The following is a 144,179-nucleotide window of genomic DNA, read 5'->3' on the forward strand; positions in this document are numbered from 1 at the left end:
AATATATTGTAGGCATTATTTGAGGGTGAGATGTGATGGTATCGTTGGAGTTGCCAATCATAGAATTGGAGGATATGCCTTTGGTTGTCCAAAGACAGCACTTGTAATGTACCATCAACCATGATTACCTTAAGAGCCATTCAACATAGTTAAATGTGGATCTTTTGGCGATATAACGGACAAACTCAGAGGATACATGCATCCCATTTGTGGAAGAGGGTTAAAGGTGTTTTGAACATATTCTTCAAGGATTATTTTTTTTTTTTATATATAATATATTGTTAGTATTTCACTATGTCTGCTATGCCATCTCACTAATGTGGGTTTTGAGTTTAAAATTGTTTTTGAATTAGAGAGATATGTTTATTTGATTTTGAAGCAATTACATGTTTGTATTATAAAATGATTATATTTTTTACATGAATATAATAGTTACTTTAAACTATTTAGGTTCTGAAAGGTCTGTTTTTTCATCTCTCTTGATGTGATTTGTGCAATGTAATATATTTGCCGTAATAGATTGTTACCTCTTCTAGCACATTTTGTAAAAATTTATTTTTTAATTGTATATAAAAAGATTTTCTGTTTGATAATTGCAGCCCTGATAAAGCTTGTGATACATGAGCGAAATGTGTTGGTTGTCATTGTGACTTTTATGCTGCCTAATGAAGAAGAATACAAAATTAATCTATAAAAGAAATGTAACTTTCTTGGTTCTTTGGATTTAAACATTATTGTATCTTTGTTGCCTCTCCATTTTTAGGTTTTGCCTGATCGGTGCTTGTGAAATCTCTTGTAATGAAAACAAATCTTAAAATGGACTGAGAGCCCACCCATTACTTACCTTTACTTACAAAGTCACTCTTGTTTCCTTTCTTCCTTTTGGACAGCTCCACTTCCAGCTTCCTGCTCGGCTTCACGTCTTCACCCTTGCTACGAAGCTGGCTACACACGTGTAAAGGTACTCATTTTTTTACCTTACAGGGAAGCACTTCATAAGAGTGCATCATCTTGCAGGTCATCTCTAGTGTCCACATTACATATGTTGCTTGTCAGTCCCTCCCACCACCTCACACCTGTCACTGCTTGCCCCTTCCCTGTTCATTGCTTGTCCGTCCCTCCCACTACCACACTCCCTTCAATACATAGCCATTACCCAATTGTTTTTTGCCCGTCCCTCCCCCACATCACCTCCGTTGTTGCATGCCCTTTCCCACCCATTGCTAGTTGCCTCCCTACTACCTCCATCATAGCTGGATCTGGAGCCTGCCCATGTACTCCTGTTCTTGCTTGGCCCACGATCCCCGTTATTTTCTTTACTTTCTTCGAAGGGAAAGCCAATAGTACTGCAAAAAAGAGAACACTGCTTAGTATGCCATACAATTCATGTGCACATCATAATGTTCCTGGTAGATGAATGTATGGTGTGCTGACAATGATCCAGTTGTTTAAAAGATTTTTGGAATATTTTGGGGAACGAGGGTCAGTTCAGGTACCCTATTAGGTCTTAAGAGGATGAAGGGGCCTCTGCTGCCCAAAAGTACACCTTGAGTCCAACTTTCTTTTTTTTAGCAGTTTTTTTATGTAGCGCAAACTTGACCGGGATGACTTGGAGCACTTTACATGAACACCAGTTAAACTACACAAGGACGCATTCATTTTTGGTAAGCACGGGGAAATTACGGTGGTCATTACAACCCTGGCGGTCGGGTGTTAAAGGGGCGGTAAAACCGCCAACAGGCCGGCGGTAAAAAAATTGGAATCACGACTGTGGTGGAAACTGCCAACATAGACAGCCACTTTAACACTCTGACTGCCAAGACGGTAAAAACAAACACCGCGGCGGTAACCGCCAACAGACAGGCGGAAGACAAGGTTCCGCCCACTGTATTACAACAGGCCAATCCGCCACCTTTTCCGGGGTGGATTCACCGCGAACAAAAACACGGCGGAAACAGGACTTGGAAGGGAAAACGCTCACCCCTACACAACCCACGAGGAATCAGGACGCCATGGAACCCGAGCTCCAGATACTCCCAGCCTTTATCTTCCTGCTTCTCTACCAGGAACAACAAAGACGGCGGCGAAGACCACGATGAGTACTGCACCTACGACACAGGGGACAGGGGAGGGAAAAAAGAGTGACACACACACGCAACACTCCCACCACCACCCTCATCCACTACAACACACACACAAGTACATGTTGATACATTACATTAACAAACCCCACCCCCCCGGAAGAATGCGAGGACAAAAGGAAATGAGTCGAACGTTTGTAATCTATTCAAATACAGTAATCAAAAATATATACGTATATATATATTTACACTAGAAACAAATATATACACCAACAATACAAGTCCAAGGTATTCCACCATCATAGTCCGTGGACCACTGGGCCCAAAATGCATGGGCGAGGCCCACACTCAATACCTGATAAAAACGGAGAGAACACTGCTGGGGCATCAGATAGAAACACAGCAGGCACCTCAGGGGGAAGGGAAGGAGGGGGCACCTCAGCCGGATGAGTCCACGACGCCAGATCCACGAGGGGGCTCCATGCCCACTGCTGTATCCTGGGGAGTGCAAAGCCACAGTCTCGCAAGTCTCTCCAGTGGGTGGTTTGCCCACTGCCGCATCCTGGGGAGTGCAAAGCCAGTCTCTCAAGTCTCTCCGGTGGGTGGTTTGCCCACTGCTTTATCCTGGGGAGTGCAAAGCCACAGTCTCACAAGTCTCTCCGGTGGGTGGTTTGCTCACTGCTTTATCCTGGGGAGTGCAAAGCCACAGTCTCTCAAGTCTCTCCAGTGGGTGGTTTGCCCACTGCTGCATCCTGGGGAGTGCAAAGCCACAGTTTCTCACGTCTCTCCAGTGGGTGGTTTGCCCACTGCTTTATCCTGGGGAGTGCAAAGCCACAGTCTCTCAAGTGGATGTCAATCTCCACTGGTTCTGGAGGGGGCCTTGTGCCCAGAATGCTTCATCCTGCCAAGGACAGAGTTAGTGGATGTGATACTCCACTGGTTCTGGAGGGGGGCTTTGTGCCCAGAGTGCTTTATCGTGCCAAGGACAGAGGTAGTGGATGCAAATCTCCACTGGTTCTGGAGGGGGCTTTGTGCCCAGAGTGCTTCATCCTGCCAAGGACAGAGGTAGTGGATGTAAATCTCCACTGGTTTTGAACGGGGCTTTGTGCCCAGAGTGCTTCATCCTGCCAAGGACTGAGGTAGTGGATGTAAATCTCCACTGGTTCTGGAGGGGGCTTTGTGCCCAGAGTGCTTCATCCTGCCAAGGACAGAGGTAGTGGATGTAAATCTCCACTGGTTCTGGAGGGAGCTTTGTACCCAGAGTGCTTCATCCTGCTCATGACGGCCTCAGTAGTGTCAGAAATTTGGCGCTCACTGGCCTGCGGTGCTTGTTGCGGCGGTGTCCTGTTCAGCGGTGCTGGTGGCGGCTGTGTCCTTGGCAGCGGTGCTTGTTGCAGCGGTGTCCTGTTCAGCGGTGCTGGTGGCGGCGGTGTCCTTGGCAGCGGTGCTGGTGGCAGCGGTGTCCTGTTCAGCGGCGCTGGTGGCGGCAGTGTCCTGTTCAGCGGCGCTGGTGGCGGTCTTGTCCGCTGTGCAGGTTTTCGCAGACTTGCCTGTTTTACTGTGCCCCTTCCCCACCTTGGATGGTGGCACAGCTGTCTTCACACTCCCAACTGTACCCCTGGGAGAGGCTTTGGTGGAAGATGTTTTGCCTCTCTCCCGCCGGGCACTGGCCAACTTTTTGTGCTTTGGAGGTGGGGGACAGTCCGTGGTCTGGCTCCTTGGCACACTGGCTGCCCTGCTGCCTGGCGCACTCCAGAAGACGGTTACTACTGGCACCACTGTTCCCGCAAATGTTGTGGCTGAGGCGCTGGGTTGGGACCTGGAAAGGCGGGCCCTAGGAGACTGAAGGGGTGGGTGAGGTGAGGGGAAGAGGTCAAGGTTGGACAGGAAAAGTTTTTGGGACACTCTGGGATGGGTAGATGGAGGGTGTTTTGGAGTGGAGGAAGAGGTAGTGGTTGTCAGAGGTGTACGTTTGGTGACTTTGGGTGAAGGTGCATGGGCTGGAGGCTGTCGTGGGGTGGATGGCTGTTGGGTGGGTGTGTGGCTGCGTTTGTGTACCTTGGTAGGTGGGCTCACAGACACACTGGGAGAGGACACAGGGGATGTGTGAATGGTAGTGGGGGTGGTGAGTGCACGTGAGCGGAGTGTGGTGGTGGGTTTGCTGGTGATGGAGGTAGTGGCTGGCGATGTAGTGCATGCAGGTGTGAGTGGAGACGTGACTGGGAGGGAGGAGGGAGACAAGGAGGGGTGGGACACATTGGAGGCAGTGGCTGTTGGTATGTCTGCATGGGTATGATGCGTGTGTGAGTGCCTTTGGGATGTGTGGTGCTTATGTTTGCCTGAGCTTCCCTTGTGTGTTGACGTGTGTGTATGCTGGTCTGATGGTGTGCTTGGGATAGGCTGAGGTACAGGGGTTTGGGTCTGGGTGGAGGAAGTTGGAGGGGGGAGGCTAAAGACAGGGACAATGGCTGCCATCAGTGCTGAGGCCAGAGTCTGAAAAGCTTGCTGTTGGCCTGCCTGACCAGAATGAATGCCCTCCAGGTATGCAATGGTCTGTTGCAACTGCCTCTCTACACTTTGGATGGCATTCAAAATGGTAGACTGCCCAACAGTGAGGGACCTGAGGAGGTCAATGGCCTCCTCATTGAGGGCAGCAGGGCTGACTGGGGCAGGGGCTGAGGTGCCTGGGGTGAAGGAGATGCCCACCCTCCTGGGTGAGCGGCCACGGGGCACACGCTGAGGGGCTGCTGGGAGGGCGGTGCTGGTAGGGGGGGTGGCGGCTGTACCTGTAGATGCGGGGGGCTCAAGGGAGCTCCCATCAGAGGAGGAGTCTGTGTCGCTGGTCTCAGCTCCTGTCCCCGCCGTGGAGCTCCCCTCGCCCTCCGTCCCACTGGTGGCTTCTGACTCAGTTGTGTCACCCTCCAGGGCCATGTGGGATGCAGCTCCCTCCTGCTCCGGTGGCACTGCTCCTCCGCCTGATGATGCTAATGCACCCAAGAACAGGGAGACCACAAAAAGGGGGGGAAAGACGGAAGAAAGACATGTTGAGTGCATCCAATACCGCTACCGTTGGTGGACACTACAGACAGAGAAGCCCCCTGCACTACACCGTGCACTTAGAGTTCCCTAATTAATCACAGGGACATGGGTTACAAGGCCTATGCCCGATTGCTGCACACATGGAAGTCACAGGAGCCTGACTAGGTGTAGTTGGCTCTGAACACAGGTGGGGTGAGGTGCCACAGGGCTTGCCTTAAGAAGGGACCTAACCTACTAAACTCGCCCTGGCCTAGGGGAACCCACAGCCCACCTCCCCCACCCAGACACCTACAATGCACGCTGAATCAGCAGAATGAGATTGTACTCACCACCTTGTGGCTGCTGTGATGCACTCAAGCGCCCATCCAACTCCAGATACGCCACCTCCAGAATCCGGAACATCAGGGGGGTCATGGTGCGACGGGCACCCCTCCCACGTTGGGAGGCCATCCCCAGCTGGGCCTCCGCCATCTTCTTGCTCCAGCGGCGAATGTCCTCCCATCTTTTCCGGCAGTGGGTGCTCCGTCTGTGGTGGACCCCCAGGGTCCGGACTTCCTTGGCGATGGCATGCCAAATATCCATCTTCTGGTGGGCGCTGACCTACAGGAATAGTACAGGGGAAAAGGAGAAGATATAACTGTCCGCACCGTCACAGTCATTGGCCCACATCCCTACCCTTACTATGACGCACATGCACTCACCGTCGTATCATGCACGCCTCATTCTCTCCCACCCCCCCACTATCTTTCATCAACACCACTCCAAACAGGTATTGCCCATACAGCATGCTCACAGTGTTACTCACCTGTTTGTCTGGAGGACCGTAGAGTAGCGTGTACTTGGGGAGGACCCCATCCACTAGTTTCTCCAACTCCTACGTGCTGAAGGCAGGGGCCCTTTCCTCAGACACACGAGCCATTGTCTCTTCCAGACTGAGGTCATAGCAGCACTTGCAGTGTAGGTCCTCTCCTGTCGAAGATCAGGTATCAAGTGATTGAACAGAGAGAAAATGGCGGTGACGTCCGCAGCGGTACGTACCGTCACCGCCGGCGTACATCGTCATTGGCTCCAGGGACCCATAGGATCCAATGTTAACCAATGCAGGATTGCACCGCGGTCTTCGACCGCCTACCGCGACGGTGTACAACGCCAGCGCAGTTACCTCATATCCCCTTGTCCCACATTACAGGTCAGGCAGCTGCCATTTCAGGGGGCCACATGGCATTAATTTTGACTGCATCACACATATCTAGGCCTTGCTTAAACACTAAAACAGCCATATGTTGATTTTCAAACATTTTCCGATAAAGTTGTGTTTACCTACCTCAGTGTTGGTTGACCCTCTGCTCGCTGTTCTCCTCCATAGAGCACGTCTGCTGGAGCAGGTGAGGAGATGGCGGCATCCTCCGGTGTACAGACCGCTGGCGGACCTGTCGACAGTGGAGGAGCGACATGTAATTATCACCTACAGACTTGATTGTACCACAATCCTGGAACTGTGTGCCCAGTTGGAGCCAGACTTGATGTCAGCTATCCGCCATCCCACAGAAAAAAACCCTCTAGTGCAGGTCCTGTCAGTACTCCATTTCCTGGCAAGTGGGTCTTTTCAGACGACAGTGGCCATAGCATCAGGGATGTCCCAGCCTATGTTCTCCAACGTGTTGTCCAGAGTGTTGTCTGCCCTGCTGAAACACATGCGCAGCTACATCGTTTTCCCTCAGTTGGAGGATTTGCCTACAGTGAAAGGTGACTTATATGCCCTGGGACGTATCCCCAACATCATTGGTGCCATTGATGGGACACGTGTGGCCTTGGTACCCCCACGCAGGAGTGAACAGGTGTACAGAAACCGGAAGAGTTACCATTCTATGAATGTGCAGATGGTGTGTTTGGCCGACCAGTACATCTCCCATGTAAATGCCAAATTTCCTGGCTCAGTGCATGACGCTTACATTCTGCGGAATAGCAGCATCCCTTATGTGATGGGGCAATTCCAGAGGCACTGTGTGTGGCTGTTAGGTGAGGACATGGACCCAATACAGTGTGACTAGGTGTCTGGGTATGGGGATGTCCCTAAGAGTTTGTGTGTGTCTAACAGTTGTCCCTCGCCATTTGAAGGTGACTCTAGTTACCCCAACCTGTCATGGCTACTGACCCCAGTGAGGAATCCCAGGACAAGGGCAGAGGAAAGCTACAATGAGGCCCATGGGCAGACTAGGAGGATTATAGAGAGGACCTTCGGCCTCCTGAAGGCCAGGTTCCGGTGCCTCCATATGACAGGTGGTTCCCTATTCTACTCACCAAAGAAGGTGTGTCAGATCATCGTGGTCTGCTGTATGCTTCACAACTTAGCTTTGCGATGACAGGTGCCTTTTCTGCAGGAGGATGGTCAGATGGAGGTGTTGTGGCAGCTGTGGAGCCTGTGGACAGTGAAGACGAGGAAGCAGAAGAAGAGGACATAGACAACAGGAACACGATGATCCAGCAATACTTCCAGTGAGACACAGGTAAGAAGACAACACTGCCTGCTACATCTGATTTAATTCTTCTACCTCTCATCTGTCTGTCATTTTTACCCAGTGTATGGACACTCAGTTGTCACTTTCCCTTTCGAATTCACAGATGTGGGTCCCACTGAGTGACCTCTGCTTTGTTTCCGCATGGACTAGAGCTGTGTGACCTAGGTATGTTGACATTACATTGGATATAGCATTTTGCCACAGTTATTGCTGATACACATTTTCGAAAGCACAGACTGACTCCAGATTGTTTTGTGATTTAAGGGTGTTTATTTAAGTGCTAAATAGTGGAGGTGGTTGTAAAATGGTCAGGGGTGATGGTGGAGGAATGTCCATGGCAGAGTCCAGTCTATTAGTTTCACAGGTGCATTGTCCAAAGGGCCATAGGAAGTGGAGCTAGGGCAGTTTAAGGATGGACAGAGTGACAAAGTGGGACAGAAGGATGACAATCAGGGTGGTCTCATTTTTTGGCGGGGTCTTGGCGTTGTTCTCTGTCTTTGTCCTGGATCTCAGGGACCGCTTGCGGGGTGGTTCTCCATCTGCAGGGGTGGGGTGCTGGTGTCGTGGTCCTGTGGCGGTGCCTCCTGTCCACTAGCGCCAGCGGACGTGGTGGGCAGTTCATCGTCCAGGCTAGTGTCAGGGCCCCCTTGTTGTGCCACAGTGTCCCTCCTGGTGTTGACGAGTTCCTTCAGCACCCCTACAATGGTGCCCAGGGTGGAATTGATGGATTTGAGTTCCTCCCTGAACCCCAAATACTGTTCCTCCTGCAGCCGCTGGGTCTCCTGAAACTTGGCCAGTACCGTTGCCATCGTCTCCTGGGAATGGTGGTAGGCTCCCATGATTTTGGAAATGGCCTCGTGGAGAGTGTGTTCCCTGGGCCTGTCCTCCCCCTGTTGCACAGAAGCCCTCCCAGTTCCCCTGTGTTCCTGTGCCTCTGTCCCCTGAACCGTGTGCCCACTACCACTGCCCCCAGGTCCCTGGTGTTGTTGGGGTGGTGGGTTAACCTGGGTTCCCTGTACTGGTGGACACACTGCTGCTTGATGTGTCCTGGGGACAGAGGTATGGGCCCGCTGGGGGAGTGCTGTGCTGGTGTTTCCAGAGGGAGGAAGCTCTGTAGTGGCCTGTGCCAGTGTGAGGAGAACCGACTGTCCCAGGGTCCCAGATGGGCCGAGTTGGTCATCTAGATCCAGTTGAACAGAGCTGCTGTCATCACTGTGGGCCTCTTCTGAGGGTGGAGTGGACATGTCTGGACCCTCCTGTCCGGTGATTTTGGGTAGGGATCCTGCAGGGGTGTAAAGGCATGATTACTGCATCTGTGTGTGCCATAGTGTGCAATGGGCGGGTCACCCTGTACCCCAGTGCTTCCATTCTTGTGTGGGACCTTCTGTGATAATGGTTTAGGGGTGTGTACGGGTATGTGCAGTGGACATGCTTTGGTGATGGGTGTCCATGCATTGGTGTTACATGCAGGGTTTGGGTTTGGGATGTGTGGTTTGTGATAGTGGGACATGTGTGAGGAGTTGGAGTGATAGGGCGAGGGTGGGGGTATGTGATCGCATGCAGGTGGGTGGGGGATGAAGTAGTTAAAGGTTTGACTTACCAGAGTCCATTCCTCCAGCTACTCCTGCGAGGCCCTCAGGATGCAGTATAGCCAAGACCTTCTCCTCCCATGTTGTGAGTTCTGGGTGAGGAGGTGGGGGTCTGCCACCAGTCCTCTGCACCGCAATCTGGTGTCTTGAGACCACGTAACGCACCTTCCCCCGTAGGTCGTTCCACCTCTTCCTGATGTCATCCCTAGTTCTTGGGTGCTATCCCACTGCGTTGACCCTGTCCACGATTCTGCGCCATAGCTCCATCTTCCTAGCTATGGTGGTGTGCTCCACCTGTGATCCGAATAGCTGTGGCTCTACCCGGATGATTTCCTCCACCATGACCCTGAGCTCCTCCTCAGAAAACCTGGGGTGTCTTTGCAGTGCCATGGGGTGGTGTGGGTGATGTGTGGGGTGGTGTCTGTTGTGATGTGTGGGGTGATATTTAGAGGTGTGTTGTGTGAGGTGCATGGATGTTGTGTGAGTGATGGTGTTGAGTGCCTGTGGATGCTATTGTTCTTTCTGGTGGTGTCTCTCTCTGGCCTTCTGTCGCAATTGTTGTCATAGGGGTTTGTGGGTGATGTGGGTGGGTGTTTTATAGTGTACTGGTTGTGTGGGAGTGGTGTGTGTATGTGTATCAGGTGTGTGTATTTCGATTTGTCCAATGTGGTAGTGTTTTGTAAATGTGTGTGTATTTTGAGTGCGGCAGTGTGTACCGCCAAAGGAATACCGCGGTTGTAAGACCGCCGTGTGGATTCATGGGTCGTGATAGTGTGGGTGTATTCCTGTTGGCGTGACAGTGTCGGTTTTGTTATCGCCAGTTTATCACTGACCTTAGGTGTGGCGGACTTGTGTGGGTGTCTAGATTTTGGCGGATTCCAAGCTGTTTGTCATAATGGCTGTGGCGGAATCCCGCGGCGGTGTGTTGGCGGTCTTCTGCACGGCGGTAAGTGGCTTTTACCGCCAATGTTGTAATGACCCCCTAAGTGATTTGCCCAAAATCACAGGAATTTGAGCTGACGCCAAGACTCGAACCTGGTTCCCCAGCTCCAAATTCAACAGTTGTGACCACTCTGTCACATCCACATACAGAGATAATACAACAAGCACTGGCAAAGCCAATAGGTTTCGCCTGTGCAAAATCTATTGACTTTGTCAATGTTTTTACATGTTGCACAGCAGTTGAGCTGCTGTACAACACGACTTAATCTAAACAAAAAAAGTACCAAGATGCAGTGAACGCTGGCCAAATCTGTTTTTTTTTTTGTTTTTTTTTTTTACATTAAGCCATGTTGCACAGCAGCTCAACTGCTGTGCAACATGTGAAAGACATTGACAAAGTCAATAGATTTTGCACAGGGCAAAACCTATTTGCTTTACCAATGCTTGTTGTATTATCTCTGTACAATAAGCTATTAAGTGTCAGAGAAAGGCAGATAGATGGAACTCTCCAAACTTATGAGCCACTTCTGTCCCATGACACATTCAGTGACAGTAGTGCACTGGTGCTGCCAACTAGGGATGGGTGAGAAATTCTGCTCCACTGGTGGAGTTTGCATCGTTTTCCCCACTCTGCGCAGAGTTCCAAAAAACTTGGAAAGTGATGCATAGCAGAGTTTTTCTCTCGCTCGTTAACGTTGGCAAGCAAAAGAAATCATTAAGTTGGTGAGCAAGATTTCTGAATGTGAGCGGTCATGGTAGGCCGAGACTGCTCATGATGAGAAAGCTGCTACTCACTTTGAAGAAGCTGCCACTCGAGTAGAAAATCTACTTGAGTGTCAGAAAGAAGTTAGCGCTCTCTGGCGCTCCACGTGATGCCATTCACGCTGCTTTTACAGCTCAGGAGAAACTCCTGGAGCCGAAAATCAGTGCGAAGAGCGTGACACCCAAACTCTACCACTTGTGGAACTCTGCGTAGCGTGGCAGAGGTTTTTCGCCACTTCGCAGAGTTCCTCGTAGAAGAACTCAGCGAACTCTGCCCAAGCCTACTTTCAACCCTCTTGAAAGTACATGTGCTTTTGTACATCCAGGGACATGCTACAAAAAGTTACTGGACATATTTTTCCTAATTGGCAGGCAGTTTACGATGAGGAGAAAGACCCAAGAGCTAAACTGCCAATCTTCAACATGAGATCCATGAACAAGAGTGATTACAGCATATTTGATCTACTATCAAAAGCAGCACCACACTTCACTTTCATCTCAGAAACATAGTACAACAAGAATTCTGCATTCATGTGAAATAACCCATATCACCTGAATCATTAATATAATTACTGGCAAGATTGGACATGGCTTAGTAGTCATCCACAAAAAATCTTTACAAATATCTTACATCGTCGACTTTGCCATGAGTGACTATGAATCCTTGCATATAAGATGTCACTCCAAACTAACCGTCACTTGTTCCTTCCACTTGTAGACTACACTAAGCTCCCTGAAGTTTAAGGATGCTTTACTTGACTTTGTGGTTAAGGCTCTACTGAATGTTTACATAATTGGAGACTTCAACACATGATTTGACAAAAAAAGATTTAACAACTGCCACCATCACATCCGAAAATCCAAAAAATTGTATTATGCCCAACCCTCTCTGCTGATCATGCATTTGACGTCAAATTCACCTCCCTATGACAAGCTTTGGTGAATGACAATTCCCCAGTTGCCTGAATTGACTACCAAGTAATTACCTTTAGGATCAACATATCAATATATAACTACACCTCCCATATAGCACCTCCTACAAACAACTCCACCTACACACATTGGAAAAAAATATGACCTCCCAATACTTAAAACCTACCTGGAAAGAACACCAATTAATGCGACCTAAGGGAGGTACCCACCTTCTACAGTTGTATCACCACTGTATCTAATGACCAGTTACCGCTAAAGACCCCTACCAGGGCTAACTTGAAGAAGACGACCACATGGTCTAAGGCAAAATCAGAAAAATGAAAACACAACTTAGAATCCTGCAACACATCAAAAGGAAAACAATGTATGAAAATGACACACTCATAAGTTATTAAAAGGACGCTTAGGACGGGCACGACTTTAGTTTCCCCCAGGGCTGTCTGAGGAAAGGCCGGCGCTAATTACACTGATTAGTGAGGGAGGCTTTTTCTAAGCCTCTAACGATTCTGGGGGAGGCTCGCAACCACAGGGAGCTCGGGGGGGCCGGAGCAGAAACCACACCGAGGCCCCGAGCAAGAACGCGCCAAATACGGCGCTAAAATTCAAAAGAAAGAAAGGGGAGCGGAAGTGCCCCCCAAAGACAAAGAGCAAGCACCCCACCCCCAACCTTTCCGGCCATGTCGCAAACAAGACGTTTATGGCGGAAACAAAAACGGGGGGCCAGGAAAGGGACAAACAACCCAATAGGGTGCAGGCATTATTTGAATTTCGCCCGAATGCCCTGAGGGCAAAATTGAGGCTTAAAAGGGCTGCCCGGCTCAGAGGACGCACAAAGTATGCGAGAGACCGGGCAGCAGGAGAAAGAACGACACCCACCCACCCACACCTAACATCAGGCACCCAGAGCGTCGCAGGCTGGGGCAAATGGATAACAGGCAGTAGCGGTGGAAAGGCGAAAGGAGAGATAAAAAGAACTACAAAGGCCACACCCAATGCAGCGGGGTGGCAGGGCTACTTACCTTGGGATGCCTCACGGCAGGGTAAGGCAGTCAGCGGAGGTACTCGGAAAACACGGCACTCGCAGCCCGGGTCCGCTGGACACAAGGACTAAACAAGGTAGCGAGTTAAGCCTAAAGGGAAACGAGTTCCCTCCTGCTTAAAAAAGGAATAACAGCTAAGGACCAAACGTGAAATTGATTGAAAACAAAGGAATGAATGGCATGTAACAAGAATTTTATTGTCCAGTTTAAAGTTATCAAAGATGCAAAGTGAGTTATGACACAAATGTACCAATTTGAACCACAAACCCTAGATCGGCTAATCTCAGAAGAGATATAGCATTATGGCAAATGTATCTCTCATAACAACAACTTGACAGAATGATGTATGGCCCTTATAAAAGCAGGGCGGGCATGCTGTAACTAACCCTTCAATAAACTGCGGCCAAAGTTTTCCAAACACATATCCAACTGTGGTGTTATCATTGCGGGAATGGGCCGTCTGGAGGGGTTTAAATTACTCGTCACCACGAACCCTCGAGAAAGTGAGACTCAAAATCATGGCTCCAATTGAAGCATATATGACTGCAGTCTGCTGACAAAGGTTAAAACACCTCCTTGCAATCTTTGAATGTGTTTCTGGCAAATTAATGCGTAGATTTCAAAAACGTTGGCATAGTACAGAGATCATGCTGGGTAATAGCCCAGTGTATATTAAAAACTTTGCCTCCATGCTTCCTCAAAGTCATCGCGTTGTTCAGTAGGTGCACTCTCTAAAAATGCCCTGGTTCATAAAAAAGTAAGGCCCATATTTATTCTATTTCAGCGCCGCATTTGCGTCATTTTGTGACGCAAAAGAACCGCAAACGTACAAAATACAATTGTATTTTGTAAGTTTGTGCCGCTTTTGCATCAAAAAGTGACGCAAATGCGGTGCTGAAATAGTATAAATATGGGCTTAAATATGCTGGATGACCCCGACTGCTGAGCGCCCTCCATAATCAAACTCTCTCCCCTCTGAGTTTACGATTAAAATAAACTTTGTAATTTTCTCTAAGAAGCTGAAACGTGCTCTCCTTCCTATGGCCTCCAACAAATCTCTTCTTTCATGTTGCTTAATCAGCAGCTGCACCGAGAAAAGAGGAAAGCCAGTTTCCAACACTTCCACAGTATGGAAAGCGCCTTGAGGCTGGCAAGGAGCGGGGATGCATAGCTGCATGAAAACTTTAGCATAGCAAGGGCTCTTACACGCCCTCATCTGTGAGCCATAAAAAGTCAATAAAAGCTCTTTCTTCTGCTATCGACACGGGGATATCTGTGTCTTGGTGCATTGTGGGTGTGGGGAGCCATTCCATGAACACCCGAAGCCAAAACATAGACTTTGGATTTACACCACAAGCTGCAAGGCGACTGTCACGGGGAAGCAGAGTTTGTTTCCTTCTCCCTTCGTTGATAGCCAACTGAAATGTTCAGCTAATCCTTTTCATGCACCAGCTCTGAATCGAACATCACCTTTTCACTAATGCACCACTTTTAGGCAGAGGGACGGGAGAAGTAATGATTGTAGGGATCAAGGTGCAAGACATGAAAGTTAAGTGCTCAGTTTAAGATGGCAATTTTTGTACAAGTTTGTGGTCAGAATTTCCGTGTTTGCGTTATGTCTGTTGCAATCTAAATTGTGTTAAATAGATATGTTGTCAGTCTCAGCAGGAGAGTGTTTCTTTTAATTGAAATAAACCCACAGAAAAAAAGCTACGGTCTCTTGTTGTGGTGTTTGTTTCCAGAGTGTGTGATGCAGATGAACCTCGATCACATGCTATGTCACCGTCACATGGTCGTGAATAAACACTCTTTCACATTCGGTATTTGATTTGAACGTCTCTGTTTTTCACTTTTGCTCCCCTTTTCAGGATTGAATCCATCCCTGGCCTAGGTCCACTGTCGGGTTTTCCCTACCATTGAGGCCTCCATCCAGACCCGGAACAGAACACAAGAGCACAAAGCACCCAACTGGCACTCTGGACAGGGTGGATTGTCAGATTTGTTTGAAGAAGTGTGAGTATTTTTCTATCAATCGGCATAGTGAAGGTGATTTTACTGTGTGATCCCTTTGCAAAGATCTTTGCATAACCACTGACACTCTTAGTGAGCCTTATTTTGTGGTTTGCTGCAAGGGGCATCGGCTCCTCAGTCGATCTCTTCTTGGGGACTGAAGTGTTACTAGAAAGTCGAGTTTTTGCACGCAAATCAATTTGAGGGCCAATGAGTTCCATTCATCACTTTCCCCCATTCTCGCTCCGTTCTTTTGCTTTCACCATAGACCCTTTTTGAACCCAGTCTAGGACATTTTGGGCAGTGAATAGAGCAGAATTTGCCACCTCTTACAGCGTGCGGAGCGGATGCCTGTTGAGGCAATCTAGCACCCCAGAAAGCATCAGAAAGACATCAACCTTTAAAACCCCTGTTCTTGAAACACAGGGTGAGAACATGTAACTTATATTCACTGCAGTGGTCCCCATGGAACTCGCCTGCTTTGAGACATTTTTTTTTACAAACGGAGTCTCGCCCTATGTCACGCAAGGGGCCAAATTAGTGTGGGTATTCACAGAAGGGGGGAGGCATACAAAGAAACAGCTTTGACGAAATGGCTCCTACCACCCAAGGTATCCCACATTTCTGCGTAATGGCTCTGGGTGCTGGAATGATGAGCTGTGAGAGGTTACCCACTCATAACAACTTTTGGCTCATGGTCATTGGCATCTGCACTCCTTCAGTATGAACCTAACCGGCCTAGTGGAGTCAGCACTGTTTTCTACATTAGCTTGATATAGCTCATCGACCTGAGAATTTAGTAGCTCTCGGGCAAGCTCCACTGAGTCTGGCAAGGCTCACGGAATGTATTATTTTGTTCTCCTATCCCTAAGAGATAAGTCAACCAGCTGGCATCGGGGAACATTGGTTACGGTACAGGGCGAATGATCGAATAATCAGTGCTCGTACAGGGTGGGACAATGGTTGCTTACTTTGTGTAACAGCTTGAATTTTAGGCGATTGTATGATTGGATTTTTTTATTTGGATACATGATTTGTGCACCTTCATAGGATCTATATGGGATTATGTTGGTTAAGAGCTTTGGCATATTAAGGGCGTTCTTTTCTTTTATTGTAATTCGCTGCAACGATTTTATCATGCAATAAAGATTTTTATCATCATCATCAATCTAGCACCCTATTGATGGTGGTAACCTAGCTGGCTATCTTGTATTCAGTTAGCACAGCAACAGCTCAGGCTCAGCATCACCAACGCAAGCTCCCACTTGTGATAGGCAGAAGGAGCGTTTGTAAATTCCCAGACTATTTGCTGTAGTCTTCCAGGCTCTGCCTTCTCATGCTTTTTAATTAGTTATCATTTTTTTAATTTAGCACTGCTATCCCATAAGAGGTGATAGAATACTGTATTACTGTAGGTTCATTGGACACAAAGGGAAACAAGCATTTGCAATGTAACGGGTCTCACATTTGCTCAAGTTAGAGCTATTAGAGTTGTAAACTCCTAACTGGACTTTTCTTGCCGCATAAACTAATAATGAAAAGTAAAACAGTGCAATTATCCATGTAACAGGGTCCATGTCATGCAAAGCTCTCGACTTCTGCCCAGCGAGATCGCGCTGCGCAGGAAATTAAAAGATAAAGTAGTCCAGAAACCAGCTAAAAACACAGAGCCTCGTATGTTTTCAGTAATTTAATGGTGCGATCGAGGAGAGGTAAACAATGGAAAAGGCATGACATATGCAGGCCTTTCACAAATGGAATCAATTGATTTTTAAAAAGCAAGCCTACAAACTAATAAAAGTGATGGACGTGACATGGATGAGGTTAGAAGCCCACATAGAGATCATAATATGGTCCAGAGCGCTTGCAGGCTCAACCCTAAAAATGAGCATGAACAGCCAATTTTTATTAAATATAAGACGAAAAAGCTAAACAGGGCTACAGGGACCAAATGCAAGGAAAGTACAACAATACACACAAATAAAAAAATATATATATATAAACAAACTTTATTCAGAGCCATCATCGAGCAATGTTCACAAATAAAGGCCCAGATTTAAGAAGCACTAGTCATGTTTTTTAATGCTAATGTGTCGTTAGGCTTCAAAAATCGCCGCGCCATATTTACAAAGTGGCACAATCCATGCTATGCGCCACTTTGTAAGCCTTCATGCCACATTATGCATGCGCCATGCATAATGTATGCAAAGGCGGCGTTCCCCCCATCAGGGGACTGAAAAATGGCACAGTGGAATCTCATAGATTTTTTTAGACTACTTTTAACGCCTGCTCACAGCATACATTGGTGTGCAGTAGAGTACAGTTGCGTAGATTGGCATTTTTGGAGTGGCATATAGGGCAATAGCATACAGTTCAGTGTAAAGAAGTATGGTGTGGCAACGAGTAAAGTGGAGTGATGTGGAGTTGAGTGGAATAGTGTAGAGTAGTACAGTTGTGGGAGTAATTTGAAAGCAACATAAATAAGAAGGTGTAGGCCCATGTTAAAAGTTGGAAAGTACATTGCACATCCAGGAGTAATACCAAAATGCTTATACATTTTTTTAAAGTGTGTTGAAAGAAAGACAAGGAACAACACATCTACTTGGTCCAAGCTCCTGGGAGGAGCTAATACAAGAAAGGAAGAGGCCTGTGGGGAGCTGAACAATCGAGAGAATCTAACTGAGAGTGACAATGAAAAGAACGAATACTATGCGGTGGGCTTTAAGCCCCCGGTATTAGGCTAACTGAATTGTAAACAATGCATCTCGCAACACAGCTCATGCGCTGTGCAACTAGACCTAAAAACTGGCCCAACAGATGAGTGGTGTAGCTTCAGGAGGCTGTTTAGGGTGTTACACCCCCCCCCCCCATGAATGCATTTTGTGATAAATAGCTGTGTACAGGTGCTTTCAGTCGGGTATGGTGATGTGTCTGTTGGATTTCAACAGGAATTCAAACACACAAAGACAAAAACACACATGCACTCTCCGTTTGGAAAGACTTAAAAAATGCTGGTTATTTCACAAAATAATATGCTTACTCTCACTTAGTACCCCTACCAATACGCATTCCTCTCCTTTTCCCGTGCTCCTTAAGCCCCTCTCAAGTGCCCTGCTTGTCCTATACAGAGACATTTTGAGGCATGAACAAAGTGGGCTCTAGCCCGGGGCCCCAGCCTTTCAGAAGGGCCCTTAATGGAGTTAGCTCTGTTCTGCCGAGACTTTCCCTAAAGACCTTGAATAATTCTTAAACAAATTGTTTTAAGTACTGTTTTCTTTCTTTTTTTTTTTTAGGACAGGTGATGTGTAAGGGTATACTACAGACATTTTGCAGAGAAATGTTGTGTTCATGTTGGATGTACCATCCCTAAAAAAGGGTTTTTTCCGATCAAAACAGGACCTCATCACAGTTAATAATAGCTGTCTCGAGCAGAGTCATCCTCGACTCCGCTCTCACCATGTCCAAACAGGTCAACACAGTCTCCTCCTCCTGTTTCAACACCCTCTGCATGCTCCGCAGAATCTTCAAGTGGATTCCAACAGGAACCAGAAAGACGGTGACCCAAGCCCTCGTCAGTAGCAGACTCGACTACGGCAACGCACTCTACACAGGCATCCCAACTAAAGACATCCAACGACTACAACGCATCCAGAACGCATCCGCCCACCTGATCCTCGACATACCCCGCCGATGCCACATCTCCCACCACCTGAAGGACCTCCACTGGCTCCCCGTGGACAAGAGGATCACCTTTAAACTCCTCACCCACGCACACGAGGCACTACACGACACCGGACCCACCTACCTGAACACCAGACTCAACTTATACGTTCCCTCACGCCAACTACGCTCTGCCAACCTTGCCCTCGCCATCGTCCCCCGAATCCAGCGCAAGACCTCTGGCGGCAGATCCTTCTCCTACCTCGCCGCCAAGACCTGGAACTCACTCCCGACCTCACTACGCCAGACCCAGGACCTCCTCACCTTCAGGAGACTCCTCAAGACATGTCTCTTCGAACGATAGCAGCACCCCCCCTCCCCCCAGTGCCTCGAAACCCTAACGGGTACATAGCGCGCTTTATAAATCTAATGATTGATTGATTGATGAGAAATGGTAGGGTGCCACGGAGATTATTTGGAATACTATTATTGAACTGCTGCTGTTATAAGTGAAAATACATGTAACTATTCTTGAATATTAGATGTAAAGTCATTTAGAATTTGGGCCAGTGTGCCTGTGCATTGTCAGAGCTGAAACTGGATCATACATTCAAAGCAGTTTCGAACAGGTGCCCTAAAATGTGTTTGGCCCAGGGCCACAAAAGCATTAAGATATCCTTGGTTATCGTATAGTGTATTTTAACATTAAGTGCCAACGTGTTTGTTGGAAAATCTGACGCCTAACCTCCCCCTCGCACCCCCCAACAATCTTACGGATCAAACTACGCCCCTGTTAAAAAAAAAAAAAAAAAATGTCCTCAAACCACCAAATAACAGCCTGTCAGCCCAGCCCTACCGGCGCTGCCTGATTGCATAGGGGCAGAACGACCCTGGCGTGGTGGAAGAAAGACCATGATGAGGAATTAAAGATAGAGCATTGCCGTTCAACAATGGAATCCCATAGAGAAAAAAAAAAACACTTTCCTCTACACTTTGTGGCTGGCCACGTCGCACGTAGGGCGACAATAAAGGGGACAGCTTCTTAGCGTTGCTCCCCTGTTAGAGGGAAAATTGGCCAGGGGAGGCCTCCGTACTAGGGAGGGTGGTCCACCCCCGGTTTATGGCCCCAAAAGGTGCGAGGAGGGAGGAGTGAGGCCAGGAGGTCCATTTAAGGGGTGACCTCCCAGGGCTGGGCCTCTTTTGGCGAAAGGGACAGTTGGAATCCTGAGCAACTGTGGAGACTGGCCTGGGTCTCGCTCTGACTTGTCAGGAGCATGACAAATTGATAAAGTGGTAAACCACAATAAAGGAACGAGCTGTAAGATGCTAAGCGTGCTGGTGCAGAGAACACCAGATGGAACAGCTCTAGCTTTCTCAGGATGGGTGTCGGCCAATGTTTAAGAAACTCATCGCTGACACCAGGATCGCCCGTAAGCTAACCCAACCTGTGTAAATAATAAACTTGCGACATATTATACCCACAAAATGTTGTCCTAGCATTTATTATGTTGCATGCATGATATTGTGATAAATGCCAATTGCACACCCACTAAGGGACTAGGGGTAGCAGCGCTAAGTATTTTTCTTACAAATCAAGCATAGTCCACAGCACACTAGAGTCCTGTCCAACACCGAGTTAAGGCCTCATGAATGGCCGCTGGTAACATAACAGAGACAGGCCAACCATTCTGCCACTGTGGCGGTATAAGATCTCACAGAAGAGTGAGTCGTGGTTGAATGGCCTGGGGCAGCGATGTGCACAATTTTTGCAAGACTCTAAAATATTGCAGATATGTGATCTGAGTACATTTATTTACCTGCGCCTTTGCTTTACAGCCAGAGAAATACATGTTCCCGAATCATTAGTAAACAGCCCATGTAATATGATGCTGGCCTATCGTGGAGCCGACAGATAATCCCTGCCTCAGCCCACGAAGTCTCAGCACTTTGAATATTATATCTCAACTTTTGCCGCCACCGCCGTGACCAGCACAGCCACGAGAGCTTTGCGCAGGACACCAGAGCACGTTGGCCGGCTCCGGCGCGATATGTTGGGGACGGCATAGCGCCTGCTCGATCCGTCAGGGAGCACAGAGCCACGACAGCATACCAGGGAGCATTGGGTCGCTTCAACATGCAGCGGGGAGCAGAGGGTCCGAAGCACAGAGACTCATAGCTGCGCACCGGTGAGCTCAAGGCAGGCATCTGCGCAGCACCAATGAAGCACAGAACCTCCTCGCAGCGCACTGGGGGACTCTGTCATTGGTGCAATTTACCAGGAACACACACAGCTCTCTCGTTGCGCACCAGTGAGATTAGGCTATTTGTGCAACAAACCAGGGATACAGAGGTCTCTCGCAGCGCACCAGTGAGATAAGGGTATCTGCGCAACATATCAGGAAGCACAGAGCTTCCTCGCGGGGCACTGTGGAAATCCGGGCATTTGTGCACCACACCAGGAACACACAGAGCCCTCTCCCGGCGCACCAGTGCGATTAGGCTAATTGTGCAACAAACGAGGAAGTTTAGAGCCCTCTCGCGCAGCAACAGTGAGATCAGGGCATCTGCGCAGCACGCTAAAAAGCACAGAGCCTCCCCCCAAATTACGGGGGAAAGGGGATCGGGGCATTTATGAAACAGACCGGAAACGCGCAGAGCACCCTCGCAGTGCACCAGTGAGATTAGGGTATTTGTGCAACGCACCAGGAAGCACAGAGCCTCTTCACAGCGTACCAGGGAAGAGGGGGGGGGGGGGGGGTGTGTGTCATGTAATTTGTGAAACAAACCAGGAACACGCAGAGCCCTCTGGCAGCACACTAGTGCGATCCGGGCATCTGTGCAACACACCAGGAACACGCCTAACACCCTCGCAGCGCACCAGTTAGATCACGATATTTGTGCAACACACCAGGAATACAGGGATCTCTCTCCGCGCACCAGTGAGATCGGGGCATCTGTGCAACACACCAGGAATACAGGGATCTCTCACTGCGCACCACTGAGATCAGGGCATCTGTGCAACTCATAAGGAACACCAAGTCCTCAAGCAGTGCAACAGTATGATCAGGGTATTTGTGCGACACACCGTGAACACAGAGGTCTCTCGCAGCGCACCATTGAAATCAGGGCTCTGGGAAACATACGAGGACCACACCGGGCCCTCTGGTAGCACAACAGTGCGATTGTGGTATTTGTGCAACACACCAGGTAGATAGAGCACCCTCTCAGTCACCGGGGTTTCAGGGCATCGGCGCAACGCTCCAGGAAGCGCAGAGCTGTCTTACAGCGCACCAGGAGGTCAGGGCATGTGTACAACAGACCAGGAAGTACAGAGCCCCCTGGCGGTGCACCAGTGAGATCAGGGTATTTTAATCATGGCCCTTAAAATACTTCTGTAAAAAAATTGTTGTCCAGAGATTTTCATTTTGGATTTGTGTTTTGGGATCATTAAAGAAGTATTTTAGCTTGGGCAGACATTGCTGTTCTGGGCCGAATTTTTCTGGACAACATTTTTAAAAATGGCACATGTGTTGCAGTGATGTAATATTTTAGGAATCATGCGACCTATATCATTCATTTTGGTGTCAAAACATAGGTTTTGGGGGTCAAGTAGTCTTATAGAGACAGAAAATAACTCCTCAGGGGAACCCTCTGTCATTTTCTAAAATGGCGGCTATAATAGAGTAAGAAGAGACACATATATATATATATATAAGAAACAAATAATTGTTTTTAACCCTTTTATATATACGCCAAACAGTGTTTATGATCTGAATATGAAAAAAATAATGGTTGTCACTCTTGTTTTAGACACATTATCTTAGTTCACTTTATTTGTTTCGGCAGCATTTGCAGAATTTTGGACATCCGAGAAGAGCATATCGATAGGGACATTTTTTTGTATGTGTAAATTCTGTGGGTAGAAGCTTTAGAATTTTTTTAGATTTTACCACCCCATCAATATCTTCCCAACCAAATGCACACAGATCTTTCTCTACATATGCATTATCCAAAACATTTACACATCTTCTGGTCAAGCAGAATGCTTTTTTAACAGATAGTTCAAGATAACTGTCAAAGACAATGTGCCGTTCTTGCAAGGTGCACAATGACTTTGATATCTGTAAAACAGCCTAAATTACCTTTCCAAAGTTGTGCCTGGATGAAATCTTGACCATTCGCAATTGTGACATATAGTCCACAACAACAGCGGTTTTCAATGAGGACACCTTTTCGAATTGAAATTCTTCAGGTGAAAGTTTTTTTTTTTTTTCAAGCTCTTGTACGAGTTTGTGCTTCACTGGTTTGGTTGCAGCATCTCTATCAAATAATGTGTTTGTTGGTAGAAGATCATGGGACAGAATGTCCTTGATAAATTCACCCCTTTCTTTTGCTACATCCATCTCTCTGCGTTCTTGCACAAGTTGTTTTTTGTAACCTGTTTTGGAGTAGCTCTTACAAAACTCTTACAATGGCAATTAAAGCGTGGACGTTTAGCTTTGATTATGTCAAACAGCTTTTTCTCTTTCAATGCAAATCTGTCCTGCATCAGTTCTGCATATAGTTCGATCTATGTTCCAGGACATCTAGTAGACATGTGTTTATATTGTTATCCACATTTTGTTTGGTCATGAAGGTGTGTAGTCACACAGAAGGCTCTGTCATTTCAAAGGGATTTCCTTGCTGCTGCACGAAATGAAGAAGGCTGTCAAAATGTTTATAAAAAGGTTACCCTCTCTTTCCCATAAGTTCATGGTGAGGAACAGTTTCACCGTTAATTTTGAATTTGTCATCTCTCTGAAAATATTGCAAATAGAAAGGACTTCATAGTAAACTAGCTGCCATTGAGCAACATTTTCACTTTTACGTGTCTGACCAACAATTCCCTTGGAGCCTTTCTATGATATCTGGATCGCCTGTTCCAGTTTTATATCTGGAGTCACAGCATTGAACCTTCCCTTTCTGTCTTTCACCACAAAATGTCTTTGGATTAATTTTCTGTAGAGGTATGGTTTTTCCACCTCTAGCTTCTTCACTCTTTCCAAATACCAGGACCCATATCTCAGGTAGTTTATGCAATTGAATTAGCAAACCACAGTAATTAGTGTCTCCACAGTCTTCATGTGCAGCTCCCAATCACCTCTTTGATCAGCATGTACCAAGTTTTTCACTAGAGCCATCATGCAAAAACATTTTTCCCAGTACTTGCAAAAGTTCTGATTTTTCTTCACAATCTTTGACGAACTTGGGGGCATGTTTATACTCTGTTTGCGCCGAATGTGCGTCAAACATTTTGATACACATTCAGCGCAAACCTTGCCCCATATTTAAACTATGACGCCCGACCCTGCGGACGTCTAAAAACTTCCCTGTGCGTCATTTTTTGGATGCGGGAAACCACCTTGCGTTAATGACATGCAAGGTAGTCATTCCCATCCAAAAAATGACTTTAAGGCCTGTGCGCCTTATCTATACTCCTGCGTCATTTTGACGCACAGGAGGGGGCGGGCCTTAAAAAATGGCGCACAGCCTGATGTGCGCCGTTTTTTAACACCTGTGTGAGGGCAGGAGTTAAGGGACCTGGGGGCTCACTTCCATGGTCTCAAACCATGGAAGCAGTCCAGAGGTGCCCTTCCCTGCCCCCAGGGACACCCCCTGCCACCCTCACCTACCCCAGGAGGGCACCCATGGATGGGGGGACCCATTCCAGGTAAGTTGAGGTAAGTATTCTTTTTTTTATTTTTTAAAGTAGCATAGAGGACCTAATTTGGGCCCCCCTATATGCCACTGTGCCCAATGGCCATGCCCAGGGGTCAGAAGTCCCCTGGGCATGGCCATTGGGCAACGGGGCATGACTCCTGTCTTTGCTAAGACAGGAGTCATTTCAGTGGGGGTTGTGCGCAAGTCCGGTTGATTTTTGACTCAAACCTGACTTGCACCATTTTTTGACGCACAACTCCCATTTTCCCCTACGCCGGCGCTGCTTGGTTTGAATCATTTTTTTTTTTTTTTTACTCTGACCAGCCCGCAGCGCCGGCTAATGTCAGTTCTCAAATAAGGCACCCGCATGGCCCGTAGGAATGGCGTTAGCCAGGGGTACATTTTTTTGACACAAACCAGCGCAGGTGCTGGTTTGCGTCAAAAAATATAAATATGGGCTTTGGTTTGCCGGTTTTCTGGTTTTTATCTGAGTGTATTGAACACTGCCTGGCTTTGCATTATGCCTTTTGAATGAAGTGCACCATGTGCCTTGTTCACTTCGGAGATAAGATACGCAAAATCGAATTTGTCATTCTTTTTCCAGAAAACAATCTCACTCAATGTTTCTATAGCCTCAGATATGATGAGCATACCTTGTAATGAATGAACATAGTGCATTCCACTCAATACTGGATAGTTTTGCTTCCAAAGATTTCAGCCTCAATAAGTGAATTATCTCTGCCACATGCAATGAGATAACATCCTGCACACTGCAAAGCAACTTTTGTCATGGGGAAAATGCCCATCATTGTATGAAGATCATCAAATTCTACTGGATTGCACATAAAGATGTCAGCTACAATACGGAAAACACCTTTCTTTGCAGAAACTCGACAGGATAGGCTGGTTTTCAAGCTGAGCATGCACATTTTGGAACTTTTTTAGAGCTGTGAATAATGTTGAGTAGTTTGTGACTGGAGATGGTATTACTGGTAAAAACCTAACCTTCTTCAGTGGGATGGTATTCTGGGAGATCAGAGCATGAATTACACCCCATGGGAGAACTGGCTTTTCTTCATCCCTCAGTCTACACCAAAAAAAGCAATATGATAAATTCAGGTAAATAAGCTTTGTGGACCGCAGCATCAGGTAGAAGAAGATCCATATCCTCAGCCACTTTGAAACTTTCTGGTAGACTGGAACGTGTTGGTTGCTTGTAGTGTTTTTGCACACGTTGGCAAGGCAGTTGGGTTATACGTTTCCAGCCTCATTTATTTATGCCTACAGCTGACACAGGTTGTTTTCCATAAGCTACGTCATTGGTACAGCCTTGAAAAAGCATAATGGCAGTATCATGTGTGCTGGTTGTTCAGACAAAGAAAAGCTGTTTTCACAACCAAAATTATCAATAGCAGCAATTGTAAATCCTTTCCCAGTAAAGTGACTTGGAAGTGGTGTTCTGTTGCATTCACAAGATTTCACAGCTTGAGCTGCTTACAAGTTCCTGCTCCATACTATGTCATTATAACTTGTTGATATGCCAATCCTATTCATTGATACTACTTTTGCACTTGTCATAGATTGCGTGGGCAGTCATCATGTGTAGCAGAGTTTTCTTTTTGCTGTAATGTAATTCATAAAAAATAATTTGGAAAAGCCAGTACATTTGTACAGCAGAAAACTGTCAGTTCATGGGATTGTCTTCCACTTCTTCGCTTGTATCTTCAAAGCTGTGATCAATGTTGTCGGCTTCTGTTCCGAACTCAAGAACGTTAGGACCTTAGCTACAAAAAAGGACACATTGCTGCATCACCCCAGCAATGCATCAGTTTTCCTTGTGCTGGATCATGAAAGTTTATGCGGGAACTCTAGCCGGCTTGCCTCAACCGGGACCCGGCCTGACTTGCAGGTTCGTCCCGGTGAAGAAAATCTTTGAAAAAGTGACAAATTCCGAACATAGGAAGTTGACTGGGACTTACCAGGCAGTACACCCGAAGAGGGCTCCAGGGACGTTGGATCAAGATTCAGGTTTCCCCGGTCAAAGGATTTTCACCTCGAAAAATTGACTAAGTCTGAAGGAAAAAATCTCCACCAAGGGCTCCCGTGACGCATATCCGAGGAAGAGTTCCAGGAGGTCGGATTGGACTGGTGACATGGTCCCACGGAAGAAAATCTTCAAGAAAACGATTAAAGGGCATATTTATACTCTGTTTGAGACGAATGTGCTTCAAAAAATTTGACGCACATTCGGCGCAAACCTTGCCCCATATTTAAACTATGACGGCCGACCCAGTGGATGTAAAAAAAAACTCTGTGTGCGTTATTTTTTGGATGCGGGAAACCGCCTTGCGTTAATGACATACAAGGCAGGTGTTCCCGTCCAAAAAATGACTTTAAGGCCTGTGCGCCTTATTTATACTCCTGCGTAATTTTGACACACAGGAGGGGGCGGGCCTTAAAAAATGGCGCACAGCCTGATGTGCGCCGTTTTTTAACGCCTGCGTGAGGGCAGGAGTTAAGGGACCTGGGGGCTCACTTCCATGGTCTCAAACATGGAAGCAGTCCAGAGGTGCCCTTCCCTTGCCCCAGGGACACCCCCTGCCACCCTCACCCACCCCAGGAGGACACCCATGGATAGGGGGACCCATTCCAGGTAAGTTGAGGTAAGTATTCTTTTTTTATTTTTTAAAGTGGCATAGGGGACTCAATTTGGGCCCCCTTACATGCCACTGTGCCCAATGGCCATGCCCAGGGGACAGAGGTCCCCTGGGCATGGCCATTGGGCAAGGGGGCATGACTCCTGTCTTTGCTAAGACAGGAGTCATTTCAATGGGGGTTGTGCGTCAAAAAATGGCGCAAGTCCGGTTTGAGCCATGATTTTTTACTCAAACCCGACTTGCACCATTTTTTGACGCACAACCCGCATTTTCCCCTACGGCTAACGTCCATCCTTAAATAAGGCACCTGCATGATGCGTAGGAATGGCGTTAGCCGGCGGTAAATGTTTTGTCACAAACCAGCGCCGGCGCTAGTTTGTGTCAAAAAGTATAAATATGGGCCTAAGTTCGAAAGTAAACTTTTTGACCGAGGCCTTCCGCGAGCTGTAGCCAAGCAGGGCTCCATTGCGGTCTGCCTCAAACTTTGACTTTGCCCTGGTCGATGTGCGACCAGATTACCAGATTGGCGCTATTAGTTTCTAAGCGCTAAAAAGCATTAATTCTTTAAAAATTCATATCTCCGGTTCCCCTTATTCGATTTTATTTGTTTTGGTGTCATTTTAAAGATAAAATATGATCTATTTTTATAAATTGATTTTGGTTGATTTTAATTGTTTTGTGTTTTACTTACTTACTGTTTTGTGATTTTTAAATTCTTTACACATATGTCTCCTAAGTTAAGCCTTGTCGCTCGTTGCCAAGCTACCAAGGGCTGAGCTGGGTTTAATTTATTGAGACCTAACTGGACCTAAGTGGAGGTTAGTGGCCTGTTGCTAAGTTTAGGTACTTACCTGCCCTTACCAATAACCCATTTTGCAACACTCACACAAAGGTACTGTTTGCGGGTCTTCCTGATACCGTATCTGGCCAGTGACGCCCCAGCCAGCCTGAAATTGTTGGTTTTGTTGATCACAATGCCGTGATAGGTCCAGGTGGAGCTATAGACTTCAAGGAACTGTATTTTTAAGATAATTCTTGCTTAATTCATATCTTTATTACTGTACATTTGACCTTTCTAGTTTTGGTCTTGTTTTACACAGATAAATACTGCCTAATTTTCTAAAACTGGTGTGGTGTCCTTTTTTTTAGTGTTTTCACTGTATTAATGTGTGATATGTGCAAATGTCTTACACATCGCTTCTGATATAAACCTGACTGCTCGTGCCAAGCTGCCAAGGGGGTGAGCAGGCGTTATCTGAGCAGGTATCTCTCTTATCCTGACTAGAGTGAGGGTCCCTACTAGAACAGGGTGCAAACGGACTGCCAACTAGAGACCCCATTTCTAACAGGGTACTTATGGGTATCACTATGTCCACATATGTGTGACATAAGGGATTGATATAGTGTAGTGTAACATGTACTGTGTTACCTACCTTATGTGTGCACTTACCTTTCGGGGGATGTGATTTCCTCACTGATTTCAGCATTGTAAGTGACTTCAGCTAATCAGATATCCCTGCCACAGGATTTACACCTGGATTTAGCAGGCGTAGACATTTTGGCACATTTTAAACATTTCCCAAAGATGCGTCACTTTCCTGAACCCTTGTAAATATGGAGGCATCAGTTCTGCATGGGATTTTAAGAGGGAATGCCTACCTTGCATATGATTAACTTAAACTGCCGCATGGTTGTTGCACAAGTTAAAAATGATACACGGAGAAGAAAAGTGACGTATGTATAGAAAAGCGTCACTTTTTAAATATGAAGCAGTAACTGCACTGTCGCTGCATCAAAAAAATTATGCAGTTTCATCAATGTTGACCATTATTTTTCTGATCTCACTGGGTGTGAATCCATTGCCAGCAGTCAAGGGTGGGCAGGGTCCCTCTTAAATGAAAGGGAGGGTAAGGGTAAACAGGGGGAGTTCTCTTAAGGGCCCCAAAATGATTCCCAGGGTAAGAATTCCCAAATCCCCTGTGTGAGAAGAAGGCATGGTTCTCCAAAGGGAAGCCAGTGGCAGGTGGTCCCCCACGTAAGTGCTATGCATGTGACCAGGTGGGGCATGTGAAGGGGGACCCTAAATGCCCCAAAAGTACACCGGCACCCACTGGTGTGCCGTCCCAGGGTTTGGCCAGTGTAGTGCTTGGGGAGGAGTTGGTTTCAGGTGGGTGGGAACCAGCTGTAATGACTCTTGTCTCACTAGGGGACTGTGAGATGGCCCAGAGAACCCTAGTGTCTGAAAACACTAAGAAGTACAGGCAGTGGGTGACCATTAATGGACAGAGGGTGGAGGCTCTGAGAGACACAGGAGCCAGTGTGACTACAGTGAGGAGTCAGCTGGTGTCTGAAGAGCAGATAGATCCCTGGGTACTTCACCAGGTAGTTGCAATCGACAACTCAGAGCGCCTGTGCAGAATGGTGCAGATTTCCTTTGAATGGGGGGGGGGGGGGGCTCTCAGGTTCCTTAGAGGTAGCTGTGAGTCCAACCACACCTGTTGATTGTTTGCTAGGCAATGACCTGGAGGATTCCCCTTGGAAGGAGGTGGAAGATAGGTCTCACTTGGATATGTTGGGTTTGCCTGGGTGGGTATGCGTATCCACCCAGTCAATGGCAGCCCGTCAGGGTAATCAAGAGCCCCTAAAGCCTGAAACAGTGGCCCAGGGGGACCACCAATAAGAGGAAGGGCAGGGGGCACGGGAAACTGGCCCCAGAAGTTCCCACGTCCAGGAGGAGGCGGAGCCTGAGGGTGACGCCCCGGAGCCTACAGGGGAACAGGTGGCTGAACTGGGGGAGGACCCTGAGCTGTCGCAGTGGCAGCAGGAAGGGGGGCCCACCAGGGAAGCATTCTGTGCAGCACAGAAGACATGCCCTACTTTGGAGGGTTTGCGGCAGCCGGCTGCAGACCAGGCAGCTGGCAAGGAGCCAGGATCACACCTGATATATTGGGAGGATGACCTCCTGTATAGCGAGCCTAATGTTCCTGAGCCTGGGTCAGCCAGTGTGCTGGTGGTACCCCAGTGCTTCATGGCCTTCCTACTGGGGTTGGCTCATGATGTGCCTTTAGCTGGACATTTGGGGAAGGACAAGACCTTTTGAGAGGCTTGTCACCCATTTTTACTGGCCCTAATGCGCAGGCACTCAGATGCACATTGCAGGTCTTGTCAGACTTGTCAGGCAAGTGGCAAGAGTGGAAGGAAAAAGAAGGCTTCCCTCCAGCCTTTGCCTGTTGTCAGTACTCCCTTTGACAGGGTAGGCATTGACATTGTGGGGCCTCTGGATCCCAAGACAGCCATGGGCAACAGGTTTATCCTGGTCTTGGTGGACCATGCCACCCGGTACCCAGAAGCCATTCCTTTGAGATCAATCACTTCTCCTGTGGTGGGTCGTGTGTTGATGGGACCTTTTACCTGCATGGGGTTTCAAAGGAAGTTGTATCTGATAGGGGTACCAACTTCATATCCACGTATATAAAGTCTCTGTGGAAGGAGTGTGGGGTAATCTACAAGTTCACCACCCCTTACCACCCCCAAAGTAATGGTCTGGTTGAGAGATTCAACTGCACCTTAAAATGGCATGATCATGGGCCTGTCAGAACCCTTGAGGCGGAAGGGGACGTCCTCTTGCCATGCCTTTTGTTCACCTACAGGGAGGTGCCTCAAAAGGGACTTGGGTTTAGTCCCCTTGAGCTGATTTATGGCCAACTTATGAGGGGACCTTTGAGTCTGGTTAAGGAAGCTTTGGAGAAAGCTCCTAGTAAACCCCCACAGGATGTATTCAGTTACATGCTGGCTATGAGAAAACAGACTGCCCGCCTCAGGAGTCTCGCACAGGAGAACCTGGAAACAAGCCAGGAGGACATGAAACGCTGGTATGACCAGAATGCCACTTTGGTTGAGTTTCAACCTGGACAAAAAGTGTAGGTGATGGCACCAGTGGGGCTTAGGACGCTCCAGGATAAGTGGACTGGACCATTTGAGGTGGTGGAGAGGAAGAGCGAAGTCACCTACCTGGTGGACTTGCGGTCTCCAAGGAACCCTTTAAAGGTCCTGCTTGTCATCCGCCTCAAGCCACACTTTGAGCGGACTGAGCTGTCAATGCTCCTTGCAACAGATGATGGGGTAGAGGAGGAGAGTGAGCCTCTTCCTGACCTCCTGTCTGCAGGAGAAAAAGATGGGTCAGTGGAGGGAGTGATCCTCTCCCACTCCCTGACTGAGGAGCAGCAATATGACTGTTGCCAGGTGTTGGGACAGTTTTCCTCACTGTTTTCCCTGATCCCAGGAGTCACACACTTGTGCACATATGATGTGGACACTGGGGACAGTACACCCATTAAACAAAAGGTTTACAGGGTGACTGCCAGGGTCAGGGCATGCATTAAGGATGAGGTATCTAAAATGCTTGCCCTAGGGGTTATTGAGCACTCCAGAAGTCCTTGGACTAGCCCAGTGGTATTGGTCCCAAAGGCTGCTGCACCTGGTGCCACTCCAGAACTCCAGTTCTGTGTGGACTACCGGGGACTCAATGCGGTCAGCAAGACTGACACACATCCCATCCCCCGAGCTGATGAGCTCATTGAACGGTTGGGAGCTGCCAAGTACCTCAGTACGTTTGATTTAACATCTGGGTACTGGCAGATTGCCTTAACTGAGGTGGCCAAGGAGAGGTCAGCATTCTCTACCCCAGATGGGCACTTTCAATTTAAAGTGGTGCCATTTGGGATGAAGAATGCCCCTGCCATCTTTCAGAGGTTGGTCAACCAGGTGTTGACTGGGCTGGATGAGTTCATTGCTGCCTACCTGGATGACATTGCTGTGTTTAGTTCCACATGGGAGGAACACCTGCAACACCTCTGGAGAGTGTTAGAGGCCCTGCAGAAGGCAGGCCTCACTATTAAGGTAGAGCAAGTGACAAATAGGGCAGGGTTCTGTGATGTACTTAGGACACCAGGTGGGGAGTGGCCAGGTGGCACCCCTACATCCTAAGATTGACATAATTCTGGCTTGGGAACCTCCCAAGACCCAGACTGAAGTGAGAGCCTTTTTAGGTCTCACCGGATACTACAGGAGGTTTCTTAAGGGGTATGGTACCATTGTTACCCCCTTAACTGAGTTGACTTCTAAGAAGCAACCCTGGAAAGTGATCTGGACAGAGGCTTGCCAGAACGCTTTTGATGCCCTGAAGGCTGCCATGTGCACAGCACCTGTGCTGAAGGCACCTGACTACTCCAAGGAGTTTGTTGTGCAAACAGACGCCTCAGAGCATGGTATTAGAGCAGTACTCTCACAGCTTAATGAAGAGGGCCTAGATCAACCCGTAGCCTTCATTAGCAGGAGGTCACTACCCAGGGAACGTAGGTGGAGTGCCATAGAACATGAAGCGTTTGCTGTGGTCTGGGCACTGAATAAGACCCTACTTGTTTGGGACTCACTTCCGAGTTCAGACCGACCACAGACCCCTTAGATGGTTAATGCAGATGAGGGGTGAGAATCCAAAACTGTTGAGGTGGTCCATTTCCCTACAGGGGATGGACTTTACGGTGGAACACTGTCCTGGCACAGAACACGCCAATGCTGATGGTCTGTCCAAGTTCTTCCGCCTTAGTGATGGAACTCCCATGAGGTTGGGTAGTTGCTCCCCACTTTCAGCTGGGGGGGGACACGTGTTAGATTTTTCATCCTTGCCGTGGTCTACCTTAACTTTTTGCCTCTGTTCCCCAGGTTGTTGATGTGTGCTGGACTCTGATTTTACTGTTTTTGTTACTCTGGTCACTTTACCACTGCTAACAAGTGCTAAAGTGCAAGTGCTCCTTTACAAAATGTGTATGTAATTGGCTTATCCATGATTGGCATTTTCGATTTACTAGCGAGTCCCTATTAAAGTGCTCTGGGGGGGCCAGTGCCTGTAAATCAGATGCTATTAGTGGGCCCGCAGCACTGGCTGTGCCACCCACATAAGTATCTCTGTAATCATGTCTCAGACCTGCCACTGCAGTGTCTGGGTGTGCCGTTTTAACTGTAAATTCGACTTGGAAAGTGTACCCACTTGCCAGGCCTAAACCTTCCCGTTTTTTACATGTCAGACACCCCTAAGGTAGGCCCTAGGTAGCCCCGAGGGCAGGGTGCAGTGTATGGTTAAGGTAGGACATATAGTAATGTTTTTTAAATGTCCTGACAGTGAAATATTGCTAAATTTGTTTTCACTGTTGCAAGGCCCGTGCAACTCGTAGGTTAACATGGGGGCTACCTTTAAATCTGATTCAAGTGTAGATTCCCTTTGAGAGCGGATGGACTGTGGAGTTTGGGGTCTCTGAGCTCACAATTTAAAAATACATCTTTTTTTAGTAAAATTGGTTTTAAGATTGTGTGTTTGAAAATGCCACTTTTAGAAAGTGAGCATTTTCTTGCTTATACCATTTCTGTGACTCTGCCTGTTTGTGGATTCCCAGCCTGTGTCAGTTTGATAGTTGGGCTGGTTACACCTCACACTAGATAGTGACATAAAGGGAGCTGGGGTGTAGCCTGCATATCTTGATGAGCCATCTGTGCTAGGAGGGAGGGGGGGAGTGGTCACTCACACCTGAAAGGGCTGTGCCTGCCCTCACACAATGCATTCTCCAACCCCCTGGTGAGTGTCTGGGGCCTGGCCTGAGCAAGGCAGGATTTCACATTCAAAGGAGACTTTACTTTGAAGTAGGCCTACTTCAAAGGAGAAATTGGGTATAAGAAGGGCACCCAAAACCACAGACAAAAAGAACACTTCTGGAAACAAGAGGAACCTCTGCCTGGAGAAGAGCTGAAAAGCTGAGGAAGAAGAGCTGCCCTGCCTGTAACTGTGCTTTGTGGAGCTATCCTGCAGTTGCTGCTTCTGCCAGAGTAAAAGGGCAAAGACTGGACTTTGTGTGCCTTCCATCTTGAGAAGAACTCTCCAAGGGCTTTATTTAGAGCTTGCCTCCTGTTGTTTGAAATCTCAGGGACAGCAAAGTATTCTCTCTGCCAGCAGCTGGAGTCTCTGGAGAGACTCCTACTCTTCCCTGTGGTGCCCCATCCTGGGACCTTGAAAGGAGAAGTTGGCAGCCTAAAGAAAAGGAAATCCATGCACAGTGCGCCGTGCGGTGAAAAGATTGACACAACTCCGATCTGCGGCTGAAGAAATGATATGCCTCCGGCTCTGCAGCTGAAAATCAACGCTCGCTGGAAACGCGACCGAAGAATCGACGCACGGAGCAGGAGAAACGACGTGCAGCATCGCTGACGGAGGCTGGGAGATCGCAACCCACGCTGCGTGGTTTTCGGATCATCGTGCGGCTGGATTTCCGACGCAAGTACAGCTGGGCGTGTAAAAACAACGCAAGGCCTACCCGGACCCGAGAGTGCTGACTGGATCGATGCATCACTTTCCTGCGGAGAGAAGGAACGACGCGCCCAACCCGACGAAAGGAGAAACGACGCAAGGTCCCGGTCGTGAGTGGAATTGACGCATCGCAAGTCCTTTTTGAAGCGCACTCGCCCGTGCAGGGTTATTTTTTTACGCACCGAGGTACCTTTTAACGCTAACAGTGCTAGTGTGTGTTTGAAATTACTCAGACTCTTTTTGATTTTTAATTGATAACTTGACTTGTGTATTGTGGATTTTTGTCATTTTGGTCTTGTTTTGTTTAGATAAATATTTCCTATTTTTCTAAACCTGTGTTGTCATTTTGAAGTGATTTCATTAAGTTACTGTGTGTGTTGGTACAAATACTTTACACCTATCACTCTGAAGTTAAGCCTACTGCTCTGCCAAGCTACCAAGGGGGTAAGCAGGGGTTAGCTGAGGGTGATTCTCTTTTACCCTGAGTAGAGTGAGGTTCCTTGCTTGAACAGGGGGTAACCTGACTGTCAACCAAAGACCCCATTTCTAACAGACTCCAAACAGCACACGGGTGAGGAGTGAACTTTGGAGCATAGAATATACAGAACACCAAGTGGGGCATATTTACAATCTTTTGACTCAGGGCAGTGCCATAAGCCTTCTTGCAACGTTGCCCTGCATCAAAAGAAAAAGGCAGAAATTCTCCGTATCTACAAGATACAGTGCATTCCTGTCCTTTTCCCCTGTGATGGCGCACAGTGGCTACAGCCCTGCACTATGGTGTAAGGATGTGTGCGCTGTTGGAATTTGGGTTTTTTTTTGTGCAGGAGAGGACACCTTCCTGCACAAAACAATCACAAGAGGTGCAGAGTGCAGCACACATATAAAAAAGGAAAAAATGAGGAGAAATAAAGGTATTTTTCCTCTTTGCGCCTCCCTTATGCTTCCCCTGGGGAGGCGTAGACTTTTGACGCATTCCCAGGTTTACAAATCCTTGTAAATCTGGGAAAGTGTCAAAATCAATGAGTGTTGCTTGGGAACACCCACCACGACACCTATGCAATGCCACCTTGTCGCAGAGTAAGGCAATGCAGCGGCTGAAAGGCAGGGGCCCTGGGCCAGAGCATAGATCCATGCCTTGAAAGTTCTCTGGAAGGGTTTTCATTTTGTTTCTAGTTGTAATAGGAGTCCCTTTGGGGTCGCTTTAAAGTCCATGATTGAGTCTGAGACCCAGTGATAGATGGGAAGATATTCCAATAGAGTGTTCCATGGAGGATGGGGGTATGAGAGTTAGAAGCACAACGCGACAAGAGTAGTTAGAATGTTGTGATTGACGGATTGAAGGTTATCCACCAGTGAATAGTGTGATAGGATGTCTGCAACAAAGCCGGGGCCTGATTGTTTATTAATTTGTATACCACTATTAGTAAATTATATATAGTTCTGTTTTTAGGTCTCACCTGCGACAGCACATGCACTGCATGAGTTCTCACTTGCAAGAGATATTATATACAACAAGGGGCTTGCAGCCTGCCCATTTCTTAACATTTGTCGGCGGCATTGTCACTCTTAATTGCTGTCTTCTAATTGGTCAATGTCTGCTGGTTTCACTTCCTGATCTATTGGCTGGAGCATGAACTAAGGACTGATTGCTTTATCTTGGTTGCTGTCCTTCCGCTAATCGCACTGTGATTGAGGTACTACTTTTATTTATTTTTCTTTCTTGTTGTCCTTGTTGAGAACCTCTTGCCATTTGTGGCTGTTTTAATATGTCACACGCACTTCAAAGAAGCCCTTTCCTCCTTTAAAATGGATGTTTATTGTGATAACAGATGCTACCTGCTTTTACTCTTACAGCATAGGTAATCAGCTTCCAAATGTATTTTCACTAGGACATGGGCGCAATTGCTTTTTTATGTGATTGGATTTTTTTGCCAAATGTCATGTTTTTTTCTTTTTCACACAAAGAGAGAATAACTAATTTGCTGAGAATCACAGGAGTGTTGTGCTGAGACTTAACAAGCATTGGCAAACCCAATTAGTCTTGCCTTTGAGACTATTGGCTCTGCCATTGCCTTTTGTCATGTTGTATAGAATGGATGTTGCCGACTTTGGCAATGATTTGTAGCCATGCTGTATAGCAGTGTGGCTGCTGTGCAGTATGACTAAAAATAATAATAAAAAAGCATTGGCAATGATAACAGGTCTCGCTTCTGAATGCACTGTCAAGCTAGACCTAAAAATCCATATTGGTTAAACCTGGCCTCCTCCCATCTGTGCTGCTGCCAGAGAAAACATTATAAATTATGTAGGTACCTAAGACTGTAATAGCACTACAATGTCTTTTGTTTGCCCTGAAAGTTTTATCCCAGGATGCTGGATAACTAAAGATAATGATCACAGTCGCATGGAGAGCAAGCACTTTTTTTGTGGACCCTCACAACTTCTGCCCAATCAAAACATGTACCCCTGGCTTCAAACATAGGGATGGTGCCAAAGCCCCTCTCTAGTGATGATCACAAAATTGTCTGGCGTCAGCTGCACTGTCAAGCCAGACCATAAAAAGGACAACAATGCACCAAGTGTTCATGCACCTTTTTTTCACTAGGGCCAGGGCCACCATGGTTTACTGGGCTTAGAATGTGAGAATTTCAGCCTTTTACAACTGATGTACCGTGGTTTAACTTTATTATTGTGCCCAAAACAGAGCACAAGTGCACTCACTAAGCACTTGGCCCGTTAGGGTAGCAAAGTGGAGCAGTACAAGGTTTAATCAGGGAGATGGTATACGACTAAGGACTCAATAAATCATCTAATAGAAAAAAATTGCACAATGTTTGTTGGTTCTTTGTCTTAAATAACTGCTCTACTGCAGAACACAATGCTATGCATAGGTTTTAGAAAGTAACAGTTATTGCTCTGCATTCAAGTAAGGAGTGGTGTCTAGGCACGAGTCTTGGCTGCTCCCATGGGGATATTCTCAATTGTACTCTTAGGCCTATATTTATAGTTTTTTAGCGCCGCATTTGCGTCGCTTTTTGATGCCAAAACAGCAGTAACTTACAAAATACAATTGTATTTTGCACGTTTGCGCCTCTTTTGCGTCAAAAAATGACACAAATGTGGCGCTAAAAAACTATAAATATGGGCCTTAGTACAAAGTAAAACAGCCTAAGGTGCCCTCCCTGGATTCTAGAACAGCAGGTGATTTTTATGGAAGATGACCTGGCCTTTGCAGATGTTGAATACTCCTTCCCCCACACATTGAGTTTCACTCGTCCTTTTGGTATTCTTCTCTTTGCACCACTTTTAGATAATTTACTCTTGCCAGTGCAGTATCAACTTGTGGCCTCTGTGGGTCGGTCAGGTCAGTGTTGTTCAACATCAGTGTGAGCTCCGCATGGCCCACTGAGCCCAGGAGTTGACAGTAATTACTCCAACCTTGAAGTACAGAGAATATGTCTGTCACCACTGATGTGGAGACCCTGTATGCTGGTAGAAGATCTTGGCACACTGGTTGAAAATTTCTGTCCCATCTTTATACTAAAGTTGTAGATTGTGGCCCATATTTATACTTTTTGACGCTAAACTGCGCTAACGCAGTTTAGCGTCAAAAAGTTTTGCGCCGTCTAACGCCATTCTGAAGCGCCATGCGGGCGCCGTATTTATGGAATGGCGTTAGACGGCGCAATCAGACCGGCGCTGCCTGGTTTGCGTGGGAAAAAACCACGTAGACCAGACAGCGCCGGCGTAGGGGGAAAATGGCGCATGGGCGTCTTAAAATGGGGCAAGTCAGGTTACGTCGAAAAAATCGTCTTAACCCGACTTGCGCCATTTATTTTCGACGCCCATCCCCCATCAACATGACTCCTATCATTGTAAAGATAGGAGTCATGCCCCCTTGCCCAATGGCCATGCCCAGGGGACTTCTGTCCCCTGGGCATGGTCATTGGGCATAGTGGCATGTAGGGGGGCACAAATAAGGCCCCCCTATGCCACCAAAAAAAAATATAAAAAATAAAAAATTATACTTACCTGAACTTACCTGAATGTCCCTGGGGTGGGTCCCTCCATCCTTGGGGGTCCTCCTGGGGTGGGCAAGGGTGGCAGGGGGGGTCCCTGGGGGCATGGGAGGGCACCTGTGGGCTCATTTTGAGCCCACAGGCCCCTTAACGCCTGCCCTGAGCAGGCGTTAAAAAGTGGCGCAAATGCGCCGTTTTTAGCCACGCCAACTCCCGGGCGTCTCTTTTGCCCGGGAGTATAAATACCACGTAAAGGCCTGGGAGTCATTTTTTAGACGGGAACGCCTCCCTTGCATATCATTAACGCAAGGAAGGGGTTCACGCTAAAAAATGACGCACATTCAGGGAACTTTGGCGCTATTCGCCTCTAACGCCATAGTATAAATATGGCGTTAGTTGGCGTTAGTTTTGCGTCGAAATTGCGTCAAAAAAAACGACGCAATTTCGGCGCAAAAGGAGTATAAATATGGCCCTGTGTTTGTGTTTCCAATAGTCAGTTCTGAGACTATTTCTGGGCATATAATGCTTTTTGCTTTATTTATTCAGACTGGTTATTCAGACATAGTCTTTGATTTTAAGTGCCACCATGAACGTGGGTTGAGCTGGGAATCTCTGCTTAGGGGAGACCCAAAACAAAAGCACCAAAGAGAAATACCTTGTCCAACTTAACCTGTGTTTACCAGCGAGGCAGCGAGTGAGGCCCTTTCAGCGAATGTCCTTGAGGAGCCTTGCAATTCACTCTGCAGTTAGTGGTTCTCTCCACCCATCATCGTAGGTACCATTTGGATTTTGGAAACTAAAATGGGTTCTAGTGAGGCCATTGCCACATGTGACATACAGGCTCTACACATAACTTCTATACACAGAAATATTTCCACATATGTGACATCAATATGTCCCACATCGATAGGTTCAGAGAACTAGCAGACAAATTTACAAATACAGCAGAGCCCAGTACGCAGCTCTATCTGGGTGACCCAGGTACAAAGTTCTGTATTACCATTACAATCCTATCACTGCCACCTCTGTCAGTCCTCTACAGCTTCGCAAGCTGAAGCTAATCACACTAGATAAAAAGGGTCACACTTTACCACTCTCCAGCCCATAGAGTACTGTACTCGACTGTACTCCATGTCACAAAAACGAGCTCAGCACATGCACGACTGCCATGTGTGCTGAAGCTAGGATAAAACCTTCTTTTAGGTTTTCTGGCCATGTTACATTTGCACCATTTATATAGGAAGGCCGTCATTTTGTGTTTAGAGCTCAGTAGTTGCTGGCTCCATGGCCACCGGCCTGGGAAATTTGGGGTAAAGGTACTCAGTTGGCAGTGAGTACTGAACGTTTGTCTAAGTGTGAAGATAAAGAGCGTATTGTGCAATAGTGCCCGCCGTCATTATAAGTTTGGTGGAGAAAGGCTGGAAGAGCGTTGGGTTATGTTTGCAAGAGGAGGAGGTAGAGGCTGAACATTGACTGCCATGTGTATCGCGATGCAATCTGATTAAAGGTTGGTGGTCGGTCTGGAGTAGGATAGTGCTTTAGATTTGAGTGTGAGATCGAAGTGTTTGCCATGTCGGTTGGTAGATCCAGGGCAGGGCAGACGTTTTATTCCACTGGGCATTTCCCTGGTGGCTGGCGCCTCTGGAGGCTGGTTTTGAAAATCCGGGGCCGCTGGTGGTGCCTCTGTCGCTATCCTCAACTCCAGATGATAATTGAGGCAGGTGCAGGAAGGCTTCAAAAGAGAGAGAAAGAGAGGGTGCAATGGAGAAAGAAAGAGACCAGAGAGGGAGGAAAAAGAGAGAAAGAGGAGGGAGAGATGGATGGATGTATGGAAAGAGTTTGTGCGAAGAGACGACAGGAGCAGGTTGGTTTAAACATTTTTGCTAGGGATGCTTTTGGTTCTTCAGTCCAGCCTTCGGTAGATGTAAAATGTATATTGATTCGAGAAGAGGGTGTATTGCAGACAGTTACTGAGCGTAAAGCTGAAGTCCACAAAAAGGTATTTTGTGTGGAGATAGAAAGTAGATTAAGTATTGCGTCACTTCCTGAAACATGCATAACTCTTGGTGGGCAACAGATGATAATAGTATTGTTGAGTAGCATGTCAACTCCAGATGTGGCAGAGTCTTTCGGGTCGATCCATGTCCCTTTGACAGCTGTAAAGCGAAGATGGGGTTTTCAAGCGTCGACGTGTTCAATTATGAAGGAAATGTTGTTGTAAACAGATCTAGAATTCTTTACGGAGAAGGAGACCGAGTGTCCCATAGGGTCTTGAGGTTTAGATCGGCTGGTGTTCGGTGCCAGTAGATAATGTGGTTGGGTTCTTGCACTGGCTGTGATAATGTGCACAGGGTGTGGCAAGATGTGAGGGAGGTGGTGGTGTTTGAGTGTGAGTGGAGTAATGTGTGTGCAGGTACTGCTGGGTAAAGCCAGAGGAGAAGGGATAGTAAGAACCTGACAAAGTGAGCAAAGGTGCTGTTCATGAAGCAATGGGTGTGGGTGTAAGGTGGCGAGAGGAGGGCCAGATGGTAGTGGGTGGCAGTTTTACAGTGGTTAGCAGTTTCTACAATAAATCACAGGGAGAATACATCTGTGGAGAACTTAAGCCATGCCTTTGCTGAAATGTCAGTGCAGTTGGAATAAATATACTGCTAGTAAGTACGTGCCTCAGCTCTTCCGTCATGCATGACAGCAACGAGATGAGCAGGTTTGTAAAATAGCACAGATTTTCTAGTGAGGGCAGCATGGAGGTACTTTTATGGAGGATACCAGTTTAAAATGCTTAGTCATACCCTACACACATGGTACTCTCCTCACAAGTCCACGCGGTCCGACGGTGAAAGAGAAGCAGTTCACAGTCGTCAAGACAACCAGAGAGGGAGTACGGAGAGTGCTTGATTCGGTTGGCTCATGTCGGCCCGGTGAGTGGAGGAGGGATGTCAGAGGAAGAGAGGGGCCGGGCCGCATACAGGCAGACAGCTGTCTCGAGCCCGCGCGCCTATATAAGGGTTCAGCAAGGAAGTATCCGCACATCTCCAAGAGTTTCCTAAGCCGTTGTTGTTTGAGGGGTCTCTTGAGCGAGGGAAGGAAGTGTCCTTTATGTTACCTGGAACGAGTGCATTTTGTGGCCTAGGGGCATTACCTGAGAAAGTGCAGGCAAGTGCAGATTTTTTCTTTTTATGTTTGGGACTTTCTTTTGTACATCTGGCATTGCTTGTGCTCACGGGGATCCTCGCTGTCTCCTCAAAGAAGATTGTGAGTGCTCAGTACTTCATATGCGATGAACGCTGGTGGGTGGATTCTCGGGGCTTCTTGAATAGGACATTTCAGAGAAGCCAGAACAGTCATGATAGTGCCGAGCTTGTTTGCCTTGTGATTAGATACTAGCGATTACCAGGAGTGCAGGGCATTTTTTTTAGGACTCGGGAACGGTCACTGATAAAGCGTTTATGTTTTTTGTTTTGCTAAAACGCTGGCGCATTACAAAATTAGACATGGACTCGGTTTGTCAGTTCAGTTGCAGGGCGGCATCGAGGGTGACAGGCAGGTGTTTAGCTGTGGTCGCTATTTTGGGATTGGTACCAAACCGAGTAAGAGATGTCTTCCATATTTGACGGAGAATCTGTGAAATCCAGATATTTTGGTGTTTAGTTTAAGGGCCAGATCTAAAAGAAACTGGTGCAGCGTGGTGCTTCGCCAAAAATAGCAGCGCTGCGCTAGTTCTGAAACGCAGGGATGAGCCGTATGTACAAGACTATGGCGCACCCCTGCGTTTCCCCCTGCACTGGCGCTAAATTAAGCAGCCTGCGCCAACGCAGGCTTCCTTGCACCATAGTGCAAGGGTGTCTGCGTTGAGGGGAGTGATTGTGTATGTGCAGGAAGGTGACCCTTCCTGCACATAAACAATCTACAATGGTGATTTGGCAGTATGTGTGCCGCATTTTGCAGCACACATAGAAGTACCAAAGCATAATTTCCGAATAATTGTTTATGTGCAGGAAGGGACTCCTTCCTGCACATAAACAGTCATTAATGGCCTTTTGCTATCTCTGTGTGTGCTACAGAATGCAAAAAATGGGGAGGAAAAAAAGTTTTCCTCCTCGATGTGCCATGCTAACGCCACCCTGGGGTGGCATTTGATTTTGGCGCTGCCACAGATTGACACCTTGTAGTACATCTGTGGCAACGTCAAAAGCAATGGGTGTTGTGGTGGAACACCCACAGCAACACCCATTGCATGCCCATCTGACGCAGAAAACTGCACCAGAGTGGCCCACATTTACAAAAAGTGGCTTAGCTCCACCTTGTAAACGTGGTGCACTGCGACACCAAAGCATCACTAAGTGACGCTCCGGTGGCGCTAGGGCCTTGTAAATCTGGCCTCAAGTTTTTACAAAGCCATCCAGGAATGGATTATCCTGAAGCATGTGTTCATGCTAACTGCTGAATCCACCTTAAGATGGATTTGTGTATCACAAGCAGATTGGTGAAAAAAGTTAAGGCCTCTTTACAAGAAACTGACACATTGGCCCTGGTGTGTAAGATTTCTTGCGCTGCCTAACAATTCCCTAACGCTGACATGGATGCCCTGTATTTACTATACAGAGCTCCATGGTGGACGTTTCCACAGATGCGTCAGAAATTCTGATACATCTGTGGCGCTAAACTGACGCATTGCTGGAATAGCGTAAAAAATTACGCTACTCCAGCAAAGCATGGAAGGCCCCTGTAGGCAAAAGCCCTGTGTCACTTTAATGCCTGCTCTGGGCAGATGTTGAAATTTTGATGCAGTGAAGTCGTAGAAACACACAGTGAAATGTAAATTTCACTGCGTCAACTCTGCATGGCTTTTACTGAGGGAACACCTATCTTGCATACATTATACCTAGTGCAAGTATAATGTGATGCAAGGTTTTACACACTGATGCATTGGGCCCAATGCGTCAGTTTGTAAATATAGAGCAGTGAAAAGCACTGCTTACCACCGCTGCGCCATATAAATAAATGACACAGTGGCGGGGCAAGGGGCTTATAAATAAGACCCTAAGTGTCTTTTGGCACCTTGCCAAGAACAGAAAATATACATTAAAGAGTATATGAGTCAGAAAACATCTATGCTTGCCAGTGGTGTTAGAAATCAATCAAAAGGAAAAACATTGTTGTCTATTGTAAGAAATTGGGTTATTAGTTGATGTGGTAGGTACCCACCACAAGTAATAATCCCAATCCTTGACAGAGTGATAAATAGCTCATCTCCCTGGTAGTTATGGCACAGAACAGACAGGCTTAATTTAGAGGCAATGTGTAAAGTATTGATGCAGTACTAAAACAGCAATAAAGAAAAATGCAAAGCAATACAAGTCCCAAAATGAATTAGAAACACAGAGCAAACATTAATAAACCAAATGACACCAAAGTGACTAAAATCCAATAAGGGGAATCAGAGATATAAATTGTTAAGGTTTTAAGTAAAAATAGCACCAAGGAAAACAACATGTCAATGATAGGGAATGGTCGCAGTAAACCAGAACAAAGGCATCATTTGACACTGACCGTGATGGAGCCCAGGTCTAATACACCAAACTGGTCAACAATTCTACCTTCTGACTTTAGTCCTCTTAAGTCCCAATCCACCACAGGAGTACACTTCTGAAGTCTCCCAGGACCTCAGTGGGAGGCATTTAGTGACTCATATGGTGGAAGGCAGTGGCCAACAGGAGAGTGCTGTCCAGGCTCAGTTGCCACTGCTCAGCTGGGCAGTTACAAGAAAAGCCTATTGGAGCTTGAACAGGTCAGCCATATAACCCTTGGAGTCAACTTTGTTGTCCTTGATATATGAGAGAGAGAGAGTAGGTCCAGTCCTCCAGTGCTCTTCTCAGGTTTTAGAGAGCAGCTGTATTCCTGTTCTGATCTTCCTCTGGTCGAGGACTCTTCTGAAGCGGGTACCTTGAGATGCTACATGTATGCCTGGCACAAGCTAGTGGGTGGGAAAGACCTCCTAGGAATGCCCTATCCAATGGGGTAAAGATTCTTGCCACTAACTCTACTCACTTTGGGAATTTGCAAGATGGACAACGTTTCTGCCAACTAAACTTGGGCTCTGAGTGCTGAGGGAATGTGCAGAATGTACTATAGTAATCCAGGTGTCCTTCTGCATCTAACTGCCAAATCTAGTTTTAGGCAGCCTTTGTATCCCCAACAATCTCGGAGATAGAAGGCTGGTAGGACAAAAGCTGAGTTTTCAGCAACCAGACCATAAATACACACAGATTGTGTTGCCATCCTGTTTCCCTCCTTTGAAGCGCGCCCAAAATGTTACATGAAAACCTAGCAGACCTGTCAAACAGGCTTTGACACTGTAATGTTAAAAAGATGCCCACTGTGATCGGACAAAAGAGGGGCCCTGCCCAAGTGTCAGCTACCATTTGCCTTTGACGGGGAGGCCTCTCTGAAGTGCTGGATGTGACATTCAAGAGGATTTTACACTTAAATGTAAAAAAATTGTTCTTACAGCCCTACCCTGTATATTCTGTCAGGTTCAGATGGGTCCTCTCCACCCTTTCATGTTAGCCTATTTTGTGCTCCTGGGAACAATGTCACACCTGTTTCAGTGCTTATTACAGCCAACCCTCCTAAAATAAAATAGCTTTTAGGGCTTTTTCAATGTAAACACATGTTTAAAGTAGGATATGTACAAGTTAAATGTTAAAGTGCCATGCACCCTGCCTTATGGGCAATACAACTTAATTAGGGGTGACTATATATGTGTATATATATATATATATATATATATATATATATATATACACATATATATATATATATATATATATATATATATATATATATATATTTTATTTTCTTTCACTGAAAAAAAACAAATGTTACAGGGACGTTGTAGTTAGGAATTGAAATTGAAAAAAAACTTACAAATTCACTGAAAAAATAAATCAAAGATTACATGGACGTTATAGTTATGTTCTGAATTTACTTGTACAAAACCTAAGAAATTCAGCAGTTATAGTTACCTGAGCTAACTATAAATTGCGCTCCCGTAATGCACTGCTTATGACCTCACATATTACATCACTCATGACATGGTCAGTAACATCACTGATGACATCTCAAATGACATAACTGATGACATCATCCAGTGAGTGTGAGTGGTTGTATTGATGTGTGAGTGGGTCTTTGGGTGAATGAGTGGTTGAATCATTTGCTGTATGGGAGAGTGAGTGGATGTGTGTGAAGCTGTATGGGTGAGCAGGTGACTGTGAGTGGCTGCATTTCGTTGAGTGAGTGGGTGTGTGAGTTGCTATACAGGTGAGTGAGTGGGTGTGATAGTAGTTCTCTGGGTAAGTGAATGGGTGTCACTGTATTGGTGAGTGAGTTGGTGAGTCAGTTACAGGATGGGCGAGCCAGTCAGTGTATGAATGAATGAGTGTAAGTGTAACTGAGTGGCTGTGTCAATGACTGTATGGGAGAGTGAGTGAGTGAGTGTGTGAGTACTTGTGTTGGCGAGTGAATGGGTGTGTGTGTAGCTACATGGGTGACTGACTGGGTGTATGAATGCCTGTACATGTGAGTGACTAGGAGTGTGAATGGTTGTATACAGTAGTTGAGTGATTGGGTGTGTAAGTGAGTGAACTGATGAGTCAGTGACGGTATGGCTGAGTACGTGGGTGTGTGAATGGTTGTACAGGTGATTGACTGGATGTGTCAGTAGATGGGTGATCTATTAATTGATTTTGTGAATGATTGTATGGGCGTATGAGTGGGTGTGTCAGTGGCTGTTTGAGTGAATGAGTGTTTGAGTAGATGTGTGTGTGTGTGGATACACAAGAGTCTGTATGTGTGAATGAATGGGTGTGTGAGTGTGTGAATGATGTCATCAGTGATGACATTTGAGATGTCATCAGTGATGTCACTGGTCATGTCATGAGTGATGTAATATGTGAAGTGATAAGCAGTGCATTACGTGAGTGCAGGTTATAGTTAGCTCAGGTAACTATAACTGGTGAATTTCTTGGGTTTTGTACGAGTAAATTGAGAGCATAACTATAACGTCCATGTAACCTTTGAGTTTTTTTCAGTGAGTTTGTAAAGTTTTTTAATTCCATTTCCTAACAATAAAGTCCCTGTATCCTTTGTTTTTTCATGGAATTTCTATGTTTTTTAAATTCTATTTCTTATTGCACACATCATAAAACCTTGTACTATTTATTTATATATAATTTACACACTTTGAAAATACCTCGTATCAGCGGATTTCTCGCAAAATGCATCAGTGTCTCCCTGGCTCCATTAGTTATGCATCAGTGTGTGCATGGGTGTGTCACTGTATGCATCAGTATGTGCCTGGATGTGTATGCATGAATGTGTGCCTCAGTGTGTGCATCAGTGTGTGCCTGGGTGTGGTAGTGTATGCATCATTATGTGACCGGGTGTGTCTGTGTATGGAGCAGTGTATGCCTGGATGTGTGAGATTATGCATCAAGTGTGGATCTCTAAGTGTATGGATTATTATGTGCTTTGATTTGACAGCGTTTGCATAACTGTGTCCCTGGATGTGTCCGTGTGTTCCTCAGCGTATATCTGGATATGGTCATGTATGCCTAAGTGTGTCCATGAATGATTTAGTGTATGCATCATTGTGTGTATGGCTGTGTCAGTGTATGCATCAGTATGTTCCGGGGTCTGACACTGTATGCATCGGTGTGTCCCTTGGTGTGTCACTGTATATAGTGTATGCTTCAGTGTGTCACTGGATGTGTCAGTGAATACAGTTATGTATGCCTGGATCTGTAAGTGCATGCATGAGTATGTGCTTGGATCTGTCAGCAACTGCATTAGTTTCCCTGGATGTGTTGTGTGCATCAGTGTCTCTCTGGGTGTGGTAGTGTATGAATAAGTGTGTCCATAAATGGGTTACTGTATATATCATTGTGTGTATGGCTGTGTCAGTATGTTTGTGGGTGTGCCAGTGTATGTGTTAGTGTGTGCATGGGTGTGTCACTAATTAGATCAATGTCTACCTGGATGTGTTTGAGTATGAATTAGTGTGTCTCCGGACATGTGTCTGTATCCATCAATGTGTGGTAGATTATGCATCAGTGTGTGGCTGGGTATGCTAGTGAATGCAACAGTGTATGCCTGTCTGTGTTAGTTTGTGCAACAGTGTGTGCTTGGATCTGCCAGTCTTTACTTCAGTGTGATGTTGCATATGTTACTCTATGCATCAGTGTATGTACAAGTGGGTTTGTGTTCGCATTAGTGTGTCCTTGAGTGTCAGTGTATGCATCAGTGTGTGCCTGTGTGTGATAGCATATGCCTCAATGTGTGCCTGGGAGTAGTAGTGTTTGCATCAGTGTGCACTTGGCTGTGTCACTGTATGCATAAATGTCTGCTAAAATATGTTTGCATATCAATCAGTGTGTGCCTGTATGCGTTACTGTATGCATCAGTGTGTCTCTGGGTGTGTGATATATAACTAGTTACTATCATTAGCACAGTACGTAGCTCGTTTAATATGTATAAAAAGAGCAAACATAAAAGTTAAAGTTTCATATTGATAACTTATGTATTAAAAATTGTTAAACCGTAAACCAAATAATCTCATTAATTGCAAGACAGAAGAGTTTTACATTTCTGTATAAAAATTACAAACTTAACTTAAGCATGTCACATTCCCTTCTCCACTGTTCTCAGCTTCTATACTTTTGCATTACACATTAAGTGCATATAGATACTTTTACTTGAACAGTTGGGGTAGGGGTGTTGGGGGGGGGGCAGTCACATTGACTTTAAAAAAACATCAGTAAGCAGCATGTTATTTAAAATTAACATTACTGTGTATGAAATACATATATTCACTATCTCTACTTCTGAAAACAAAACCTATGCCAGACGTGGAGTGCCTCCTATGTGGAAAATAACATTCTAGAGGTACACAGAATAAGTACAGTTATGGTACTTGCACTATGTGAAAACATTTGAAAACGTACCATGAGCGTACATATCTCTGTTACATGACAAAGAAAGTTGCTGATCCTTCTGCTCCAGGTCCATCTTTTTCTTTGGGTGCTCCAGCTCTACAAAATACATCTATTTCACCAGTTTACAATGAGCTCAAGGAGATGGTGATCCATTGTAGCAAGTACCAACAACTTGTTCTTTAAAAAAAAAAAAGCAGATATAATCAATATGCTTTAAAAAGTGAATAGCCACCACTGTTAATTTATTTTACTTATTATTCATTCACCAAAACAAGTTTTCCAATGTTAACGTTACTATGTATGGCACTCACTACAACTATTAACCTTATTCAATTAGGTCTACATGTCAAATTGTATAAAGTATATTGTACCGTTATCATATAATGAATGTGTATGAATCATACTAGTACTTAAAAAGGTGCCTAAAGACATCACTCTTGGTAGGCCGTATGATGTCAAAAAGTAAAATAATTATTTAAAGGGCAGAACAGTATATCTCTGGTGTTCTTCTTTTAATTATTTTCCAGCTGTTTTTGAAACAGAAGTTTTGCAGCTTTGCTTTCAATAGTTTGCGGATGTTTGTTTTAGTTCACAGTTTCTAATCTCCATTTCCAGTTTACTACTATGACTGGATTTCCATCCCAGAGTAAGAACATTTACTATTCGTTAGAAAGACATCACCCTTGTTAGGCCATATAAAAATGCCACAAATATACTATTACATTTCTTCAGTAGTAATCCTCTTTAGAACTTTGGTTGAAAAAACATAAGGCAAGAATTTGATAGTTTATAGGGTAATCTATGTTTAAATGTAAGGTTAGTATCATTATACTCTGTCTATTCAGTTGTGTTTTTTTATATAGCTGGTGTAATGTCCAGATGTAACACTTATGCCTCCATGGAAAAAATGTCTGTATGGGTAAATGTTTTACTAGAAATTTAAATTTGTCCTTCTTTAAACTTTTCATTAGTTTCCATCTTAATTCCATCTGTATTGCATTGCATTGCATTGTACTGTATTAAGATGATATACTTGCTAGCTCTTCTTATGTTCAGAGTTGATAGCAGATCTGACATGCATTTTGTGCACATATTATTCTGTGATGTATCTTTGAACACTGTGTCAAAACTGACAGTTCTACAGGCTGGTAGGGTTAAGTAGATAAATCCTTCTGAATCCATGTCTGTTTTTGAAGGAAAGGAACAATTTTCAAAGTCATGCTGCCATGAGTAACTTAGTCCAAATAGGTCACCAATAGTTACCATCCGTTCTTCTAAGATACCAAGTACGACCATCGAGAATTCCTGTGCTTTGCATCTTCTTGAGTGTTTTGTGTAAAATGTACAGATCCAGTGCACACATCAGCAAGAGCTCTAATATGAGATACAGAATGTTTTATTTCTGTCACTAGACAAACGTTCTAACAATATAAAAAGTGCAGAGCATATTCTTTTATCCTTATTCTGTTTAATTGCATGAACCAGAGCAGGTACAGAGAAAAGTGCATTGAGGGTTTCTTTGGCATAGCAGTTGACTTCAGATACGTTTGAAATCTGATTACCTACAACTTCACCACCTTTGTTACTTGTTTTTTGTTTCTTTTTCTCAGGAAAGTCAGCATGATCCTTCAAAAGCTTTCATTTTGGTAATAATCTAGGTTTTTCATATACTGGGTACTGTCCAAAGAGGTGCATACAGCTTTCTCAAATAGTTATACTCTATCACACAGCTTGAATCAACATTTACATTGCTGTCATCAAACTCTATTAGATACAAACCAGACAAAGTTCTAACCCATGATAAAGCTGCTAAATATGACATCCCTTTCTTAATCCAGTACTACCAATGCTAATAAATGCATTGCAGAGTTTACACCTAAGCCTTGAGACTTATGAATTGTTACAGCATATGCTAAACAAATTGGAAACTGCTTTCTGCGAAGATACAGGTCTTTTACAAGCAAGAAACGTGCAACAGAACTTGTTATCTGTTTTACACTTTCAACATCATCAAATTTAATTGCTAAGAATTGAACCTCATTTCTATTTGGATACAAAATTTAATAAATTATTTTGCCCAAGGCTTCAGTAACTAGTCCTCTTCAACATTTAAGTTTCAAATCAAAATCACCGTGCAGTTCTTACAAACACGTAGACACCTTTCTAATCCCACAGTTTTTGGAACTGACTTTTCTAAATAATCCAATTTGGACTGTAGTTTTTCATTCAAGACTATTGTTACTTCTTGATGTTCCATTTTATCAACTGCTGTAAGATTTAAGGGCAGATTTAAGAAAAGTGGCACTGCACCTAGTGAAGCACAACTTTCATTGCGCCCCTTAGCGCCCCCCTACCGCCACCATGTGTGTGCTGTATTTAAAATACAGTGCCCCATGGCGCAGGGTAGGGGGCAATAGCATCATTGTTTTTGGTGCTATTGATGTATTCTGCAGGAGTTTCACCAACATTTTGGTGCTACTCTGCAGAGTACATAGGGGCCCATTCTAAATAACGGAATCTACCTTTTAACACCTGCTCTGAGTAGCCATTATAAGTGCCGAAAAAAATGCCACAAGGAAATGTGTTAGATTTTCTTGTGCCATTTTTTGACCCGCCCCTAACGGGGGAATGCCCCCCCCCCCCGGAATAATGTGACGCCAGGGTTAACAAAGTGGTGCAATGCATGCATTGCGCCACTCTGTGAATATGGCATGGGGCACAAGCCACTTTAGTGTCCCCTTAGCGTCAAACATTTGACGCTAAGGGAGAACTAAGGTGGCGCTAGGGGCTCTTAAATCTCCCCTGTAGTATTTGTTCTTTCTCCAGCTGCACCACTTCTTCATTAAAATAGATACATTCTTGAAGAGTAGGCATTAGGCACAACATGGATTTTTCTTGTTTAATAATTTCAAACATTAGCTGTGCTGCAGTTGTTTTGGAAGTAAATATATTCCTTATGTCAGGTTTCCAAAAAACGTTTCCTTTCTACTGACAGTATTCCTACTCTGATGCCCTTCAGAATATATCCATAATGCATATCAGAGACTTGATGCATAGTTCTAATTAGTTCTTTGTATTGGAAATTCAACCAAATGTTTACATTTCCAATGCTTCCTGGGGAATTGTGAGTTTCTTCGTGTAAGTGTTTTAAATTCAGACTGTCCTTTCACAGGAGTAAGTTGTGATAAATCAACAAAAACAATTACGTGCTTTCCTCCAAAAAGTACATCATACTCTGTGCATTTGAGAATGCAACAGATACTGAGGACAAAGGTAAGCATTAAGTTGGACACCATGATCATCTCATCAATGATTAAAAGCTTTAATTTCTTCAACACTCTGGACATTTCGTGACATGCCTCACCAGATAACTTTTGATACTCCTGTTTATTATTGTGTTCAAAAGGTAGCATAAGTAGACGAAGCAAGGAAACTCCTTTGATGTTGTGAGCAGATAATCCAGTAGGGGCAGTTACAACACATGACAAAATAGTCTGTTGTCTTCTGTAGATATCTGCTTAGAGTTTGAATTAAAACGTTTTTCCAGTGCCAGCTTGTCACTAATATATAAAAGAATTGGCTTAAACTTGAACACTTGCATTCATTGTTTTCATGCAGGAATCCATGTTCTATTTGTTGTTTGACTTCTACATACATTTGTTTCTGCTCATCATTCAGTTGTGCTACTAGCTGTTTGAAGTCAACATTTTCTTCTCTTGCTTGTTGCATAGCTGTCTCTGCCTCATTCATTGCTATGGCTGCTTCATTATCAATAATTAGCTGACAAAGAGGATCTTGACTGAGAGGTGCAGAACTCTAACTGCTTTGTGAGCTGGCCTTTGATATCTCAGCAGCAATTATGTCCTTTTTTCAGTTTCTTCATTCAACACTTTTAGATAGTTCGGAAATATTGGACACTCAATGCTGTCTTTTAAAGAATTAAGAGTCTTCATAGCAGTTACAATCTCCAATTAACTCCGTCTCAGAATGCCAAGGTGTGAAGAGTTGAATTAGTGCTAAGTAGAATTTTTTTTCTCAGTACTTTGACAAGTCACTTTTCTCTGATTAATTAAGTTACCTTTTGCATGCCAAAGCAAACAGCTGTCAGAACCAGCAACAGCATACCTACGTTCATAAATACTTTCCAACACATTATTTCTGTACCTATAGTGTTGTGGAATTTCATAAAGACACACGTTTTCAAGATGTGGAATTCTTCTTGGGGAGTAGATATCTGCCATGTTTTCACAATATCTGTACTCTCTGGATCAAACTCTGCTAGATACTGAATTTCTGAGAAAGATTTCAAAACTCTGTTTCTCATGTTTGCAAGTCCTAGACTAACCCAACAATTCCTCTAGACTTTTTGAGTATAAGTTTGCTGACTCAGCCTATTACAATAAGACAACACCCCTAGGCAAAATACTAAAAAATACTTACACACACATACATACCATTACCCTTCAATACTTTTCAAAAAATAGTTTTAATCATAATTCTTAAATAATTTCATTTAATACAATTCAAATCGCCCCCCCCCCCCCCCATTCTAGCAAGGAGAGAAAGAACCTGTGTAAAAGATATAAAGTGCTCATGTGCTCATAGTCAAGAAAAAAAAATGAAAACCTCAAACCATTCTAAGAGGTAACTCTTAAAAACATACACTTAAAAAACAAAATAGCCTGTTGGTTAAACTTTTCATCATATTTACATCACCATATCAATTAAAAAAAAAAAAATTATTTATATATATATATATATATATATATATATATATATGGAATCTTATTCCCCATTCTAGATTCTCTCCACAAAAATCCAACCAATCCAGGCAAGAGCAATATCGTCGACGTTTCATCCCCTTAATGCTCCTGGGCCAAATCAATACTCCATCAGGGTCTTCATCAGGACTGATAGATAGGGGAGCCCAAAACCACCATCAAGACATCAAGTACCCAGACCACGTTTGATGCCTGCATAACTGAAATTGCCCACTGGATGAAGACTAAGGCCCATATTTATACTTTTTTAGCGCCGCATTTGAGTGACTTTTTGTAAACATGACGGCCTGACTGTCTTAGGCTGAACAGCGACAAGAACAAAATTGTGATCTTCAGGAAGAGCACTTCACAATGGGACTTTACCTGATGGTAGAGCTAGGACCGACCCACTATGCCAGAACTTGGGATTGTCATTGAGAGCAAACACGACATGGCCACCCACGTCAATGCCAACACCGCCTACACCACCAACACTTCTATACCCAGAAGATGCAGAGAAAGATTTTCAAATGGCTCCCAATCAATACCTGGAAAACTATCATGCACACCCTCGTCACACGCAAGCTGGACCACGTGTGCACCCTCTATGCCTTGATCAACAAAAAAAAACCTGAAGGTTGCAGACCATTCAGAACTCAGCAGCCAGAATCACTCTCATCCTCCCTCCCCGCACTCACATCACATCACACTACACCCAACAACATAACATTTGTTACCACGTGTAAAATGTGCAGAGTTCTATCACCACAAAAATGGGGTTCAGCAAAAAAGGAAAAAAAAACTGGGGTGACCCTGCAGAAAGAGGAAATTTCCAATATGTATGGATGAGCAACGAGAGCCCTTGCTATCATTGAGTTTGACTGCTCATTAGATATCAACTAGTCATAAATAGAGTATAATGTTCAGTAACTGGACAAAGAGAAGGCAATTCAATCATTCACACACTGATGATGTAGAGCTCCCAGATTACATTGTGTTTATTGCACACTAGTAGGCTCATGGGCGTCGATTCACCAAAATGCCAGGGGTAGCAGAAGTGACATGACATGTCCACTGATCTCATGATGGTGTTACAGGAAGTGATGTCACAAGACGTTTGACCTGTGACATTACAGGAAGTGACACAATGATCTCTGACACTTCATCCACTCCCAATGCTCTTGCGGGAAGGAACACTGCAAGGTTTTGGCCAGGCATCATCACAATCAATGACGTATTTGACAATTGGATAGTTATGGTCCAACACTGCACAACTATTGTTGACTCCCAATCTAAGATTCTGTTCAACTGACCACAATTACTCAACTCATCTTGCACTTTTTTCTTTTGTTTTCTGTTTTTAGACAACTCTTACATGTGTTCTTTACCCATACCCCAATGCTTTTCAGTAGAAATAACCTTTGTTAGGGGCTCATTCACTGCAAATAATAAAAAATACATTTGGTTACATGGAAATCAAAGTGGATCTGTGTTCTTTTCTCATCACAGATGAAAGGATTGTGCCAAGGGACATACAAATTATCCCTTGACACAGCTTGACGCAGCTGAGATAGGTGCCAACATAGGTATACTAAAATGGATTAATAGAGTTGCAACAGAGAGGAATAGGTGGGGTAAAAATTAGTGAGGTGCGACTTGGAGGATAGGCTGATTAGCTGTGATTAGGTTGAGTCTAGGGAATGTGTATATGTTTCCTTGGGTGCACAGGAGTGTAGGCTGAAGGATGGGGGAGGTTTATCTTGTGAACTTAGATGCATGTTTGCTGCTGTAGGGGATGAGGATACATCTATAATAGTTGGGGAGTGCCCTGTGGGTTGTATCTGGGAAGGGAGGATGGTCACCTAGCACACCACACAAGGGAAAGGGGTGCAGTGCCACTTTTCTTAAATATGCCTCATAGTGTAACATTCTGTTGAGTGCATCTTCTATTTTCATTTCGAGCATGTTCCCCTAATGCCCCATGTAGCACCTCAGTGCAGGATTGCCTTTAGGGCAGTTAGGTGTTTAGTGCAATGCTTTATGTTTCAAGTGCTGAGAAAATCCTCCCCTTGGATTTCGATGCCACCCACTCCCCACCTCACGCTTTCTCTACTTAATGTTTGCTGAAGTCTAACCCCTTACAGTGCCTAGACAACACCAGGCGCATTTTTTGGTCGCATCGTCAGTGGAGACCAATGGAAAGGCAGCCCGGTGCTACTCAAGGTGTTTGGTGCCTTTTGGTAGAACTGTCAGTTTCAAAGAAAAAGGAAAGGCATGAACGTGTAAAGTAAGCGAGTTCTGTGCAGGAGCGAGATGTCAGAATCTACTGTGCAGTGAGGTGGTGCAGTGAGAAATACCGCACAAGGAAGGTCCGGGGTGCTTAGTACAACTCTCTAAAGGCGGCTGATAAAAGCCCCAGCAGTAATATATGCTTTAGACTCGCTGGAGAAACTGGTGGCGCATTCAACTCTTATCAGTGGATGAATTTCAGAGTTTGTACAGTGAAAGACGACAATACAGGCGCTTTAATGAGCTTGAGTGTTCCTACACAGGAAGTGAGCATTCAGTGCCGTCCTGTGGAACAAGAAAGCTTCCATGTCTGAGATTCTTGTGCAATGTAACTCCTGTGCTCCAGTACCTTCGGATCAAGTTCGCGCTATATAAAACTACAAAAAAAACAGTATCCCTGTGCAGGCTGCGGGATTTCAGCTTGGATTTCGTCGGCTTCAGAGCGCGGACCACGGCCGGGTTAGATTTGGGCACGTGCCTAACGTGCAGACCTGCTTTTCAACCACTGTAGGTGGCAAGGGAGTTTAAAAAGGAGGGACATGCAAACTTCTTGTTCAATGTTCAACATACAAACACATTTCATATGAGTATGTGCCAGCAAGGCGTTGTGATTAACATGGAAACAAGGCTCTTTCTGAACATAACATAAAGTGGAAATATGGTAAAGACAAGGTCTAAATTGTCGTCTACAAAGAAATTGGTAATTATTCAGTGTTTATCTGGAGATTCTTGCCCATCGGTAAAATAAACTGGTAGCTCAATGGCCTACCTGCTTATTGAAAGTTCTATTGTGTGGAGAGCATGGGCGCCAGCAACTGGGTACAGATATTCCAAAACCCACAACAGTGCGGCTCCTGCTCACCGCTGGCTCGTAGTGGCTCTGAAGGTCTTCCGCATGGCAGGCCCACAGGGGCTTGAAGCATTTGACTGCCACTTGCTGCAGCTCTCTCCACTAGCAGCCCTGCCAAGTATCATGCATCAGGCATTAAACTAACACATTTGAGCTTGGTGGTCTGCATCACCGCACTGAAATGCAAAATCACGCATTATATCGCCTCTCAGCTGTGAAGCTGGAGGGCTGCTATAATGCACCAACCATCAGTGGCAGCGCACAGTGCGCACTGCTCCCGGCAGGTTTAAGGGCTGGCACATCTGCTCGCTAGCTGCTAGTACTAGTCTGTGATACAATCTAACAGACACCCAACATCTCACGCCATAACTGTTGTTAGGGGGAGTCACTGTCAGTGCCTAATGGCTACTACAGAGGCAGTGTGAGTCTCAGTGATTTTGCCAGATTCACTTTAATAGGTGGGTGGCGGTCCATCCTGCCGCCCTCAGCGCAAGCGGGCAGCATTTCGAGCTAGCTTTGGCTCCTACAGTGTGAGTGGGCAATGATAGTGCCGCTGAGCACACCGCTTGCTCCACAGCAGTATGGATCCCGTGAGAAGACCTGACCCCACCAGTGCTGGCAGCTGACTTGCTGTCGTGAACCTGTTGGCTATAGCAGAGCTCGCCGCTCGCACCTGATGGTGTGATCCTATGGACTGGACCCGACCCCTCCGGTGCCCATGGCAGGTCTGCTGAGTGGGAACCATGCTGGCCGCCGGAGTTGTTCAGCAGCCCAGAGCACCATCACCAGAGTCCAGTGAAGCAGTTGTGTGCTAGAATCTTGTGTCTGTGGCATTGGTTGCCGTGGGAGTCCAGTCGTAGTGGGCCGGCGACACCGCTAGTGCCTGAGACTGAGTGATGATATAATCTCGTAGCTGCACTTGCTGTGCTGTGCTATGCTTTTTTTTTGCTCGCGAGAAAATGTCACTCATAATTACACTGAAATTATGAAAATGTCACACATAGCAATCTGAAACATTGGCAGCAATGCACTAGATGACCCAGGCGCGCCTTGCGCAGCCAAAGCTCATACGTGATTACAAATGGGCAGCTACTAGTGCACATGATGTACTAAATGGCTACCCCACATCACAGTTTGCCCAACACTGGGCATTCTTTCACTTGGTTATATTACCTGAACCTGCTGTGTCATGATAAAGGAGCCAGGGGTCTCAAGAAAAGTACTAGGGGTCGAAATGGGCTCCCTAGATTTCGCAGTTGCAGCCCCTAGTGACCCCCAGTTGAGATCCATGAGGAGGCTTTTCACAAAGGTACATTTATACGAGTATATCTACACATCTGAATTTACTCTTACACTTTGTTGTAAATTTACTACTTTATGCTATTCACCATTTATGAGTGTAAATTTACTATGAAGTGTGGGCACATATGTCTCCGTCCCCTGAATTCAGGGAGTGGAGCCTAATTTACAAGTGTAAAGTTACTACTTGTAACTTTTCACACATAGATGAATGTCTCCCTATCGTAAATTATAGGGGAACATTAAAAAGTTTATTAAAGTTTTAAAAATAGTAAAAACATTTTTTACAATAAATAGTAATGCACATTAATTTAAGATAGTTATTTGAAATTTGGACCGAAATAAAAAAATGCTACTGCATTAACTTAGTTTTGATATAAATTAATTATTTCACATTGACTAAATTAAAATTATTTTTCTTATGATTTATGGAAAAAATAACCCACCTAAAGTATAACATTAATATATATTTATTATGGAGTTAAAATAATAAAAGTTAGGTACATAATTAAATTAAGTAAGAAAACAAAAGTTACATTCATTTGTTACTTTTAAGAAGGTTAGTTATTATGATATTTTATAATAAAATAACAATTGTGTTTTGTTTATAGACCATTAACATTGAATTACAATGTATTCATATTTTTTAACAGTTAAACTAAGTTAATTTAATTTGTTCCCAAGAGCTTTGATTTTATGTCCTTGCCTCTGTTATTTTGTACGGGAGAGTGTTGGAGTACCAGTATTTGGACATGTGTGATGCTGGACTTACTCACGCTCTGAGCCGGAGTACATTTATTTCTGTTGCTTATAGAAGTGCAGTTTGTAACTAGCAATTGACCTCCTGTTTTGTGCATGGGTACATGTTCGTCCCTAAACTCCTCCGTTATCCTCCCTTAGCCCCCCTCATTTGGAAGCAAGTATTTCCTGTTTTCTAAGCATTCTCCCCTCTCCTTCCTGCTTTACTAACAAATCATCTACCTATTTGTACGGCGATCTCTGAAGTTGTGGAGCAGTTCTCTGCACGTGAAAGATAGGAGAGGCAGAGATATAGACTTCCGCATGTAGGTTTGTGAATGGCATTTTGTAGTATGTTATTAGTACGGTAGTAGTAGTCAGGTCCGACTTTAGGGTAGTGCGGCTGTGCCGGGTGGTGACCTGGATTGGGGGTGCTGACCTCAAGGGGGCACTGTGGTCAGCAAAGACTTACAATATTTGAGATTTAAAAGCACTTACAGAAAGGTTCCTTGTGCGACCAGCCTTCAGGAAACAATTAAATGTCAAGATACCTCTTGTGACTAATGTTCCTGCTAGGGACATGAATGGGAGTTTTGTCTAGAGCAGGTTTGACTCGCCATAAAGTAGCTTAGAGGGTTAATATGCCTGCTGCAAAGAATAGAACTATATTTTATGTTGATAGCTGAGTGGACTAGTAAAGCCAGTCTTTACAAGCACTTTAAAACAAATTAATGTATGTGAAAGGGGGGCTTTGGAGAGATGAGGGGCACATTTGCCAGGTGGAAGTGAGTGAATGCAAGGAGGTGGTCATGTGGTGGGGGGTGCCAAAAAAGACTGTGGCACAGGGCGCCACCAGCGCCAAAGCCAGCCCTGGTAGTAGCACTTCCAGTTCAAAAACTTTCATTACAGAACACACACACCCTTTCACTATGGGGTGTGTTTCGGCGCATGGCAGCCAAAGTGCACCAGTGCAGGGAGAGAAGAAAACAGCGCTGTATCTTGACCAATATGGCCCTGGTATGTTCTCTCCCTTTCACGCAATGCAGTGCTGCAACTTTAGTTGCTGAAGTTCTTAGCCTGAATTTTTCATAAATATGGGTGAAAGTGTTCTTGAGCAGGCATACTCTAACGAAATTTCAACATTTTGTTGCCATATTTTTGTTTTTTAACCGCTCTGCTGGCATTGCTGCTGAGGGCATGCAGTCTTACTCATGTATTCTTCATGGTTTGATTTTACTATAGTCTGAATAATGCAATCCTTTTTATTTTTCAGGTTGTGTTTTTTGCCAGTTTCATTAGTTTGAATCCCCATTTCTGGAAACCTCTGAGAGTCGGGAAAGCTGCTGTGCTGGCGTGTTGTCTCTCACTTGCAGAGGGCTTGAAGTCTAGGGTTTGACTGAAAACCTCCTCCTCTAGTGCAATGAATCATCCTGCCTGGCCTCATACAATGTTGGTGGTCGTCTGCTTGATTCTGCCCCTCCTGTCTCAGGTGCAAGTGGGTGCCAGAACAGCAGGTAAATATATATATATATTTTTAAATCGAGTTTTTCTGTTCATGTCATTGTGCCTTATAGTTAAGATTTCATTAATACTAAGGAAAAGAAAATTGTGAGTTCATGTAGTCTGGACAGCAGATATGTCATAAAATCGAGGTCCAGATTTGCTAATCTTCAGCTGGGGCAAAGCATACTACGTGAAGCAAAGCAGTGCAAACGCAGCACCGATCACTTTTGCACGCAGAGTGATTTTTGCACAGAAATTTGATGTAAGCGCAGTGTTGAGACAGCTCCGCATAGCAAAAAACCCTGGAAATCTAGCCAAAAATGACAGGCCACGAACAGAACAAACAGCTGTTGGCTTCCAAACAAATCCGGATCATCTAAAGCAGTGTATTTTAGGCAAACTAAAACACAATATGTTGGGGGACCAAAAGTCTAACATGCGTTTAATGCAAAAAAAGCGAGAACTTCAGCAAAATGACAATGGACAATTACCATTTTAACGGAGCAGGAAACCCTTTCAGAATTCAGTTGGAGTGTATAATGCAACATTTTATTTACATTACACAGGACTTTATACACTTTGGGCCTCATTATGACCCTGGCAGCTGGCGGTAAACTGGCGGTAACACCGCCAACAGGCTGGCGGTATTCCGCCAGCTATTCTGACCGTGGCGCAATAGCCACAGCCATACCGCCGGCCCCTCCACTATACCGCCAGGCTTTCGCCTGGCAGTCATAATCCCCAGGGCAGCGGTGCAAGCACCGCTGCCCTGGGGATTATGAGTCCCCGACCGCCAGCCTGGCCACAGCGGGAAACACCGCCATGGAAAGGCTGGCGGTAAGAGGGACTTGCGGTGCCCCTAGGGGTCCCTGCACTGCCCATGCACTTGGCATGGGCAGTGCAGGGGCCCCCAGGCATAGCCCCGTCGCGCATTTCACTGCCCAAATTTTGGGCAGTGAAATGTGCAATGGGTGCAACTGCACCTGCTGCACATCAGCATTGCCGCCGGCTCTATTACGAGCTGGCAGCAATGTTGATGTGACTTTTCCGCTTGGCCAGCGGACGGTAACACTGTTATCATCCACTGGCCCAGCGGAAAAGTCGTAATAGGGAGCCAGAAATACCGCCAGCACTGGTGGTATTCTGACGCCCGCAGCCTCGGCAGTCTTTGGAAAAGACCACTGAGGTTGTAATGAAGGCCTTTATTTTAGGAGCGTCCTGCGGTGCTTAATAGGTGTGGGGTAGGGCAGCGCGCACGAGGGGGGATGTGGAATTAATTTTAAAAAAAACTACCTGTATCACCGTCGCTGTCACCACCACACCGCTCCTTTACTGCAGGCACAGGCTCCCAGCCTCCCTGTGGCCAATCCTGATGCTGCTCAGAGCAGCCCAGCCAGGGCACTCCCAGCAGACTGGGAGACTGTGACTGCTCTCTCCAGTCTGGCAACACAGTGCAGGGCTGGAGAGAGCCTACTGAGCATGTGTGTTTGGCTGGCCCAAGACGTGCTCGTCACAGCCCGTAGCCCCTCCCCTTTTACTAAAAAAGAAGATAATAAACATAGTTTATTGTCATTTTTTAGTAAAAGGTTTGCAGCTGCTGCTGCTGGCGTAGGGGTGACGCTCCTCTGCCCTAGCGGTGGAGCCGTCCCTCCTTTATTCCCAATACACACCAAGTGGAACATGAACGTGATTAAAACTGTTACTTCAACAAAACTAACTAATAAGCAGGAGGCATGATCTTCACACATGAAAAATGAGTGGAGCCATTGAGGTGCAGAGAGTGATACATAAATATACTGCTACATATACTTCTTCCTGAAAATCACACTTCTGATTACCAATATTGAACCAAGTCCACATCTTACTACAAGATGCAGAAAATGTGCAAATGAACAACACTAAGGAAAATGGCTTCTGGACCTAAGAGAATTATGAAACATAGCATACATATATACAAAAGTAAGGCTAATGAACAATTCAGATTGATACAACAACATTAAAACTTGGTTATATAATGTATCAGTGCATTTTAAGGCATACATGTTTAACATATTGGTATTAAACCAGCAAATGGGAGCCTGCGCTTTCTCATTTGGTTACTGCTGAATGCTACCACCAACTGAAACCAGCCACAAACATGGGACATGCTGAATATCGAATATCACTTTGTATTTCAATGCATAATGTGCAATTCTCATAAAATGTGCACTTTTTACACTGCCTGCATTTGGGTGGTAGTGTGCTCGTACAAATCTGAACTGGAAGGTTTGCCTTGAGTACAAACTCAAGCAAGACATAACTCGCTCACCTTTGCACTGTGGTACGCTTTAGCCTTGTGTTAATATGGCCTTTTTAGCGCAAGTGTGATTGATGAGATGATCAGTGAACAACTGAGCAATTGTTCCCATTCTAAAAATACAGCACTTTGGGGCAGATCTATGGAAAGTGGGGCTGCACAGAGTGCAGCGCTACTTTCCCTGCCCCCATTAGCATCCCCCAACACTGCATGTGTTAAAATACAGCGCACCATGGTGCAGGGTAGGGGGCGATTGCATCATTCTATGTGACGCTATTTATGCACTCTGCAGGAGTAGTGCCAAATTGTTGGCGCTACTCCTGCAGAGTAAATAGGGGCCCATTCTAAATAATGGAAGTCCCCTTTTAACGCCTGCTCTGAGCAGGCGTTAAAAGTGGTGAAAAAAATGGTGCAAGGAAATCTCATAGATTTCCTTGTGGCATATTTTCAGCCCCCCTAACTGGGGAACACCCCCTGCATACATTATGCCAACAGGCATAATGTGGCGCAAGGGTTTACAAAGTGGCGCAATGCAAGCATTGCACCACTTTGTAAATATGGTGCATGGGAAATGCTATCTTAGTGCCACATTTGTGCCGAAATAAATGCCACAAATGTGGCACAAGGTAGCGCTAGGGGCTTATAAATTTGCCCTTTTGTGTTTTCATGCAGCACTGCACTGCGTCTTCTTTTTTTTCTTCTGTAAATCTGGTTCAACGTGAGGGAAAGATATACAAAACACGGAAGTCAAAAACCGTAGCGTACATCATCCATGAATACATGTATGTATATAAACGATTTTTGATGAATCCTAATTAGCTATTTCTGGTGGCAATGAGTGTTTGTGGGGGTGTATATACGTGGCTGCATTTGCCAACAATAGCTTTTGGCACCTTCTTCTCCCAGCTTGGCTTCAGCAGCCATTACTCATGAGCACTGATTTGTGGACCTGTTTCTACTTGCAAAACGTTTTATATCTGTCACCAAAGCTTCCAAGATCCACTTGATGTGGCTCCTGGAATTTATTCCTGCCAGCACAACTTTCCTAACTGTTTTTCTGCGAGCACAGGAAGCTTATTTACAAGCCCTGTGCACCGCCAGTGCTTCACTTTTTGTGACGCACCAGCGGTGCATAGTGCAGGCCCATATCTACAGGGCCATGCAAACAGTGCTTAATTTGTAAATAAAAATGTGCCGGTGCAGCAAATGCTTGAGGCAGAAGAATAAGCGACGGCCCTCAAAAATAAGCGATGGTGCTCAGCACTGGAAACCAGAAGCACAAATTAAGCATTGCACGCAAAGCCACTTTGAGTGGCTTTTCATGGCCTTGTAAATTTGGTGAAAGGCAATGCAGCACAAGTTGCTGTGTTGCCTTACACTGCATCAGGGAGGCGTTCCATGGGCACTGCAGTGGGATTTCTCACCCAACACCCATGGGTTTTAGCACATTCCCAGATTTATAAGGCATTGTAAACTTGGGAATGTGTCAATATCGTATGCCTCCTCTGGGGAGGTGCAACGAAGAGAAATATCTTTATTTTTCCTAATTTCTTTCTAGTGTGCTGCATTCTGCAGCACACATAGAAAAAGGAAAAAAAACTCCATGGACTCTTCTTGTGCATGAAGGTGTCCCTTCATGCACAGAAACAATCATGTCTGCGATGCAGGCATCCGTTTACCATGGTGCAAAGATGCTTGCATCTGCGCTAGGCAGCCCATTGTGCACCATCGCAAGGGTAGAGGACAGAAATGCACCTTATCGTGTAGATACAGAGCATTCCTGCCCTTTCCCTGTGCCACATTGTTGTAGATCTGCCCCATAGTTTTAGTACTGCCCCCCACCATGGCTTCCTTGATCTGTTCCTGCCTTGACATCTTCCTGGGCATTTGCACACAAGCATTGTTCTCTGGGCCAGCTCATCACAACTCTATGAACTATGAACTTGATGGGCTATTCTGTCTTCCTTCAGGTGTCTTCTCTTTCACTAACTCGTTGCCATCTGTGCAAGGAAACAACGGGTCAGGGCCAGGGCAGCCGCCAAGTCAGAGCCACTTGTTGCTGTGGCGGGCAAAACACATCTCAGGTTACCCACAGTGACTAATCCTGCTGCCCTTGTAGCAGCCCGCTGCCAGTGTAAACCTATCTTGACTACCACAGCAGGGTGAATTCTCAGAAACAAAAAGGCAGAGGAAAGGGAGGGAGGGTGGTCAGGACATCAAGTTAGTATTAAGCAGAGGTGTCTATCATAGGTCTGGTTGTGTCTCAGCCGTGACAGGTTTTCAGAACAACCACAGCTAAATGTATTTAATGTTCTATTCACCATATCTGTCCGTTCTCTGCTGCTTCCACGTTGGGTGACACTGGTCTTGAGCGTTTACCCCACCTTATCAACTCAACAACAAAACAAAACAGCATTTTGTTATTGAAATTTAAAACCATTGAGCTCTTCTTACAGCTGATGGGCGGACTATTCCTTTACACAAAATGCAATACCTACAATAAGGTACCAAAAATGTGTGGTTCTTCTGAATATTAGCTCCTGTAGTTTCTCTAACCGCTAGCCTCCTTCACATGTGCCGGACTCTGGAAATGTTTCTTTACCTATTTCTATTCAGTTGTGTCATATGGTGCTGTTCGGAGTGGACAGTGTCATCTTGCAGGTTCAGAAATTCAGAAATTATGTATCAAGCACTTAGATGTTGATGATGTCACTTCCTTCATCCCATGCTTCAATGAGCATGGGATCCATGGGATTGAGCATGGGATCCATCGGACTGAGGAATTCTCTCAACTATTTTCCAACATGGATTTGACTTTTTTCAAAAATGTTAAGATATGTTATCACCTAAACTACCTCACTTCAAGTTATGTAAGACTCGTTGCTTGCACTTTTCACTCACTGGCAATCATGCATTCTGCATTTGATGTATGAGGAATTGTTATAATCCTTGTGCATGTGGTCCCTGCCAATGAATGCCTCTGAAGGCCCTCAGGGAAAGATATGCAAGGTTTTTAGACTCCTTACCGGTCCAGGTCAAGATGAAGATCCAGGGATAAATTGAGGTACATGACCTCTTTCTCAAAAGAAGGCACAATAAGCATAATAAATAGCATTTTTGCTCTCACTACGACATGGAAGAAAGATCGCTTCACTTTCTCTTCAGTGAGTACCAGTGTGTCAACATATCCTCCTCCATTTATTCCCTCTGTCAGTGGTTCCAGATGAAGACATTGCATCATCCAATTAAGGAATGATGGATATCTTTGGCATTCTCCCCATTTGGAGGATTTTCCTACCCCTCGTCAAAGAGGATTTACCTCAGCTGACACCAGTGCCATTAAGTGTTACGGTTCTGATATCAGTGATTCTTCTTTTGACTCCAATGTGTGTTTCTGAAGCTCTCTGCGAATCAAGTACTGTAAACACTGTGGGAATGAAGCTGAAACCTGCACCATTAGCATAATTGCTAGTGTCATTTGGCTCCTCACACACTATTCAGATTTTGCAGTCTGTGAAGCAAAAAATGGAAACCCACTTACGGTAGGCGTTTTTTTAAAATCTCCAATTTTTCTAGGAACGAGTGTAACTGGAGAAGATACATGATCTATTTGGTTAAGTTTTAGATGCTTTCTAATTCCTGAACATGGTGGAAAAGGATATTGACAATGACACTGATGAAGGTTATTTCTTGCTTGCCTCTAGGTTCTAACACGGACCTGCATGTGAACCTTAAGAATGAAAGTTCTTGATACTTTACTAGAAAAACGAATTTTCTGCCACCAAATGCCCTTCTTTGGAAGAATAAGCTTATTATGTTGCTGTGGTTAAGAAAGCAGCAGAAGCCATTAATATTGCTCAATCTTCAGAACACCGAAAAATCTGTGGATGAGATTCTCCCCTTTAACACGGCCTTATTGTCACAAGTTAAGTTAGCTAGGGCCAAATCATTGACTGCTCCACCCAAGTATCGTGGTCAAACTCACAAAAATATCAAGCAACTTCATTGAGCCCTCTTTTTTTTTCTTTCTTTTTTTTTTTACACAGTCATCCTTTGCTGTAGAGTTTGAGAGTTGATGATTCTCCCACTAAACTAAAGTAGAATAAAATCCTTCCAAAATCTCTGAATAGGAAATACATGAAGCTAGATGCCCTTAGTAAAAAGTGGTTTGCATCAGAGATTTTGGTCTATAGATATTCCAATTATACATTTTTACTTACCAAATACTCTAGCACTCCCCTTCACCACGGCCGGACTGGGGAACCAAAAGCAACCCGACAAAGATGCTCTAACCACCCTTTGTCCCTTCATCTCCTCGCACAATCTTGCTCTTTCCATCCATTCATTCTCTCTCTCTTCCTCTCTCTCTTCTCCCTCTCTATTCACTTCCTCTCCATCTTTCACCTACTTCCATCTCTTTCACTCACTCTTGAAGCTTCCCCATGCCTGATGAATGTAACCTTTTGGCGCTCAGGAAAGTGAAAGATGCACCAGCAGTGGCCCTTGGCTTTCAAAACCAGCCTCCAAGGGCTTCATTGACTGGGAAAATGCCCAGTAGAATGAAAGATCTGTTTAGCCATGCCCTCCACTACTATAAGGTAGCACCTCAGGTGAAGTAATCTTTTCTACAAAAGGTGGTAGAAGATACTTCTCCAGTTTCCCAATCTATTATGCTACTAGCTTTCTTCCCTTCTCACCCATCAAAGGTAGAGGTGAGGCGTCACAAACTTCACTTTGATTTACTCCATCCATACACCCAAGGAACTCAGAAATTATGACAACCTTTTTGTGTCCTTTGAAAAACCTGGAATTGGCATTTCTAGTAGAAAACACAATGTTCCACTGGATCTCACTTACAATTATATATTGTTTCCGAATGTTGGGCTCTTCTTTTATAGGCTGACTGACCCCAATTAGTAGAGGTGGGTTAGTTTCAAGAGCGTATGGGATATCATATGTATTTGTCAGGAAATCTGTGATATGTATTCTATAAACTTAGGCCCATATTTATACTTTTTTAGCATCTCATTTGCATAATTTTTTGACACAAAAGCGACACAAACTTACAAAATACAATTATATTTTGTACGCTTGCGCCGCTTTTGCATCAAAAAATGACGCAAATGCGGCGCTAAGAAAGTATAAATATGAGCCTTAATTCATGCTGACATGCCACTGTGGGATAATCCTGCACTCCCTCAAAATATTTCACAACCCATTATGCAGGGCTTGGCAAGGCTTAGGTATCGAAACGGTTGGGCAACTCTACGATTTGAATGGATTTCAATCATTTATGGGTATTCAAGTTGCCTAATAGCAGACCTACAGTATGCATTATAAATATCGACAGCTAAGAGATTACCTCTTATCTGGAGTCAAAATCCATGCAATCCTGGAAAATGTTGATATTATGATGAGCATGCACAGGGCTGGCGGGAACTCCTTGATCAGCGTGATGTATCGTGGGATCTGTGAGCAACGGGCATATGATAGCTTGCTCTTGGTGGTTAAGTGGAGTAAGCACCTTGCATGTGAGGTCTTGCCATTTAAAATTCATAGTGCTCTGGAGACAGTGAAGGGTTCTGTACATTCCTTAAACCTCAAACTACAGCAGTTTAAGACATTTGTATGTTATATAACAGAAAGGATAACAAAATGGAGGGGAACGCTGGTACTGACAAAACTAGCTGCCCTAAATGTGGCTTTTTTGCAGTCAGCATTCTCCAAATGTTTGCCACCTGCCCTGCTCTTTTGGCATTCTGGGATGGGGTATCTCGGGTTACAGCAGCATGCCTTGAGTTGCCTACACGTTTTACCCCTAAAGAGATGATGATGGGATACCGTATGGAATACGACCTTAGGTTAAGGAAACAGCTATCATTATTGTCTATGCCAGGCTCTGCATAGCTAGATCTTGGGTCTCTTCGGCTCTGCGCAGGTTGTTGAATGGTGGGCGATCATTAGACAGCTAGATGAGTCTGAGCTGACCCTGGCTGGAGACAGGAGTAGCTGCTCACTCAAAAAAATTGATAGGATGGGGGGGGGGGGCTTTAACTGGGAGCCAAGGTTCAACACTATTGCATAAAAGGTGAAATGTCTTTGCAGCTTCTAACCCCTCGGGTTTCGGCTCTGTGTCTTAGCATGTAACTGCTAGGCTCCACGCCCTCCCTTCCATTCCTCTTTCTATTTCTTCTTTTTTCATATTTATTGTATTCCGATATATGTTTTTTTCCTTTGCTTTGTTAATTATTTGCATGTTAATCCATTTGTGTTTCATAGGTTTTCTCCTATTTATGATTTATTTGATTTTATAACAATAGTGCATATTATGATGTTTTCTGACTCAACTATAAAAATAATAATAAAAACAGTTTCTATATTGTTATGAGTTGGTTGGGAAACTTCCTCCTGAAAGTTGTAGGGCTCATTCCAGCAGAGGCGGCTCTTTTGATTGGCGAACCTCCACAGTCTAATGCGAGATAGGTGGACCCAAACTGCCTACATTTTCTAATATGACAACCTAACGAGGATTGCCCTCTCTAACTGCAAAGCAGATATATGTCTTTTGAGTCTTTCTTCATTCTCTTTGTAGAGAAGCCGCTGCTGCAAAACCTAGCCCCACAATTCTGGCAAAGACTCTCAACCTCATTCGCCAGGTCTGGAAGTCAGGAGAACACTGAGAAGTTGATGGGTGACTGGAGCAAGTCAAACCGCTTCATGGCAGGCATGAAGAGCTGGGGGATGAAAGCAGCGAGTGGCGGGATTGAGGCCGCACTCACGGTCACCTGTCGCAGGAAGAAGATGGTGGCCCAAGTGAGAAAGGACATCCTAGTGGTCAGTGCTGCTTCCCTCTGCATAAATTGGTTAATTTATTACAATCACATCAGAAGGGAATTTTTGTGGTAATTCACACGTGGATTTAGCTGCTCCATATGCCACTAAACAAAAGGGCAGGAATATTACATAGTTCTCATGGAAACCTTCACCTTTCATCGCACAGAGGTACTCTTACAAAGAGAACAAGTACATCAACGACAGCCATAGTGCATGCCTCATGTACTTCCACATACAAAAGGCGATGCGCTTCCAACAGCAGTGCAAGGTTATTTTACCTACAGAACAAGTACAGGATATCAATGCAGAAAGGGCATTTGCAGCGCAGGCAGCAGTACTGCACACTTCACGAGCTAACAGGACAGGTGTAATCCAGGCATGTACAACGCATGCCTCTATCACATGCAGCTCAGACAGCTGCAATGCAAGCTTCCCTCACATGCAGAACAAGTGCAGCTCCAATAGGCAACTTCATGTGGCCAGCAACAGTGCAAGCTTTACTTATCAGAGCATGCACGACCCAGGCATTAGAAGTGCAAGCTTCACTCAAAGACTTAACGTGTACAGCAATAAGCAGCGCAGGGTTCGTTCCCACCCAGAAAAGGCACTTTTGGGATAGCATTAGCATGTGTTCTTTCTCACCCAGATGATGTTTTTCAAATTAACTTTCCAATAGCTTCAAAGTCCCCCAAACCTGTTCCTTCTAATTTCGTAACTGTGTGATTGTTCTGTCTGTTTTCTCTCCTCCTGTAAACTTTCCTACTTTTGTTTTAGGCCTTTGGCTATTCAAGAGCCAGACTCTCTCTTCAGGACCCACAGTGCACAGCGGAGTCCAATTACAGCCACTTCCTGTTGAGTTCCCCTCTTACTTCCTGTGGAACCTTGAGGCTCAGGGACCAGGACTCTGCCCCCAGCATTGTCTTGTATCAGAATGCAGTAAGTGTAAGGCACTCACTTGTACTGTACGAGGAGTGTGTTGGAACATTAACTGCGTTAACTACAGCATGTTAAAATGGGCTTTGGGGATTTGGTCTATGGACTCTAAACGCTTTGAAAACATCACTGTGTTTGGCTACTTGGCAGATCTGAGATGTTGCAAAAGAGTTCTTGGAGGCTTGAAAGCAGTTATACGTGCACACCCATGCCGTCCAAGCAGTAACATGCATTATGTAAATACTCTGTTCAAAACTAGGATTGATAGCTCCAGTATCTGAGTTAATGAGCTCTAGTGCTGGAATAAACCCTAGTATTGGAATTAACTGTAGTACTGGAATGGTACACTTGCCTTCTACTTGGCTTTGACAGTAGAGCTGAACAACTGCTGAGTTGGACAGTGCACACTTACATTCGATTATTGAGACCTACGATATAGGATTTGAGCACAGCGCGGTTCTGCTTTTTGGCTAGGTTTGTGCTAAACAAATACCACATACATATATTTAAATCATTGCAACTGAAATCCACTGTCTAAAAGCCTAGCTCACGCATCAGACCTTAAATATCAGCCCTCAAATTCATTTGGAGGCAAGACAGTCCAACTACAAGAGTTTGTTGTATGCGACTTACATTTCTATGTAGATATGGTTCAACTTTGAAATGATTCTGTTTCCTTTGAAATTGCATAAAAGGAACTGGTTCGTGCCAAGAATAAGCTGACCAGTTGGGTCTAATTACAGAAACAATTTGGCTAACTCATTGATCTTTTGTGATCTAATTGCAATGCAAGTTTGCCTAGCCCCTTTGCTCCTTTCAGTTCTAATTGCAATACAAGGTTGGCTAGCTCTATCCTACCCCTGTAGAACTTTTGCAATCTAATTACAGTATGATGTTGGCTAGCTCCGTGGATCATTTGTGATCTAATTACAATACTACATTGGCTAGTCCTATAGATCCTTTGCAGCCTAATTGTATTCCTGGCTTGACTTACTGCCTATATAATTACAATGCCAAATTGCTAGATCTGTTGATGCCATCATATCTATTTACTATTAAAGGCTGTTTATCTTAATTGGACATTTATGTTCGAATTACAATACCACAATGGCTGGCCCCATTAATCCTTTGCCAACAAAATACAATGCTGTGGTGGCAAGCTCTTTTTTCTCTTTTCAGATTTGACTATGGTGAAAATGTTTGCGAGCTCTTTACATCCTTTGCAACCTAACAATATCAGAGTAGCTAGCACTGTTTGTCCACTGTTTGTCCAATGTGACTTAATTTTAATGTCTGGTTGGTTAGCTCTGGTGTCTGTGTTAACCCACTGGAGGTAGACTACGCCAGAAAGGATAATATTTGCACTGGTTCCATTCTACCACACTTCTGAGAGGTTTTTTGAAGTCAGCAGGTTCAGGAACCAGAAAGGTGCTCCCTTTCTAACCTTTAAAACAAAAACAAAAAAAGTCAGCCCATGTGACTGCAAAGAATGTAAGGTAAAAATGAAGAACGTACAATTCTTTTTTTTGTTAGATTTTACTTTGGAGGCTTCCTGGAGGGTCCCATCGTAGTAACGGATCGGAGGTAACTCAGCGCCCTATGGAGGAGGATCCTAAAGTTATCAATGTAAGTGCAGTTCTGTCCTTGATGTGATTCTTTGAAGCTTGTTAGTGGTGAAGTGACATAACTGTGATCTAAAACCTCATTTCATAGTTGTAAGCACTTTATGTTGTAAACAAAGTTGTCTGGGTTTTAGGGCTTTGAGGAGCCGCAGAACGGGCCAGCAATTTCCACCGCTGATCTAGAGGTAAAATCTAACGCTGGCTTTATTTATTGTATTTGTTTATTGTCAACGGGCCGAACCGTATCACTGTGCTAAAAGATAAAATTACTGAAGTCGTAGAAGTAGTTGGCTAGTACTAAATCCACTTATTAACTGCTTTATGAAATGATAACAGGGGGTATTCCACAGCAGTGATGAGGGCTTTCTTCTTCAGTGGTGTATCAGCCATGAGGAGATGACAGTTCATTCCAGGGCTTAGCCTACCAGCCGGAAAAAGAGCACAAGAGCTTACGATATGCAGCGGAGGGTGGGCTAAATCTGCCCCAGCGTGAGCTGACCTCCAAAACTATTGCAAAATATTTCCAGAATGAAGAAAGAGCAGAGCACCAAGTCTTCATTTAACATATCTCAGTGTTTCCAAAACTGTGGGTTGGGTGTCGATTTTGGGGGGCCAGGAAGCTCAAAATAAATATACCTTTAAATTCTGTATTAATCTTGTCATAGTTGCTGCACTTTAAAAACAGAGGTCAGATGTCCGGCTATGTCTTCTGACAAATTGCTGCATATTTTTTTAACATGGGGATAGGTGTTTACAAACTCCTTTCACGGTACAGTCAGAGAAAGAAAAGTAAAGTGAATTATGTGACAATCTTGCTGAGTTACAGGGACTGTGAACGGAAAGGCTGTAGGATGTCTTTTTTGTAACACAAAACAAAAAGTACATACCTGTAAATTAATTGTACAGATTCAGTAGTTAGTAAAGTGAAAAAAAGTGAAAATGAAGCTATTTTTTTGTAATTGTTAAGTGTGATGGAAACAAAGATTTTAATGGGATCAAAACAAATTGACATTTTTCCTGGTGGTGTATAAATGATTAATATTCACTTAAACCCGATTTCTATACTTAATCATTTGTGAGCAATATTGTTTTATCAATAAGACTACGTCTGTGCAAAGTTGGTGATCATTTCAATGGAAAATGCGCTGTCTGTAGACGACAGGCGCCCACATGCAATGTTTTAGTTACATTAAAGCTAGGTGAGTTGCAAATGTTTGTTGTTCTAAAAATTGGGTCATGATTCTAAAAGGTTTGGGAAGCACTGCTCCAGCTAGAGATGCAGAATACAATCTGGGAAGTTGAACCTCTGATAGGGGTTGGAGCTCTCTGTCTCTTCAGCTCATTGGCCAGAGTCAGGGTCACCGAATGAGGTGGATTGACTGCATGCAGTTTGTCTGCTTCACTGTTAGTTGAGTGCACATGTACTGCTATCTGAACATTAGTTACAGAGTATTTCCAGTCCATCAGTAGGAAATAATTCAAGCATGTCAACCTATGAACGCAACACTGGTACATTGTAGTTACAGTAGTTATCTTGCTCCTAAAGCCCTGAACAACCTGCACATCAGAGCCTCCTTCTCAGTTCTTGAATTCTGCAAGAATCTGAAGACCTAGCTCTTCTCCTAGCCCCGACCCTGGCTTAACCCATACTGCTCTTGCTTCTGGTCAAGGATACCCTTCTGGGTGAGTTGTGCCTTATACAATTACACATAACATAACAGGAAAATCACTTTTTCTTCCTTCCAGAGGTGAAGTGATAGATGATACCAGGGCTTGTGCACCAAGGCTGTGAACCTCAAGCCTCCATGTGACTGCAACTAGTTTGGGGGACCACTGCAAGCACAAAATCATCTGAATAGAGATGCTTGTTTTGCCAATGTCATAAAATATTCTTGGCTACCTAGCATGGTGCCAGCTGACTGAGGCCTTTATATACAAGAGGAGGAATTTTAAAATGCACTCTGGCCTTTCCTGGTATCTTGTACCTGCTTTTTTCCCACATGAAAAACTGACACTGTCAGCACACACACAAAAATTAACTGTATCGCTGCAGACATCTTGTAGAGCATTCCTGTAATCTACCTTGGAATTGGCCATGGAAAATACTCCTAATCCCCCAAATAGAGGAAGCAAAGTATTATGCACAGTTGATATAGGTTGAACCAGCTATGCACAGACACAAAGTTTACCACTCAGTCGTTTCTCCCTGGAAGTGGTGACATGCCCAATGGATCCTCTGAATGTAGACACTGCCGAATGTGCCTCTCTATTTACTGCACTCCCTTCATTTCTGTTTACATTTTCTGTTGTGTTAAAAAAAAAAAAACGATGTCTTTGTCTTTTTATTAGCTTCTCCTTATTCCCCATTCATTCTGCACTCTCTATCATAGTTGACCATGTGCATCTCTGTTATACTGAAATTCTGTTGTGAATATTATGCCTCTCTTCCGGGAATCTGAAGCATGGTGGAGTTTCAACGGAGATGATCTTCTTTCTCTTTGAATGCGATAAGGCAACCCTCAAGATTGTCTTTTCATGTTGGAGATTTGTCGGGTAGTCATGCACTTAAAGCCTATCTTACCATCCTCTCCCTGTTGAATATTTTCTCATGATGCATAATTACATAGTCTGTTTCCTGGCAACACCAATCTGTTTTAGGAATGAATCATTTGTCTGTATATGCATCCTGTGATTGCAGTCATGCTACTTTGTTAATGCTGGCTGGTCAGCTGACCATGTCTAAATATTTTTTAAGTCTGGACAAATCTAACGAATAGGTTTATATTGAAATCCTCTTCATTCGATAACATGTAGGAGAAGCCTTTGATTGTTTGAAATTTGACAGACTTCCCTCTGTATTAGGAATATATTTTGTGACGTCTGGAGTCTCCCTTGATCATGGGCTGAAGAGTTTATTAATACTTTCCTCAAAGTAATGATTGGACATTTGTTTTTATCTTTTAGTTCACCTGTGTTTATCCGGTGCACGCCTTGCCTCATCTCAATGACCAAGATGGTGCCCCGTACCTGCCACCTCGATCAAGCCGTTCTCTTTTCAGATTTGATGTCTGCAGCTCACGCATTTCTTCCCGGCATCCTGGACCCTGTATGATGGCATCCAACAGCCGTGTGTTCGTGGAGGTAGGCAGGGGGGCATAAAGAAGAAGGCAACTAATGCTTTGTTGCTACCCAAGCCAAAAACTCCACCTTTTTCATGAGGACCGACAGCAATGTTGTCCATTACTTCCTAATCCTTCGGTATGTCTTTCCCAACCACCTCCTTGGGGGACTAGGTAGCTCCAGGGAAGGATTAAGAATGAGGGTATGTACATGTATATTGTATTTATATAGTGCAAACCTAGCAAAAAAGCAGCAAAGTGCTGTGCGTGGGCAAAGACAAACCAACAAGTAATAGAAGAGGAAGCTGGTTTTTGGACAGTTAAAGCATTGTGATGTAGTGTTTTTAAATAGGTTAGTCTTCAACTCTTTCTAAATTTGAGCAACATTGGTCATTGCTGATGGATACAAGGATTTTATTCCAGATCCTGGGTACATAAATGGAAAAGGCCTGCTGTCTTGTTTTTTTTCTTTCTTTTTTACACTTCTTAGTTTGCAGTCTGATGGTCTCCAGGCAATGCCAAGAACCACCAGTGACTGTGAGCTTGTATGAAAGTTAAGGAGGGGTGCTGGTCGTTTTGGCTTTGTAAATGATGCAGCTGGTTTTGAAGTTGCTATGGGGCAGCAAAGGGAGTCAACGGAGTTCTATCATAGGATGGGGATGATGTGATAATATTTCACTTTGTATGAGATTTGCTGTGGCTTATAGGATGTGACCGTGCAGAATGTGTGAGGCCATCAAGTAGGGCATTATCACCATCCAGATGAGAGGGTATGAGAGCAGTTCAGACATGGCTTTCTGGAAGAAACATTTTAACTGTTGTTAGAAGACAGAGCAGGTACCAAGCCATTTTGGTAATGTGTTCTTTATAGGTGACGTTGGTGAGCACGAGGAATCCAAGCGACTTAGCGTTCCGTGAAAGTTGGTATTTGAAGTCGTCTAGGTCCGTATCTTGTTTGTTCTTCTTGGAAAATAACAGGAATTCTGAGGGTTGGAGCAAGCTTCAGGCAGGTGCTGGACATCCAGGCCTGTATGATGTGCAAGCAGTGTTTGAGGCATTGGATGTCTGAAGCAGAGGAGAGTTTCAAATAGAGTTGTGTATCACCAGCACATTGGTGAATCTTGATGCTGTTATCTGTGAGCAGAGCGCCAAGCAGCTCCATGAAAAGGTTGAGGATGACAGGAGACAGCATGGAACTGTGGAAGACTTCACAGCTGGTGCAAATCTTTTGTGACCTGGGGTTGTTCATGTGAACAAACTGGTATTTGTTGGAAAGGTAGGGGGAGAATTAGTAAAGGACATTGCTGGTGAATCCCATTCAAGATGCCATGGTGCGTTTCAGAGTGAGATGTTCAGCGGTGTTGAAGGTAGCTGAGAGGTCCAGCAATCTCAGGAGGAAGGGGTCATCGTTTGTGCTGAAGAGGGCATTGTCTACAATGAGTGACGTAGCAGTGTTCCTGCTGCAGCATGATCTCAATCCAGATTGGTAGTTATGCCAGAGATGGTTGGCAGTGATGTGATGTTGGAGATGAACAGAGACTGCTTTTTCAGTGATTTTGCTGATGGATAGTAGATGAGTGATTGGCCCGTAGTTGGCAAGGTCATCAAGGTCTAGTGTAGGTTTCTTTAGAAGTGGGAGGATCTGGCCTGTATTTAGAACTTCTGAGAAGATGCATTGAGTGGGGGAGGCATTGACAATGACATTTAGAACTAAGAGAGCATCCCCAGAGAGCGCTTTGCTGAAGGGAAATGGTAAGAAATCTTCATAAGTAGCTTTGAAGGAGGTGAGTCTAACACCAAGATCTGAGAGCGAGAGGGCTTTGAAGGCTGGCCATTGTGGAACTCTACAGGTAGGGGTGCGTGTAAGTGATGAAGCAGGGTTGGTGTCACTGATCTGCTGCCAGACCTTCTGTGTTTTTTCATTGAAGAACTAGTTGATGGCATTATACTTTTCTGTGGAGTGAGGAATAGGTGGGTCTGACAGGGGGGTTGATGTAGTGTTTCATTATCTTGAACAATGTTCTACTTCTGTTGGTGCTTCACTGATGGTCTTTGGTGTAGTACTTTGCTTTGGCTGATGTGATGAGGTGTCCGCATGTTGTACGGAGGGACTTCAGTATCAGGAGGTTGTTGAGAGTTCTGTTTTCCTTCCATTTTCTTTCCTGTCTGCGAATGTATTGTTTATTGTGTGCAGGTTCCTTACAGTACCAAGATTTTCAAGGCTTTGGGTTGCACTTGTCCGCTCTGATTGGGGCATGGATGTTCCCATAGCTTTCCAAAAAGATGTTGAAGTTGTTTATAAGAGTGTTGCCATCGGACATGGAGTTGGTAGGGTGTGAGATTAGTTTAATCATTGGAGTGTCTAAGGAGAAGTCATTGAAGTGTCTGAAGATAGTCACTTCTCTTTTTAGGAGTCAACCTTTGTGTGTTTGGTAGAGTGCTGGGAGGGAGATAGGAATGACAAATTTGCCCGCCCTGTGCAAGGGTATGGATGGCTTGAATTGGATCACTGGTGATGATGAGAAGAAAATGAGAGCTATTTACAAGGTTAATTTAGTGTTGTGAATAAATTATACTTGGTAATTATTATTACAATTTTCAGTGATTTTCGTACTTTCAGCTATTCACAAAATTCGAGTCTGCAGTTACTCAAAAGTGTAGACTTGCCTGTCTTCACTCTTTGAAAAAGGGTGTGGAGCCAATTTGGGAGTGTACATTACTACTTCCAAAGGAAACAGTTGTAAGTCCAGCACCACACATGGTCAACCACGGATACTGCAACACCCTCCCATAGAAAATAATGGAGGTAGGGATTTAAATAGAACTCCATAGGGAATAATGCTGAATCAAATGAAATTATTCAAAATACGAAATAATATAAATACATTTAATTTAATGTTTAAAAAATATCTAAAAATGATATTTATTATATAATTCTAAAATTAATGTGAGAAATTGGGTTGTTGGTGGACTGGGGTGTGAACCCTGGTCAAACAACAGCCATAATCCCTTGCAGGGTGAATCACAAAAAGTCACAAAATTAACCTGCGCTCAACCCTGGGTAGCTCGGCGCACAAGCAGTCATGCATAATTTAAAGGTAATGTGTAAAGTATTTATGCATATGTGAAAACAGAACACAAGAAAAATCCCAAACCAATTTAGAAATATAGAGTACATTTTAATAAATTATTTGACACCAAAAGAGCAAAAATCAAATCAGTACAACCAGACTCATGAATTTTTAAAGTTTAAGGTTCAAAATAGCACCTAAAAGATAAAAGCACCAACTGCAGACATCTGGTCATGTTGAAAATTAAAGCAGACTGCGGCTAGTGCAGTTCGGATACAAGGAGTGGATTGGGCCTGGCCATCACTTACTTTCGGACTTAGAAAAACTTCGAGAGAAAAATGTCTGAGAAGGTAGATGTTCAGCAGGGCAAGGCTGCAGGAGTGTCCGAGAAGGGAACGTCAGCGTGGATGGCCGTGGAGCAAAGTCACAGTGAATATTTTTACCTTCACCTTATGCCTTGAAATGGAAGTAAAAAATATCCAGCAGGATGATGCAGATGGCTGTAGCGAAGACAGTTCCACAAGGTCTGATACCCCTTTGGCAAAGGACCTCCGAAACAGATTTGGAGCTGTTGAAAAGAACATAGTGGGAGAAGCTGCAAAGTCAATCCAACTGGCGATGGGAGAACAGGTTGGTCCCACTCTCCTTGTTCTCAGAGCACTTTATAGCCAAATTTTGTATATGTCCTTATTTCTGGAAAATGGTCATCTGTACACCTTTAGCACCACAGTCAAGTTTCCAGTAGTAGATGTAGACCTCCTGGGGCTTTGGGACTCACTCAGGCTGGGGCAAGGTGTGGGTTCAAGGTGGTGGGAGCCTGTTATGTCTCTGTGGCGCTGAACAGGAGTACAGCAAACTGGCCCTTTGAGTCACTTCTGGTGGACTCAGCTGGATGTCTAGTTTCCAGAAATGTCTGGGTTTAGAATGTTTCCCTCTATGGCCACCGAGCCCAGGACCAAAAACACAGGTGCCTTACAAAACCAGTTTGTTTTGTGATATATAATTTTGTTGTCTCCACAATGCGATTTGGGCGGTGGAATTTGGGGCTGAACTAAATTGGGGAGCTCCCAAGAGATCACTCTCTCTCTGAGCTTGCTGCCGCATTCACCTGTTCTCTGGGTTGGGCTAACTCACTATTGTCCCGTTGCACAGACTGTGTCTGCAAAGGGACACCTGGACTGTCCTCATCGCCGCCCTCATAATTACTGGAAGAGGAGTTATTGAATAGGACTCCTCCGACTAAAAAATCACTCCCAGAGTCTGCGCCATTGTCTATCCCTCAGATGCTGTCTCAGTATCTGCTGTCTCAGTTTCTGATCCTATGTCAGAGCTGTCCTCTATAACCCGAGTGAGGACGTGAGCAGCAGTCATCCACCGAGATGCCATCTCTGCTACTGGTTAAACTGTTGTTCTAAAAGACTAACCTATGTAGACAGTCACAAAATTGCTGGTGTGTGTGTGTGTGTGTGTGGTACGTGCAACAGTAGAGGTCACCTTACCTGCGCTTCTTCCCTCAGTCAGCATGTTCTTTCAAGACACTCAAAAAACACCTTGTCACATACCAATCGTCACAGTCTTTAGCACCTCTAGCGAACAGTCCAACAATCATTATTGGTGCTCCCACTCCCATGTCTTCCTCCTCAGAATCCCTCACTACCACCCAGCAAAAGTGCCCTTCATCACCCCATAGCCGCACCCCGCACATACATTTCATTTGTATTATAGCACAGGTAATGGCTGACTTTACTAACGTACTCAGCTGTTTACATAAAATACAGATTTGCTCTTTGCAGTAGGCATATAAATCTTCTGCGCTTCTTTATGGCACCAAAACTGCCACTAGACAAAAGTCTGATCCTTTTGTAGCAGAAACATAATCACAAGACTTACTTGACTTTTTTATTGCTGCCTGAAAGCTACAGTTGTAACGCGTCAGTTGAAGCATGTGCATTGCTGTGAAGATGCAAGCTGCAACTGCAAGACAACTGGTGGCAGATCACTGATTTTCCTGGGGGCCGATTGCAGCCCCCAGGGAAACCACAAATGCATTGACGAAAGTGATCCATATATATATATATTTATATATACTTTTTTAGTAGTTGTATGGTTTCCTTGGGGGCCAAACATTATTGCCCCACAGGGGGTCACCCTGCCCACAGGAGACCCCCTGTCAATTTCTGTTTAAAAAAAAAAGATTTAGCCATGGGGGGGGGGGGGGGGGGGGGGTTGCGATCTGGCACGATCGCGCCCCCCCCAGGGGACACCTACCTTCAGTAAAAAAAAATTGGGCTGTTTGCCGAGGGGGCCGGACCCCCCAAGTGAAATCCCTGGTGTGTAGTGGGGTTTCCTGGCCCTGGAGAGTCTCCCCTTTCAAATGAGGCCTTCCCGAATGCCAGGAAGGCAGTTTGGGGCCATTTTCCCAATCAGAGCAGGAAGCGGCCTTGCGGCACATTCCTGCTCCAATGGAGAAAACAAAACAGTGGCGTCAGCGTGCCTCGCAGCACGCTGACGTCACAAAGGAGTGGGTGGGGGCGCAGGGGAAGACACAGAAGATTTTCCATGTCTCCCATGGGTTTTTTGAAAAAATAAAAAATCCTCGGGTGCATAGCCCTCTCCCTGGTGTCGGCCACTGGTAGTGACCCGCACCAGGGAGGTAGTTGACGCCCGCACTAAACAGGTTAATTACACATCACCCTGCCCTAGGGATACCTAGGGCCTGCTTCAGGGTGACTTATATGTAATAAAAGGAGGAGAGTTTTAATGCTTGACAAATTGTTTTAAATGCCAAGTTGACATGGTAGTGTGACACTGCATTCAGGCTGCAATGGCAGGCCTGTGACAAGTTTTAGAGGTCTACTTATGTGGGTGGCACAATAAGTGCTCAGGCCCATTGGTAGCATTTAATATACAGCCCCTTGGTATATGGTATGCCACTCTACAAGGGACTTTCAGGTAAATTAAATATGCCAATTAGGTGTAAACCAATTTGACCATGTTTTAGGGAGCGAGCACAAGCATTTTAGCACTGGATGGCAGTGGTAAAGTACACAGAGTCCTAGGGCCAACAAGAATGAATTCAGCAAAAATAGGAGGAAGGCAAAAAGTTTGGGGGTCAGGTCCAACACTTAATAATTAATACAAGTAATGTATAAATGACTTGAAATGAATGTAATTTTATTTGATTAAAATGTAATGTTACATTTAGTTTTCAAATCTAAAATGTTTGTTAAAATATTTTGAAATTTCATAACGGTATGCATTATTTTTTTACATTTTTCTATCATTAATAATATAATTAATTGTATTATTTCCTATAGTGTTTCAATTTAAGTCCCTATCTTCATTAAGGGAGCGTGTTGCATTGCCAGTGGTTGGCCTTGTGTGGTGTTGAACCTACTTCAGCTTGAGCTGGAGAAATCTCCTACTGTTTTGGGTCCTTTTTGGCTATACTAAATTTAGAAGTGCAGTTTGTGAATAGCAATGAGCTTGCTCTTTGTGGGTATTGTTTGTCCCTCCCCATACAACCCCAACCCTTCCTAAGCCTCTCCTTACTCCCCTCTCTTTATCCCCACTATTTAGCAGTTTGTCCTTTTTCCAGTCACTCTCCCTGGTCTCTCCCACATTTACTACTAAGTAGTAAACTTACATGTGTGATGATCCCCCCTTAGAAACAATTGGAGCAGTGAAGGTGGGATTTACATTTGTAGGTTTCTGAATAGCATTTTGTAGTATTTTAGTAGTACTAAAATATACTACAAATCACAGCTTGTGGATAGGGCCTACAGTAGGTAGTCCATTTATAGGTAGTCCATTCCAGCTACTAGTGAGTAATGTACGGCAACTAGGTTTTGAAATAGGTTAATGACCCCTTTCCAGCATGTGTTTTCTCCACTAACCACTGCAATAGTGGTTAACACATTTTATCATCAAGATGGAGGCAAAGCCTACTGAATATATTAGATAGTCTGCAGCTTCTGGCATGCTCGCTGGGCTTCCAGTAGCCTAAAACTCCATCAGTGGTCAGAGCACCCAAATTTTCCATCAGTTGTTCTGCCAGCAGCCTCTAGCGGAGGAGAAAAGCTAACAGTTATGGTTGTTTGAAAGGCTACTCGGTCTGCGGCAGACTCAGCCACATATTCATTGTACCATTTACAGGAAACAAAGCCTATTGGCAAGTATGCTGATTTCTCTTTAGTCCATATGAGAACTAAATAACTGCCTTAGAGGCATATCTGGTGCATCCTTGCAGGAGCACTAGCCCATCAGATTTACAACACTTGCGCCAGAATAGATATAGTAAGATTTGTGATTGCATTTTCAAATAAAAACCCCTAGTATATGGGACAAACAACTACCTATTTCGTAGGGTCACAGGAAGGCATGGTAGATGTGGGTTCACCCGCAGACAGTTGTGCTGGAACACTTTTTGGAGTCGGGGTGCTGCCATTGCAGATACCATTGGGATTGTTACAAGAACAAGTGTTTGCAAATGAGCCCCCCTTATTGGGCAAGAGTAGTAAGGCTGTGGCATGTAGCCAGTGGTGCATTTTGGAGCACACAGTAGCAAATATATCACTAAGGCATTGTTGTGCTGGTGCACTGTCATTTACAAACTGCACATTGAAAAGGACACTAAGGGCCAGATGTAGCAACATCAGTCCGTGCGACTCGCAAATTGCAAGTCGCAATTTGCTATGCAGAAAGGTGTCTCAGACACCTTCTGCAACTCGCAATGGGGTCGCAAAGACCCACCTCATTAATATTAATGAGCTGGGTCGCAGTTTGCGACCCCATTGCGAGTATGGGCACTCACGGGGATGGTGGCCTGCTGGAGTCAGCAGACCACCATGTCCGTGACTGCTTTTTAATAAAGCAGTTTTTTTTTTTTCCATCTGCAGCCCGTTTTCCTTAAAGGAAAACGAGCTGCACTTGGAAAAAAAAACGAAACCTTTAGTTTCTTTTTTTTTCAGGGCAGGCAGTGGTCTATTGGACCACTGCCTGCTCTGAAAAAATATTTTTTATTCCATTCACAAAGGGGAAGGGGTCCCATGGGGACCCCTTCCCGTTTGCGACTGGGTTACCATCCACTTCAAGTGGATGGTAACTGCGATTTCATTCGCAAATGAAATTGAATAGCATTGCGAGTCGCAAATGCATTTTGCGAGTCTGATCCGACTCGCAAAATGCATTTCTGCATAGCTGATTTAGAGTACTGCCAATGGATTACTCTATCACAAATGTGACGGATATCCTGTCCATCGTATTACAAGTGCATTATGTCCAATGGCACGTGTAATCCAGTGGACAGGTTCTGACAGAGTAATCCACTCACCAAACTCTAAATCAGGCCCTAAATTTGTGTAGTCATGCAGTAAAATGGGTTCCAGTGAATATTTATAATTTGCACATTGCCAAGTAAAGTGTCTAGATTTTTTTAATCTTATTAAAATATTTGTTTCAATTACACTTCAGAATAAAAAATATGCCTCATTTGTGCTTTCCTTGCTGTTGATCTCTTTGTACAGTTTGTTTACAGGTACTAACATTTTGTTGTGTTACAAATGCCAACCTACATCTTTTCCTTTCAATCTTCCTGTACCCCAGCAAGATTGTAACACAGTTCACTTACAAAATCCTCTCACTTTATAGTCAGAGGAAGAAAAATAAACAGCAATATTCATTTTAACGGATGGAGATGTAATTTGCCAGAAGACACTGCCTGACTTTTGACCTTTCTCTTTAAATGCACAGCAAAATGCAATAGTGTACAAACAAAATGTAAAGGCATTGTTGTTGCTCATTCACTTCTGAACTACAGCGTGGTTATTTGGATGGGGTGGGGGTGATGCAGCATTCCCCAAACCCTAACTTCCAGCGCCTATGACAGCAGACAAGACATTTCTTGTTATATCTACCCACTAGCCCTTCTTATGTTGGTTATGAATGCCTTACAAGGTTCTCCTCACTAACTTTACTGCCTTCTACTCCTCCTCATCCAGTTGAGTCTAGGATTCTGAGCCACTGCTTTTTTCCATATTGTTTATGCAATTTTGCACACCTTTCATTACTACACCATTTCCTTACACTGTGTTATACCAGACCGTACCAGCAATCGACTTTTGGCTGTGCTGGGCCATTTTCCAAACCTATACTCCTAGGGGTGCTTTATTTAGTACAATATGCCAGAATTTTAATCAGAAGGCCAGATACAGTCAGGATACCCACGTTAAACCGTGACATTGTTGCACACCTATGCTACATTCACAATCGTTAATATAAATATTTATTACAATCAACCCAAACTCTGTATTTCTTATGTATGCCCGAAAAATGAATTGTGCAATGAAGAACACACCTGAAAAGAAAAACAGAGGGTAGGAGTGATTTATGGAGAGCGGGTCAACTGTTAGTTCTTATAACACGATTAAACAATATTTTAAGAATTCACAATTGATGCAACCAATAAAGCACACAAAGCAACCGTGCTATGCAATTCAACGAGCTTCTGTCAATTAATCCTTTAAAAGATCTTCAAATATTGTGACTGTCATTTCATTAAAATTACAGTTTTGTAATGTATGTGAAAGATTTCTTTGTTTATAGGGCTTATAATACTAAAGCACTAGCTCCATGTTGTATAACTTGTGTGATGAATAGTATTGTTCTGCAGTAATTCTTAATTGTTTCCCATTCCTAGATTTTTCAATCTCCACTGGACCCAGGCATTAATTTCAGCCTACAGATGTGCTTTGTCTCCCCCTCTTCAGACCCCTGGGTGCAATCGGAATTTCTCCTGATCTGCCGAGGTTGCCCTGTTGACTCCACCTTGACCTTTTTCACCCAACACCTTGACTCCCGGAAGCGCCAGCATTTTAGCTTCCAGTTGCGGCCTGTCTACAATGAATCAATTCAGTTCCTGCATTGCCGGCTGATGCTAAACCCAGGGAAGGCTGTGGTGAAGGTCTGTGATAAGGAAGAAGCAGAGGCTCCCGAAGCTGAGAGACGCAATGCCAGGGTACCCTTGAGTTTTAGATGCCTTTTGGGTTACTATATACCTCAGTTTGTCATTGTGTGGTTGACAGGAAGGTATAGCTTAGAACATACAAAAAATGTATGTGAACCTGGCCCTAAGCATCCAACTCCACTTTTCCCAGTGCTACTCTAGCAGAACTGAGGGCTTCATTTACAAGGCATTTGCGCCATCGTTGTATCATTTTCTTTTAATGCAGCTGTGCCGCTAGCAGTGCTCTACACTGCTCGAGATTTGCAAACGGATGCATTGGGCCCAGCACGTCAGCTTGTAAACCCATGTGTCACATTAAACTTGCGCCAGGTATAATGTATGCAGGATAGACGTTCCCAGGGGAAAAGCCACACAGAACTGACACAGTGAAACTTACATTTTAGTGCATCATTCTGCAACTTCACTGCATCACAATTTTACCTCCTGCTCAGAGCTCACATTGCTGGAATACAGTAATTTTTTTGACGCTATTCCAGCAATGTGTGAGTTTAGCGCCACAGATGCATCCGAATTTTTGATGCATCTGTCAAAACGTGTGCCATCGAGATCTGTATTGTAAATACAGTGCATCTATGGCATCGTTAGGGCATCATAGGGCAGCACAAGAAATTTGACACATCGTGGTCGATGTGTCAGATTCTTGTAAATGAGGCCCTGAATTTTCTTTTTTTTTTTCTTAACACTTTGTATTCATATTTGCTATGACAGGGAGAAGAAATATAGATTAACCAGTATACATTTAAATATTGCATATACAATTTTTATAGAGTTATCAACCTCAGAATCTAATAAACCCATCAAACTATGCACATTTATGGTGTAGAAGAAGGTTTAGAAAGGCAAGAAGGAAGGCAGTGCTAGAGGAAAAACATTTAATTTCCATCTTTAGGGGCTTTATAACTTATCTAATAACGATCTCTAGCATTCACCACTTATTTTAATTTATAACATGCAGGTCTAAACATTTTCCAGCAAACATGCTAAATTTGCTGTTGTTGCCCTTTGTTTTATAACACTAATGACCCATTGAGGCTAAACACAGTATTTGCTACAGCCATGATATTTTATCCTTAGATGTATTCTTCAAGTGTTTCAAAAGTGCATTCATCCCAATTGTTTGAGCTTTTGCAGTCTATAATTTTGGTTCTGAATTGATAAATAGCTATAGAACCCAAGGTGAGACACATAATTTGAATTATACATTTCTGTCTGTCACACCTTGCCTTAGTTTTGATTTTGGTAAAGATGTCTTAAAAAAGATCATACTGATGGACAAAAAAATAAAAAGTGAGATAGATTTGCTCCACGGGGCCAAATATCCAACATTTATCATTCTCAGACCTATATATTTTCTTTAATTTCGTGGAGTGTTCAATATAGCCTCTAAAGTATTTTGATGGGCTTATTGTAGTTAAAGTCCACGACCATTTTTTATTATGCCAGCACAATAACCACTTACACATATCTATTCAATTGATAAATACAAGCTTCAGAGTCCAGTCTCTTCCAGTTTACATCAGTAAGGTTTCATAATTCACTTGCCCATATACAGCTTGAAAAAGTTACCCTTTTCCTTTACAGACATTGAAGAAATTATGTTCTTCTGTAGCAGATGCTGTTTCAAGTCACCATTCAGTACAGAATTAAAGAATGTCAATGAACAGTTAACTAGTAAACAATAGCTACCATGCTTATCAGCCGGCAGTCCAAATTATGTCTGAGTTCATCAAAATTGCTCATTTTATTATCCTTCTACATTTGCCGTATTTAATCTACTTCCCTTGACTTCCAAGAATTCCAGAATTTTCATGCAACAATTTCCCCTATACCTATTTCTGGTCATTACTCCACATTGAGCTCTATGACCTTTAATTAAGACTACAGCCTACATCGGTATGCAAAATCCAAACAATTTCTCTAGTAACCGTAGTATATTTGAATTAATTACAGTACATATGTGCATTTTTTTGTCATTTTTTTGTGTAAAGATAGTTAGCTGAGCGACACCTATAAATTTATTATCTAACCCAATGTGGTCTTTCAGCCAAAGGTAAAAATGAAAAACTTGTGACATGGTAAACAAATACATGTATAATAGTATTTTTCATGTTAGGAAATTCATCTTTAAAGGAAGACTTCTGTAATGTATTTGAATAAATATGTGGCTTTGCATTCACCCCTAAATACAAAAGATGCACCCACATTGTCTCTTTGAAATCTCAAGGATGGACATTTGAGACTATAATATTAATCATGTAAAGACATCTTTTGAGATTTTTAAAGTATTTAATCCTCCCCTATAATCCCAAAAGTAAAATTCCATTCTCTCAAAATCCATTTTGGTGTTGCAAATAGGATCTAAATTCTTCGACCCAATCTAATTAAAATATACTGCAATCCAAATTCCTCAATACGTAAAGCAAACACCCTTGGATATATTATTGAAATTAAGTTAAGGTGCTATGAAAGTAGATTTGAATGTATTTGAGATGCTTGATTGCCCCACTTCACTTTGCTTCCTAAAAGGTCTCTGCACACATCAAGAGTTTCAACAGCTGTGGGAATAGAAATGCAATGTCAGTCAGAAGCTTTTCATTGCCACACAATAAAACTTTGATTTCCATTTCCCCTACCACTATCCCTTCAACACTATTCCTCAGACCATATTGCTATCGCCAATGACTCAATGGTTAACTCAAAAAGGAATTAAGATATGGTACATTGGTACATTCCTGTTGTTTTCTTTGGCCACCATAAATGAGACAGAAAGCTTTACGTTATTAAAGATCTTAGGAATACAGTTTTGTTACTAGTGCGTGTATAAACCTGCCTCTTAAGTTAATGTTCTTTAATGTACCCCACTAAAAGGACCAGATGTACGACAATTTCTTTTTGTGAGTCTCTAATTGCGATTCGCAAAATTAAATGAACAAATGTGTCTCGGACACATATAGCGATTCCCAATGGCATCGCAAATTACCTACCTCATTAATATTCATGAGGTAGGTTGCTATTTGCGACCCCATTGGGACTGGGTGCACTCACTGGAATGGTGGTCTGCTAGGGACAAACAATCATACATGCCATTGCAACTTGCTATTTGGAAGGGATGCCCTAGACACGCCCCTTCCAAAAGAGACTCGCAGACCCATTTTGCGATTCGGTTAAAAGGTTACTGAAACACAAAATAGCATTGGTACATACCAAAATGCTCTTTTCTGACCGCAAACGGCACGGTTCTGCAAATAGGGCCAAAAGTCCCAACATATGCTATTGAACTATTTTCTACATCTATGCTCAGCAATACCTGATGAGATTAGTTGTCTCTATTTAAACAGATTGGGACCTATTTATCAAAAGTTCATGCACCGCAGGGCAGCAAACAGAGTTGCTACATTGCATGAACAGGAAAGAGATTAAAAGTGCCATATGTACTAAGATATGGCTCTCTTACTGAGCTGGCGTACTTGTGGCTGCCTGATGCCAATGCAGGCACCCTTGCCAGGGTGCCTGTGTTATGGGCAGGTTAGCGTTTTTTTAAAAGGAAGGAATACATTCCTGCAGAAAAGCAATTCAAAGAAAGCATCACACATAGAAAGAGAAAGTCTAAGGAGAAATAAACACATTTCTCTCTAATAGTCTCTTTGTGGTAGGCATACCAATTTCATATACAATTTTATATGCTTCCAGCTTTACAAACTTTAGTAAATCTGGAATTGCCTAAAATCCATTGGTGTATGCAAGGCAACGCCCAGGCTCAAGCGCAAGCTGCTGCATTGCATTACATTTCTTAACAAAGCGCGCAAGGCCACACAAATCAGGCCTTGCATGGCTTTGTAAATCCCAAATAAGCCTTTGTGTTGCCCTGCGTCGCCTTGAGTTGAGGCAAAGGCTCAGTAAATCTAGGCCAATATACCTAAAATTTGACTTATGTTATTTCTGACTTCTCTTAATTTAAAAAAATATCCTGGTATATATTTTTTTATAAACAGATTTGATTTGGAAATGAGTTACAATTACAAAATAATTACAAAATAAGAGAAATAATTGCTTCCCAATCAAAAGCCCACTATTCAGTTCACCCTAAATCTCCAGCAGTTACAAAGGAGCCGGATTACCCACGGGTAAAATCTCCACAGTGGAGGTCAAACCATAATACTCCTACCATTTACCCCATATTTTGTGGAATTTTTGAGGATAGCCTGTAGCATTGTAAATCGGTTCTTCCTATTTGGCACACCAATCCAATCCAGATCTCCTTAGTGGCAGGGTAAGTAGTTGTGGCAACTTCCAATCTTTTGCAATATCCCTTTTGACCACTAGCGTTGCCAAGCCAACTAGTGTTTGGTCGGTCACTTATACCCCGAAACTCACCCAAAGGTCCCAGGAGAGCTATTTTCAATGTCAACGTTACAGGTTTACTTAGGATTCTAGAAAGGAATTTACCAATTTGACTCCAGTACTAGGTGATCAGCAGACATTGCCACACCATATGAAAGAAACCTGCACTAGGGGAGAAGTATTGGGTGCAAGTAGGTTCTGGTAGGAGGCCAGCATGCTAGAGGTTTAGGGGTGTCATGTATGTGAGGTGTGGATAGTGGAGTTGAATTAATATGAGTCACGCTGAAATGACAAGCACCTGGAGGGGAAATGAACACTTCACCTTACTCCACATCACCCCCAACCTATCCTTCCTTCTCCACCAGAGCAGATCTAGCTTCACAGAGGCATTGCAAACCAGGGAGCAGTAAGGCTTGGAAATCTCCTCCCCACCACCACCCGACCCAAGCTGCCCTTCAGTAACCTAGCCTCCAGGGGACTGTACTCAGGTTAGTCTGTTAGGTCTGTCTGATAGGTCATAAGCCTCAACTGCATGTATCTATGAAACTGGGTATGGAAAAGTTTAAAGTGGGTCTGTTGGTCTGCAAAGGATCGCATAGGAGAACCCTGCCACACCTCCCCCAATACTGTAACTTCAATCAGGTCCCATTGTCTTAATTGTGCCAAGTATTCCAACTAGCGCCCTCTCCATAGGCAGTATTGCTGGGTCAATTTCATGTCCCAGCCAAGGAATCTGTTGGACTGCCTGCCACACCAGAAAAAAGTGTTCTAGTAAGTTCTGGAATATGAAGAGGAACAGATCTACCATAAAGATAATGCATCACCCCATCCAAGCCGAGATCAGTCAGTTCTAGTTGGTATTACAGGTTGCTCCAACCTCTGGGCATCCAATCATTAATGACCAGGAGCTGGGACTCCCAGTGGTACAAACGGATATCCACTGCTTCCATGCCACCGTTATAGATAGAACAGCAACATATGGTGAGGACGATACGTGGGGGTCGACCCCTCCAAAGGAAGGATCAGACTCTAGCTTCAATCTCAGTAAACCAGGTGTTAGGGATATGAGTGGAAAGATTTGCAGGGTTTATAAGAAAAATGGGAGTATCATAATTTTTATAAACTCGCCCTCTTTCTATGCAGGTTCTATTTGTCTGTAGTTAGAGCATACCCTGGGCCAAGGGCCATTGAATGGAAAGTAACTGCATGAAAGTTTACAGTAGGCCCCAAATGGCCCCAAATGGATTCTCCTTTGTCAAAAGTATTTGCCCTGGGGGATCTTGAGGCTCCATCTGGCGACAGGGGGCAAGTTGTCAACGGTCTGGGAATGACCCACCTCCTTGTCCAAGGACTCAGGGGAACTTTTATGCCGTCCTCTTTTAATTTAAGATTTAGGGCATCAATAAATTGGGCGCAGAAGGTAGCGAGGACCGACGAGCCTGGGCCCACCTCAGCAGCGCGATGCAGGGGATCATAGTTTCTAAGAGATCTCTGCTCCTTCGCCCATTCCAATACCTCCTTCAGGGTGTTGAAAAAGTGTGCGCAAGACTCATGGATGATCATGGTGTCTATTTATGAAATTTACATTTTCTAATCTTGTAGCCCAAAACTTAGTTACATTTATTTAGACCACATCAATTAGTGAAATAGATATATAATTCAACCAGTCCATTAAATCTTTTCCATTCTTAGGCACTACTACTATTTGACTCTTCATATTTTTAAAAAACGGCTTTGTATTGTGATTATTATTGTACAACTCTTGCACAGTGATGCACAATTGATTAGCAAATGCTTTGTAGAAACATTAGTATTTCTTGTTTTAATTTGAAAGCCTCACCTAGATTTTTGTTATCCTGTGAATTATATGAAAACAGGAGGGCATCTAAAAATATTTTGGCTCTTGCTGTATCAATATACATTTTCCTAAACCTTTTCTTATGACTTCTTAGCGAAGTTGTAGAATATTTCATTTATAGAAGACTTTTTAGTTATGATGTTACCACTATAGATATCAGTACCCCTTTCGATCTGTTTTTTTGTTTTTTACATTTGGTTTAGTCGGTAAACTAGTAGTTTTCAATTTTTTCCCCTGTTCTCAGAAAGATTGATCATTTCTGAAAAGTGCTTTAATTATGACAAATACTTGAAAATATTGCTTTCCTCAGCTCCTATACCGTCAGCCGTTTACACTTTTTGCAAATGTATCCCCATCCACAAATATGTAATCTCTGGCTAATCCAGTGCTCTGACCCACACAGGCAACAGCCATTGCACCTCACACCTTCCTATTAGAGAGGGGGTTAGACAATGCCTGCATGAAAAGGTGCATGGGAAATTGAAGGAAATTACTTGGTTTCCCAATATGCATTTGACAGGGATGATCTAATTGTACATGGTTCACAAGGAGGCCACGAGTTGATAGTGATATTCATCCGATAGTGTTCTGCTTTTTGCTTGTGAGGATACTATGTGTTGGTGGTAACTTTAAGTTTCCAATATTCTAGAATTCCAGCAGTAATGTTTTGATTTTGTTGCACAATAATGTGCAATTGATTGTATAGTACTATACATTTTCTTACCCTTGAATGCCATATTGATATAAACGATATGAGCTGTAAATGTGTTGTTCTATAGAGCAGTGTCTATATTGAAGCACAATGTGAACATTGTAGCTTCAAATTATGTCTTTTATGTGCTTTCTCTGATGTAAGCATATTGGAATTTGCATGGTACAATAGTAGTAAGTGTGATATGCAGCACTGCAAAGATATACTATGGTTCTGTGTAATACCAGGCAGTAATTGTTCTTGTTTGTGACCTCTTTTAATTTTGGGGAGTCTTTGCATCCTCTTTTTTCTCCTCCAGGTACGAGCATGTGCCGATCCAGGTGAAAGCACAAACAGAAGTCATATTCGAGTTATCTCCAAACCAATAATTGTTACCATGGCTGGTGAGGTTGGGGTTACTGAAAGACGAAATACACCCAGTGTAGAATCAGGTGAGGTGCTTAAAGAGAATTGATACTTGGCCATGTGTAGATATACAAAGAGCTGTAGACTCATCCCCTAAAATTCCCCAAACTTCATTAAAAACTGAGTTCAGTTACACCTTCAAATGTTGCATTGGCTTACACACTTGATTTTTGGCAGTAAAAAATGAAAATTTAGAAACCTTTGATGTTATTAGACATTGTTTAAACATTGAGTTACTCTAAGTTCGAGTATCCATGTGAAAATGTGAAGAATGTGTGATATGCTAGGGCCTTTTTAAAACCCAGGTGCAGTACGAAAAAACAGCACGAATTGAGTTGCAACAATTTTTGTTATGATTGTTATTTTTGTTATGATGCTCATTGTAAGGTGAGTGCAAATAATGCTACTACAATTGGATTTTGAAACCCAGTTTACTACCATCATCTAAAATGTTCTTCCACTTCAGCTCCTTCCTGCTAAGCATTGTGGTGATCCATCAAAGGTGGGCCAAGAAAAAGGGGGGTCTCAAAACATATTTTCCCCCTTTTTCCTATAGCCCAAACATCTGAATGGGATTACACAAAATGTGACATGAAGCTATATTTTTGTCCAGAGTGTGCTTTTTGTAATGTGGTGTAAATCCATTCAGTAGTTTTGAGATGAAGGCTCAAAAACTTTGTATAGTTCATGCCATGGAGGATCTGCGATGGATCTGCAGATACACAAGTTCAACCATTTATTGTGATTGGCTGGCTCCAAAAAAAAAAAGAAAAAAGAAAAGTTGCAGCCACCATGGTAAGACTCAGGGTCTCGGTTGCCAAGTCCTCAAAAAAAAAATTCAAACAAATATGGATATAAGCAGGGAGGGGGATCATGACTTCCTGGGCCTTGTTGGACCACAGATCCATGGAACCCTCCCCAAACAATGGGAGTTGTACACCTACGGGGGTTTGGGTACAGGGCTTGTTAACGGGGCTGTTGAGCGCCTGACACCTTGCCGCACTCAGCAATGATCGTTGCACTTCATGTTAAAACAACATAGGAATTAACTGGAAAAAAACAAAGGTTCAAGTGACGTTACAGTTAGGAGTTGTAATATTATTTCACTATTTAACCAAAAAAAAATTAGAAATTCACTGAAAAAACAATGGTTAAAGGGATGTTTTGGGTTAGATGAAAATGTCAGCTAAAACCTACTGTTCTAAATGTAAAAAACACAGAAATGTATCAGTTATAGGTTTCCCAAAGAACGCTAACTTTTGCTCTGAAGTAACTATAACTCGCGCCCTCCCTCCTCACCATGCGTTGCTCACTACCCTTGCATATTATATCACTCATGACATGGTCAGGGACTTCTTGAGAACTTCCCTACTGACATCTGACTATATATCATTGATAACAACACTATGCATAGCAGGAGCCACTCATTTATTATTCCCTGTTGTTTCAAGGAGCACCCCATAATGCTTTGCAAGAGCTTTTTTGTTTGTAATTTGTTTAGGGTGGTTGTGCCCCTAGAATAGGGAGGGTCAGCACCACACCTTTTTTAAATGTTGTTTAATGTTGTGAGGTGGCTGCAAGGAGTGTAGCAGCACCCCAGCAACATAAAAAAACAGTAAGTCTTCTTACCATATTTTTAACGCATTTCTAGCTGGAGTGTTATGCCATCAGCTGGAGTGCAAGGCCCCCTTGTGTTTTTTTTTGTGATTGCATTTTGTGGACAGAAAAACATAAAAAAGACTCAGCAACATGTTGGTTTTATTTTAACATTTTTCAGCACACAAAATGCCATATTAAAAATATGTTAAAGGACTCATAGATATGTTTTGCACTGCTAATTACTTCACATATTACATCACTCATTATAAGCTCTGTGATACCATTGATGACATCACTGCAACATCTGAAATTACATCATTGATGACAACTGTAGGAAAGTGCCCTTTTTGTATGGTCTGCCCCACACTTTTTGCGGAATGCTGATTGTTATGACTCAGAAAGTGCACAGGAACCTACTAACCAGGCCTCAGTGCTCTTTTCTTAAGTATGATGTATGTGATTTGGTATCAATAATTGGCAAGGACTTTAATCCCACCCCCCTGGTAAATGGTACTAGTGGTACCCAGGAATGGGAGTAAAAGGGGTCACCAAAGCTTGAAGCAACCTGAGTGACCCAAGTAAACAGTTGACAGCCGCCATTGTATTGCAAACTGTAGGAGGAGTGCAAACTGCTCAAACTCTATTTTGACCTCACCATGTGTCACAAGGACAAAGCACTATTTTTAATATATGCCAGTCACCCCTAAGTTAGGCCTCCTGAGCCCACAAGGCAGGGTGCATTATATTAAAGGTGTGGACATAGAAGTGCAAGCTTATATGTCCCTATAGTCATTTATTTCCATTAAGGGCTACTATAAGTGGTCTGAGGGCCATGGGCTACCATGGGCTAGCACCCGGGCATCCTGAGGATGCCAACTCCATTATGGTCCCACTGAAAAGTGTCATGTTTGGTATCAAACGACTTGCCTCATTAAACTTAACTTTATTCCAGAGTCATATTTAATGTGGCATCCACCCAGGTGGCTACCTTAGAGGTTGCCCACCTGGTTTTCCCAGCCTCTTCTGTGCTCTGGCTGGCAGCCTGCAGCTGCCTCCGCCAAGACAGGAATCTGACCCCCTGTCAAGAGGTGTGAACAATTCCAAGAGTCAGAAACAAAGGTCTGCCTGGGCGATAGGTGTCACCTCCCGTACACCTGTGGCAACCAACCTGCAACTGCTTGACTGTGACTAGTCTCGGACCAGAGAATGGTTCCAAAAGGAAGAAGAACTTCTCTGAGCACCAAAGCGACCCCAGATATCCCTTAGACTAGAGGTACTAGTCCTCTGCAGCCCACAGGTAAAGCACGCTCCTAGAACCAAAGAAGCACTGGCTATTTGGCCTGCCGAGGGATCGATAAAAGTAAATGGTCTCATGCATTGTGGGAAATGTAAACCTGACCTCCAACAAATTTCAGGCAGCTACTGTGTTCTCCTGGACTCTAGGACATCAAAGTAACCGTATGCTGTTTTTGTTGTTGCCAAGGCTTGTTGGTGGCCAGTCTAGCTACCACTACCTTTGTTCGAGGGTGCACCTCAAGGAAACTCCACAGCATCTCCAACCATCCATCTGAGTGACCCTGTTGTGTTTTTACACTAGTTTCCTCACCAGCACCGTCTAAGTGGTAAAATCAGCACTCCTGCAGCTCCCTTTTCAACACCAAGGAAAACCAGGATATCTCTTCAACTGACTGTTATGGCTGTCCTGGGACCTGCATCATCTTAACCCTCAGTAATTTCCACTGGACTCAACCTGCAAGTGACAATATGTCCCTTGTGGTTTTCTCCATTGACTGCAAGGCTAAAGTGTTGCAGTAATGAGCTGCACTGACTTATTTTCCTTCTAAAATCTATAACTCTGGTTATACTGACCTGATTGTATTAGTTTTGGTGTCTAAATTAATTTTACAAATTCTGCTCCTCCACATTGGTGCTCTGAAATGCTTAACACATGTTCCTGTAATAGAGCCTGACTGCTCTGTGCCATACTATGAGGACTGAGCTAGGGATTTACTAGCGTTAATCCAAAGGACCCAGTCTGCAGTATTTTGAAAGTATTGCAAAGTGAAGCCTAGCCAGCCTTATTACATAATACTCCACTTTCATACAACAACATTGTGCATGGCGGGGGCATGAGTTATAGTTCCTTTAAGGCACACATTTTAGCTACTAGAGATAACTATAACTTGTGAATTTCAGCGATTTTTGAAAGTTTAAAACATTACGTTGTCACAGAAATTTTCACCTGACTATAAAGTTACTTTAACCTTAGTTTGTTTCAGCAAATATTTATACTTACGCGGCCCACCTCCCTTTTAATTAAAAAAAGGCCCAGGGAGATGGGGGTCCCTAAGGCCAAATAAGGTTCAGGGAGGGAGGCCACAAGGGCATTACATATGGTAATGTGGGGTTGGCTGCCTTTATAGTTGGTCTTGTTGCCAACTGCCTGTGGGTTTGGCTGTATGTGGGGGATTGGCTGCATGTGGGAGGTTGGCGGTATGTGGGGGGGTTTGGCTGCTGGGCCTGGACGTGGGGTGGATTTATGTATGGCAATAAAATCTTACCTTTCATTAAAAAAACATAGAAATTCACTGAAAAAAACAAAAACAAAGGTCAAAGTAAGTTTATAGTTATGTGTGATAAAAAAAAATCTGTTTTTGTAAAAAAAAAAAGAAAACCTTAGAAATTCACTGATTAAAGCACCTTTATAGTTAGGTGAATTTATCAGTGACAACACTAACGTTTTGAACTAAAAATAACTGAAATTTATCAATTATAATTAGCAGCACTAACTATGACTTGCGTCCCGCCATGCACTGCTGTTGACCGCACACAACATTACTTATGACATGTTCTATGACAATATTTATGATAGCACTGATAACATCATCCAATGAGTGTGCTAGTTTGTTTTTTAGTTTTCAGAGTGGCGGGTAGCTACCTTATCACTTTTCTACCTAATTTTGTACAACCTTTGTCCAGCTAATCGGTGTACGTTTACACAACGCATTTGCTACTAATGTATCATAGGAGTGTAGAGGTACTGAACATCATATAAAGGTTTGTATTGGAGAGTAACTCTGTGTGCAGGTGACATTATGTTCCACACAAGTTTTTTGGTACCGTAGAAAGTGTTTCCAACAGGACAAAGATTCTACATACTAAATACTAAGTATCACAAGCAGCCTTGAGTTATTAGACATGAAAATTTCTACTTTACATTGGAGACTGTGTGCAGTAGGTACCAACCTATGTACATGTGTTTGTTTTGCTTTAGAAGTTGGGCTATCTGTAAAGTTTTCACCACAGCATAAAGGTTGCAGGTAGTTTGATCTTTAGCACCTTCAGACATTGGTTATTTTGAGTGAATAGTCCGTCTTTGGACAAGTTTTGCATAGTGTGTACTGTGCTGAGTAGATACTTTTTAATATTCTGTGGTGTATTTCACATAAAAGTTTCACTGTCTGTAAACAGTGTGGTACAGAGTATGATCTCTCCATAAAAAAAATACTATTAAATGTACCCACTTTTCTACTCACATCAATGTAATTTCTCAATGTAGGTTCAGTGACTGTCAGGGATTTGATACCTGTAAAGAGTGGACTTGAGTATCTGGAGCAACTTGGTTTGCCCTGAACAGTTGTATACATATTGAACACCATGTGGAGGTTGGGGAACAGCTTTAGTAGGGTGTGACAGGTGAGGCTGTACTGGCCACTGACCTGGAGAGAGGGGCACTGACATCGGGGAGGGGGACTGTGATAAAGCAATCACTTACAATTCAAAAGCACCTGATGCAGAGTTCCTTGTGCTTCCAGCTTTCAGGCAGCAATAAAAATGTCAAGATAACTCTTGTGATTAATGCACCTGCTAGAAAGAGAGAGATGGAGTTTTGTCTAGCAGCAGATTTAACTTGCCATAAAGTAGTGCAGAGGATTAAGATGCCTGCTGCAAAGAACAAATCTGTATTTTATGTGGATAGCTGAGCGGATTAGTAAGCCAGGTTTTACCAGCACTTTAAAACAAATGACATGTCTGTAAGAGAGGGGCTATGGAGAGATAAGGGGCACTTTTGCCAGGTGGTAGTGAAGGAATCTGGGGAGCAGGGGTATGGGCGGGGGCGTAAAACAAAATTGTTGCACTGGGAGCCACCAGCACCAAAGCCGGCCCTGTGTGCAGGATACGTTATCATTTCTACCTATGAAGTGCATGGTATAGGATCAATTTTGCAAATATCACAAGCTTGCTTTACCTATGAGGGTTGTATGTGTGATAACAGTAAAGATGCTTCATATTATTCTGAGCTATGTTGCACTTAATTTCATAGCTCTAATGGTATAACCATTTAAAGAGCAATGTGTACAAAAGACACTTGGATGATATCATCAGTAATGTCATAAATGATGTCATGGAATATGTAATGAGTGATGTTATATGTGAGGTCATAAGCAGTGCATAGCGGGGTCGCAAGTTATAGTTAGTGCTGCTAAATATAACTGGTGAATTTCTGTGTTTATTTTATAGTTCAAAACATTAATGTTATCACTGACATATTTACCTAGCTATAACACACATATAACCTTTGTTTTTTTCAGTGAACACACATATATGTATATATACACAAATATATATATATATATAGCATATATATAGGTTAGGAATAATAAATCTGTGTTACCTATGTACACTTTCCTTCATGATATTTTGTTTGCCCATATTTTTGTAGCACAATACTTTTGTAGTCAATATTCTGATAATCAACCTAGGTGCCTCATTTTTGCAGTTGAGTATAAATGACACAAAAAAACTGACAAGAACAAGCTAGAACTGCTATTTGGGACTTTTTGCTCCCTGTTTAAAGCCAAAAACAATCTAAATGACCTCTTTAATGTCATTAAGTCTGGATCGGCTATTTAAGCTATTCCAATTGGGCAGTACCTTTTGAAACTGGAGTAGCATTTTGCAACTTGTTTCTCCCTTTAATATACGACATCTGCTGTGAATTATTCCAGGATAAATGGCCACCAGACATCACACGTATGGTGGCATTTATATTAAAATATGTAGAATATTGTGAACCTTTTCTCAACATTTCCAAAATCAGAGCTCAAAATGCTTTTTTGATGTTCTTTGAAATCGTGATATAACTTTATCTAAATTGGCTCAACAGCACACATGTATCCATGCAAAATGATTATGGATTGATTAGTATTACATATTATTGAAAACCTCAGATAATAAACATTGGATACAATTGTTTGTATCTGCAGTATTACATAGCAGACAAGTTTACTTGTATACATCATACCTTTTTCGTTATTTTGGTTCAATCATACTGAATAATTATCAGAGAAAGATTATACATCTTACAATCACTTGTGTTTATGGAGGCTTTTTCAGAAGAATTGATTTCTCTAACTTCATTTGTTGATCATATTCTCCTCAGGCTGGAAACCCAGCATTATGAAGAATGATATGCGTACGAACATGCATGTAGGTCTGCTGCAATCTGGTAAGTGTTTTGGTATTTATACAAGGGATTGCTACACTTTGGCCAAGTGTTGCACACCTGCATTGATACGCTCTCATCTGTAGTCTGGAATCCTGCTTCGTATTTCCAACTTCAATTCTGTATTTCAGAATTTCTAACATCTAATGGATTAACTTCATCAAAGTTGTAAAAAGACCAGGAGAATCCCCTTGCCAGTGTAATTTAATTGCACTAGCCAGAACCTCAGAGTTCTAGAGAGCAGGAGATACCATTCTGGTTTGATACTGTTTGGTCACTTGATGAAAAAAACAGAGAAGAGCTACCAAACCATTTTGAATATGGCTAAGATATGGTATGCCCATCAGAGAATAGCTCAGTGGTTGAGGAGCCCTAAAGCAACCAAAGAAATTGGTAAATTGAAGCAAAGTGAAGAATGTGATAGGTGGGATCCATCTCCCAGAACACAGTGTTAAATTCCAGTGCAACCAACAAGGGACATGTAGGTGACACACATATTGGAATAGTAATTATGTATCATATATTGAAATGTTGAGTAGTAGCCCCAGCTGGTTCAAGAAAAAGCAGTCTAATGGAAAGGAAACATCAGGTAACCAGGGCATTTGTCTCATAAACTGTATAAAAATGAAAATTCAACCACTTGTAGAGTTTTGTTAGGATTAAGACTGTGATCATCAATTCTCTTTCTTGAATGTTTTAGTGTCTTCTACAGGTTAGTAGGTATTACTGCTGCATATGCTATTCAAGAGGCAATCTTGGAAGTGTAATGTATTGATCTTTCCCAAGATCAGTCTTCAAAAACAAAAGCAGCTGAGTAGTTGTCATTTCTACTATTTTTCTTCTATTGATTTGCTGTCATTGAATCTTTTGTACCATAATTTCCTAACACCATGAAAGGTCTATGCCTTTATACCAATGCATTAATATCATTCAGTGTCTGCTATATTTACATAATTGAATATTTAATGTAGTAACAACATTCAATCTCTAATGCCTCTATAACATTGAATCAGTTTAAACTAATATCATTGGATCTGTAATGGCTTTATGGCATTGTTGTTATAATGTATTAATACCATTAAACCTCAAATGCTGTTATACTTCTTCATTTAATATCATGTCTGTGTATCATTTAATCCTTTATATCTCTAATGTCTTTATACCATTTAATCATCAGCATTTGTATACCATTCAATGTATCTGTGTCCCATATCATTTGAACATCCTTAAACCATTCAGTCTTCAGTACCTTATACCATTTAATCTTCAGCATATCTATACCATTTAACCTCTTTCATTATACCACATAACACGTAATATGTTTGTACCTTGCAAATTCTAATGTCTTTATTACATTCGGTCATTAATATATTTATTCAATTAAATCCCAACTGCCTTAAAACTATTCAATCTTTAGTATATTTATACCATTCACATAAACTTTCAATTTCTTTAATACTATTTGGTTTCTAATATCTTTATACCACTTAATTTATATCATGTTTGTACCATTTTATATCAGCTTTTATGTCACATAAACTTGAATATCTTTACACTGTTTACTTAGTAATATTTTTAAAATATATATTACATGTAATCTCTCATGTCTTTATCTACTGATGCATTTTAAAATTAACTGCTAATTTATTTATTCTATAATTACCTTCTCTTTCCTTTGTAGCTAAAATGCACCAAGGGCTTGGCTTGGAAGCTATTGTCGGCATTGTTTTTGCAGCCTTTGTGATTGGTGCTCTTCTGATGGCAGGACTCTGGTTTATTTACTCACAAACAGGTATGTAATGTTGTTAGCAGGTTTGCAGCAGTAATGAGAAAGTGGGACATGGTGCCCGTTCTAAAGCACAGCAAGAGTGGGCATCCATGTTGGACTGTACCAGGAAGGGGGCAGACTGGTTCCTCAAGCTTCCATGATGAATGAATGGTCTAATTTCTAAAGCAGGAACAGCTACTACAGAGGCATCAGACCTAGCCAAATAACCAGAGCACAGTCCAATGCACCGTAAGTTTACGGTCTAGCAAATAACCAGGCTTTCAGTCGTTTTCAGAAATGAGACTGAGGTTTGGTGTAGAGAATGGCCAGCGGGTGCTCATTCCAAACTTTTTCTGCTAGGAAGGAGAACAGTTCAGCACTCTTTCTTTGCAATTTAAAAGTTGGAATTGTAAATAGCATGGCTTTGCTAGACCTAAAGATTTTACTTGGAAAGTAGGGATGAAACCTACCATGAAGTTATTTTGGACCAAAGCCACAGTCTCCATTTTGTCTGAGTTGCATTTAGGCAAGTTACTGCACACCCACTCAATAACCTTGGTTAAGCACATTTCAAAAGAGGTTACAGAAATATTGTTAGAGTGACCCATCAAGGAGATCAGCTGTGCATCATCAACATGACACTAGATTAAATCCAAATTATTCAATTATTGTTTTGAAAGGAGTTAAGTATACATTGAATGAGGTAAGGCTCAGTGTCGAACCCTGGGGAACGCCATATTTAAGCCTTTTTTTTCCTGAAGAAACATTATCCAGAGTGAATCCCTGATGTTGGTCCAAGAAGGACCGTAACCATCTCGGTGCCAGGCTGCAAATGCCCATCTCTGGCAGGTGTTGAAGAATTAATGAATGTGAAAGTGTATCAAAGGCTGCCGACATATCAAAAAAGAATACGGATGGCCTGCTTACCCTTATCCAAGGCAAATCTGATATGGTAATGATGTGGTAATTCTAAGGGGGCATTACACAAGGCTTTTTCATCAATGTAATAAAAATCCTTCCACTAACACTAAAGGAGTGTGTCGCATTTGAGGACGAGGACAGTGGGGGGAATAATGAATATGTGGCTACACTAACTTCTTCATTGAGACAGCATAACATACACCTATAACTAAACTTTAAAGGTCAATTTCATTACAGAACGTTCCTTGGTCATCCAGAATGTAGGACAAATTAACAAGTCCTCTTGCAATTATGTAGTTTCAGAGAGACTGACATGCTAAAATGCTTCAGGGAAGATGTGTAATGAATGGAGCAGCTACCGCTGTAACTATACTGAATATGTGAAATGGCACTAACCAGGAAATAAGGAGTTTACTAAGACTCGTGAAATGCAAGGGCGAAAAACAAAGAAAGACATTAGTAAGTCTTGGTACCAGATGTAAGTCTTGGTACTAGGATGTGCAGAGCCTCTTCAGTGACCTCTATGATATAAGTTCAAATATGGCCACTACAGAAATGTCGTGGTTCTGTCAGATATCAAAAACATGTCTTCAAACTTGAGGAGAGCGAGTGTCAACCAGTGAGGATGATGTAGTTGCTATGAACCAGAAACTGGAAAAGACTCAAGACCTGCAGGCTAAGGGCCTGATTTAGAACTGGGCGGGCGGGTTACTCCGTCACAACTGTGACACATATCCTGTCTGCAGAAATATAAATCCCATCGGCTATAATGGGATTTAGAATTCGGCGGACGGGATGTCCGTCACTCTTGTGATGGAGTAACCCATCTGCTGAGCTCTAAATCAGGCCCTCAGATAGAAGACAACATGTGGACAGGGCCCTATTGGACAAATGCACAGATCTGAAGGTCGCTCACCATGCAACAACATTAGGATTCGGAACGTAAAGTAGAATGCTATTCCCAAAAATTACTTTGCTTCATCCTAAAAGAAGGTCTGGCTACTGATATTTCATTGGTTAGGGCATAGTGTAGGAGCTCCAAGAGACTCACCGGGAGCTCGTCCCAGAGACAATATTGTGAATCCAGCAACCTCCTTCACCAAGAATAAAATAATGAGAGACAAAAAAAGTCCGAGACACCTACTTTTCAAGACCAGACTATAGATCTCTACCAGAACATCTCACCAGGATATGGTAAATGCCACCAATTGGCCTGAATATTGGAACTATGAAGAAGGCAAATTCACTACAGATGAACTTTCCCATTTGCTCTGTGATTTCAGTTTGACTCTAGATTCAATGCAATTTGCACAGTGAAGGAGGTGCAGGACGTTTTGGGACCAGCAAAAGATGCCCCATCACCGCAGTCAGAGGAGTAAAATTGACACAAAGTAAGGCAAATGTAAAAATGACAAATGTAAAAAATGTAAAGCCCCTAGAAAATCGACACAGAAATTACACTGAAAGGTACTGAGAGAACAGCAATGGAAAGAAAACAGGATGGCTGAGAGAAGTACTGTCTACTCGATATAACAGGACTTAGGTTGGTTTATAGCTATTACTCGGTCTAACTTCACAATGTCCATGATAGATATAACTGCTTTTTGTCATGGAATGAACAGTCAGAGCAATTGTTGAAAATAAGGAGGTAGTTGGATGGGGACGAGGGTTGAAGAGTAGGCTTCAGCATGCTTGACCTACGCATGAATTGATTTTCAATGCCTGTTTTGGGGGGGAGGATGTTGGGGAGGGGTGCTAGATGGCCGTGGGGAGAGGGAACTGAGTACAGTTCCAAAGTTGGGAGGTTGATGGGAACCAACAAGTGCAAACACAATTAGACACAGCTTCCACTACTTTAGACTCTGGCTACCTAAGTAGAACCCACAAACCCTTGTCCTCCGTAGACAGAACAGCGAATGTACACAAGAATGGTGAGAAACGTGTCTTGGAATGTACGGGGGAAAATTTCGCCAGTTAACTGGTGCAAAATTTGGATGGAGAAAAGGGAAACTCTCTGAGATATTATCTGTCTCTAAGAAACATACCTCCATTCTTCTGATGTACACTCTACACGATTTTTCACAGCTACTAGTAAGAAAAGAAGGGGTGTCATGATTGGTTTACATTGGGACTTCCTACTGGATAAGATTACAGTAGTGAAGGATATGAAAGAAGGTTCTTTATATATTTGGTCGGACATCGTTCTGAAGGGAGCTTTAGTATTCCTAATATATATATATACCCCCCAAATATGGCACAAGACACCTTCTTAACTCAAATGCTGGTTAAAATTAGAGACTGGAGCCCGTACAAAAGGGTAGAAGATTTAAATATATATGCACAGATTGACAGACACCATCAGGAACGCTAGTTCCAAGGTGTAATGGCACAATCATTATTAGATGGATTCAGAGAAGCCAGGTTAATAGATATTTGGACAAACAGGAATCCTATAACACAAAAGTGCACCTACGTTTCTCACATGCACAAATTATACTTGCATATAGACCTAGCGTATGGGACACATAAATGGGTGGAAAGGACATGTAGCATCTTGCACGGTAGATGGCAATATCGGATCATTCTGTGTTTATTTAGGAAGGAGATTGATCTGGCAGCACATGCACAAGGGGGTCCTGGAGACAAATCTATCCTCCTAGATAGGGTGGCTGCCCAGTCACTCAGAGAATCTATTTCAAATTACTTTCAAGAAAATGATACGAGTGAGATTTCCCTGAGTATTCTAAGGGATGCCTTTAAAATTGTTGTTAGGGGCCAGTGTATTGCGGAAAGAGCTAGCTAATGACAGGGGTATAAACTACTCTGCAAGACACTAATAGTTGAGTTTAAGGCGGTGAAAGACCCTTAAACCGAGAGAGGAAATTAAATCCTTGCATACTGTACCTAAAGCAACAGGAACCTGGTTCTGTTGACCACCGAGCGCGTGGAAAAAGCTTTACTGTGCCTACCTCAAAAATTTTATTCAAAAGACAATAGGACAGACTCTTTTCTAGCATGAAGGTTTGGGAGAGAAAGACAAATTGGGAGAATTCCCTCTATGAGAAGAAATGGGGGTGAACAATAGGGGTGAACCAATCAGTGGGGATATGGGAAAACACCGGCATTTCAATAGTACTACTCAGCATTATGTTCGGCAGACCTAAATAGGATGGTCAATTTCATTGGCTCAGCAGAGATGCCGAGGTTGTCAAGTGCAAATAGACTTGGTCTGGAAGAATTATTAACCTCAGAGGAGATCTTGAAAGCCATTAATGACTTACATCTCAATAAGCACTTCAGGTTGGAAAGTATCCCAAGGTTAGTGTCTGAATTTAACTCCTTCCTGTAATCAGGCAGTGATACCTACTATCGTGGGGGCCCATATTACACTTATACATAAGGAGGGCAAATCTCTACATCTATGTGAAGCATACTCTCCCATTACTCTTCTCAACTTGGACACCAAAATATTCATAAACGTATTGGCAAGCCAATTAATGAACAACATGCCATTCTTAATCCACCCTGACCAATCTGGTTTTGTCCCCAACTGATGATCCGCAGACAACCCAAATAGGCCCATATTTATACTTTTTTTGCGCCACATTTGTGTCATTTTTTTGATGCAAAAGTGGAGCAAACGTACAAAATATAATTGTATTTTGTAAGTTTGCACCGCTTTTGCGTCAAAAAAATGGCATACAGAAGGCGCCAACTTTTCATGAATCAGGCCCATAGTGTTTCATCTCATAGAAAATGTGCCCTATGGGAGGATCCAGTGGTGTCACTTGACGCCGAGAAAGTATTTGAAAGGATAGGTGGCCTTTCCTACTTAGGATACCCAAGGGGATTGTGCTCGGACCAAACACGCAGATGTGAACTGTGGCCAATTACAAGAGACCATCTGCTACAATATAGGTTAATGGTGAGAGGTCCCACAGTAATTCTCTCTCAACATCTGTTCAAGATCCTCAGTCTCTTTTTTCTTTATTAGGTTCACATCATAAGCCCTTTCAATAATTAATAACATCTGATCTCTACTGCAGTGATTGGCAATTAGGGTCCAAGTATGTTTACATTTCTCATTCTGACTAAACAACACTGGCTCATTCTTAATCTAAAGGCTTACTGGAATCATATCTGTTTTCCAATAATCAATTAAACATTTGGTGTGTAATTCCATCCTTATCAATTTCTTGTTCATATTTAGTAATTTATCACTATCATTTGGGATAATAGAATTACCTGTTTTCAAATTACCATTCATGATTTTTTTACATTTGGCCTTACTAAAACCAACAGTTTTATAGTATCCGTACTGAAATACCCTTTCTAAGGCTGCATGTATTATTTATTGTTTTATTTTGTTTATAGGTTCTCTGTATATGTGTCGTATGTTACATTACAGACGATTACATATTTTTATGCCCTGAAAAAGGTGGAATTATAACATTACTCCACCGAAACACGCTGATCATTTTTTTTGTCACAATTTCCTTACTCTGGACATTTATACATGATCAATGGAACTCATAACTGCACAGTGATAATTTTTCATAGATGTGATTAATTCTACAGACAGACAAAATTGTCTGATGTAATGTTTCTTCTGTGGTTATGTATAGTGATGTTCTCTCTGTCTTTCTCTCCTTTTTTCTCTTCCGAGTGCCTGTACTCTTGTGGATGGTGTGAAGTCTTGGAAGTATTGTCCAGTGGAGAGCGGCAAGACGCCCACAATGCTTTAGGCACCACTAGCAGTTTAGTGCCGACTGCCATTGCTGAAAGGAGGAGTGTTGATAGATACATATATATGTGTGTATAGAGTTTTTTCGTATTCATGTTGTTTTTGATCTGCCTCACAAGGGGATGGTAGAAAAGTGATATTAATGAGTTTTTCTCTAATATACCTGTGGGAGTTCTGTTATTTTTTGTTTTAAAGTCGATAGACCCCCAGTGTATTATGGCTTTTAGATCTTGAAACCCACGATGGAAATATGGGACATGATTACAAAAAATCAAGCCCTGATATCATTCCCGTCCCCATAGATGTCGCTATGGAGAAATCCACATTTTCACCCAGAAATTTGAGGGAAGGGTGGGCAGAGGTAGGGTGTCGGGTGCTTAGGTACTTTTATGACAGAACAGACATTTATACATTTGAGCACTATAAGAAAGAGTTCAAATGAAAGAAAACGGACCACATAAAGTACTGGCAGCTGAGACTCTGGGCACTCTCCGCCTGACAGTGGCAGCCACTATTCAGCCTACAGGCTGGAAAAAAGCTTTCTCCTAGTTAAACCTCTCCATAAGGACTTAGCTCTAAAATCTATTTGATACTATCCAGAGACTCTGAGGGGCAGTGGTCTTACACAAGGAGGTGGCAAAATATCCTGAAGCACATAGTCTCAAAAAAACAATGGCATAAACTCTGGTCATATATACTGTCCATGTGTAAAAGTGTCAACAATGGAGAATCCCTATACAAATACATGACACTATTGTATCCAACACCTAAACGACTGAAATTGATGTAGCCGTACACATCAGAGTTGTGTTTGAGAGTTTGTAGCCAAGAGGAGATAAAAGATAACATATTTGGTGGCTCTGGCCCAGTTTATGAATGTTTTGGAAAGAAATCCTGAATCACTAAAAGGGTAATGGGTTACACACTGCTTCCAGAACCTGCCATCATATTGTTGCACCTCCAACCCATTGATCATAAATTACTTACTAACAAAGATTGGAGCATAGCAACCCATATGATTTTAGCAACGAAAGAATAGATTGAACAAAAATAGTAATTGGCCATCATTCTGAGAATCCATGAGTGGCTAAGTAAACTTTGGTTGATGATGGCCAATGTAAAATGAACTTGATAGTTACAAAACATGAGCCATAAATACGAACAGATGTGGAGGCCCTTAGTAAACTATTTGGCAACTTAGCTGATAAACATGGGGTGTCTGTGATGCTTGAGATCTTTGAAATTAGTGGATGTTCAGGACCATGAAAAGAATATGGAAACTTAGACAATAATGGGAGCTGGATGATCCCTCAAGGCATTGGAAGCCTATTAAAATCATGTCTATGTCGACCTGTCGAGGAAATTGAGGGGTGAGTGGATTTAATCTATAGTTTTGAACTAAGGGCCAGGCTCGATGTAAATTAAAATCGGTAAAAACAATAAAATATCTTTGGAAGAAATAAAAATCATATACCATTAAGGCAACGTTTTCTGATTCTGAACAAGGTTGAAATTAAAAATGTTCTCTATTGTACAGAGTAACTTTTTGAATGAATTCTCTTCTAGACCCAGACACGGCTCCTGTCCTAGGCCCTCCACATTCGCTGGTGCTCGATAACGTTGTGAAAGATGCGGCAGGGTGTACGACACATGGATTGGGACTCGGAGAAGCATAATCTAAAGTAGGGATTTGACTGCTGTTCTTTCTCGCTTCTAATTGTAAACACATCTAAACAAATCGCAAGAACCTTAACATGCAGGGTGATGCTGCCCTGCAAGAGGATCACTGGTCTTCCCTTTCAATGTAATCAACACCAGATGGAGGCTATCACTGTGCCTTTTATCTTCTCTCTCTGTCCCACAACAGGAAGGTGCTATATTCAGGTTTGTCAATCTCAGCTCTCTCGCTGAATGGTAGACAGAGGCTTGCCTGCAAACCTGTCTCTCTCACAGCTCTTCCGGTCCCTTCCAAGTGGGCCAGGCTCCATTTCTCTCATACTCACATTTTTCTCTATTCCACACAGGGATGTTTCAATCCCTGTCACCTTCATAGCGCTCAGACCTACACCAGGAGGGGTCCTGACTCTGCCTCTCATGTTCACAGCTCTTAGACCTGGATTTAGAAAGTGCTGTGTGGGCTCTAGCTTGGTGCAAAATTGCACTGCACCTACTGCCTTTTAAATGGTAAGCACATTAATGCCATGTTTTATGGTGCTTTGTACCGTGCAAACACTGCACAAAGTGTTGTTATCTTGTTTTCGGGAGGGATCTATTTCCACTCCAATCTCTCATAGCTCTTTCCGACACCAAGCTGTAGTCTTTCCCTTCCTTGTCATGCTGCTAGCTGTTGTCTTCTTTTCTGGCATGCTCAGACTTCTTGTTCACGTTATGGCTATTGGAGCTTCAGTATTTGGTCAAAGCATTTGCTTTTACATAAAAAATGTAATGCGCTTTTACTAAAAAAAAGCAGCGACAAAGTATAAGCCAAAGACTATTATGAAGACGTCTTTAGACTTAACAACATCCCATGAGACCAGTTTAAAATGTGTGGACGAAAGGAAGCGTAAAGGTAATTGTATTTTTAGCTATTAGTAGGGGTTTTGTTCCGGTTGCCTTTTTAAATGAGATGGTAGGTTTACTTCATGAGGACAAGAGGTGATGGATAGAGGTTGGAGTAGGTTTGCTGAGGGTGCTCCTTCCACACCAATACTTGGTGTCTGAGTGAAGAAAATTTAATTACATTAATTTAGGATCAGTGTGCTTTTTAAGTGGAAATCTAATGAATTATTTATTTCTAACTTTTCTCTTTTTTCATATATTGAGAGCTGCTAGTCTTGCTTGAAAGTTACCACTCTTCCTAATGTACAAGAAGCAATGAATTTATTAGATATTAATGAATTTCAGGCAATGAACTCAATCAAACTGTTTCTCAGTTTTTGTATTTATTGTATTATATCCGAGATTTCTTTTTTCCAGGTATGGTCTGGTCTCTGCACAGCGTTAAGCATCACAAGGCATGAAGATATCATCCTCAAAATCAGTTCAACACATGAACCCAAAATCCACCTGCTTTGTAGAGCGAACTGCTGCATTAGACCTCTTATGCTCTTGACATTCCTGCTTTACCACCAATAAAACCTGAACTACAGTGCTTTAAGTTTGCTCGTGACCTTCATTCATTAAGCAAGCATGTAATTGAATCACTGTAAACTGCACATCTGCCAGATGGCCCCCAGCTAGCAGAATACCAGCATTCATGCATGCATGCACCACACTTCTCTAATTACAGCCATGAGTTGCTTGATAAATATAGGAAATGGCTAATGCCCTAAGAAATAATCCAACCTCCTACTTCGTCTCTTTTAAAGGATCTCTGAAAAATACCCTTTAAACCACCTGTCCAACCTTTAATCCAGGCAAATGTATGTCACTTGTATATATGCTGCTTCACAAGGCTATGAATACGGTTCACACCCCACAAATGCATTTAAAAAGTCGTGTCACGGTATTTGGAAGCTTTACAAATTTACCAAAATAATCGGACACCATCATTGAGATCAGGAGTCTCAGGGAGGTAAACGTTGGTTATTTCCAGGTAGGAACAGTGTTTTAAAAGTAAAACCATCCATTCAATCTTCCGTCTTTGGTATGGTGTTCGTCTGTATCTTTCCTCTCTGATAAATTGGCTGTCACATTGTTTTTTACCAACAAAGCCTTCTCCTTACCCCATTATTTTTGGGGCACAAACGGACATGCATTTAGTAATTAATGCAAAGGTAACATAGGCTTTTATACCATGATATAAAATGGAGTTTAATTATAATAGTGCTTGAATTTATACCAAGCTTCAAATGCATTCAAAACAGAAAAACACAGACATTCTCGCACTGTATCACAAGGCACTATACTAAGAGAAGAGGGAGCTGATAACTGGTTGAGCCATGCATAAAAGTGAAGTTGAAGAAGAAACTAACTGGTGTTATACCAGGATTGCAATACAATACACCATTTATCACAGGCGTAATAGAAGCATTTGAAAGAAAACACACAATGATATTTACAAAGATCACAGAGGCATTTGAACAATGGTAAAAACACCTGTGTTAACCACAGTATTTGGTTATTGCATTTATGCCATAATCATACAATTTCATATGATAATAACACAGTACATTTTAAACTGGGAAATACAGGAACTTATACTATTCATGTGACTGCTACACAGACATTAGAAGTAGAATGTTAGCCATTATATCAGTAATGACACAGGCATGTTTGCAAAAATATTACAGACAGTTTTAAAAGGATCACCTAGAAATTAAAACTCAAAAATCCACACGCAAGGATAATTCACTTATTTTACCACAATAAAAATAGATTCATACAAGTCAAAAGGATTTATACCAAGAAACCCAAATAGATGTGTAACACATGTATGTATAGCTAATCACCGAAGCGTTTATTCCTATATAGCAAAGGCACTTATACATAAAACACAGGCAGTCACCCACTGAGAGCCAAAACATGTATACTCATCTATACCTGGGTAACATCCGCATTACCCTCGGAGAATAAAGGTAGTTATACCAGTATAACTTTGGCCTTTACACCAGAATAAAACTGCCAATCACGCCAGGATAACAAACACATTTAGGTCAGGATAAAATAAAAGCATGCACAACATGATAGTAAAGGCATTTATATCAAGATAACATGGCACTTGTATTAGGGTAACTTATGCTTTGATGTCAGGATGTTAGAGATCCTCAAAGCGGGATAACATGTTTGCCAACATACCCGATTCAGACAAGAGATCCCATATGTTGAAAGCCAAAAATGACAATAATGTACTTTTCTCCAAAATAAAATGTCCCCCCCTTCAAAGCAAGCCAATGGGGAAAATTAATCCTTTCGATTATTTATTTTTTCCAAAACTCCTCTCTTTCCGGTTTCCAAATGTTTGTATGTCTGGGATAATAAAGGCACCTATAGAATAATAAAATTGACAGTCTTATAACGATATGGAAGCCAAATGTACATGATGAGGCACACATTGATGAACGCACAATAAACTCATTTATACACGGATACGACACACAAGTGCATTTGAAGCACCAAGACCTATTAAAATCCACGTATTCATATCAGTAAGACAAAGGCTTTTATACCAGGGCCAAAGACGTTTCTATGAAGATGCTGCAGGTACCTAAAGTGTTCCTTATTTTCATAATACTGTTCATTCAACAATAATGGCATTCATGTTAACATTAATAGTATAAATGGGCAGGGGGAGCGGTTCTATAAGTTGAGGTCTGGGGCCAGCATTACATCTTATTTTGAAGGCGCCCTGCAAATTATGATTTCGTGCCACAATAATTTTAATGTGGACCCAAAGTCAAGGCCAAGTTGTGCAAAGCATAAGGGTAAATATTGGTCCGAAGCTAGGGTCGAATTGTTCCAACAATAATAGTCAAATTGTACCAAAATTGACAAAATATGTGTAAGTGTAATATTAATTGGCTTATCGCAGAAACATTATTAACCGTTTATTGGATTAATTTTGGAAAATCTACAAATAAACTAGTGGTCAGGTTGAGCCATAATATTAGAAAATGGGTGCTGCAAAAAAAATTGAAAAAATGTTTCCAAAACGATTCACCACTTTTCACAGACTGGGTCAATTTGTCTTTTAATTAATTGGTAAATTTGGGTCTAAACGCGATTTGGTAATTTTGTAGAATAAAAAAGGTGCAGACCTATTACATGGTGGTAACAAAATTGCAGTATCTTTACATCATAAACATTGCATCGAATACACAATGACAAGAGGCCCCACATTAATGGATGACAGTTTTGCAAATTAAGATATGTTAAGGGTAGAGGGTTAAGGGTGCATGGGATAGGAGTAAGGGTAGAGGGTTAAAGATTAAGGAAACAGGGTTAAGGAAACAGAATCCATACTACATAATCCAGGGACACAAAAGTGACTGACATTTTACCCCATAGGAACCTTTGGTGTCCGATACAGGAAAAAGGAGCCATAAGGGAGCAGGAGAATCATCTCCTGACCAACTGTTTCAGATGGTTAAGCTAAAAAAAGTTAACCTTTCCGCAATTTTTGCAGATTGCGGCTCAGTGTGGTTATAAGTTCCATAAACCCTACCTTTGAGTCTGCGAAGCACCCCGGCAAGGGCTTCTAGACCAATGTTGAACTCTCTCTGGTTTGCAAACCCAGGCTCAAGATCTGCAAATCCACACAGATGTGTGCCCTTGGCCTCCCGCAGAGTTCGAAGACCATATACAGTGCTGAAGGCCCTCCCAGCAGAGTTTGGGCGCAAGGTCCTGCACACAGTTGTGGAAGTGGTTCATAATAAATGAAAAAAAAATGCAGTAAAAACAAAACTTTAGAGTGAAGTTATGGTGTGCATCAGTTATAACACCGAACAAATGTTTGTAAAAAATCCACAGAAAATAACTTAAAACACAAAGTACAGTTACGGTTATGAATTAAAACCCAAAAAACACTGATATTTGCAAATAATGGCCAGCTTCCAAATCCGTGTTGAAATTGTGCACAGTAAATTAATTAAGTGTTATAAGACTGACCTCCTATCAAAGCTACAAGGACACAACAAGCTACAAAAGGCCTTATCCTGCAAATGACCAGCTGAAAGGTGGCAACATAACCTGGACTGGACTTCCTGTTGGCCTCTGCCTGCCACCCTGTGAGTCTCTCAGTGCCTCCTCTGAGGTCCCAGGGGGTTCAGAAGTATGCTCCTGTGGTGAATTGGGACATCAAGGACTAAAGTCAGAAGGTAATATATTTTACCCAAGACTAATCTGGTTGGTGTATCTGGCCTGTGCTCCATTGCGATCAGTGTCAAATTGTGACTAGATCCAGTTTTACCTTGACCGCTAACTATCATTGGCATTTTGTGCTTCTTGGTGCTACTTTTACTTAAAACTTTAAAACTACAAATCTCTGGTTCCCCCTATTGGATTTTTTTGTCATTTTGGAGTAAATTTGTTCATTAATTTACTCTGTTTTTAGAATTTGTTAATGGTGAGCTATTAATATTCATTGATAAAATTGTTGAACCAGTAGTAATTAAAATGACCTATAAAACTAAATATTATGTAGCAGTGTCTCTAAAGTTTAAAGAAAGTAGGTGACTAGTCATAAGCAATGCACATTTACCTACTCTGACTATCTGACTACCAAAGCCAAATCAATATTTTTATCCTTTTTAGAAGAATTAGAGGCTCTACTTAAATTAGTAAGCAATAATACAACAGTGACAACTGGAGATTTTTATGTCAGCATACTGCAGAATGAGAAAGATGTCCTGACAGAAAACTCTCTTGATTATTTGTATTCTATTCCGTAACCTATATATAATAAAGCCAGACTAAAACCGTCCGGAAAAAACAAAAATAATATCCTGTGCACTGTGGCCCACAGATATCTCATTGGCAGAGTGGAAGCAAAGTATTCACTGAAACTATACATTGCATTATTCAGCAGTGGCACAGTGTGGAAATCACCCCAATGATTAATAAAAGGAAATTAATTTTGCTGCTCAGACCAATACTGGCGCTATGCTCATGCTAGGTTTAGCATGAGAGCAGTGCCAGGATTACATGGGGTGCCTGCGATGGTGTCCCAGGGACTGCTGGGACACCAACACCATCGAGAGGTAACGGAAACGAGGCGGCCGGCGTCTGAAAGGTAGGTTTTTTTATTTATTTTTATTGTTTTAAAATGTTTGAGGTCCAATAAAGTCACCTGCACTATATGTACAACATTCTATTCTCCTGCTGATGATTCTGTTGAGATTGTGTCATAACCATTATTTACCATGATAATAATGCTTTGATATCTTAGTAAAAATTGACTTGTTATTGGGTAAAAATGTTCAGATTGTCCTTGTACTAATGCTTTTATTATCATGCAAGGGATGCCTTTGTTGTTGTGGAATGGATGTCATTGTTACATTACAATAATGTCTTTGATCTCCTAGTATTCTTACATGTGTTGTTCTAATATAAATTCCTTAATTATCCTAGCACAAGCATATTTGTCACTCATATATTAATGCCTTTGTTCTCCTCAAACATATTTGTTGCCCAGCTGCAAATGCCTTTGCTCTCTGCTGTAATTGCCCTTTTTATCCTTAAATAAAAAAAAATATTTTCATACTGTAAATGCCTCTGCTATCTGTATATATTCTTACCCTAATATGAGTTATGAGTTATGAGTTGTCTAATGAAGGTATACAGGTCTTTGTTATCTTTGTATGCACACAATTCTCAGCTCTGTAAGAATGTCTGCAATACAGTGGTGAAGATGTCTTCGTTATTCTTGTACAGATACTTTTGTTACTTCAAGGGACTTTGTTATCCAGGGGTCATTACCTATGTTATTTTGATATAAAACATTTGTCAACATAGCTGTATTATTCTCGTATAAATCCTGTGCTGTTTTGTTATTACTGCCTTTTTAGCTCAAACCTACTAGACAGCATAAGCAGTCTGGTTGCAATAGACATTTTGTGGGCTTACTAAGGACATATAATGGATTGCAGCCTGCCAGTGCTTACCGTTGGTTGGTTTTACTATCACTCTTATTTGCTTTCTTTTTATTAGATGTTTTTCTTGTTTCAGTCGGTCCAACTTATGTTTCACCCTACCCGGGACAATTGCCTTTTTACATCTCTTTTATTGACTGACTTCTGTGCTTCATCTGCTCATTTTTCGGGAATTACTTTTTTCTTTCTGTTTAAGCACTCCATGAAAGTGCATGTGGTTTCCAGTTGTTTCCCTCTCTCTCGCCCATTTGCTTCCCTCCCTTCATTCGTGCTCATTGTGCTCTGTCTAGCAAGCTCCATGTTGCTCTCTTTTGCCTGTGTTCTCTCCTTGGTATTGCTTCTCCACAACCGCTGTGTTGCTACTCCTTGTGCTCGCCATGTTGCTTCACCCTCCCACCTCTGTGTTACTTCACACCTCTCCAAAACTGTAACTCGCTCATCCATTGAACACGTGCATGTGTTTTTTACATTTTTTTTAGCCACGCTGCACAACAGTTGTGATGCTGTACAGCATGGCTAAAAAACACTGAAGAAACCAATAAGTCTATAAGTAAGATCTGCTGAGTTTCTATTATCCTGGTATGAATTCCTGCATTACCATGTTATGTCTTTTTTTTATCATGACACAAATACATAAAGGCAACAAGGTATAAATGCTATTGTGGTTTATATTCCTTTGTTTTTCTGGTATAGCCATATTCAGAACACTGTCAGTCAGAGCGTGCTCAGCTACATCTCTGCCACACACAATTACACAAATATATATCCTAAAAAAAACTAGAAATAATCTAGCTTGTGTTGTCAACAGCACCCAGTAATGTCTTTCCTCTGCTTGTAATGAGGACTAGGTTTCAGGAGTAAAGATGCAGCTTTGCCTTAGATACTTGGGGACAGTCTTAGACCATAGGCACTCTCAGAAAACAATGCTTTAAACTGGACATCTGTGTGATGTTGGGGGTCTGCTGGACAGTTCTGGGCCCGATACTGAAGACATCCTCATCTGGCACATAACCAACCAGACCGCAAGACCAGATCACGTAGCCCCCACCCACACCTCTCGCAATCTCCTTACTCATCTATTATACTAATCACTCAGGAAAACAGAACACATCACAAACACAACACATCATACTCGATAGAAAAGCGCAGCAGGTGTGAGGTGCTTCTGGACCGACACTCTTTCACGAACAACGGAGCAGCCACGCAGACACCTCAGGTTGATGCTCCTTATTCCTGCACTGGGAAGTTCCCAAGGAATCAATTGTCAGGAGTCAACCTAAAAGCAGGGTGTGTGTCCTGGTGCCGCCGAAGGTCAACCTTGCGTTGAAAGCACTTTCCACAGGTGCTGCAGCAGAATGGCTTCAACCCGGTGTGCTTGCGACTGTGAGTGATGAGGTTGGAGCTCTGGCTGAAGGCTTTACCACACACCTGGCACTTATGGGGCTTTTCTCCTACAAGGAAACGGAGAGAGAAAACATCACATTACAATGCTAGAAGCCAGAATTGAATCTGTTAAAAAATAAGTGAATCTTTATGCTTAATTGTGATCTGGTTAGCATTATAATAACATGGGATCATTCATGGCAGGGGGAACTCTGTGGCAACACATTCGCCTCCCAAAAAGAGTCGCACTTGAGAGAACTCAAGCAAGAGACAACTCTGCTAATATCATAAGAAATGATACTGGAGTCCTCTGGAATATACAGGCATGAGGTTTCCAGTACTGTATTTTAGTGTTTAAAGTCTGCAATAGGTACAAAGACAGTTTTAAGAGATAACTAGAAATGACTATAACCACTCAAATTAAGGTTGTAGAATCAGAGAATGGTAGTGTTGGAAAGAAATCCAATAAATGTGTCCACCCAATCTTCTATGGTGCTAGCAGTGGGAGGGAGTTATCAGCCTATATTGTGGTTTACATTATTTTCTTTACTACAGTAATGTTATGACTTCAGAACGCACCTTTCATAACATAACAACGTAACTACTAGATCGTAATAACTTATAAGCTGCTGTTACCAATTAAGTATGTTATAAGGCTAGAGCAAGTCACATCGGAGGGCCAAGCCCTTAGAAAGTCACTTGCCCTTCCACTTAATGCCTCTTTCTGGCCCTTCAATTCCTCAGCGAATTGCAATAACCTTAAAATGTACAGTTAGGGGTGCTTTATGCCTTTTATCAGGGTCTTGACTAAATCATTTGCACGAGGAACACCCATCGAGCCACATGGAGGACTACTACAGCAATTAATTGCTCCTGAGTTTAGAAGGCTTTTTGTACTACAGTAAGGAAATTTCTTCTTATAATCACGCCAAGCCCATTTCAACCTCCACATGTGCATAATGTGAAAATCATGGTTGAATGAAGTCTTATGTTTCTAATACAGAGCTTGTATATTTCTTGTTCCATGTGTTAAACTCCCCAACATTTACTCAGTGATGACTCTCTTTGTGTCAGAACCCATTCCAGAGGGTCACAGGGCAAGCAGGGGTTACTGGGCTTAACTATTGGGGTTGAGGCCTCTTACTCCTGGTGCCATGGTGTCTGACCTACTATGATCCTAAAGTATACACAAAAGTAATGGAGAGAATGGCTGAATTAATCTCAGCCACTGGTAATTATTCTAGGCCGCATACTAGTCCATCGTTATTTTGAACACCAGTTCGGACCCAGCCCTATGCAAATCAATCTTGACCATGCTCCAGCGAGATCAGTCCAGCCCAAACTGCCAGGATAGGTCCTCCCTAGACTAGAATACAAGCAACCGAGGACTCGTTTCACCCTTGTTAGGGCTCGTGAGCGACATATAGCTTGACTCCAGTGGCAGGGTGTGCATGGTACCCACGTCTGGGCACACCAGTCCCATTTAGGGCAAAACGTTAAAGTATACAAGAAAGTGATGGATGGAATGCTTGAAATAATCTCAGTCACTTGGGCCACATCCCAGTCCATCATTATTTTGCAGTTCAGACTGGACTGTTTCCATTGGAGCAGAGTCCAGATTTATTCGCATATGGTTGGGTCAAAACTGTGGTGGCATGTTGTGAAAAAAAAAAGTGGACTGGGGTGCAGCACAAATAATCACCAGTTGCTGAGATTACTTCAAGCATTCCATCCATCATTTTGTCTACTATGGATCCTGGACAACTGTATCAAGTACACCTATAGCACTTGACTCTCAGGAATAGCGTGGTCCGAGCAGTCTAAGGCTCCCTCGGGGAGAGGTGGATACAGGAGAGTGAACACAGGCTCACATCTCAAAATACAAGCAGTAGAAGCAATAAATTACTGCCCGGCCAAATCCTCACTTTTATGATAAAAGATGTATTTTTATTTTACCACTAACAACACAAAGAGAAATACATTAACAAACAACAACACAGTCTGCCTGGTGTCAGGGCTCTAGTATTTCGTAGACAGTTCCCTATGTCCCACTCCCTCCTCGCTCTAGCAATCCACTTTAGGCAACATCCAGGTTAATCCCTACTAGTATTCTGAGTTTCAGATGTCCACTCTGACTCTGTATCAAAGTCAAAAGTGCTCCAGCAGTGGTAACAAGCAGTTCCCCTGGGGACCAACTGCCCCGAATTAAGTCTTACCTGCAACTGCATGATCAGAGGGTCTGGAGATAGTGAACGCGGCTCCTCTGCGGGTGCCAGAGCAGCAGTGGCTGGTTCACATGAGTTCATTTCACGCAGCCCAGGAAGACTGCACTCAATGATCCCTGAGTTCCTCACTCCTGATCAAGCAACCACATCGACCGGAGGTTCCTCCTGGTTCCTCCTGGCAGTGTAAGTCTTTGGTCTATCCCACGGTAGACGAGAAGGTTGTGCAAAGCTCCTGTTGCTGTTTGTTAGAAATGGGGTTTTTAGTTGGCAGTCAGGTTGCCCTCTGTCCAAGCAAGAACCCTCACTCTAGTCAGGGTAAGTCACACACAATCCAAAATCAGCCTGTGCCCACCCTCTGGTAGCTTGGCACGAGCAGTCAGGCTTAACTTAGAAGGCAATGTGTAAAGCATTTGTGCAATAAATCATACAATACCATAATATAACACCACAAAAATACACCACACAGTGTTTAGAAAAATATATAATATTTATCTGGGTATTTGCAGGTCAAAACGATTAAAGATGCAATCTGAATTTGTAAAGATATCACTGAAAAGTGATATAAAGTGTCTTAAGTCTTTAAAAAGCAAACAAAGTCTCTTTCAAGCACAAAGTACCTGGTTTCTGGTGGAAAATCTCCGCAGAGGGCCGCCGAAGAGGAGATGCGTGGAAAAATGGTGTGTGTCGGTTACGCCCCTTCACACACGGACTTGCGTCGTTCATCATCATCATCATATACTTTATTCGACCATAGGTCATAAAAGTTACACATTAAATCGTACAAAAAGAGTGCGTTTGTTCCATTATACTTCCACACTGGCTTAAAATAAATTTTGGAATAAAAATAGCTTCTCTAAAACCTTCAAAACCCGACCCAAGATTTAAAAATTTAAAGTGCTAGGTTGATGTTACATAGTGATACAGTTCCTTGATAATTTAGATAGCATACTTTGACATGAAGAGCCTGCTCCCGGCACAATCATCATATAGGCAAATTTAGGCACTGCCAAGTCATTAGAGACACCAGCACAATGAAATAAAAAGCTTATATAATAACTTAAAATGGATATCGGATTCATGTTAAGATGGCACGAATATCAGACAGGTGCATAAAAATAACTCTTTGCGGCTAGCACTAGTGAAAAAAATAGCAGAAACACAGGATGATTACCCACATATTTGTCTGAGAAAAATCTATTCCAAGCCCTGTCCAAACCACATGGTCAATAATTTATCATCATCATCAGCTTTGTTCGATCAATGACCATAAAACACATATAACAAGATAATAAAAAATTCTTAAGCAAATAAATAAATACACATCTATAAATTGGTGTAAAAACATTAGAACAATAACTTAAATTGCACATATGACTCTAAAACTTATCTATAGAAGAGATGAGACCTTAGATTACTTTTTGGAGATGGCATCGTATGCGCCAAGCTGTTGCTAAATACTTGCTTACTGAAAGAATTACGTTGGCTGAATTGTGGCTTTTTAGAACCCGTAGAGCCAAAGAGCAGTTCTTGAATCCCATGTCCCTGCAAATATTGCGAATCCATTTTAGTCGCGGAATCGCATAGGCTGGGCAAAAGAACATGAAATGCTCGATGGTTTCGAAAGTACTGCCACAGGCAGGGCATATATCGGGAAGATTAATCGACCCCCACCTATGAATCAATGACATCAGGGGCAGAGAGCCAAAACGAAACCTTGCATATAAGCTCTTGCCCTGCAAATCCGGTATAACATCCAAATAGGATTCAAACATTGGGGACCATTTAATATCAATGAAGGAATTAGTTAAGCGGCCGTGGGATTTGTGGGTTATGTAGTTGTCCTTAACATAAGACCAATAGGTTAACTTTAAAACGTTTTTATGCCGTCGTTATTTTTCACGCGGGGAGACGTGCGTTGTTCTACGGGAGGAAAAATGGTGTGTGAGTCGGTTGCGCCCCTTCACACACGGACTTGCGTCGTTATTTTTCACTCGGGGGAAGACGTGCGTCGTTTTCCGGCACGTGGACCGTCTCCTTCTATGGTTCGAGGGGATTACCAGTTGTCCCGGGTCTGTGCGTGGATTCTCCTGCTTGTTTTCCAGCTGCGCGTCGTTCCGCGGGGCTGTGCGTCGAAATTTCGCTGTCACAGCAGGCGTTGCGTCGATTTCTCCTTGGAAGTCGGGCGGCGTTGTCCTTGCGAGGCCGTGCATCGAAGTTCCGGTCGTCCCAAAAGCGTCGCATCGATCAACGTCAGTGTGCGTCGTTTTTATCGCCGCGGAACAAGCTCTGCGTCGAAAATGTCGGCGCACGAAGCGTCCAAGTGAAAGAGAGAAGTCTTTTTGGTCCTGAGACTTCAGGGAACAGGAGGCAAGCTCTATCCAAGCCCTTGGAGAGCACTTTTACAGCCAGACAAGAGTTCAGAAAGGCAGCAGGCCAACAGCAAGGCAGCAGTCCTTTGTAGAAAAGCAGACAGGTGAGTCCTTGAGCAGCCAGGCAGTTGTTCTTGGAAGGATGTAGTTTCTGGTTCAGGTTTCTTCTCCAGCAAGTGTCTGATGAGGTAGGGCAGAGGCCCTGTTTTATACTAAGTTGTGCCTTTGAAGTGGGGGTGACTTCAAAGAGTGTCTAAGAAATGCACCAAGCCCCCTTTCAGTTCAATCCTGTCTGCCAGAGTCCCAGTAGGGGGTGTGGCAGTCCTTTGTGTGAGGGCAGGCCCTCCACCCTCCCAGGCCAGGAAGACCCATTAAAAATGCAGATGTATGCAAGTGAGGCTGAGTACCCTGTGTTTGGGGTGTGTCTGAGTGAATGCACAAGGAGCTGTCAACTAAACCTAGCCAGACGTGGATTGAAGGGCACAGAAAGATTTAAGTGCAAAGAAATGCTCACTTTCTAAAAGTGGCATTTCTAGAATAGTAAGATTAAATCCGACTTCACCAGTCAGCAGGATTTTATATTACCATTCTGGCCATACTAAATATGACCTTCCTTCTCCTTTCAGATCAGCAGCTGCCACTTCAACAGTGTATGAGGGCAGCCCCAATGTTAGCCTATGAAGGGAGCAGGCCTCACAGTAGTGCAAAAACTAATTTAGGGGTTTTACACTACCAGGACATATAACTACACCGGTACATGTCCTGCCTTTTACCCACACAGCACCCTGCTCTAGGGGTTACCTAGGGCACACATTAGGGGTGACTTATATGTAGAAAAAGGGGAGTTCTAGGCTTGGCAAGTACTTTTAAATGCCAAGTCGAAGTGGCAGTGAAACTGCACACACAGGCCTTGCAATGGCAGGCCTGAGACAAGGTTAAGGGGCTACTGAAGTGGGTGGCACAACCAGTGCTGCAGGCCCACTAGTAGCATTTAATCTACATGCCCTAGGCACATGTAGTGCACTTTACTAGGGACTTACAAGTAAATTAAATAGCCAATCATGGATAAACCAATCAATAGTACAATTTACAAAGAGAGCATATGCACTTTAGCACTGGTTAGCAGTGGTAAAGTGCCCAGAGGTCAAAAGCCAACAACAACAGGTCAGAAGAAATAGGAGGAAGGAGGCAAAATGTTTGGGGATGACCCTGTCAAAAAGCCAGGTACAACACTGTTCCTTTGTCCCAGTGTGGGTAGGTAGGGGTTCTCACAGAGGCCTTACTCCTCTGGCAATGCACTTGGTCAACCTCCTCTGGCATATGGAGTCACCATATTTCTACTGTACATAGGCACCAACATGATCGTCATAGCAGATGCCTGCACAGTGGCCCTTCCTGGCATCCTGGATCATCAGATCTTCCTTGCACAAGGTCAATGGCCCACTCCATGCAGCAATCCATCCAGGGCAGCCCTTCCTGGCATATGGGCTTGCTGAAGCCTCACTACACACTGGTTTTGACCCGATCGGCACAACGACATACAAGGCTCACTTCACTGCGGCCTCCCTCTGGCACATGGGGGTCGGCAACTTTGTTCTGCACAGGATAACAATTCAATCGGTGCAGCAGCCATTTCCTCATACGTCACTTAGGGAATTCACTCGAAAGGACTCCTCATTGGACCTCACTCCCTCCAAAGCTCTCCCTTTCCTCACAGTTCACACTGGTCTTGGCAAGCAGGCAGGTGCTTGTTCTCCATGCTCCAATGCTGGTGGTCTTAGATTTCTGTGGGTGATGCCCCTCAACCAGCAGATAGACTAGCAGGTCTGGTCCCCAGTCATGAGCAGAAATCTTGCAGAGCTTCTCCTCACTCAGTTGACAGTTGACAATTTTTGGGGTCGTCAGCTCCCCATCTTATAGTTCATTTCCACACACCAAATGTGATTTAGGTTCTGAGTCTTTGAAGTTTATGATGGGGGTCTGCTTAATTTTGAAGTGCCCATTCATTTGCTCTCTCTTCCTGTTGAAAGCAGTCTATCACTTTAGGAGCAACTCCAAAGCTGATAGACCCACAACACAAGCCATGGGAGTGACTTTATTTTGCACCTGGATGTCAGTCACAGTGATATATGTTTCAAAATGTTAGCACAGGGGCCCAGCCTTCCGCCTTATGATTCTCTTATCAGCCCCATCTCCTTCCTGAGATGTGCCCAAGCCCCTTCTCTGAGACCTCTCTCTGAATCAAACAGCACCCCTTGAAGTGTACAGGGAAATCTGGCTCTCCTATCTCCAGTGTGTCCCACCCAGCTTACAAGACTGCAACAATACACACATCTGTGTGGGGGATTTCTCTACCTCTTCTTCTTATGTTTCACTATACAGACCCTGGCTTCCCAAAATGGAGCCCATGACCTGCCATGTATTGTACCATTCACAGGAGCATATACACCCTGCACAAGCATTTAACATACATGCACTAAACAGCACTATATTCGTCATGTTATGTACCATTCACAGGCACATGTACACCCAGTACATGCATTCAACATGCACACACTGCACAATAATGCATTATCCATGTATTTTACCCTAGGCACACATTCACCCAGTGCAGATACACCAGTCATGAGCTGCGCAGCACTGCACAACAAACCGATGTAAGCCAAAGGGTGAGTTAAGCACACAGCAGTGGAAGATTGAATGAGTGAGCCTGTAAGCCTGTCTCCAGTGACACAGATTAAAGAAGACATGTTCACTCCTACTGATCACTGCACAGCATGCTGCCACAACTGCACTCCTGCTGCTTAACTCCTAGTAAAAGCAGTAGCCTTTTACCACTATGAGGATAGCGCTTTGGGCCCTCCTCCTGACTTAACAAGACCACAATCAGTGAGGCAGGCCTATGTCATGGCACACTCACACAATACATATTTGCCTGTGGCAACAAAAATCATAATTTGGGATCCAGACATCAGTGCAGTTGGGCACTAAGAGCAGGGATGTAGGTCTGTTTCCACATGGAGGGCTTTTCCATCCCAACAAATGCCCCTTCCAGATCAAAACACGTCAGACCACCTCATAACCTGGAGAGGCTTGGTGATCAGATAGGAAAAAAACTGAGGGAAAGTCCATCAGCATTCTCATGGCTGAATCCAGCTCCGTGATCCACTACAAAGCCTAACACTTGGAAAGAAACAGACCATCTCAGCAACTTGGGATTCTCTCCCTTCATAACCATCAACCATTTCAGTGGCTTATGATCCATTTGCAACACATACTTAGTGCCAAACAAATGAAGGCAGAACATATACAAGGCTCACATTATGACAAAGCACTCTTTCTCAATAGCCTCCCAGTTCTGTTCTCCAGGTAGTAATCTCCTACTAATAAATGACACAAACGCTCTTAACCCTTGTCATCTAGTTGAGCTAACACTGCTCCAACTCCTTCATCAGAGGCATCCATTTGTACAACTAAAGGCTGACTGTGGTTAGGTGTTTTCAGTACAGGTGCTGTGCATAACACCTTCTTCAGTTCCTCAAATGATTTCTGACACTCAGCAGACCATATCACTTCTCCTGGACTTCTTCTTTGAGGTGAAAGCAGTCAATGGGGCAACTATACTTCCATAGTTTCCCACAGAGTTCCTGTAATACCCAGTGAGTGCCATAAAGACCCTCACTTCAGTCTGGGTGGTAGGCACTTCCTACTGCTTCACAGACATCGTGCGAACCTTCCAATTTCCCACCTCATTGGCAAAGTAGACTACAGAGGAGTGCCCCACCCAACAGTTGGTCGCCTTGATGACCAGTTTTGCCTCTTGTATCCTAGGAAACACCTGTCCTAGGTATCTTAGGTGGTCTTGGAATGGATTGCTGAACACCACAATGTTATCTAGGTATGCCTCACTGAACTCTTCCTGCCCCACAGGAACATATTTCACCAGGCACTGAAAAGTGGTAGCAGCATTCTTCAACCCAAAGGTCATCTACTTAAACTGATACAGCCCATCTGGCGTAGAAATTTCAGTCTTCTCCTTGGTATTTCGACAAAAGATGAGGGTTGACATCAGACAATAAGGAGAAGAAAGCAGCCAAGCCACTCAGAAATGTCTTTGGATACAATACAAGATTGGACAATTCTTCCTGCATGATAGTCGGCCCTCACCGTATCTATAAGTCTTTTGTAAGAGCATAAATCTCTCTATAATTTAAATGTTTTGTTGAAGTGGCCACTAACTTTGCACCATGCTTTTTTCCAGTTTTTTTACAATTAAATTTGGTTTCCTTCAGTGTGTTTTCGTACAGAAGAGCTGTAGGCCAAGTACAATGAAAGGTGCAAGTGGGAAAAAGTGCAGTCTTATCACTAGCAGCATGATGTTGTTATTAAAAAATGCAAGGTAATTCTTCCAATGTAGAAATCAGCAAAAACAATATGTAGGCCACCCAACTTCTGAGAGAGCATAATAAAAGCTCTCTTATGGGACATCATGAAAACGTTGGCTGACTCACAGACCCAAGTTAGAGACCCTTACTTTAAATGTACTGGCTGAAATTACGCATACACCACAGCAGCAGCCCTCTTTCTCACCTGTGTGGATGAATGTATGCTTCTTCATGTCAGATTTCTGATGGAAACGCTTGCTGCAGTAATGGCAGGGGTAGGGCCTGGTATCCGAGTGGATGAGGAGGTGAGTAGACAGAGTGGACGAACGCTTGAATGCCTTCCCGCATATGGTACAAGGGAAGGTTTTTTCCTGTAGACGGAAGAGAAAAAAAACACAGCCTCTTCACAGGCTAGTCTCTTTGTTATCTGGCTCAGTTGTTATGACTGCTGAAATCAATTATGGTGCAGGATTTTACTAAACCGAGAGTAAAAACAGACAAAGCACAACAGCTTTGGAAAGTCAAGGCACGCAGTTGATCTTTGAGGATTTTTGCACCAAAAGAGCTTTCCACAGTTTATAGGGAAGTAAAAAAAATATATGAAAACACAAAGAGCTTACTGTCCTCGAGGAACAGATAAGAATTGTTTTTTTTTAACCCACTGAGAAATGTTGTGTTGTATTGGGCAAAGGTAAATTGACTGGAGCAGAGACACAGGGCATCTTCCTGTTAAAGCAGAGAGAAGCATTTACAGCAGTCGAGGCTCGCGGAAGGTAAGGGGAAAAAAATGAAATTGAAAAATTAAAAAAGAAACACTTACCTTGCTCGCTGCCATCACCGCACCACTCCATACGCTTCTCCTCAGCAGGCACAGGCTCTGAGAAGCATTAGGATTAGCTAGGAGCGCCCAGCCTTGGCGCTCCCAAGCAGACTGGGAGCCTGTGCATGCTCTCTCAAGCCCAGCAACACAGCACCGGGCTGGAGAGAGCTCACCGTGCATGTGTGTTTGGCCGGCCCGAGACGGCCGGCAAACATAGATGTGCAGTGAGGGGGAGTGCTGTGTACTCTCCCTCAGTGCAGGTCAGAGCCTGTAGAATCGCCTCTTTGACCAAAAACGATAAGAAACATAATTTATTATGGTGAGGAAGGGAGTAGGGGACTAGTAAGCGTTTTTTCGGATTTAAAGAAGGGTAACATTAGGAGGTATTATGAGAATGATAGGGTTCAGTGGTTGGTACCATAGGGTTCAGTGAAGGGTAGCATTATGGGGTAGTAAGGAGTTCTAGAGCTCAGTTAAAAGTAGTGTTAATGGGTATTTAAGAGGTTTTACGGTTCAAGAGAGGGAGTGTAAAAGGATAGTAAAGGGTTTTTTCAGGGTTTAGGTTAGAGTAGCCTTAATGGTAGTAGGGGTTGGCTGGTTGTATGTTTTGGTAGTGTTAAGGGGTAGCTGAGACATTTTGAGTTCAGGGAAGGGAACCGTTAATGAGTAGCAAGGATTTTTTTCTGATTCAGGGAATGGTAGAATTAAGGGACAATTTTAAGTATTATGGGGGCAGGGATGCGAAGCATTAAGGGGTTATTAGGGTACAGTTAGATACATTAACAAATGGATATAATAAAAACGAAATTTTTTAAAACTAATTTATTAGAATTTTGTATACAGCACAACAATTCACCTGTAAATATGAGTGTATGAGTGCTTATGTCGATCTCCATTTTCAGTATTAACCATTGCACTATGCATATAACACCCCCCTCCTGCAAGAAAATACAGAACAAAACTAGCATGGAAGAGATCAACAGCATCATTAAATACACAACATCAAGTTGCATAGTAGTACGAAGGCTTTGAATGTATAACATATATGCACCTTTAAGGTTAGGATGATTTAAATAAAACGTTTAAGGTTTTCTTGTCTTCAGCATAATCCAAAACACATCTATAGATAGCTTGGTAAGGAAAGAGATTTGCGGACCACAATCATTTCGGATAGGACAGTGAGGGTGAGCGCCTCGAGAGAAAGTCTAAAAATGGGTCCTATGTGGCTTTGAGGTTTCAGTGTGAATCAGCAAGCAAATGTGTAGAGGTCTCCATCTCCACTTCTAGTATAGTCCATAACCCAAAGAACCAGAGAACAATAGGTGGTGACACTGTCTTTTTCCAGTGGCTGCCAAAGTCAACTTAGCTGCTCCCAGACACTTCCACAAACATATCCATTCAGCTTTCATCTGGTGCTTTAGGTGGATTGACTGTAGACCTAACATTAGACAGGAAAAGTCAGCCTTCAAGGGGTATTCCATTGTCTCCATCGCCACCAGTATCTGTGCTTAAGGCGTCTTGATGTGTGAAGAGTCTTCCCATATGTGCTTAGGGGCTCCTAGAATGCCACATCCTTTCAGAACCTAACACACTTTTGTTAAAATATATTTTTTTGTAATTTGATTGGGCATAGATACCAGCCAAGAGGTTCTTTATAATATGCTTCTCTACGAGATACACTATGGGTATTTTAAGAGATTTATTGCCACAACATATCCTATTGTTTGCTACCTTTCTCTTTCCCACTGATTTTAGCAGAGCATGTTTTTTTATGGATGGATCTTTTTGTTGATGTGGCTTACAGGAGAATATTAAAAAGGGTGGAAATCTGCCCATTTGCCTCTCTCGCTGCGATCCCAAAGTTTTGTGGAGTAATATGTCTCAGGTCGTCACTGCTTTATTAGTGGGGTGCATGACATACAGTCGTAGTTGTGTATAAAGGTAACTTTCCTGGTCACAGAGGTGGAACATCCATTTACAGGACTCCAGTAATAATATTAATATTTCTTAATGATTGAATACATCTGAAATCGTGAGGTAATGTCCCATTTTCTAATTATCAAATAGACAAGGGTTGGTGGAAAGGCTGGATTATAGTGGTTCCGGGTATGGGGAAAGAGGAAAGTCATCTCATTAGAATGTCCTGTGATGGCATTCCATTACATAAGTGCAGTAAATGTGAGCCTACTCAAATATGTATTCAGGGGCCAGTCTTCCATGGGTTTCCACATCAGATCCAATATAGTGTTGATAAGGGACCCGTCTGCCATGACCCTAAGCTGAGCTGCCTGATAGCATAAATAAAAGTCTTGGAGGGGTAGCTCTCTAGCTAATTAAGGGAGTCTCATGATCTTGTAGCATATTGTCATAATATGTAAGGTCTGCAAATTTTTCTTTATGGACCATAATCACGAGTGCTTCAAACAAGTATAATATTCAGAGCAATACATTCATTTCAAGTACATTATTTCTTTCCACCTATGATTAATAATGCAGAGTAGATAGTAATTGTTGGAAGTTGGCTTTACATAGGTCAGTGGTTCCCAAGCCTTTTAGAACAACATCTCAGTTTTTAGAACAACAACATTTTGTGACCCACCTAACTTTAATGGACATGAGAAGGGACGATTTTTTTTATGCAACTTAAGCATTGTGTGTGGTAGAGCACTTTCATTTGAAGACAGCACAAATTCTGTTGCAGTGGCCACTAACTTTGCACAGACATGCTGTTTTACTGATAAAATGATATAGTGCACAAATAATAATGTGTTGAAATCGAGTTTCTGTGAATATTTATTTGTTGTACTTCACCAAATAAAGAGTCTAGGTTTGTTTCTATTAAATTCTGTTTCCAGCATACTACAGAATACAGTTCATTTACAGGTATCATCTACATTTTGTTGTGTATTGCCAAAAGCGACTTCACACTTTCCCGTACTCCAGCAAGATTGTCACACAAACACTTTAAAAACTCCTCTCACTTTGTAGTAAACACCAATCACATAAGGAGCAATTTTTAAGAAGACACATAGGGGCAGATTTATGGAAAGTGGTGCTGCACTGAGTGCAGTGCCACTTTCCCTGCGCCCCTTAGCACCCTCGTACCACCACCATGTGTGTGCCGTATTTAAAATACAGCACACTATGCCGCAGGGTAGGGGGCAATAGCGTCATTTCTCATGACACTATTGATGTACTCTGGAAGGGTTGCACCAAAATATTTGCGCTACTCTTACAGAGTACATAGGACCCAATTCTAAAGAATGGAAGCCCCCTTTTAATTTAACGCCTGCTCTCGAGCAGGCGTCAAAAATGCCATAATAAATGGCGCAAAGAAGTCTTATAGATTTTTTTACGCCCCTTTTCCAGCACCCTTAACGGGGGAGTGCCCCCTCTGCATACATTATGCCTGGTGCAGTCATAATGTAGCTCAAAGGGTTACAGAGTGGTGCAATGCATGCATTGCGCCACTCTGTAAATACGGCACGGGGATTTCTGCCTCGTTGGGCCACATAAACGTAAAAAATAATTACGTAAATGTGGCGTAAGGTGGTGCTGAGACATTATAAATATGCCCCATAGCCTGTCATTTGATCTCTGTCTTTGAAGCATCAAATGTGAAAAATAAATACAGAATTTAAAGGCATCTTTACTCTTTGCTGGACTTTCACAATGGCTGGTGAACCACCAGTGGGCCACGACCCACAGTTTGGGAAACACTGATATAGGTCCTCGAGTTTAATATCCATACAAAGATAATTAATAGCTTATTAGTCCACGTGAACGATGTCTGAGAAGCTAGAGTGGTACCCTCAGTTGAAGGTAGAGTGAGGTTTAAAAGTTTGAATTTTTTAATGTTTATCTTAAACCCTGCAATCGCATTAAATTCTTTTAGAAGAGCATGCAGTTGTGCAATGGAGCAAGGTATCACCTGCAATCAAAGTGACTTTATAGTCCTCTTGGGTGAAAGGACTGTCCTTTATCCCCACTCAACCTCCCCATCAGCACGGCTCTTGGCTGCAAATAGGTGGACGCTGAGCACAAATAATCCAAAGAAAGGAAGATCCCCACTGTGTACCTCTCTTTAGCAAGAATGTTCGAAACTTAGGCCCTCATTATGAACATGGCGGTCAACACCGTCGACCGCTGTGGCGACGGCGAACAGAAGCCCGCCATTGGCGGTGAACAGAAACCCACCACATAATGATGCAAAAATCAGAAACCCCAAAAAATCTCCCTGCCACCAGTCACCGCCAGGATCTTGTCGGCGGAAATGCTGGACCTTCCACCCTGCCGAGCACACAAACACCCCGCCCTCCAAATAATAAAGCACAAATCACTGCGGCGGTTAGTGGAAGCCGAACGACCATTGGCGGCACAGACCGCCACGGGCGGCAAGTGGACCCAACACTAAGAAATGCATACATTGGTAAGTTTGAAACCCACACACCTGACACACATCCACAACACTGTAAAACACACACAGACACACCCCACAATCCTTTGCAACGTAATTAGGCCAACCAATACAGAGAACTCCAGAAGCAGACACCGAACAACACAATCCACGATACAGACACCAAACCACACAAGAACACCCTCACCTAGATCCACAAAAGACACCATTCACAACACTCACCATGGCACCCCCCAAACACCCACGCTTCCCAGAAAGTGAGCGAAGGACCATGGTGGACGAGATCCTGAAGGTGGAGCCACAATTATTTGGGACACAGGTCCAGCAAACACCCATTGCCAGGAAGATGGAGCTATGGCAGGAGATAGTCAACAGGGTCAATGCAGTGCAACACCAGCCACGCACCAGGGACGACATCCGCAAGAGATGGAACGACCTGCGTGGGAAGGTCAGGTCCATGGCTTCCAGGCACCACATTGAAGTCCACAAGACTGGGGGAGGACCTCCACCAACACCACCCGACAACACTGACTGGGAGGAAAAGGTACTGGGTATCTGGCACCCTGAGAGACTCACTGGAGGAATGGACTTGGGTTAGTCATCTACAATTACCCCATATCATCACACCTGGAATGCATGCACCACCTCACCCCTCCAACTACCACCAGCACCACTACCCCACCCAGGCCACAATCACTACATCCAGTCCCCCTGCATGCCCACAAACCCACCAACAGGCCCACATCCCTCCCCCTGTGCACAGCCACCCACCCCTTGAAGGAATCACAATGGCCTACAGCACCCACAATATCACCATACCCAGGACAAATTGGACCAGATAGTATCCACCCTGGAGCAGAGTCAAAGGATGCAGCTAGCACACCACCAAGAGGCCATGGAGCAGTGGAAACTGGACAATGCCTAAATGGCCAGCATAGCAGGTGCGCTGCTGCACTGCACCTTGTCCCAACACAGTCTGAGGACCACACAGACCAGGAAGCCCCTACTACAGGTCAGGATACAGACCGCACCACAACAGCATCAGCAGCAACTGCACATGTACCACCCTCTCAGGACACACAGGGGCCATCCATCTCAACCTGTACCGGCCAACACCAGGCGCACAAACGGACCCTCAGGCCCAGATATGGCACAGGAACACCTGCCAAAAAGAAGGCCCCCTCAAAGAAGTGACTCTGGCAAGAACTGTCCTCTATGTGTCCCACTGAATCAACCACCAAACCGTGTGAAAACAACAACAAACTCCTGTAAACATTGGTGGACCTACCGCTACTGCCAACATTGCTGCAACCATGTTGCCATATTGTTCAACCACCAGTAGGCCACTCCCATCACTGTAATCTGCACGATTTCATCCCTGCACCAAATAAAACACCTTTTCACCTGTTACAATGTCCCCTGTCATTAAGTTGAAAAAGAAGTGAAGTATGGATGCAACTGTATGACAACTCTTTTATTGTTATCTGATTAGCAGGAAATGCACCGCACGCCTTACATGTTGTGCCTACAGATGTGTTAAAAGTTTATACTATATTGTAATCTGTCCTATGCAGACTTGGCCACAGCGGCAATGAGTATTGACCCAACACCCGCATAGATGACAAGGTACACTGATAGTATGATGCACAGACAGCAATCTCATCCAAGTGTCCCACAAAGTTACTGGAAGTAGAGTTGTATCAGTTGGGTCCTGGTCTGTACATCTTCCCCCTCCCCATCATCACCATCATTCTCATCCCCTCTCTGAGGAAGCTGGTCTGGATATACAGCACCCTACTCCTCCAAGAGGGGGATATAATTTCTCACAGCCACATTGTGCAGCATGCAGCTGGCCACCACTATTCTACACACCTTTTCAGGCTCATAGGCCAGGGAACCACCAGAGATATGTAGGCAACAAAATCTAGCCTTCAGGAGACCTATTGTGGACTCTATCACCCTCCTAGTATGTCCATGGGCCTCATTGTAATGCCTCTTTGCATCTGTTCCAGGATTCCTCACTGGTATCAGGAGCCAACGCAACTTGGGATAGCCAGAATCACCTAGAAAAAGGTGCAAAACAGGACATTCATTGACAACCCTCAGACGTAGACAGCCTGGCTATGTGGCAATAAGTGTCAGAAACACCTACCCATAATCCACCCTCTGTCCTTTTGTAGTTGTTCCATCTTGTGCGGCACACTACTGTTCCTCAGCACAAAGGAATCAGGGGCTGATCCAGGGAACATGGCATTCACATGTGAGATGTACTGGTCTGCAGTACACACCAATTGAATGTTCATGGAATGAAAGTTCTTCCTGTTTCTGTACACCTGTTCACTGACTCTTGGGGGATGACAGCTATGTGGGTGCCATTGATGGCACCTATCACATGGGGTATGTTGGCAAAGGCATAGAAGTCCGACTTGATGGCCGGGAGGTTAGCACTTTGGGGAAACCTCACATAGGACTGTTGGTGTCGTACAAATGCATTCAGGAATCTGGACAGTATTATGCTAAACATTAGCTATGAAAAACCTGCACCCATGCCCACTGTCACTTGAAATGAGCCCGTGGCCAGGAAATGGAGTGCAGAGAGCACCTGCACTTCAGTAGGGATGGCATGCTGATTACGATTTGCCGGTGTCAGTGCTGGATCCAGTAATGCACAAAGTTCATGAATAGTTGCACAAGTGAGTCTGTAATTGATAATGATGTGACACTCCACCATGGTCTGCAAATCAACACGTGGTGTGTACACCGATGAGGCCCTTCCTCGCCACAAGCGTCTGTACCTAGTGAGGAACACATATACATCTGCACACATTGTTTTTCATTCAGCACAGCTGGCATGATTGTAGACAACACTAATGCTTAGTGTGTGTGATATTACATCAACATGACCAGAATATATCAGGACTGGTCGGTTGAGGTAATGTATTATGTTATATGCCTATGGGTGTTTAGGGGACATTAGGGCCTGCATTGTGCAGATGAGGGTTTTATAACTGTGTAGTTAAGGCCAAAATGTCTGGCTCCTGTAATCCAGAAGTGTTGTGGTGGAAGTGACCTCATACCGCTAGCGGTTGACATAATGTTTACCGCTGTGCGCAAATTCATTGGTAAACATGGTTGTCAATGGGCAATCTTAGCAGATCATGATTGCCGCCGGCAAAGACGGTGCACACCGCCGCAGTGCGTACGCAAACTCGTCACCCCCAACTTCAGTTGACTCCCTGATCTCGTCCATGCAGGTACTCCACTGAGTGTACTGCTGTGCCAGCCTCTGGTCATGGAAATGGCACGTGTTGCAGGGGAAAGGGCCCCGGCCTTCACCAATGAGGAATTGGAGAAGCTCGTAGACTGGGTCCTGCCCTTGTACGCCAAGCTCTACGGAAGGCCAGAGGTACAGGTGTGTAGGAGGATTGGGGGGCATGGATGTGTGTAGTGCTGGGTGTTGGTTGCATACATGTGTGCACCTGTGATACTGTATGGTCCAAGGTTCCTGACATGCTTCGTGTGTGTGGTGTTAGGCTGTTTGAAATGTCCATCCCATAGTGGACATATAGCCAGCTGTATATGATTGGCCAGTGTCTGACCTCAGTATTATTTTTCTGTGTATCCCATATAGGTCAGCACCAACCAGAAGTGCAGACCCAGGGGGTCTACAACCGGCAGAGCACCCACTGCAGGAAGAGGTGGGAGGACCTGCGGTGCTGGGCGAGGAAGATCTGCGAGGCCCAGCTGGGTAAGTCCTCCCAATGAGGAAGGGGTGCCCGTCGGGCACTGACCCCCCCTTATGCAAGCATCCTGGTGGTGACGTACCAAGACCTGGATGGGCGCTTGAAGGCTGCACAGCAGTCACAAGGGGGTAAGTACATATACCATGTTTTGGCCCCTTGATGTATGTGTGTGCATTCGTATTTAGGCTGTCTAGTGGTAGGGACTCTGACTGATGTCCATCTACATAATGGCCCCCATGGGGAGTAGAGGTGTTTGGGTCAAGTCTACAGTACGTCAGGTCCTTAAGTTAGTTGGGGAATGGCTGCAGATCAGGGTTCTGGGCACTGGTCAGGGGCATAGCAATGTGTATAGCGGTAGATGCCGCCTGGCGGAAGGTTTTCTGGGTGCGTGTATGTGTGACCCACTAATGTACCTCCATTCAGCTATTTACAAGTGTCTCTCCTGTTTTGTCTCCCCATCCCTGTTCTCTTGTGTTGTCTATGTACATCAGCATCATCTGGCGAGGAAGCTGACGCACCGGCAAGTGGGAATGCAGCAGCCCACGGATCCTCGGAGGCAGACTTGCCTGACGCCAAGGGGACCAGTGGGTTGGAGGGTGAGGGGAGTACCACGGGGAGGCAACTCCCACTGGAAGTAGTGACTCCGATACCTCCTCCGATGGGAGCTCCCTGGCAGTGGCAGACCCTAGTGGGCCCACCCCTACTGTTTAATCTTCCGCCACCCTCATACCATCACCGCCCTCCCATTTGCTCCCCACCGAGTTGCCCATGCCTGCTCACCCAGAAGGGTGGGCATCTCCTTCACCCTAGGCACCCCATCCCCTGCCCCAGTCAGCCCTGCTGCCCTCACAGAGGAGGCTATTGAGCTCCTGAGAACCATCTCTGTAGTGCAGACAACCATCGTCAATGCCATCCACGGGCTAGCATCAGCGGTGCTGCAGACCAAGGCCTATCTGGATGGCATTCATAGTGTTGTGTGTGGCCTACAGAGATCTTTTCAGGCTCTGGCCTCCTCTTGGATGGCAGCTAGTGTCCCTGGTCATTCCGTCCCCCCTCTAACCACCTCTACCCCTTCCAGCACCCCACTCACTTCACCCGTCCAAAGCACACATTCTGACATGCAGGCACACACCTCAACACACAAGAAGCACACTTCAAAACACAAGCACCACACCTCCCACCACAAGCAAGCACACAACAAACACATGAACACACAACAACATCCACTTCCCTCCAGTGTGCCCACTTTTTCCGACTCCCGATCTGTCCCCTCTACATGCACACCCACAGTCACTGCACCCTCATTCAATGTTGCTGACCCTGTTCCAGCAGTCACCACAATTGCACACATCCATTCATGCACCCCAGACACCATACCTGCACTCACCACAACTTTAGTTGAGACATGCAGCACACTCACCAGACTAGCAGACACCAAGACATCCATTTACACTGGCAGCCTGTCTTGTCCCCCTGTGTCCACCCCCCTCGTCCCAAGACACTCAAACGCACCAAAACACACACCCATCACACATCCACCACACCTCAGCATACTGTCCAGTCACCTGCACCTACATCACGCACACCTGCACCTGCCACGACCACTCCCTCTACCTCCACTCCCACGCCTTTCTCTAGATCCACCCCAATTGCATCTAAGAAACTTTTCTTTTCCAGTGTTGACCTGTTTGAACCCACTGGCCCACCCCGTCTCATCACTAAATGTGCTCACCTCCTTGTCCTGTCCACTCCTCCCACGTCACAGCCCGCCCCTGCCACCCTTCCCATTCCCCTTCCCCAGAGAGGAAGAAGCCCTGTGCTGAGCCAGGTTCATCTTTCACCACCCATCCAAGGCCACTCCCCCACCTTCCAAGGGCAAAACCAAACCCCCTCCACCTGCCACACGAAAGTCTAAGCCCCCATCATAGATCACCACCCCCTGCCCCTGTTCTCCAAGGTGCCTGGATGCCTCATTGTTGCCCATATGAGGTGGAGTACCTTAGCACTTGTGGGAGTGACGTTGGGGCCATTATGGCCCATGGGACTCATTGCACGATGGACTGGCCATTGGCCTTCTAAGCACTTCTGTTGCTCAGTGAACATAATAAAGGTTATTGTGTGGCCTGTGTTGTTAGAGGCACACTCTGGAGCCGTGGTCTCTCGTTTTATTGTTTGGGGGTGTTGGGCACATGTATGTACTTTGGGCAGGTTGGATTTGCCTTGTGTCGGGTAAGTACCTCTTGCTGTGGGGTGTATGGCTTGTGCTGCTGTGAAGGGTTGTGGGAGCGTTGCAGGGTGGGTGGAATTGGTGGGTATGTAACTGTGCCCTTTCTTCCCTTGTTTCGTAGGTTACTGTACTTACCGTCGTTGTCTTCGTCAGGGGTCTCAGTCTTGGAGGTATATGGCAAGGAGCAGGGCTGGCATGATCTGCAACTCTCTATCCATGTCTGCTTCGGCATGTTGTGTGATCCTCTGGTGAGTGTTTCCTTATATTTGGTTTGTTTCCGCCTGGCTTTGCGTGGCGGTGGTTCCCGCCCCGGAACTGACAACGGTCTAGTGGTTCATTATTTGATGGGCGGGAAGGGCCTTTCTGTCTGTCTGTGAGCGGGCTCTGCCGTCATTGTCTGCACTCCTCGGCTGGCGGTGAGTGGTTTTCAGGATGCTTGTGTTTCAGTTGGTTCATTATTTGGGGGTTCGGTCCGCACGTCTGTTGGCGGTTGTTACCACCACCACCGCCGGCGGTGTGGTGTTTACCACCGTGTTCATAATGAGGGCCTAAATCATATCTACGTTCAGTCTTGATATTAGAGAGGCATATGCAGCCATAACCATTTTAATAAAAGTTGAACAAAAAACTGAAATATTCTAGGGTCTTCATTAAGAAGCTCCAGTACACCCAATCATAGGCTTTCTCAGCGTCCAGTGACAATCTTCAGACATAGATAGGGTTACCATTCAGTTGTGTCTGATGTCATTAAAAAGAACAATTATGTGGGTCACCAGTTTTCTCAAGAAGGCTCTCTAGAAATGTGCTATGGTCCTGGTGTTTTGTTGATTGTGTGTGATTTAATGGCCTCTAGCATTTCCTTTTCTGAGACTGAAACTTCACGGGTAATCTTCAGAATTGTGGCAGACTGTATGTATTCTTGCTGTTGCATATCGTTTGTGGGGCCTCTTCCATAAAGGGCTGTGTAGAATCTTCTGTTGTCCTATTTTCTGTCTTAGCTATATGGCCCAATGGAAGCAAGATATCTACAATATAGTTGCCTGGTTTAGTTTATACCTACCTTGTTCCCCTGATCATTTGAGTTTTTAAAGCTTGAGGAAAGTGAGGTTGGCTTTCTTCATGTTTGTTTCATTTAATTTACTCATTAAGGACCCAACCTTCTGGTGTAGGGTTCTTATGGGGGTAATGTATGGTCTTTCTCTGCTTGCAAAAGGCTCTCTTCAAGAACAGTGCGCTCAGTGCATCTGAGTTTTTCAATATTGGCAACAGCCCAAAAACATGTGCCCATGGTGACTGTTTTAAAAACATGTGTTAGCTCAGCTAGCTTCTTTAGGGGGGTTATTTGGAAAACAACAGTAATATGGGATTTTAGTTCTGCTGAACTGAAGATCCATACCTCTTTTAGAACTGATTTATAATCCCAATAAACAGCTAGTTTGAAGAGGGCGTGATCTGATAGTATACAGGGAGAATTTTAGCATCACAAACATTTGGCATAAGAGTATTACAAGAATGTATTCTGTTCTTGAATATGATCAGTATGTATGTGACAAAAAAAGTAATCTGTTTGCTTTTTGTGTTTCTCCCTCCATGGGTACTGTAACCCCAAATCCTTCAAGGTGTCCATCAGCCATTTTGAGAATGAGTCTGTTTGTGGAGTGGCAGTACCAGACCTTTCCAGGGAAGGGTTCCACATGAAGTTAAAGTGCTCAGTGACTACGAGACCTCCTGATACAAAGTCCCCTAAGGTGTTAAAAAAGGAGATAAGGAAAGCATCTTGACCTGTAGGAGCCATAATAATCCATCTAGCTTGTAAGCTACCTAAGACTATAAAATATCTACCCTCTTTGTCAGTCTTGCATGCATTTGATTTAACCCCTTCTCTGCCAGGCCTTTTCCCCCTCCTGTGCCAGTCCTTTTTTTGCCTATTTGGGGCAGTTCGTGCTTAGGCCCTCATAACTTTTTGTCCACATAAGCTAACCAAGCCAAATTTGCGTCCTTTTTTTCCAACATCCTAGGGATTCTAGAGGTACCCAGACTTTGTGGGTTCCCCTGAAGGAGGCCAAGAAATTAGCCAAAATACAGTGAAAATTTCAAGAAAATGGGAAAAAGTGGCTGCAGAAGAAGGCTTGTGGTTTTTCCCCTGAACTCAGCAGCTTCCCAGCTTTCAGGAACAGGCAGACTTGAATCAGACAACCCAATTTTTCAACACAATTTTGGCATTTTACTGGGACATACCCCATTTTTGCAATTTTTTGTGCCTTCAGCCTCCTTCCAGTCAGTGACAGAAATGGGCATGAAACCAATGCTGGATCCCAGAAACCTAAACATTTCTGAAAAGTAGACAAAATTCTGAATTCCGCAAGGGGTCATTTGTGTAGATCCTACAAGGATTTCCTACAGAAAATAACTGAAAAAGAAAAATATTGAAATTGAGGTGAAAAAAACATCAATTTTTCTCTACGTTTTACTATGTAACTTTTCCCTGCAATGTCAGATTATCGAAAGCAATATACTGTTACGTCTGCTGGACTCCTCTGGTTGTGGGGATATATAGGGCTTGTAGGTTCATCAAGAACCCTAGGCACCCAGAGCCAATAAATGAGCTGCACCCTGCAGTGCGTTTTCATTCTATACCGGGTATACAGCAATTCATATGCTGAAATATAAAGAGTAAAAAATAGCTATCAAGAAAACCTTTGTATTTCCAAAAAGGGCACAAGATAAGGTGTTGAGGAGCAGTGGTTATTTGCACATCTCTGAATTCCAGGGTGACCATACTAGCATGTGAATTACAGGGCATTTCTCAAATAGATGTCTTTTTTACACACTCTCCTATATTTGGAAGAATTTTTTTTAGAGAAAGACAAGGGGCAATAACACTTGTTTTGCTAATCTATGTTATGCAGGAAATGCCCCAAAGCGCAACGTGGACACATCCAATTTTTTTAAAGAAAACAGAGGTGTTTTTTGCAAAGTGCCTACCTGTAGATTTTGGCCTCTAGCTCAGCCAGCACCTAGGGAAACCTACCAAACCTGTGCATTTTTGAAAACTAGAGACCTAGGGGAATCCAAGAAGGAAGGGGTGACTTGTGGGGCTCTGACCAGGTTCTGTTACCCAGAATCCTTTGCAAACCTCAAGATTTGGCTAAAAAAACACATGTTCCTCACATTTCTGTGGCAGAAAGTTCTGGAATCTGAGAGGACCCACAAATTTCCTTCCACCCAGCGTTCCCCCAAGTCTCCTGATAAAAATGATACCTCACTTGTGTGGGTAGGCCTAGCGCCTGCGACAGGAAATGCCCCAAAGCCCAACGTGGACACATCCAATTTTTTTAAAGAAAACAGGTGTTTTTTGCAAAGTGCCTACCTGTAGATTTTGGCCTCTAGCTCAGCCGGCACCTAGGGAAACCTACCAAACCTGTGCATTTTTGAAAACTAGAGACCTAGGGGAATCCAAGAAGGAAGGGGTGACTTGTGGGGCTCTGACCAGGTTCTGTTACCCAGAATCCTTTGCAAACCTCAAGATTTGGCTAAAAAAACACATGTTCCTCACATTTCTGTGGCAGAAAGTTCTGGAATCTGAGAGGAGCCACAAATTTCCTTCCACCCAGCGTTCCCCCAAGTCTCCCGATAAAAATGATACCTCACTTGTGTGGGTAGGCCTAGCGCCCGCGACAGGAGATGCCCCAAAGCGCAACGTGGACACATCCAATTTTTTGAAAGAAAACAGAGGTGTTTTTTGCAAAGTGCCTACATGTAGATTTTGGCCTCTAGCTCAGATGGCACCTAGGGAAACCTACCAAACCTGTGCATTTCTGAAAACTAGAGACCTAGGGGAATCCAAAATGGGGTGACTTGTGGGGCTCGGACCAGGTTCTGTTACCCAGAATCCTTTGCAAACCTCAAAATTTGGCTAAAAAAACACATGTTCCTCACATTTCTGTGGCAGAAAGTTCTGGAATCTGAGAGGAGCCACAAATTTCCTTCCACCCAGCGTTCCCCCAAGTCTCCTGATAAAAATGATACCTCACTTGTGTGGGTAGGCCTAGCGCCCTCGACAGGAAATGCCCCAAAGCGCAACGTGGACACATCCCATTTTTTTTAAAGAAAACAGAGGTGTTTTTTGCAAAGTGCCTACCTGTAGATTTTGGCCTCTGGCTCAGCCGGCACCTAGGGAAACCTACCAAACCTGTGCATTTTTGAAAACTAGAGACCTACGGGGAATCCAAGATGGGGTGACTTGTGGGGCTCGGACCAGGTTCTGTTACCCAGAATCCTTTGCAAACCTCAAAATTTGGCTAAAAAAACACATGTTCCTCACATTTCTGTGGCAGAAAGTTCTGGAATCTGAGAGGAGCCACAAATTTCCTTCCACCCAGCGTTCCCCCAAGTCTCCTGATAAAAATGATACCTCACTTGTGTGGGTAGGCCTAGCGCCTGCGACAGGAAATGCCCCAAAGCCCAACGTGGACACATCCAATTTTTTTAAAGAAAACAGGTGTTTTTTGCAAAGTGCCTACCTGTAGATTTTGGCCTCTAGCTCAGCCGGCACCTAGGGAAACCTACCAAACCTGTGCATTTTTGAAAACTAGAGACCTAGGGGAATCCAAGAAGGAAGGGGTGACTTGTGGGGCTCTGACCAGGTTCTGTTACCCAGAATCCTTTGCAAACCTCAAGATTTGGCTAAAAAAACACATGTTCCTCACATTTCTGTGGCAGAAAGTTCTGGAATCTGAGAGGAGCCACAAATTTCCTTCCACCCAGCGTTCCCCCAAGTCTCCCGATAAAAATGATACCTCACTTGTGTGGGTAGGCCTAGCGCCCGCGACAGGAGATGCCCCAAAGCGCAACGTGGACACATCCAATTTTTTGAAAGAAAACAGAGGTGTTTTTTGCAAAGTGCCTACATGTAGATTTTGGCCTCTAGCTCAGATGGCACCTAGGGAAACCTACCAAACCTGTGCATTTCTGAAAACTAGAGACCTAGGGGAATCCAAAATGGGGTGACTTGTGGGGCTCGGACCAGGTTCTGTTACCCAGAATCCTTTGCAAACCTCAAAATTTGGCTAAAAAAACACATGTTCCTCACATTTCTGTGGCAGAAAGTTCTGGAATCTGAGAGGAGCCACAAATTTCCTTCCACCCAGCGTTCCCCCAAGTCTCCTGATAAAAATGATACCTCACTTGTGTGGGTAGGCCTAGCGCCCTCGACAGGAAATGCCCCAAAGCGCAACGTGGACACATCCCATTTTTTTTAAAGAAAACAGAGGTGTTTTTTGCAAAGTGCCTACCTGTAGATTTTGGCCTCTGGCTCAGCCGGCACCTAGGGAAACCTACCAAACCTGTGCATTTTTGAAAACTAGAGACCTACGGGGAATCCAAGATGGGGTGACTTGTGGGGCTCTGACCAGGTTCTGTTACCCAGAATCCTTTGCAAACTTCAAAATTTGGCAAAAAAAACACATGTTCCTCACATTTCTGTGGCAGAAAGTTCTGGAATCTGAGAGGAGCCACAAATTTCCTTCCACCCAGCGTTCCCCCAAGTCTCCCGATAAAAATGATACCTCACTTGTGTGGGTAGGACTAGCGCCCACGAAAGGAAATGGCCCAAAACACAACGTGGACACATCACATTTTTTCATAGAAAACAGTGCCTACCTGTGGATTTTGGCCTGTAGCTCAGCTGGCACCTGGGGAAACCTAGCAAACCAGCGCATTTTTGAAAACTAGAAACCCAGGGGAATCCAAGATGGGGTGACTTGCGGGGCTCTGACCAGGTTATGTTACCTAGAATCCTTTGCAAACATCACAATTTGGCCAAAAAAACACTTTTTCCTCTCATTTCGGTGACAGAAAGTTCTGGAATCTGAGAGGAGCCACAAATTTCCTTCCACCCAGCGTTCCCATAAGTCTCTCGATAAAAATGGTACCTCACTTCTGTGGGTAGGCCTAGCGCCCACGAAAGGAAATGGGCCAAAACACAATGTGGACACAACATATTTTTTCACAGAAAACAGAGGTGTTTTTTGCAAAGTGCCTACCTGTGGATTTTGGCCTCTAGCTCAGCCGGCCCGGGGGGGGGGGGCAGAAATGCCCTAAAATAAATTTGACCCTCCCAAACACCCCCTGCCCGGGAGCGACCCTTGCCTACGGGGTCGCTCCCCCTGCGTGACATTGGTGCCAAAAAACAAATCCCCGGTGCCTAGTGGTTTCTGCCCCCTTGGGGGCAGATTGACCTAAAATCGACCAATCCGGCTTTTGAAACCCCACTAGACACCAGGGATTTTTTTTTTCTTTTAGAAAGTGACATAAGGGAGCGACCCCTTGGGCAAGGGTCGCTCCCAGGGGGGGGGCAGAAACCACTAGACACCAGGGAGTTTTTTCTTTGCGTGAATTTCACAAAACGGGAGCGACCCCTTAGGCAAGGGTCGCTCCCTGGGGGGGGGGGGGAATTATTTTAGGCCATTTCTGCCCCCCCCGGGGGCAGATCGGCCTATTATTAGGCCAGGGAGGGCAGAAACCTCTAGGCGCCAGGGCAATAGTATAATGTATATTTGCTATCTTGGAATTATATTGTTTCTTCTTTTCTAGTTGCCAGGAGAATTTTGCCTTTTGCCTTGAAGCTATTCAGTTTAACAAGAAAGCCTCTGGATATCTTCATTTCTCCTAGTTCTCTCTTCATACTCTTTGTGCTCTTCTTCTATGGGAACTTCTAGGCGCCCCTCCCCCGAAACGGAGGAGAACAAGCCAGTGAGAAGTTAAAGGTTCATCAATTCAGTAACTTCAGTGAGACCACTGATGTGGATGTTTGCTCCTCTATGCCTTTTTCAAGGTCTTCATATTGTCAGTTCCATCTACTATTTCAATTGGGTAATCATTTTTCCCAAAGAAGACTGGCGTTCCTCATGTCTGTTGAACTTTGCTTCTGCTTTAAGAAGTCTGGAGACCACTAAGTAAATAGCTGTCCTGAGAGAATCTATTTTAGAGCTTAATTCCACCTTCACAGTAGTCAGACAATTAATCATGTCCATTTTAATTTCTTCCCTGGGTTTGATTATAAATGAATGGAGAGAAACATGCAAGTCATCTTTGGTGAGTGCCATTGTGCCATCATTACTGCTGATGTAGGTAGTCGGAAGTGACTCAGTGGTATACTTGCAGAACAAAGAAGATAATCACCATCTTTTAAACATGCTTCTTGGGTGGCATGATTTCTCTCCTCCTATGCATCGTTCATCAGTCCTGTGAGTGCTGTGGCTGGGCAGGTTGTGATTTGTGTCCTTTTATTATGGAACACTGTAGGGGTTGCCAGATCAGTTCATAAGATAGTGAAGGATAAATAATTCTCAAACCTCTGAGTGGCAACATCTCTGCACTGTGAACACATGGTGCCTGATGATTTGATGCCTGCAGGCCTTTTTGATGGATACTTCTAACCAAAGATTCCTCACCTTGTGAATATTTCCAGGTGCCACACTGGATCTGGAAAATTCAAAGCAGTGCTTCTGCATGCTGGAGGGTGGC

General features: G+C 43.7%; 1 protein-coding gene across 1 annotated transcript; it reads left to right on the forward strand.

Annotated features, from left to right (window-relative positions):
- Nucleotides 1–20,563: 20,563 nt before the first annotated feature.
- LOC138294156 (transforming growth factor beta receptor type 3-like) lies at nt 20,564–109,652 on the forward strand. Its single transcript, XM_069233342.1, has 12 exons — nt 20,564–20,761; nt 59,513–59,753; nt 68,631–68,872; nt 69,647–69,808; nt 71,339–71,431; nt 74,392–74,568; nt 84,315–84,632; nt 91,851–91,983; nt 99,000–99,065; nt 100,744–100,854; nt 108,062–108,177; nt 109,472–109,652. Exons 2-11 carry the CDS (start codon nt 59,660–59,662, stop codon nt 108,169–108,171), a joined length of 1,506 nt encoding a protein of 501 aa, XP_069089443.1. The 5' UTR covers nt 20,564–20,761; nt 59,513–59,659; the 3' UTR covers nt 108,172–108,177; nt 109,472–109,652.
- The last annotated feature ends 34,527 nt before the right edge of the window (nt 109,653–144,179 follow it).

Source organism: Pleurodeles waltl, chromosome 4_2 (genome assembly GCF_031143425.1).
Source record: "Pleurodeles waltl isolate 20211129_DDA chromosome 4_2, aPleWal1.hap1.20221129, whole genome shotgun sequence".
NCBI lineage: Eukaryota > Metazoa > Chordata > Amphibia > Caudata > Salamandridae > Pleurodeles > Pleurodeles waltl.

What these genes read in the sequence shown, in the direction of transcription:
- LOC138294156 (XM_069233342.1), top strand. Translation starts at nt 59,660, where the DNA reads ATGAATCATCCTGCCTGGCCTCATACAATGTTGGTGGTCGTCTGCTTG. An exon ending in AGTGGGTGCCAGAACAGCAG is followed by an intron (nt 59,754 to 68,630) that starts GTAAATATATAT and finishes TTCTCTTTGTAG; the next exon opens with AGAAGCCGCTGCTGCAAAAC. An exon ending in CTGAGAGACGCAATGCCAGG is followed by an intron (nt 84,633 to 91,850) that starts GTACCCTTGAGT and finishes TTTCTCCTCCAG; the next exon opens with GTACGAGCATGTGCCGATCC.